General features: G+C 47.3%; 7 protein-coding genes and 1 long non-coding RNA gene across 13 annotated transcripts in view; 6 read left to right on the top strand and 2 right to left on the bottom strand.

The window, feature by feature from the left end:
- Nucleotides 1-15,729, bottom strand: part of DEFB128 (defensin beta 128) — a 17,013-nt gene extending 1,284 nt beyond the window's left edge. Inside the window, exon 1 of one of the 2 annotated variants that reach the window (XR_002340065.2) lies at nucleotides 15,596-15,729. Coding sequence is in view for 1 of the 2 variants with exons in the window: in XM_013983202.3 (XP_013838656.1) it covers nucleotides 439-487 (49 nt within the window). In the remaining variant the exon portion in view is untranslated. Of the gene's footprint in view, nucleotides 1-438; nucleotides 577-15,595 lie in introns of those variants that run through there. The other variant, XM_013983202.3, reaches the window with a different exon arrangement.
- A 6,096-nt stretch (nucleotides 15,730-21,825) lies between these two features.
- DEFB129 (defensin beta 129) lies at nucleotides 21,826-25,003 on the top strand. The gene is made up of 2 exons (NM_001129975.1): nucleotides 21,826-21,899; nucleotides 24,408-25,003. The coding sequence occupies exons 1-2, from the start codon at nucleotides 21,842-21,844 to the stop codon at nucleotides 24,869-24,871; spliced, it is 522 nt and encodes a 173-aa protein (NP_001123447.1). The 5' UTR covers nucleotides 21,826-21,841; the 3' UTR covers nucleotides 24,872-25,003.
- Nucleotides 25,004-35,094: 10,091 nt separating this feature from the next.
- On the top strand, nucleotides 35,095-41,940 carry DEFB132 (defensin beta 132). The gene is given in 4 exon segments (XM_085003177.1): nucleotides 35,095-35,101; nucleotides 39,816-39,857; nucleotides 39,860-39,919; nucleotides 41,732-41,940. Coding segments are annotated over 4 exon segments (318 nt in total).
- A 5,598-nt stretch (nucleotides 41,941-47,538) lies between these two features.
- On the bottom strand, nucleotides 47,539-71,916 carry C17H20orf96 (chromosome 17 C20orf96 homolog). 3 transcript variants are annotated; one of them, XM_001925756.6, is made up of 11 exons: nucleotides 71,682-71,871; nucleotides 71,338-71,386; nucleotides 70,645-70,762; nucleotides 62,269-62,381; nucleotides 58,150-58,308; nucleotides 54,933-55,032; nucleotides 53,611-53,768; nucleotides 53,437-53,538; nucleotides 53,217-53,303; nucleotides 52,394-52,512; nucleotides 47,539-47,820 (listed from the first exon to the last, which is right to left on the bottom strand). In XM_001925756.6, exons 1-11 carry the CDS (start codon nucleotides 71,699-71,701, stop codon nucleotides 47,760-47,762), a joined length of 1,086 nt encoding a protein of 361 aa, XP_001925791.3. In that variant the 5' UTR covers nucleotides 71,702-71,871; the 3' UTR covers nucleotides 47,539-47,759. The 3 variants fall into 3 exon arrangements, with proteins under 3 accessions (XP_001925791.3, XP_013838679.1, XP_013838676.1); XM_013983225.3 differs by lacking the exon at nucleotides 70,645-70,762 and having other exon boundaries at nucleotides 71,682-71,916; XM_013983222.3 differs by lacking the exons at nucleotides 70,645-70,762; nucleotides 71,682-71,871 and having other exon boundaries at nucleotides 71,338-71,491.
- Nucleotides 71,917-79,024: 7,108 nt separating this feature from the next.
- ZCCHC3 (zinc finger CCHC-type containing 3) lies at nucleotides 79,025-81,714 on the top strand. Its single transcript, XM_003134368.5, has one exon. It carries the CDS (start codon nucleotides 79,038-79,040, stop codon nucleotides 80,244-80,246), a length of 1,209 nt encoding a protein of 402 aa, XP_003134416.1. The 5' UTR covers nucleotides 79,025-79,037; the 3' UTR covers nucleotides 80,247-81,714.
- A 24,472-nt stretch (nucleotides 81,715-106,186) lies between these two features.
- SOX12 (SRY-box transcription factor 12) lies at nucleotides 106,187-110,969 on the top strand. Its single transcript, XM_021077779.2, has one exon. The coding sequence runs from the start codon at nucleotides 106,566-106,568 to the stop codon at nucleotides 107,502-107,504; it is 939 nt and encodes a 312-aa protein (XP_020933438.1). The 5' UTR covers nucleotides 106,187-106,565; the 3' UTR covers nucleotides 107,505-110,969.
- A 9,019-nt stretch (nucleotides 110,970-119,988) lies between these two features.
- On the top strand, nucleotides 119,989-126,381 carry NRSN2 (neurensin 2). 2 transcript variants are annotated; one of them, XM_001928096.5, is made up of 3 exons: nucleotides 119,989-120,028; nucleotides 122,907-123,101; nucleotides 124,691-126,381. In XM_001928096.5, the coding sequence occupies exons 2-3, from the start codon at nucleotides 122,916-122,918 to the stop codon at nucleotides 125,114-125,116; spliced, it is 612 nt and encodes a 203-aa protein (XP_001928131.1). In that variant the 5' UTR covers nucleotides 119,989-120,028; nucleotides 122,907-122,915; the 3' UTR covers nucleotides 125,117-126,381. The 2 variants fall into 2 exon arrangements, with proteins under 2 accessions (XP_001928131.1, XP_001928139.1); XM_001928104.5 differs by having other exon boundaries at nucleotides 122,888-123,101.
- A 10,029-nt stretch (nucleotides 126,382-136,410) lies between these two features.
- On the top strand, nucleotides 136,411-141,341 carry LOC106505983 (uncharacterized). Of its 2 annotated transcripts, XR_001300933.3 has the most exons (3): nucleotides 136,411-136,551; nucleotides 137,317-137,413; nucleotides 138,893-141,341. It is a non-coding gene; the product is annotated as an uncharacterized LOC106505983 (long non-coding RNA). The 2 variants fall into 2 exon arrangements; XR_014832139.1 differs by lacking the exon at nucleotides 137,317-137,413.
- The last annotated feature ends 217 nt before the right edge of the window (nucleotides 141,342-141,558 follow it).

The raw sequence follows: 141,558 nt of genomic DNA, 5'->3' as shown, positions 1-141,558 counted from the left end.
GACACAGACTCAAGCCAAGCACCCAGGACAGTGGGTACTTCTGGTGATACTGGCAAGATATCAATGTCTTTTGGGGTTTTTGGTTTTTGGTTTTTGTTTTTTTGTCTTTTTAGGGCCACATATGCAGCATATGGAGATTCCCAGGGGGTCAATTTTCGGGGTCGAATCGGAGTTGTAGCTGCCAGCCCACACCACAGCCACAGCAACACCAGATCCGAGCCATGTCTGCAACCTATACCACAGCTCACGGCAACGCTAGATCCTTAACCCTCTGAGTGAGGCCAGGGATCGAACCTGCCTCCTCATGGGTCCTAGTCAGATTTGTTTCCACTGAGCCATGACGGGAACACCAAGATATCAGTAATCTTGAAAACTCTGCCCCCATTTCTGTGAATAGTAACATTTCCTAGAATTTCATGGTACATTTGCACAAATTACCTTTGGATACTTCAAACAGCAGGATAATGAGAACCAGAAACAGCTTCATGGTTACAGATTTCCCAAGACAAATAGGCAGCAGGATTTCTTTCTCCACTGATCTGTGTCACACAGTCACACGGAGTCTTTCCAGACAATTCAGACCTTTGGATGCTTTCAGGGTTCTGAGCTCTCATTTTAACCCACACGGAAGGACAGGAAATCCAAGTCCACCCCCACTTTGACTCCCAAATATGGAGTTCAAAGTCACAGAATGTTCCATCACATCACCCTCACTCCTCCTTCCTCAGGAAGTGAGCTCCAGAGAGCAGGAACAATGACTTCTGCACCTGGACCATCAGCCCACTTGGGTCAAAGTTGGTGGGTCCTGTGTCCTGGTTTGGGTGGGACAGTCCTAGTTGATTCCTACTATTCCCATCTCCCACCCAGCTAGCGCCACCTTTCATTCACAAAGCTAACCCATTTGGAAGATTCATTGAATCATTCATCGAACATACAAAATAAAATTTTTTTTTTGTCTTTTGTTCTTCTAGGGCCACACCCACGGCATATGGAGGTTCCCAGGCTAGGGGTCGAATCAGAGCTACAGCTGCCGGCCTATGCCACAGCCACAGCAATGCCAGATCCGAGGCACGTCTGCAACCTACACCACAGCTCACCAGCTCTTAAGTGGGATCCTTAACCCACTGAGCGAGGCCAGGGATCAAACCTGCAACCTCATGGTTCCTAGTCGGATTCGTTTCTGCTGTGCCACGATGGGAACTCCTACAATAATGATTTTTTTTTTTTTTTTGTCTTTTTTTGCTATTTCTTGGGCCGCTCCTGCGGCATATGGGGTCGAATCGGAGCCGTAGCCACCGGCCTACGCCAGAGCCACAGCAACGCGGGATCCGAGCCGCCTCTGCAACCTACACCACAGCTCACTGCAACGCTGGATCGTTAACCCACTGAGCAAGGGCAGGGACCGAACCCGCAACCTCATGGTTCCTAGTCGGATTCGTTAACCACTGCGCCACGATGGGAACTCCCCAATAATGATTTTTTAATGTATGAAACTTGCAGAAAATCCTCTAAGAGGGGAAATACTTTTAGGTTGGACTAGATAAATCAATATTATTTCAGAATTTTCCATAAAGTCTTACTTATCCTCTAAAGCTCAATTCCATGACTAAAATATTTCCCAAAAAAATCAAATCTCTTTAGCATAGTATTCCACTCATTGTGAACTGGTCCCCACTCACCTCTCCTGGGGTTTTTTAATGGAACCGCTCATATTTCTGCTAAAATAGTGTGGGTGCCCTCACTCAACCTGTTATTTCCATAACCTATTTATTTGTACATTTCAGTCTGGCTTTACAAGTATATTATACTCCTCTATCTCATCTACCTAATTGGCCCTGTTGAGTTCCTAATTTTTCTTCAAAACTGCATTCAGTCATCTCCACAGCCTTGAAAGTTTCCCTGACCCAATTAAATAGAGCTACAAACTCCTTTCTTTGTGCCACCGCTGTATCTTGTACATATGTTTCTTGATGATCCCACCCTCTCATGTTCCAATTATTTGCAATGGTCCATGAACCCCTCCAAAGGCAAGTCACTGATCTAGTCCAGTTTGAAGTTCCTCATGCACAGCACAGAACTCATGCTCTAGTCTCAGTATATAATTATGGGACGATTTCAAAGTACTGAACCAATTATTGCTAAACGAAATACCCCCAAGCAATAAATTTAACAAAGCCCATTCCTAAAGAATGCTGTTTAGGGTTCCTGCTGTGATGCAGTGGGTTAAGAATCCAACTACAGCAGCTCAGGTCACTGCAGAGGCATGGATTCAATCCCCAGCCCAGGTCAGTGGATTAAAGGATCCAGCATTGCTGCAGTTGCAACGTAGGTCACAGCTGCCTTTCAGATTCAATCCCTGGGACAGGAACTTCCCATAGGCTGTGGGTAGGGCCATTTAAAAAGAAGAAGAAAATGTAATATATACATGTAAGGATAACTTGATCCCCTTGCTGTACAGTGGGAAAATAAAATAAAATAAAATATAAATATAAATAAAAAGAAGAAGAAGAATGCAGTTTCCCTTGTTTTATCATTTAATGGACAACAGAACCTTGAATTTATAGTAATTGGGGTCTATCCTAATAACTTTCTGTGCCAGTACCTGGAACAATTTTAGAATTTGTGAAGGCTATGTAAATATTTGATGATTAAACTGGGATGACAACATATGGTTAAGATTAGAGTTAGACATGAGCATTGTGTAGAGCTTGTTATGTTTACCAGTAAGCAGAGTGAATTCGTTTGTCAAGGAGAAAAGCGTGTCAAATGTTGCTGATATGTCAAGATAAGGAATGAGAATTGAGCAGCGGCCCCACCAGATTTGTGCTGGCCCCAGCAGTATCCGCTTGGTCTCAGCTCCATGACCTCTTAACGTGTGCCTGCTAAAGGACAAATGCATTTTATAAGTGTTGCTTACTTTTATCCTTACAAGAACACTGTGAAGATGGAATTAATACGTCTTTTTTTAAATGGTAAAATTACAGTTTAGGGAACTAGTAATGTGCCCAATGTCACGCAGCTAATAAGAAGTGAGCTGGGATTGGAGTTCCTGTCATAGCCCAGTGGAAATGAATCTGACTAGGAACCATGAGGTTGCAGGTTCGATCCTTGGCCTTGCTCAGTGGGTTAAGGATCCAGTGTTGCTGTGAGCTGTGGTATAGGTCACAGACGAGGCTCGGATCTGGTGTGGCTGTGGCTGTGGTGTAGGCTGGTAGCAACAGCTCTGATTCAGCCCCTAGCCTGGGAACCTCCATATGCTGCGGGTGCAGCCCTAAAATAACAACAACAACAACAACAAAAAAAAAAATGAGCTGGGATCAACACAGGTCTGCATAAACTTTAAAGTAAAAGATCTTAGTCGTTGTGCTAACCAACCTCTCCAGCTGCCTCCTTTGGGTCAGTCATTGAACAAGTGAAGACAAAACATTCAAATACAAGATGTTGCTTTGTTCACAAAATTTATTGGTAATGCACTTGGCCGGGCATCCTTCCCCTTACCCACCTCCTTATATCCTACTCATGACTCAGGGAACTGCCTAAATTGAGAGAAAAAGCCTATGTTGAAAGAATTCATATTTATGGTCTCCACACATGACCTTCCTATTTCCTGAAAGTAATGTTGCCTGCCTACTTCAACAGATTCCTAAGTCTGTTTTTCTGCTCATCGATGTCAATTCTTTTTTTTTTTTTTTTTTTTTTGTCTTTTTGCTATTTCTTGGGCCACCCCTGTGGCATATGGAGGTTCCCAGGCTAAGGGTCGAATCAGAGCCATAGCCACCGGCCTGCGCCAGAGCCACAGCAACGTGGGATCTGAGCCGCGTCTGCAACCTACACCACAGCTCACGGCAACGCCGGATCGTTAACCCACTGAGCAAGGGCAGGGACCGAACCCGCCACCTCATGGTTCCTAGTCGGATTCGTTAACCACTGTGCCACAACGGGAACTCCCATCGATGTCAATTCTTTACCATCAGAGAGCCTTTATGCCATCTTGGCTAGGCACAAGAAGCCCCCAACCTGTTCATTTTCAAAGCCCTTTGTGGCTAAGCAATAGATTTTCCCTTTTAGTAGACTGGAATGGATAATGAAACGTTGCTTTTCAAACGTGATCAGTTAAAAAAAAAATTACCCATCAACATGTATAACTGCACCTCCCACCATGACCCAGAGCAGTACAAATGGCTTTTAATATCTTACTTATAAATTAACTTTAAAAGTGTTTCATTTCTTAGAAATGTTCTCTGACTTCTACTTAAGATGTTATCTTTCCAAACTGTTGGACGGGCTGATCCAGGCAAGACATAGGATTACTAATTCCGTTTTAAAAAAACTGGGGGAGTCAGGCAAGATTCTTTTGTTGTTCTCTATTTAGGAATGAAAGTTGAATTAACAGTTCATGCTAAAAAAAATTAGACATGCAGGTAAAGAAAAAGGAGAAAAGAGAAACCATCCATAATCTCACATCTCTGTGAAGATTTTGGCATTTAACCTTCCAAATATTCTGCTCCAAACGTAATTTACTTTGACAACTAGGTAAGAGGAAAGATAAAGCAAATAGCTTACTTGCTTTTCACGTACTCTGTACGTGAAATAAAGCCTGCTAATCAACACTCCTTGAGGACACACACACTCATACACACACATCCTTCTGATTCAAGAAGGGGGCCTGCTGGCAAAACAGACACACACCAATGCAGAGGGAACTCATATTAGCTTCTTTTACTTACCTACTTTTATGATATGTATCACCAGATAGTTTCAGGAAAATAAACGATATAAAAGAGAAGAACTTGGAGTTCCCGTCGTGGCGCAATGGTTAACGAATCCGACTAGGAACCATGAGGTTGCGGGTTCGATCCCTGGCCTCGCTCAGTGGGTTAAGGATCTGGCATTGCCATGAGCTGTGGTGTAGGTCACAGACACGGCTCAGATCTAGCATTGCTGTGGCTGTGGCGTAGGCTAGCAGCTGTAGCTCCGATTAGGCCCCTAGCCTGGGAACCTCCATATGCCATAGGTACAGACCTAAACACACACACACACACACACACAGATAAGAACTTAAATAAGTGATAAAAAATAAATGGCTTTAAAAGAAATAAAGCTAACCCTGAGATCTGAATTGTTAAAAACAATAAAGTGACAGGAAAATAAATGATATAGTTTTGACTGTATAAAATGCGTAACATCTTCATAACAAAATGCTATCAGAAGGTGCAAACAAGGATTTCCCATCGTGGCACAGTGGTTAACAAACCTGACTAGGAACCATGAGGTTGAGGGTTTGATCCCTGGCCTTGCTCAGTGGGTTAAGGATCCAGTGTGTAGGTCGAAGATGCGGCTCGGATCCTGCATTGCTGTGGCTCTGGAGTAGGCTGGTGGCTACAGCTCTGATTAGACCCCTAGCCTGGGAACCTCCGTATGCGGCAGGAAGTGGCCCTAGAAAAGGCAAAAAGACCAAAAAAAAAAAAGCTTAAGTAATAATAATAATAGTAATACTTACCTCATCTAGAGTTACGGCTGATTATTTTAAGTATAAAATAACAGTTACAGGTAATGGTAAAATGGTTGGAGCAATAAAATTGATATACCTAGAAAACTATGAATAAAGTTTCAAGTTAATCAAAATTGTGTTCTTAATCTATTCCATCATATCAGACCAAGGGGCAATAGTAGATATTAGGCATATTTTTCCCAGTGGAAATACTCCATTTGATATCCCTACAACCCTTAAAAAACCCGTTGTAGCCATGCATCTTACCTCTTTTCTTCAATCATAAGCCCCTTGAATGCCTGAGCCCTGGTTTTCATTATCTTCCACTCAAGCATCAAATTGATTTATTCTGGATTTCAAGTACCACCTAGTGGACAAAACCAATCTTACTAGCTGTCCAAACTTTCTAAATTCCAAAACTTCAAGATAGTTTCCAGGAAATGATGAACAATACATGTCTGTAATTGTTCTGCATGGTTCATGTGCCTCTAGAGACTTCAAAATATTAAGAAAAGAATTCTCTACTATCAAGGGAAACTTAAAATTCAAAAGGAATTAGAGACTATTATAGTTTTTACCCTATGAGGGCAACTCTCAGAAAATGTATGTACCAATATCTTCCAAAATTAAAAATCACTTCAATGGAGAGGCAAGTTGTCCCAATCACACTCCTTATCACATCTGTGTCAAGCAAATGCTATATTCCCATTGTGGCTCAGCAGATTAAGAATCCAGTTAGTATCCATGAGGCTGTGGGTTCGATCCCTGGCCTCGCTCAGTGGGTTAAGGATCCAGAGTTGCCATGAGTTGTGATGTGGGTCATGGGCTTGGCTCAGATCTGGCATTGCTGTGGCTGAGGTGTGGGCCAGTGGCTGGAGCTCTGATTTGACCCCTAGTCTGGGAATTTCCATATGCCATGGGTATGGCCCTAAAAAGACTAAAAAAGAGCGAGAGAAAGGTTCAAAGTCACTTCATCCTGGAGTGACTTTTAGTTTGAACAAATCAGATGTAAAAAAAAAAGCAGTTGGAGATACTTGAAAATGGACTGAGTAATGAATGTGTTTGATATTAAGGAAATATTATTAATTTTGCTAAGTGTAAATTATATCATGTTGGCTATGTTAGAAAATAACTGTTACTTTTCAAAAATATTTACTAGGATGTATAGAATGGGAATACCATGATGTTTGTCATTTACTTTGAACTATTTCAGCAAAAAATAATGGGGCCTACTCCAAAAAAGAAAAGAGGGGGAGAAAATATGACAAACAGCAAAACGCTTTTTGAAATATTGGGCCATTGTTTATTAAAAAGGTTATTCTTTGGAGTTCCCACTGTGGTTCAGTAGTAAGGAACCTGATTAGTATCCATGAAGGTGCCAGTTCCATCCCAGGCCTCACTCAGTGGGTTAAGGATCTGGTGTTGCCGTGAGCTGTGGTGTAGGTCAAAGATGCAGCTCAGAGCCTGCATTGAGGTGGCTGTGGCATAGGCCGGCAGCTACAGCTCCCATTTGACCCCGAGCCTGGGAGTTTCCATATGCTGCAGGTGCAGCCTTAAGAAGCAAAAAATAAAATATTTAAATGAAATTAAAATGCTATTCTTTTACTGAAATCTTATCTATCATAGTTCTAGAAGTGTTTTATATATAACAGAATATTTACTGGGCACTATATATGTACCACATGCTGTGTTAGAGACAATTTACTTGAAGATAAGAAATACACATCTGAGGTCAAATAAACAAAGCAGCTTAAAATTAACAACAATAAAAAGAATATACTCTAAAAAGGTTGGTTAAGGAAAAAATAATAAACAAAACAAAATTTTGGAAACAAAATTAAAGGAGAAAGCTGACTTGATTGCACAATAAAGTATTTTAGAAAAAAGAGGAGTTCCCGTAGTGGTGCAGTGGTTAACAAATCCGACTAGGAACCACGAGGTTGCGGGTTCAGTCCCTGCCCTTGCTCAGTGGGTTAACGATCCGGCGTTGCCCTGAGCTGTGGTGTAGGTTGCAGACCCAGCTCGGATCCTGCGTTGCTGTGGCTCTGGCGTAGGCCGGTGGCTACAGCTCCGATTCAACCCCTAGCCTGCGAACCTCCATGTGCCGTGGGAGCGGCCCAAAGAAATGGCAAAAAGACAAAAAAAAAGAAAAAAGAAAAAAGACATTGAAGACGCCTCTCAGGAAAATCTTAATGCACTAAATTCTGTTTCTTATTGCTTCTGATAATGGTAGTGGTCTGATTCTTAAAAAAAAAAAAAAAGAACTTTGTTAAAGTATAACTGACATACAATAAACTGCACTTATTTAAGATGCACAAATTGGGAGTTCCCATTGTAGCTCAGTGGTTAACGAACCTGACTAGCATCCATGAGGTTCAATCCCTGGCCTTGCTCAGTGGGTTAAGGATCCAGCGTAGCGTGAGCTGTGGTGTAGGTCACAGACACAGCTCGGATCCCATGTTGCTGTGGCTGTGGTGTAGGCCGGCAGCTACAGCTCCGATTCAAACCCTAGGCTGGGAACCTCCATATGACACGGGTGCAACCCTAAAAAGACTAAATAAATAAAGTGCACAAATTTATATGTATGTCATACGTATACATCTGTGAAACCATTGTCACCATGGAGGTAATGAACATACCCACCACTGAAAACTTTCCCCCCGCGGCTTCATAATTCCTCTCCCGACCTTCCTTATCCTCCATCCAGCCAACCACCAACATTCTTTCTCTCCTTATAGATTAGTTTGCATTTTCTAGAATTTTATTTAAATAGAACAGTACAGTATATTTTCTTTTTTAGTATATTTTCTCTAACTCATTATAATTATTTTTATGTATTTTTATGTATTTTATTTTTTTTTTTGTCTTTTTGCCTTTTCTAGGGCCACACCCGCAGCATTTGGAGGTTCCCAGGCTAGGGATTTAATCAGAGCTGTAGCCACCGGCCTACACCACAGCCACAGCAACACCAGATCCTTAACCCACTGAGCAAGACCAGGGACAGAACCCACAACCTCATAGTTCCTAGTCAGATTTGTTAACCACTGCGCCATGACAGGAACTCCTATAATTATTTTTAGACTCACATTGGGCATATATCGATAATTGGTTCCTTTTTATTACTAAGTAGTAAATTTATTTCTCCATTCACCTGTTGATGGCTGTTAGGGTTGTTTACAGTTTTTTATTATTATTTTTTTTTAATTTTCCCACTGTACAGCAAGGGGGTCAGGTTATCCTTACATGTATACATTACAATTACAGTTTTTCCCCCACCCAGTTTTTTATTATTATAAATTGAGCTGCGATACACATTCAGGTATTTAGGCCTTTCTTTTTCTTGGGTAAATAATCAGGAATAGATTGGCCGGGGCAAATGATAAGAGTTTGCTTAAGTGAGGGTTTTTTTGGGCCACACCTGAAGCGTGTGGAAGTTTCCACGCCAGGGGTCGAAATTCCACCACAGCAGTGACCCAAGCCACAGCAATGACAACGCTGGAATCCCTAACTCGCTAGGCCACCAGGTAATTCCCAAGAGATTGTTTAATTGTTAAAAAACTGCCAAACTCTTTTTCCAAAGTGGCTATGCCATTGTAGATGTCACCAATAGTGTATGAGATTTTTGGTGGCTCTATATCCTGGTATGATTAATCTTTTTCATTTTAGACATTTCAGTAGGCAGGTGATAGTATCTCATTATGGTTGTAATTTGCATTTCCCAAGTGAAAAATGATAATGAAATTATTTCCCTGTTTTATTTACCACTGTAATTCTTCTTTAGTGAAGTAGCTATTCAGATCCTTTGTCCAGGAGTTCCCATTGTTGTGCAGTAGAAACAAATCCAACTAGGAACCATGAGGTGTGGGTTCGATCCCTGGCCTCGTTCAGTGGGTTAAGGATCCGGCATTGCCATGAGCTGTGGTGTAGGTCACAGACACGGCTCAGATCTGGCGTTGCTGTGGCTGTGGCGTAGGCCAGCAGCTACAGCTCCGATTAGACCCCTAGCCTGAGAAGCTCCATAGGCCTCAGGTGTGGCCCTAAAAAGACAAAAGACAGAAAGACGGAAGGAAGGAAGGAGAAAGAAGGAAGGAAGGAGAAAGAAAGGAAGAAAGAAAGAAAGAAAGAAAGAAAGAAAGAAAGAAAGAAAGAAAGAAAGAAAGAAAGAAAGAAGGAAGGAAGGAAGGAAGGAAGGAAGGAAGGAAAGAAAGAAGGAAAGAAAGAAAGAAAGAAAGAAAGAAAGAAAGAAAGAAAGAAAGAAAGAAAGAAAGAAAGAAAGAAAGGAAGGAAGGAAGGAAGGAAGGAAAGAAAGAAAGACAGAGAGAGAGAGAGAGAGGGAGGGAGGGAGGGAGAAAGGAAGGAGGGAAGGAAATGTGCAGAATGGGTGCTGAGGCTTAACACATTCTCCCCTGATCAGCTTGTAGAGTGACACTAGCCATCAGAGTACGCTAGGGAATCTGGCCAGCCCAAAAGAAAAGATTTAAAGATTACAAATTCAGGGTACTTCAATTAAATAGCCTAGCCAGATTATGTTAAAATAAGTTCACAATTGACAATCCACATACAAATGCACAGAGGTTGCAAATAGTTTTTAATTCTTTAACCATAATTATAAGCATACGGCCAAAGAATTCTAGACTTCTGGGAGTTCCCGTTGTGGCGCAGTGGCTAACGAATCCGACTAGGAACCATGAGGTTGTGGGTTCGATCCCTGGCCTTGCTCAGTGGGTTAAGGATCCGGCGTTGCCATGAGCTGTGGTGTAGGTCACAGACGCGGCTCGGATCCCGTGTTGCTGTGGCTCTGACGTAGGCCGGCAGCTACAGCTCCGGTTCGACCCCTAGCCAGGGAACCTCCCATATGCTGCGGGAGTGGCCCAAGAAATGGCAAAAAGACAAAAAAAAAAAAAAATTCTAGACTTCTCAGGAGACTATAACATGACCCTGTCAAGGAGGATTTCTTTGGAGGAATCCTCAGCTTCATTGTCTTAGAAAGAAAACGGAGCTCCATATAACTAGAATAGTCCCTTTCCACTGGAATAGTAGACGTGTCCAGAAAAACAAGCTTCAAAATGTGTAGAAAATTAGAGAAATGTTTAAGACTACAAGATTGCAACCAGTAGAGAAATAAGTCCCAGAGATCGAAAGCACAGCGTAGTGAGTATAAACAATACTATTTTATATAATTCAAAATTGCTAAGAGACTGGATTAAATGTTCTTACCATGAAAAAGAAATGAAAACTGTGTGACATGATAGAGATCTTTGCTTATGCTACAGTGGCAGGCAAGCATATTTCACTAAATAAACACATCACATCAAGACATCGTAATACCTTAAACTTACATCATGCCAATTACTTCTCAATTAAAATAATAATCTTTAAATACACTGTTTGTTTCTAAAAGCCCTTAAAAATTTATAGAAGTCCATACAACCAATTTTTAACCTTAGTGTCTTCAGGAGATGGGGATGAGATGGGTTTCAGGGATAAGGGAACCAGATTCTTGGTCTGTGAATCCACAAAACTTCAAGTTCACTAACTTGCCAGGTAACCCTTTGATAATTCCCTTGTCTTTCTTCATCTTCACTCTTACTGTCCGTAACATGCAGATGTTGTGTTAGATGTCCACTCAGATCTTTGTACTCTAAGCTATGGGTTCAGCTTAGCCCCAATTCCCCTTTGTCGGAATTCCCGTCGTGGCACAGTGGTTAATGAATCCAACTAGGAACCATGAGGTTGTGGGTTCGATCCCTGGCCTTGCCCAGTGGGTTAACGATCCGGCGTTGCCGTGAGCTGTGGTGTAGGTTGCAGACACGGCTCGGATCCCACATTGCTGTGGCTCTGGTGTAGGCCGGTGGCTACAGCTCCGATTCGACCCCTAGCCTGGGAAGCTCCATATGCCATGGGAGCGGCCCAAGAAATGGCAAAAAGACAACAACAACAACAAAAAATCCCCTTTGTCCTTTTAGGAGAGACTCACCCTATAATTTCAGAGCGCATGACATAATCGGGGTGGGTCGTGTCCCAATCATACTCCCTAGGGACAGAACCAGATACCTAGGCGTTTCATCCTCAGCTTCTCCTCCTCTTGGCCACCACCACACTCTCCACACACATGCCCCCTCTCCATCTTCACTTTCTCCTCTCCGATTCATCCTTCATCACTTCCCAACTGTTCTTGCCTAACTCTCTTCCCCAGCATCCCTGCCACCAGTCATGTACTCCACGACCAGATTTTTTATATAGTTTTATATGTTTTGTTGTTAAAATAGCAAAGCCCTATGTTATGTTATGTAAAGTTAAGCTACGCTAATCTAGAAGTATACAATCAGGAAAGTGAAGACCAAACACACTGCCCATAGCACTTAGGAAAGTATCTACAATAAAAAGAAGGCAGGGACTCATGCTGGAAGAAAAAAAAGGTAAACCTATAAAACATCCTGTGACTCCTCTAGAGGGTGCTCTGGGACATTCATGTGCTCCCTTATGTGGTGCAGGTTATAATAAAGCATCCTGTTCCTGCAAGATGCATTATGCCATTCTCTTTCCAAGCACCAGTCTCTGCTGAGCTATCCTAACAAGATGGGTAGCAGCACAGGGACTGGGTTCATATTAGCTACACTGCAGAAAGGCATTGCTAGAATCTCACTGGTAGAGGCTACCATTATATGTGTATCAGTGCGCTTTTGTACCTGGACCCACATACCCCACTACAAGGAGACCTTAACTTTGATCATTTAACAACTTCATACACGTGCTTTGTGTTTCTCATAATCAGATCAGTGAGATCCAGATTGTTGTTGCAAATGTGTGGAACCACAAGGAAGTCATATCTCATTCTTAAAAGCCCGTTCCCACAAGTGACACCCATCATTTCACCTCACATTGGATGGGTAAGAACAAATCACATAAACGCACTTAGATGCAAGGGGACTGGGATGACAGAAATTGCTTCCCAGGGGATATATATATATATACTATGGAAGGGAAGTATATATATATATATATATATATGTACACATATATATCATGTGTGTGTGTGTATATATATACTAACTTTATATATATATAAAGTATATATATAATATATACTAACTTTTCTCTTCCATAGTGTGTGTGTATATATATATATATAAGTTAGTCCTGCCTGCCACAGGTTTAGAATTCTGAAAACAGAGAGGGAATTGAAAGTTGCTGGGCAGTGCAAAGAAAGTATCAAATATCTACTGCAGAAGGGCAAAGGCACCAAAAATACTCTCTTATTGTTTCACAAATAATAATCACCAAGAAAGCAAGCACAACAATTTCTGTTGGATAAACCCAAGTATTCGACAAGAGAAGACATTTTTTGTACCAAAGTTAACTCAAGAGTCTAAATGTACAAGTAAGTGTGTGGCTTGGTAATCAGAACACCAACTGGTTTGAGATTACACCAAGTGCCAATATGTGTTATACTAAAATATTATTTTTTCCTTATATTTGCTATTACAATGCAAAAACTAGGTTTGGCAAATTCATTGTCCCCAAACAAATAAAACTGTTACATTTATTCCACTCTTTATGCTGCTACTACCTAGTTTTATAAATGAACCTATCTTGTTTCTCATACTTTTTTACACACGGTTTTCACCTCTGGGGAGTTACAAGAGCAGGCACTTTGTCCCATCTCATAAGTATCTGTGCATATTCTCAGTAACATGCATAAAGCATGCTGCAGTGTCCTCTCTGGAGGGTTTTGAAGGAGGCTCTCCTAAGGCATTACTCTCTGGACCGTGGCAGAAGAATATGGACATGAGTGGTTGCAGACCATGCTGTACCTGGGATAAGGGCCCATGAGTAGAACGAAGAGAGATAAGTCACAGGTACAAGGAGTTTGAAATCTGTCTGCCCAGTCATAGAGGTTATTAGAGGGACCCTGAAGAGCTCCTTGTATGTTCCACACTGGCCTATCACGATCACTGAAATCACCCTGGAGTCATACAATGAGATGAAATTGACCTTGCTGCTGAGTCCTCCCTCCAAGATCTATCATCCAGCCCCTTAACTTACCTTTTCCAGGACAATTTCTTTATTCCTTATTTTGTTTCACGGAACAATAATCTTATAGGACTCTAACAATAGGGGCAGGAGAATGGGAGGGAATCAAATAAGGTCAGGTGGCATCACACTTGAAACTCGTAACACTTTGGACTTCGTGTCATTGCCAGGATTCTTAAAATGAGGGAACTGAGGTTCAGAGGTATGAAATGACTTTTCCAGGGTCGAATGCATCAGCAGGGTAAGGTGAATGGAATCCATTCTGCCTAACTCTACCTTCTCTGATCACACCCACACACATTTTCAGCTCCCGCATTTTCTTATGACAAAACACCTTCTCCTTGAATTCAAGACCCACACTCTGTGGACTCTAATACATTCCATATATCAATCAGACTCTTCTTTACTTTTGTGTATTAGCCTCAACTCTATGATTCATCACTTCAACTACTCTTATGTCAACCCTGTCAAAGCCAAACACACAATTATTTTCTGCGCCCATATGCGTAAAAAAGTCCAATCCCAAATCCTTTAAGTGTTTGCCTTTGCCACAAAAAGAAACCAGGCTGGAGTTCCCGCTGTGGCACAGCGGAAACGAATCCAAATATTCTCTGCACTCAAAGCTCTTCCATTCTCTCCAGCCCCACCATCGTTCCTATGGACCGGCTCAGATTCCGTCTCTACAGTGTAACCAATGTGATAGCCCTAAAATGCACATCTGCTGTTGAAGTAAACAAGCTGGCAGAATAGGAGGCTCCTGAATCAAGTCCTCCTCACAGACCCATGAGGGAACCATGAAGTTGCAGGTTCGATCCCTGGCCTTGCTCAGTGGGTTAAGGATCCAGCGTTGCCCTGAGCTGTGGTGTAGGCCAGCAGCTGTAGCACCAATTCAACTCCTATCCTGGGAACCTCCATATGCCTCAGATGTGGCCCTAAAAAACAAAACAAAACAAAACAAAAAAGAAACCAGGCTGATGAGCAATACTGAAGAAAATCACACAACCGTGCAGGTTAACAGCAAATTTGTGGTTTCTGATCTTTCCAGAACCCTCAGCAGCAGCCCTGTGATTCCCTACATGTCTCATTCAACAGAAAGCACAGCAAGGATAAGAACAACATCTGGGTTTGCTCGTTACTATAGACCACTTGAATGTAAGCTCCTATGATGGCCGGAACTGCCTGTAGTATACAATACCGTATTACCAGCCCCGAGACGGTTTCTAGAACATGACACATGCTCAATAAACATCTAATTAAAGAATTAAATGAATAGATGCTTAAATAAAGGGATCAACAGTAGTCCAGGGTGTTTAAGGACACTCACTTTGGAAGTTACAATCAAGCAGAGATTTCAGCAATAAATAGGAGTTAGCCCCTGAGAGGAGCTGGACAGGAGAGCATCCAAGGTAAACTGAGCAGTACTGTGATCTGTCTTGTATGCCTTATTTACAACTGTTCCAAATAGTCTCTGTACTCAAAGCTCTTCCATTCTCTCCAGCTCCACCGTCACTCTGATGGACCCACTCGGATTCCGTCTCTAGAGCGCAACCATCATGATAGCCCTAAAATGCACACCTGCTGCTGAAGTAAGCAAGCTGGTGGGACAGGAGGCTCCTGAATCAAATCCTCCTCACAGAAATACAAATGAGCAACTATCCAGACAAGACTCCTCTGTGAAAATCCCAGAACCTCCGAGTGAAGTTGTAACATCCCACCTTAGAACACAAAAATCAAGAAAATCCACATTATAAGGGTAAGAGGAACTGGCTCTCTCTGACCACATCATCCCTGCGCCAGGTCTGCACAGCACTACACCAAAAATGAGGCTACCTGCAACTTCTCCAGAGGCCCAAAGAGAGACCAAGGCAGCTTGGCTTCCCCAGCATTGCTAAGCCCTGCCCCTAAAGCTGATTTCTGTCCAGGGTGAACTGACAGAGTTAGGCCACTAGGAGGCAGCTGGAACAAAGAAGGGAGTGGGGCTCACAGTGACGGGTGAGTGGATATTGACAATGAAACCACATTGTCAAAGACCTAGCCCAAACCCAGTGACCAGTCAGCGTCTCCTCTTACCTGTGAGGTCATGTCAGCAGTCCTCAGGCCAGAGAGCACACTCACCATTTCTGCCTGGCTGAGGTCCTCAGTTCATGGTTCAGTCCAGCTGTGTGGTATATGCTGCAGCCCTACCTGATCCTGGAACCCAGTCAGTAACCCTGCCTGACCCCAGAGCACAGCCAGCGTCTCTGCTGGACCAGGGAGCAAAGCCATTAACTGATGACAGAGCACCGCCTGTGGTGCCGCTACACCAGAGAGCATAGCCTGCAGCCTCCCCTAAACAGAATTTAGCTAGAAGAATCATCTGGCCAGGGAGAACAGATGGCAACCCCACCCAGCCAGGGATGATTACAGAGATTAGCTAGTAGCTAATCTCTACTACTGTTGTGGAATCCACCCAGCTCCATCGGGGAGCTCAGCCTGCAATTATTCATAGCCAACCATGGTTCTTACAGTTCTCCAAGCTTCGTTAAGAGGATTCTTCTGAATTCTTTGTCAGTGCATGGATCTTTATTTTTTTTTATTTATTTACTTATTTATTTAGCTTTTTTTTTTTTTTTTTTTTTTTTTTTTAACAGGGCCACACCTGTGGTATATGGAAGGTCCCAGGCTAGGGGTCAAATCAGAGCTGCAGATGCTGGCCTACGTCACAGCCACAGCAACGCAGGATCTAAGCTGCGTCTGAGACCTACACCACAGCTAACAGCAATGCTGGATACTAAACCCACTGAGTGAGGCCAGGGGTCAAACCAGCATCCTCATGGATACTAATCGGGTTCGTTACCACTGAGCCACAATGGGAACTCCCAGATCTCCATTTTAAAAAGTCAGTTATTGGAGTTATATTAGTTTCCTTGGTGGTAGCATGTTTCCCTGATTCTTTGTGATCCCAGTATCCTTGCATTTGTGTCTATGCATTCCAGGAAGCAGTCAGCTCTTCCAGTCCCTTATAGGTTTACTTGGCATGGAAAGACCTTCACATGGGGTTTTGGATGAACTAGCTCATATCATCCACTGAAAGGTGGGGCCTGCTGCCAGGGTCTCTGGTTGGGTGGAACTGCTGCCAGGGCTGTGAACTTGGGTAATGCTGGTAGCTGAGTGCCTTAGGTGGGCCCACTGGTGAGTTCCACAGTTAGGCTGGGATGTGGGTTGAGTTCTCTGGTGGGGCTGCTGGCTGGGCTCTGCAGTCAAGCAGGATTGCTGACTGGGCTCCATGGTTGTGTACAGCTTCCGCATGCCAGGAGCATGGCCAAAAAAACAATATAAATAAATAAATAAATCTGAGCTGATCGATTAGTACGGAAATTGAGTCAGTAATCAAAAATCCTCCTTGAATTCCCATTTGTGCAGCAGTAACAAACCTGACCAGTATCCATGAGAACAAGGGTTCAATCCCTGGCCCCGCTCAGTGGGTTAAGAATCCAGTGTTAGGAGTTCCCGTCGTGGCGCAGTGGTTAACGAATCCGACTAGGAACCATGAGGTTGCGGGTTCAGTCCCTGCCCTTGCTCAGTGGGTTAACGATCCGGCGTTGCCGTGAGCTGTGGTGTAGGTTGCAGACGCGGCTCGCATCCCGCGTTACTGTGGCTCTGGCGTAAGCTGGCGGCTACAGCTCCAATTAGACCCCTAGCCTGGGAACCTCCATATGCCGCGGGAGCGGCCCAAGAAATAGCAAAAAGCCAAAAAAAAAAAAAAAAAAAAGAATCCAGTGTTACTCTGAGCTGTGGTGTAAGTCTCAGATGAAGCTTGGATCTGGTGTTGCTGTGGCTGTGGTGTAGGCTGGTGGCTACAGCTCCAATTCGACCCCCAGCCTGGGAACTTCTGTGTGCCATGGGTGCAGCCCTAAAAAGACAAAAAAAAAAAAAATCCCCCAACAAACAAAAGCCCAAGACCAGATGGTTCCACTGTCAAATTTTAGCAAACATCCAATATCTAGTCACTTATGATGGAGTATGGTAACGTGAGAAAAAGGAATCTATACATGTATGTGTAACTGGGTCACCATGCTGTATAGCAGAAAATTGACAGAACACTGTAAACCAGCCGTAATGAAAAAAATAAGAATCATTGTATAAAAAAAATTTTATCAAACATCTGAAGAAAAATTCATACCAATCCTTCTCAAACTCTTCCAAGAAGAGAAGATAGGGAATACCTCCAAACTTAGTTTATGAGACTAGCATTACCCTGATACCAAAATCAGACAAGGACACCATAAGAATAACGCTGATGAACATAGATGCAAAAATTCCCAATAAAATATTAGCAAAACAAATTCAACCATCCATTTAAAGAATTATAAACTATGATCAAGTGGGATTTACTCCAGAGATGCAAGGATGGTTCAACATCCACAGGTCAATCTATATGATAAGCCACATTAACAAAATAAAGGACAAAAATAATGCAATCATCTTAATAGGTGTAGAAAAAGCATTTGATAAAATTCAACATTTCAAATTCCACAAACTCTCAAAAAAGTGTGTGTGGAGGTAATGGACCTCGGTGTAAGAAAAGCCATATATGACAAGCCCACAACTTACATCATACTCAATGATAAAAAGTTGAAAGTTTTTCCTCTAAGATCAGAAAGAAGAGAAGAATGCCCACTCTTGCCACTTTTATTTAACATATTACCCAAAATTGTAACCAGAGTAAATAATTAAGAAAAAGAAATAAAAGTCATCCCCTATCAAAAAGGAAGAAATAAAACTGTCACAATTTGCATATGACATGATATATATTTTTTTAAAACCATAAAGCCTCCACCAAAAAAAAAAGGTAGAACTAATAAACTCAGTAAAATGCAGGATATAAAATCAGTATAAGAAAATCTGTTGCTTCTGTACACTACTAATGAACTATCAGAAAGAGAAAGTAGTAAAACAACCCCATTGACAAGTACTCCAAAAAATTAAATTCTTAGGAATAAATTTAATCAAGGAGATGACAAATGTGTGCACTGAAAACTATGACATTGATGAAAAAAATTGAAGACACAAATAAATGAAAAGATATGTCATGCTCATGGATTAGAAGAATTAGTATTATTAAAATGTCCATACTAACCAATTTGCAGAAATTTACAGATTTAATGCAGTCCCTGTAAAAATTCCGACTTTTTTCACAGAACTAGAATAAGCAATCCTAAAATCTTTATGTAACCACAAAAGACCCTATAGGAGTTCCCAGATGGTGCAGTAGGTTAAGGATCCAGCATTGTCACTGCTGTGCCTTGAGTCACTGCTGTGCCTTGAGTCACTGCTGTGGTACAGGTTCAATCGCTGATCCCCAGAATTTCTGCATGCCACAGGCATGGCAAAAAACACACACACACAGAAAAAACAATATTGACAAAGAACAAAGCTGGAGGTATCACATTTCCTGATTTCAAACTGTCCCACAAAGCTATAGAAATCAAAACCATATATTGGCATAAAAAACAGACACATAGATCAATTGAACTGAAAGAATAGAAAGCCTAAAGATAAAACAACGCTTATATGGTCAATTAATTTATAACAAAGGAGTCAAGAATATACAATGGGGAAAGGACATTTTCTTTCATTGATAGTGTTGAGAAAACTGGACAGCCATATGGAAAAGGATGATCCTGGACCATTATCTTACCTCAAACACAAAAATTAACTCAAAATGAATTAAAGACTTGAATGTAAAACCTAAAACCATAAAACTCCTAGAATAAAACAGTAATCTCCTTACTGGGTGGAAAAAGGATCCAGCGTGGCCATGAGTCTTGGCAATGATTTTTTGGATTTAACACTAAAAGCAAAAATAAACAGGAGTTCTCGTCGTGGTGCAGTGGTTAACGAATCCAACTAGGAACCATGAGGTTGTGGGTTCGATCCCTGGCCTTGTTCGGTGGGTTAAGGATCCAGCGTTGCCATGAGCTGTGGTGTGGGTTGCAGACGCAGCTCGGATACCAAGTTGCTGTGGCTGTGGTGTAGGTCAGCTGCTACAGCTCTGATTCGACCCCTAGCCTGGGAACCTCCATATGCTACGGGATCGGCTCAAGAAAAGGCAAAAAGACAAAAAAATAAAAAATAAACAAGTAGGAGTACAACAGACTAAAAAGATTCTGCACAGCAAAGAATATCATCAAAAAGTGGAGTTCCCGTCGTGGCTCAGTGGTTAATGAATCCAACGGAACCATGAGGTTGCGGGATAGATCCCTGGTCTCGCTCAGCGGGTTAAGGATCCGGCGTTGCTGTGAGCTATGGTGTAGGTCGCAGATGCGGCTCAGATCCTGCGTGGCTGTGGCTGTGGCTGTGGTCGATGGCTACAGCTCCGATTCAACCCCTAGTCTGGGAACATCCATATGCTGCGGGAGCGACCCTAGAAAAGACAAAAAAAAAAAAAAAAAAAAAAAAGTGAAAAAGTAACCAAATGGAAGGAAATATTTGCAAATCAAATATTTAAAGTGTTAATATCCAAAATATATAAAGAACTCACATAGTTCAATAACAAAAAAATTAATTAAAAATAGGCAGAGGATCTGAACAGATATTTTTCCAAAGAAGACATACAGATGGGAGTTCCCATTATGGCACAGTGGAAATGAATCCAACTAGGAACCATGAGGTTTCGGGTTCAATCCCTAGCCTCGCTCAGTGGTTTAAGGATCCGGCATGGCCATGAGCTGTGGTATAGATTGCAGACACGGCCAGGATCTGGCGATGCTGTGGCTGTGGTGTAGGCCGGCAGCTGTAGCTCCGATTCAACCCCTAGCCTGGAAACCTCCACATGCTGAGAGCGCAGCCCTAAAAAGACCAAAAAAAAAAAAAAAAAAAAGACATACAGATGGCCAAAAGATACATAAAAAGACATTCAGTATCACTAATCATCAGAAAAAGGCAAATCAAAACCACAATGAGCTATCACCTCATACCTGTTAGAATGTCTATCATCAAGAAGATGAGATAGGTGCTGGCAAGGATATAAAAAGTGAGGAGAGGAGTTCCCGTCGTGGCGCCGACTAGGAACCATGAGGTTGCGGGTTCGGTCCCTGCCCTTGCTCAGTGGGTTAACGATCCGGCGTTGCCGTGAGCTGTGGTGTAGGTTGCAGACTCGGCTCGCATCCCGCGTTGCTGTGGCTCTGGCTAGGCCGGTGGCTACAGCTCCGATTCGACCCCTGGCCTGGGAACCTCCATATGCCGCGGGAGCGGCCCAAGAAATAGCAAAAAAAAAAAAAAAAATCTTACCAATAAAGATGGGTAATCAAATGGATCATCAGAACTACTAATCCCCACTTTGTAACTTTTGTTTATAATATTGTTTCAGTTTTCAATTTAGCATTATGGGAATTAAAGACTATTGACAATTTAAAAAAAAAGAATTACCTTATAATCCAGCAAGTTCACTTCTGAGGATGTTATAAATATTGAATCATTATAATATATACCTAAAAAATATAATACATGTTAATTATAAATCAAATTTTTTAAAAGAAGTTAAAGTTATGCCAAGAACTGCCTCCCACAAACTCATCCAACAAATATGTATTGTGTTCTTATGTTAATTCAGTGCCCATGCTGGCCACTGGAGATATCAGTACAAAAAAGACAGTCTCTATCCTCCAAGAGTCTATGGTAACAGCAAGTTCTGCTCTTCTGCATCTCATACACTAAGTGCCTTAGGAAAATCAGGCTCTCAAATAGTGAAGCAGATATATTACTCTCACCCTGAATGCACTTAAGAAGGAGAGATGCAGAGTTCCAGTCGTGGCGCAGTGGTGAACGAATCTGACTAGGAACCATGAGGTTTCGGGTTCGATCCCTGGCCTTGCTCAGTGGGTTAAGGATCTGGCATTGCCGTGAGCTGTGGTGTAGGTCGCAGTCGTGGCTCAGATCCTGCATTGCTGTGGCTATGGCATAGGCTTTCGGCTACAGCTCTGATTAGACCCCTAGCCTGGGAACCTCCATATGCCACCAGCATGGCGCTAGAAAAGGCAAAAAGACCAAAAAAAAAAAAAAAAAAAAAAAAGGAGAGATGCAAATGGTTTGTATTTTCTTTCATATCTTATGTATCTTATATCCCATCCCCACCCTCAGCCCAAGATCAAGAACAGGAAATTTGTTGCACGAGGTGTTCAGGAAAGGCTGTTCTCAAACAGAATCATAGAAAATAGTCGCTCTGAGCTTTGGCTGCACCTCACTGCTCATAGCCTAAGGCCATGAAGACACCAATAAAGGCTGGAGCTCAAGAACACGAACCCAGATCCAAGGCTTCCTCTCTGGTACCCAGCCATGAAGCTCCTTTTTCCTATCTTTGCCAGCCTCATGCTACAGTACCAGGTGAACACAGGTAATGTGGCATCCTGGGTTTAAGAGGAATTGGTGTGAGGACGCAGGGATTTGGCTGTCCATGATAATGGGAACCCAAATAGATGCTGGAAGCTGAGATGCCCAATGATACAGCTGAAAATTTACCTATTGAATCAGTCATGCACCATCCCCCACATATCCCCATAGGCTCCAACCCCAAACTACATCTGATGGGGACGCACAGGAAGCTACAGGAAAAGCAGGGTATTGTTTGTGTAATCAGAAACTATCCAACGTATAAAACAGTCTTCCTGCCATCTACATAGCCATCTGGGATTCAGCCCAAATATACTTCATTCTTGCTCTATTTCTAATTTAAACCATCTCTTGAAGTAGAAGCTCCTATTGGTTTATACTTTAGTATGATAAGGAGAAAGTCTTTACCCTTATGCTCAAAAAATTTTCTTCTTAGGATCTAATAAACAGGTCTATGCTCTCCATCTCAACTTTTTCAGATTTTTACAAAGTTTCATCAGTTCTCTGTCCTTGTCTTCTTGGAAACCCCCAAATTACCTATAAGAGCATCCAGGAATACATAGTGGCAAAAGGCTAAATCAGAGGATTGGCCATTGTTTTTTGAAAAGAAGACAGAAGCATTGAGATCTGTTTCAGAATAAAGAACCACCCATATATTCGGAATAATTGGCGATGAGTCAAGGAAGGGAAAATCAAAGAATAAAGAGGTTTCTAATTTTCTTATCTTGGAACCCTAAGAGAAGGGCTGTAATATAAGCAAGCATGGCTGAGTTGTCTTGGGTGAAGTCAGTTAGCCACCTTGAGCCTCGAATTCCACCTCAGATAGTAGATTTAATCAATGTAACTGCTTGATTTTTTTTTTTTTTTTGGGCTTTTCAGGGCCACACCTGTGGCATATGGAGATTCCCAGGCTAGGGGTCAAATCCGAGCTGTAGCCACCAGTCTACACCACAGCCACAGCACCACCAGATCCAAGCCGTGTCTGCAACCTACACCACAGTTCACCAGCTCTTAAGTAGGATCCTTAACCCACTGAGTGAGACCAGGGATCAAACCTGCATCCTCATGGATACTAGTCAGATTCATTAACCACTGAGCCATGACGGGAACTCTGTAGCTGCTTGAAATATAGGAATTTTATTGTGTTTTATGGTGAGAAACAATATTGAAATGTATATGAACATTAGGTGCTACATAAATCTCTCATGATTTATGGAAAATCGGTTGAATTGTTGAGTAGGAGAGAAGTCTCTTGATTTGGGGGGAAAAAAAGATGAAACATTGGGATGGAAAAATCATCCAGCAGATTAAGATGAAACACTAAACTAAGCAGCGTATTTCAAGACATAGATAACAACGTGGGAGCTCTCTTCAGAGAAGTGAAGTTAAAGCTATGATCATGAATAAGACTCCTGGGGTTCCTATTGTGGCGCAGAGGGAACTAATCCGACGAGGAACCATGAGGTTGCGGGTTGGATCCCTGACTTCGCTCAGTGGGTTAAAGATCTGGTGTTGCCTTGAACTGTGGTATTGGCTGCAGACGCGGCTCAGATCTGATGATGCTGTGCCTGTGGCATAGGCTGGTGGCTGTAGCTCCGATTGGACCCCTAGCCTGGGAACCTCCATATGCCACAGGTGCAGCCCTAAAAAGCAAAAAAAAAAAAAAAAAAAAAGAATAAGACTTCTGAGGGGGAGTTCCCGTCGTGGCGCAGTGGTTAACGAATCCGACTAGGAACCATGAGGTGGCGGGTTCGGTCCCTGCCCTTGCTCAGTGGGTTAACGATCCGGCGTTGCCGTGAGCTGTGGTGTAGGTTGCAGACGCGGCTCGGATCCCGCGTTGCTGTGGCTCTGGCGTAGGCCGGTGGCTACAGCTCCGATTCAACCCCTAGCCTGGGAACCTCCATATGCCGCGGGAGCGGCCCAAGAAATAGCAACAACAACAAAAGACAAAAGACAAAAAAAAAAAAAAGAATAAGACTTCTGAGGGACATAGTGTCCAGAGAGGCTGAAAATGATAGAACATCATGCCCCAGGAACCACAAGTCTAGCGATTATCCAGGAGGGTGAAGTTATGCCCGCCAGATTTGGCAAGAAGCCAGAACTTCTGAGCGTCCTATTGATTCTCTTTGGAAATCCTTTCTTAGATTAGTTTTATGGCAGATTTTACTCTTGTTGATGTTCCATAGGATCATGGAGAGAGATTGTGTCTAAGGTGCTGTACGGGAGGCTTAAAATCTTATACGGAAGCGAATAACTCAGTTCCCTTTTCTTCTTTCCTCTACGGGCCCCAGATTTTGAAATAACTTAGTGAAGGGAGACCAGATATTTATTTTGGATTTCGGAGGTGTGCCAAGACCCTCTTGGCCGGCCAGTTGCCTCCATCAACATCCCTAACCACTACCCTTAAATTTTAGCATCAGCACACTCCCTCTAACTCTGTTCCTCTCGCTCCAACAGTTTTAACATCACTTCTAGTTACTCACCATAGGGCGTTGGTTTTCTCTTTGTGCAGAATACTTTGGCTTGGGAAGATGTGTAATGGGTTTGGGGAGATGCAAAGACCACTGTGCCGTGAATGAAAAAGAGATAGATAAATGCAAAAAGAAAAAGTGTTGTATTGGACCAAAAGGGATTCAATTGATAAAAAGCTACCTGCAAAATGAAATGATCCGCACACTTGAAGAGGTCGCCAAGAAAAATATCACCAAGAATTCCAAGGTTGTGACGCCATCAAAATATCGTCCTTTATCTCATCTCCCCGAAATTAAAAGTACCAACCCTTTCGCCAGCATCAACACCACCATCATCCCAAATGGCACCACTGTGAACTCTACCACCACCAACTCCACGACCTCCAGAAGGAGCACACACCCCGCTACTTCTACCAAGAGTGACACCAAAAAAAGAAGAGATTCACCCACGGAGTCCCCCCCTGCAGACAGCTCCCCCATAGACCCTGCCGACAGCATGACTTGAGCTGGAGGGAGCAGATGAGCAGGGATGTGGGTCTCTTCCCTAAAACAGCAAGTTCCTCTCTATCTTCGCTGTCTATAAAATGAGACAAAGAACTGTTCCCTCTGTCATCCATCGTTCAATAAACACTGTTTAATCACACACAGTTTACATAATGTTATCATTCCTACAGGAGCCTCACCGAGAAGACAGAGCTGGAAAGTGATAGAATTTTAGTTGACGTGCCCAGGAGAGAGTAAGCACCAGGAATGCTGACTACACTGAATGTGGCCCATGGATGGCCCAAAGGAAGCCTCTGTAACAGGACTTATGGTTCTCATATAGTGTTGCTTTTCTTGGGGCAACGGTAAGGAAAGCAGCAGACATATTTCCTTTTTTCATAGATTTTTCCCTAAGAAAGGCCAATATGCAAAATAGAATGTGAAGGGGGCAAGTCTACCTTCTCTACAGAAGAACATAACTTAAACTCATGAGTCCATTTAAAATAAAAGTACAAGGGTGTTCCTGCCTCTGGGAGTGGGGGTGGGAGGATGGGATAGGGAGGACCGGTTAATACTTAAGGTAGATGCACAATGCACACTAGAGGGGAGGCAGGAGGCCCAAGTGGGCAGAGGGGGAAAAAAACCTATGTTTAAATTTTTCTTGTCTTGAGGAGTTCCTGTCATGGTTCAGTGGTAACTAATCCGACTATTATCCATGAGGATTAGGGTTCGATCCTGGCCTCGCTCAGTGGGTTAAGGATCCGCCATTGCCATGAGCTGTGGTGTAGTTCAAAGATGAGGCTCGGATCTGACATTGCTGTGGCTGTGGTGTAGGCCAGCAATTGCATCTCCAATTGGACCCCTAGCCTGGGAACTTCCATATGCTGCAGGTTTGGCCTTAAAAAGAAAAAAGAGAAAAAAAAAAAAAAGCAAAGGGGATGATGCTTATCTAGAAAAGACAGTCATATTTCTGACAATCATGGTATAGAATTTAAGAGGATAGAAATTCAGGTCCAATGTTCCTGGGCCAGCATGCTGGTTTTGGCATGAGTGACCTTGAACAAATCACTTAATCCACATAGGATCATTTGTTTATTCATTCATAAAATAGAGTCGTAAACATTATATTATATTCCAGAATCCACTTCCTTATATCCCAGTTCACTCTTCATTTTACTGCTCACATTACAATGACACAGATCCCTCGTCCAGTGTTTTAACCCATTCCTCTCTGGTACACATCACCTCCTCCAATTTAAAGACCACCTTTCCTTAACCTACTGGTTCCTTTTTTGGGGGAGGGGAGGACACACCTACAGCATGTGAAATTCCCAGACCGGGAATCAAACCCACCCAACAGCAGGGACATGAGCCACTGCAGTGACACCACCAGATCCTTAACTCACTGTACCATAGGGAAATCCAACCTGCTGATTCTTCACTACAGGGTCACCCTAAGGAAGACAAAGATTTTCCCACAATGCCCTGCAGTGATACTAGAGTGTAACTTTTTTTTTTTCCTGGCTGCATCTATGGAATGTGGAGGTTCCCAGGCCAGGTGTGAAACCCATGCCACAGCAGTAATAATGCCAGATCCTTAACCCACTGAGCCACCTGGGAACTCCAAGTGCAACTTTTAGAACATGTCCCTCGATGTGTTTGTACAACAGGAAAGAATTATCACAAAAAGAGTAACTTGAATTCCTGCTACTTGTGTGTTCCCAGAAGAATCCCAGTGAGCATTAGATCCCCTCCCTGCTGCAGCTGTTTGCCAGAACTTTGAAAATCCAGCTTATCTTCCCACAATTGGAGTGCCCTCTTCCTTTTCCAGCCTCAGAAAGGAGAGAAAGTTTCCTGCTCACCTAAGTTTAAGACCTTCTTTGGAGTCCTCATTTCCTGTCATAGAACTCACCTGTTATCTCTTCTCAGGACACTGGGAAATATCCTTTTCCTTAGAGAAACCCCACATCCCTTGTAACAAATGTGCTGAATCTCCAGTTCCTGTTCTCCTCTTTCATTGTAGTAATAGAACCCTCCTACTTACTGTAGGACCTCTGCTCAGGAACTTGAATTTGCATTGCCTCCAATTCCTTATTTGAAAAATGGAGAGACCATTCCTTGCTTTAAATAATTGCTAAAAATATTAAATGGAGTTCCCACTGTGATCCAATGGGTCAATGATCCAGCTTGTCTCTGTGGCGGCACTGGTTCGATCCCTGGCAGTGGGTTAGAGATTGGGTATTGCTGCGGCTATGGCATACATCACAGCTGTGGCTCAGATTTGATTTCTGGCCCAGAAACTTCCATATGCTACAGATGTGGCCAAAAAAGAAAAAAAAAAAAAAAAAGCTAAATGATAGAACTTAAATACGACGCTGGAACACTCTGTGGCTCACAGTCATATGCCATAGAAATGATTCCTTTTTCTTCCATGTCATAAATCAGGACAGTTCTGTGTTCATTTCACATTTCCAGTCTTTTGTTCATTCATTTGACTATTTATTAAGAACCTAGTATGTATCAGGTAAATTCTTGGAGCTCTGAAATAAACGAGATAAATAAGGTCTTACTCCCATGGGGATTATATTCTAATGGTAGAGAATCAACATAAAGTGAAAAATAAATTAATACATTAAGATGTAAACACAGAAGGTCCTTTAATTTGTCCCGCATTTTAGGTTTACCCAGACCCCTAGAACACATGCACTGTTCTAAGAAAATGCATGTGACTCTGTGCAGGGTAGCACTTAACATTTCCTTCCATCTCTGGGTCTCTGAACCCTTGTTCTCTTGGGCTTTCACGTGGGACATTGTTCTCTTCCGTCCACTCTCAGTTTCTTGTTTGTTAATGGATCCTCCAGGGGAGTCCATCTGACCCTCCAGCAACAGCCACCCTGCTCTTCCAAGGTCAGGAAGAAGGAGCCTGGGGCCCCTTCTTAGAGCCACACCTTTTTCTCTTCTCCCTGGGGTTGAGTGTGCCTACCTATGCCAAGCTGGGCTGACAGTTAAAGTGGAAAAGACACCATTTATACCCTTCAGGTACCCTCCGTTCAAGGATGCAAGAGGCTTCTCTTGAGATTTCTCCAGGGTGCTATGAAGAACCACTTCACAGAGGATTCACAGCTGACTGCTCCAAACTCCAAAATAAATCAATGCCTCTATTCACCATGGATCTCCCAAGCTCCGAAGAAAAATAAATGCTTAAGTGAGCATCTAAAGCTCATGAGTCCAGGAGTTCCCATTGTGGCCAGAGGTAACAAATCCAACTAGTATCCGTGAGGATGTAGATTTGACCGCTGGCCTCACTCAGTAGGTTAATGATTTGGTGTTGCCATGAGCTGAGGGGTAGGTCACAGACACAACTTGGATCTTGCGTGGCTGTGGCTGTGGCTGTGGCCTAAGGGCAGCTGCAGCTTACATTCGACCCCTAGCCTGGGAACTTCCATATGCCATGGGTGTGCCCTAAAAAAATTTTGTTTTTAATGCGCTTGAATTCAGCCCCGCCCCTCTGAGCACTGCTCTGTCTAGAAGCCTCCTTTCCTGATCTTGGCAGCCCATCTGGATGTGACCCCAGGAAACCCCTTAGGGTCAGAAAAACATCTGAGTAAGAAAAGGCAAAGCGTGGGAGAGGGAGGATGAGCCTCACCAAGGAGCCCCTTGGGATTCCACCTCCTATGGCAAGAAGAACAAGGCCAAAGAATAATTTGTTGCTGCCCAACATCAGAAATGCTTCTTTTCAGGACAGCTCCATGGGCTGACACCCAAAAGTGTGTCTCTGTGAAGCACCCAAAGACGCCATCAGGCCCTCCAGAGTTAGCAACCACGTGGAGCACCCTGAAGCGCCCTCATAGGTCCAGCCAGACTCCTCTTGACTTTCACACATAATAGCTTTTCCCAGTGAGTCATAGTTTCCTGCTTTGCAATGATGAGCCCTCAATGTAAACTGTTCTGAGAAAGAGAGAAGCTTTGACTTTTTTAGCTTTATTTTGTTTTAATCTGGGAGGAGGGAGGGTACATTGGTGACCAGTCCTTAAAGGACTTCCTCTCAGCTCTGAGAGGACTCCCTGGTGGCAGAGTCCTGAGATTTTTTTGTCCGTATCTGTGGTCCATGTCATCATGAACTTTGGGATTTATCAAATTGGAGTGATAACACTTGTCAGTCTTTATCTTACTAAATAATTTATAGAGGTCCACATGGGTGATTTTTAATGACAAGAGAAGAAATAAATTGAAACAACAGGACAGGATAAGACTATTCAAGGGGACTGGAGTTCCTGTTGTGGCGCAGTGGTTAACGAATCCAACCATGAGGAACCATGAGGTTGCAGGTTCGATCCCTGGCCTTGCTCGGTGGGTTAAGGATCTTGCGTTGCCGTGAGCTGTGGTGTGGGTCACAGATGCGGCTCAGATCCCGCGTTGCTGTGGCTGTGGTGTAGGTCAGTGGCTACAGCTCTGATTCGACCACTAGCCTGGGAGCTATATATGCCTCGGGAGCGGCCCCAGAAAAGGCAAAAAGACAAAAAAAAAAAAAAAAAAAAAAAAGACTATTCAAGGGGAAGAATCACTTTAGGAATGATTTTTGGAGGGAGAAGAGGACACATAGACGGTATGGTTTTAGTTTATTGACTGAGTGTCTTTATCCGATGAAGGAGGTTACATTCCATCCCTTGTGGGCTGAGTGTCTTGATGACGATCATTTTACAGGAAATTTTGAAATCAACAAGTGACAGTCTTACCCACTTTGTTCTTTTTTCAAAATTGTTTATTTTTGTTTGCCTTGCTATATAAATGATAAGATCTGTTTGTCAATTTCTGAAAAACATCCTGCTCAGATTTTGATAGGGATTGTGTTGACTCTACAGTCAACAGAACATATAAAGAGATGTTCAAATTCACTGGTCATCAGAGAAAAGCAAAGCAAACTAACAATTATGTTGGTAAAATTAGAAAACTGAGTAAAGGCCCATGTTAAGGAATACAGTAATGTGGGAATCTTCAAACACTGCTTTTATTTTACTTATTTATTTATTTATTTTTGTCTTTTTAGGGCCACACCCACAGCTTATGGAGGTTCCCAGGCTAGGCGTCGAATCAGAGCTGTAGCTGCCAGCCTACGCCACAGCCACAGCAACTCGGGATCCAAGCCGCATCTGCGACCTACACCACAGCTCACAGCAATGCCGGATCCTTAACCCACTGATCAAGGCCAGGGATCAAACCCTCGTCCTCATGGATGCTAGTCGGGTTAGTTAAACACTGAGCCACGACAGGAACTCCTATGCATGTTAATTCTGAGTCAGAATGCAAGCATAATTTGTTTTGGTTAATTTTGTTTTGGAGATTGAATAATTATAAACAAACTCCTCTCTAAAATATATTGTATCAGGAGTTCCCGTCGTGGCGCAGTGGTTAACGAATCCGACTAGGAACCATGAGGTTGCGGGTTCGGTCCCTGCCCTTGCTCGGTGGGTTAACAATCCGGCGTTGCCGTGAGCTGTGGTGTAGGTCAACACGGCTCGGATCCCGAGTTGCTGTGGCTCTGGTGTAGACCAGCAGCTACAGCTCCGATTCGACCCCTAGCCTGGGAACCTCCATATGCCGTGGGAGCGGCCCAAAGAAATAGAAAAAAGACCAAAAAAAAAAAAAAATCTTAAAAAAAAAATAAAATAAAATATATTGTATCAACTTAAAATCACAGGGACAGTGCATAGCTGTCCTTGTTTTGCCTCACCTTTGCCAACAGCACCCAGAAGTGTATTTTTAAAGACTGGGAGCTAGTCTTCTAGGTATTCCGTGAGTATTCAGGAAATTTATGCAGTAGCCAATCAGAAGATCTAAACAAATCTGTTTGCCCTGCTGGCAGAGATTTCTACTTTATCACTGGCCCACTGCCCAGATTCTGATCTCACTTGAAGTCTAATAAAGGTTGGAGCTCCAGGCAAGTGACACAGTTAGCTCTGTCCCACTGCACTCTCCCCAGGCATGTCCCCACACTTCAGGCATGAAGTTCTTGCCTCTGGCTTTTGCTGCTGTCTTGTTCTGGCCTCAATAAACTTAAGTAACCTGAAATTCTCCATGTTGAAAAGAGTAATGGAAGGGAGAAGAGACAGAATCAAAAGCACTAGACAGAGCTATTTTTATGGGTTTTTTAAATTACTCAATGAATTTTATTGCATTTATAGTTGTACAACAATCATCACAACCAGATTTTATAGCATTTCCACACCAACCTGTCCACCACCACCCCCACCTTCCAACCTGTCTCATTTGGAAAGCATACGTTTTTCAAAGTCTGTGAATCAATATCTATAGATACAGCTATTTTTAAAAGGAAGGAAAGGAGTTCCCATCGTGGCGCAGCGGAAACGAATCCCACTAGGAACCATGAGGTTGTGGGTTCTATCCCTGGCCTCATTCAGTGGATTAAGGATCCAGCATTGCCGTGAGCTGTGGTGTAGGTTGCAGAGGCGGCTCAGATCTGGCGTTGCTGTGGCTGTGGTGTAGGCCAGCAGCCATAGCTCCAATTAGACCCCTGGCCTGGGAACCTCCATATGCCATGGGTGCAACCCTAAAAAGACAAAAGACAAAAAAAAAAAAAAATAGATCTGACTTTGGAATTATTTAAATATTTTACTTAAGGTAAATAGGCAAAATATGTATTGAATTGATGGCATAATCACAAAAAGAAGAGCTATCTGAGGTAATAGGAAATAATCTCTCCCATTTAGCTTGTAAAAGGAAAATATTAGAAAAAATAAAATACAAAGTAAAAACAAAATTAAAACATAAAAAACTCCATCAATAGGGCTTCACTAAAGTACTGTATATTCTAGATGTAAAGTTATATAAAATTAAAAAAGAATAATAGAGATCTACATTTTTGGAAGTGAAAAAAAACTCTAAGATATTAAATGTTAAGAAGGAAGCCGAAGAACCATAAGTACAAGATTATACAATTATTTATTTTTTTATAAATAATTAATATCATAGAGTAAATTTGGCTTTTTTTTCCTTTCAGTGTATTGTTCTGATTTTGGAGAGACAGCAGTGGATGATGGCCTGAAGCAAGATCTTAATTCGCTCAGGAATTGAACCTGGGCAGCCTGGATGAAATCCAGGAATCCAGAGGCTAAAAGCAAAGTTGCCCTGACTCTCACCCCCTGCTGAAAGCAAGAATGTTTCAAGGAGGCAAAGATTGTAAAAACAAGTATAAAGTTTATTGTTAGAAACCCAGCACAAAAGGAGTTCCTGTCGTGGTGCAGCGGAAATGAATCCAACTAGGAACCATGAGATTTCGGGTTCGATCCCTGGCCTCGTTCAGTGGGTTAAGGATCCAGCATTGCCATGAGCTGTGGTGTAGGTTGCAGATGTGGCTCTGATCTGGCGTTGCTGTGGCTGTGGCGTAGGCTGGCAGCTGTAGCTCTGGTTAGACCCCTAGCCTGGGAACATCCACGTGCCGCAGGTGCAGCCCTAAAAAGCAAAAAAAGAAGAGAAAAGAAAAGAAAAGACAGCACAACAGGTGAGAAAACACACAAAGAATTTGTCTATTTACCTAAGACAGAAATAAAGCAGTTAATACACTCCCAAAGGAGGGAGGGTGCAGATGTCCCCTGAATGAAGAGCACGCCAGAGAAATGACTTAAACCACTTCTATGGGACAGTTCTGGGTCTTCGCCGTCCTTTGGCCAATTATCTTGTTTTATCTTTCACACCTGACCAGATCCGGGGCCCTCCCCCAATCTGCCTGCACATCTTTTGGCCAAGATGGATTCCAAGGCAAAACATGGTGGGAAGGTTATCTACACTTATCACGGCCTGGCAGCCCCTCTCTTTTTGACCCAGAGCAGTCTCTCTGCACACATGTAGTCAGGGTCTCCCCGACCCTGAGGATGGGGAGTACATCCTGGTCTTCTGTCCCAGCACAGCTCAGCCCCTCTTTGGATCTTGTCATTACCATTGTTTAACAAGTGCACAGAGACAAATACCAATTATTTGTCTTGTGCCTGTTGTTATTTCTGTCTTGAAGTATAAAGAGGTGGCTGGTTGTAAATGTTTGTCCCAGAGCCCAGCCTCAGGAAGCATAAATAAGAGGCTAGTTGGACTGATCTCCTGCCTTAGGAAGTGTAAATAAAAGGCTGGTTGCAAATGTCTATCCTGGAGCCCATCTATCTCCTGTCTCAGTTCTTTGAATGTTCACATCTTTAGATTCATGTAACCGATAGGGATGGGGTGAGAGAGTTACACAGGTAGTTGTAGAAGTCCCAGTAAGGGACCACAGATAGAGAGGGAAACCTAGGGATTTGGGAGATGATCATAAATTAATAATCACTCAAGAGGGCCATCAGAAATGAGGCAGTCTTGGGAGTTCCCGTGGTGGCGCAGTGGTTAACGAATCCGACTAGGAACCATGAGGTTTCGGGTTCGGTTCCTGCCCTTGCTCAGTGGGTTAACGATCCGGCGTTGCCATGAGCTGTGGTGTAGGTTGCAGACGCGGCTCGGATCCCGCGTTGCTGTGGCTCTGGCGTAGGCCGGTGGCTACACCTCCGATTCGACCCCTAGCCTGGGAACCTCCATATGCCACAGGAGCGGCCCAAGAAATGGCAAAAAGACAAAAAAAAAAAAAAAAAAAAAGAATGAGGCAGCCTTGCTTGACAGGCAGAGGCATGAGATATGCTTCAGGTTATGGGGTGGGGGGTGGGGTGAAGCCTGCATTCAGGTTGAGACCAAGGGCAGGAGTTTAAGGACCACCCTTCTGCTGATTTGAATAAGCGCCAAGGCAGTCCTCATTTGACCTTATAGGGTCAAAATACTCTCTTAGCAGATACCAAGGAGGAGCTACTACTAGAAGAAAGAGGAAGAGGTGGTCTTTTCCGACCCCCATCCCCTTGGATTATAAATCTGTAGCCCACCCAATCCTCACAGCAGAGCCTCCTGGCCTGCCCACTTGCATCTCTCACAAGCGTCCTATCTTAATAAATCTATTTTTTGCCTATCACTTTGTCTCTCACCGAATTCTTTTTGTGCAGAGACACGAAGAACCTGAACCTCCAGAAGTCCAGACACCAGATGAGGGATTCTAATTCAAAAACCATGGGTTCAAGTCCCAATCTGGGTTCTGGCCAGGTTCAAGTCATAAGTGCTGTCAGTTTCATAACCAGCACCACAAACAGAGCATTAAATAGTTTCATCACCCAAAAACATACCAATTTCTCTTCAAACTCTCATCCTACCGTAACTCCTGGCAACCAGATTTATTTTTCATCACTATAATTTTGGCTTTTCTGAGGCTATCACATAAATGGAATGTTTGAGACTAGCTTCTCTCACTCGACGTGCCTTTGAGGTTCATCCCAGTTTCCACACATAGCAATAACCCACCCCTTTTTACTGCTAAATAGTATCATATTCTAGGGATATAGCACAGGTTTTTTTATCCTTTCATTCCCTGAAGGACATTTGGCTTGTTTGGCTGACACAAGTACTGACTGTATTGGGGTTCCCGTCATGGCTTCGCTGAAACAAATCTGACTGGGATCCATGAGGATGCAGGTTCCATCCCTGGCCTCATTCAGAGGATTACAGATCTGGCATTGCTGTGGCTGTGGTGTAGGCCAACAGTTACAGCTACGATTTTACCCCTAACCTGGGAGCCACCATATGCCACAGGTGTAGCCCTAAAAAGACCAAAACAAAACAAAAAAAAAAAAAAAAAAGAATCTGACTGCTTGGGTTACTGCAGAAGCATGGGTTCGATCCCCAGCTGGGCACAATGGGTTAGCAGATCCAGCGTTGCCACAGCTGTGGGGGTAGGTGGCATCTCTGGCTCAAACTCAGTCCCTGGCCTGGGAAATTTCATAGGCTGTGGAGTCAACCATTAAAAAAAAAAAAAAGTACAACCTGAGAATTGAGAGAGTTAAGTTTTATTTGGGACAAAATGAAGACTTAAGCCTGGAAGGCAGCACCACAAGAAACCACTTCTAGGAGGGGAGGGTGTTAGCTAAGATATACAGGAGTTTTGTAACAGAGGGCAGGTAGTCAGAACAAAAGAGTACTGTTAGTCAAAGAAAACTAGATATCTCAAGTTCAAAAATGTAGTGCTTTTCTGTGTATGGGAGTATTGCAAGGGGCTGGGCTCACTGAAATCCTTCCTTTGAGAAGCATCTCAGCTCTCTGGAGCAAGTACCGTGTGCTTTTCACATCCTGAGGGCTCACCATCACGAATGACTGCAGTCCGATGGCTGCGAGATGGCAGGTATTCTTTGTTCCTTCCTGAGTTCCCTCAGGGCTCACCAGCTCAGAGGTGGCTGCAATTGCTGAAGACTGTGACATCTTTATTTACTGCTATAGGAGGCAATATTGTATTTCTCACCAGCAATTTGTGTTGTCAGGAGTTTTTGTTTTAGCAACTCTTATCAGTGTGCAGTGATTTAATTGTTTTTCAAATTAACAGAATTTTAAATGTATATTATATAATGAGTGTAATTAAAACAAAATACCAGTGCATAAAAGGAAAATATGTAAAAATATGCAAGCAATTGAAGAAGCTATAAAAAGAACACCAAAATTAACTTTTTTTAATTTAGAAAGCAGAGACAAAATGAGAATAGTTTGCAACAGCCCCAGATTCCTCCCTGAAGGGAACAGCAAGCAGGGTAGTGTAAGGGGAAATCATATACAAATTTAAATAACAGCTTTACACTGGGAACTATGTCGGGTCACTTATGATGAATTATGATAATGTGAGAAAAAAGAATCTATGCATGTATGTGTAACTGGGTCACCATGCCGTACAGTAGAAAATTGACAGAACACTGTAAACAAGCTATAATGGAAAAAAAATTAAAATGATTATATATATAAAAAAATAATAAAATAACAGCTTTAATTCTCCCTGTTGAAAACAAGGGAAGAGACTTAGCCTCCCCTTCCTTTTCTTAGAGCATTTTCTTTAGGAAAGTTGCAAATTTTTTTTTCTCTCTCTCTTTAAAATGAATGTAAATCTTTTTAAACTTTAAATGGACCCCTTGAATACTGTAAACCAGCTATAATGGAAAAAAAGTAAAAATCATTAAAATAAATAAGTAAATAAATTGACTTCCTGACAGATTTACGACCCAGGAATGTCTTTCTTAAGGACCTGGGAGCCATCCCATTGAAATGTAATCATCAAGGAAGATGGTGCCCTAACACCCCTTTTTTGTGGGAAGGTAGGAGCCTTCAGCACATTCCTTGGGCTCCTCACTCCAAACTGCAAAATACCTTCCGCCACAAAGATAAGAGAATTTTGTTTTTCCTTTGGATGAAGCAAATTAGCAAACACAGATGGCCACTCTAATTATCAGGTGAATCTAGGATAAATTATGCATGGCAAATGGTGCTTTCAGCTCCTCTAACTTCAGGGCTAGTTACTATTTATCTTGAGAACATGTATATAGTGGGTTATATCTGCTTGGCTGCATAAATACCTAAGATTCCTGTCTTTGCAGTCTCTTAGCAGATTGCCACATGCTTCACATTTTGTTTTAATGCTTACTCAGTGACAAAATTGTTTTCTTTCTCTTCTACCTTTGTGGAAAGTCTTCTGGGATGAGAGGAGGTTTTGTTTTTAATTATATTTCCCCCAACAAAAGCAAATGCCATGGACTGTACACGCAGGTCAGAAAGAAGAATTTTCCAGATTCAGAGCAAGATGAAGAAAAGACAAGTTTATGGAGGCAAGGAACACTGTTAACACAGTGGGCTGACTTCCTGATAATGAAAGAGAGCCAATCCTGGAGATAAAGAATAGTTTAAGATGAGAGATGTGGGAGTTTTCATTGTGCTTAGCAGGTTATGAAAGCAACTAGTATCTATGAGGATGTGGATTCAATCCCTGGCCTCACTCAGTGGGTTAAGGATCTGGCATTGTCGTGAGCTGTGGTGTAGGTCACAGATGTGGCTCAGATCCTGTGTTGCTGTGGCTGTGGCACAGGCCAGCAGCTGCAGCTCCAATTCAACTCCTAGTTTAGGAACTTCCACATGCTGCAGATGCAGCCATAAAAAGAAAAAAATTTAAATGTGCTCTCTGTTTACTTGAAACAAATAGACTGTCAAGATGGGTTTATTCAGTTTCAGCACAAAATTGCAATTCAGAGCCTGCAGCCATGGTGATTCATGTACAAGTCCGCCCACAGCAAGGGAAGGAGAATGCTTTTATAAAGGAGAAAAGGAAGTTGGGAGGGCTATAGTAAACAAAGGATCATGGCTTTTCACATGGCTTTTCACTGCCAGAAGAAAAGAGGAAACTTTCTTCTACCTGTTGGGCTCTGCAACAATCATAGGGCACGAGGGCTCCCCCTCCTGGTCTCCCAAATCTATTCAACTGAGTTCTCTATTAATTTTTTTTTTATTTTTTATTTTTTGGTCTTTTCTAGGGCTGCTTCTGCTGCATAAGGAGATTCCCAGGCTAGGGGTCTAATCGGAGCCATAGCCATCGGCCTACACCAGATCCACAGCAACACAGGATCTGAGCCGCATCTGCAACCTACACCACAGCTCACGGCAACCCCGAATCCTTAACCCACTGAGCAAGGCTAGGGATGGAACCCGCAACCTCATTGTTCCTAGTTGGATTCGTTAACCACTGCTCCACGACGGGAACTCCTCTATTAATTTCTTACATATCTGAACCATCAGCATCAACATCACCTGGGAATATTTTAGAAATGCAAATTCTCAGGCCTGCCCAAGACCCAATTTGTATTTTAACAAATCTTCTGGGTGACTCCAGGGCATGCCAGATTTTGAGAACCACTGGATTAGGCAAACAGATGAGAGAACCATCAGTAAAATCTAAAGGGACCTTACAGGAGAATGCATATGTAAGTGGGTGGAGAGAGAATTACTGCACTGAACTGATCACTCAAGTGTCTCTGAAATAGCAAATTAAAAACTCCTTAAAGAGACAGTGCTTTGGAATAGTTGTGTGAGAAACCCATTGGACCCTCTCCATCCTTATCATTTCATTGGTGAAAATTTTTAAAACAATCACTTAAAGTCTCTGGGGGGAAAAAAATTAAAGTCCCCAGAAATTTACCTAAGGATATGCATTCAAGAAATCCTCTTTAGGAGTTCCCGTCGTGGCGCAGTGGTTAACGAATCCGACTAGGAACCATGAGGTTGCGGGTTCGGTCCCTGCCCTTGCTCAGTGGGTTAACGATCCAGCGTTGCCGTGAGCTGTGGTGTAGGTTGCAGATGCGTCTCGGATCCCGCGTTGCTGTGGCTCTGGCGTAGGCCGGTGGCTACAGCTCCGATTCAACCCCTAGCCTGGGAACCTCCATATGCCGCGGGAGCGGCCCAAGAAATAGCAACAATAACAACAACAACAAAGACAAAAGACAAAAAAAAAAAAAAGAAATCCTCTTTAATCTCAGTGAGACAGTGAGGCTATGACAATGGGGCTAGCATTTACTCCCTACACACACATAGGTCAGGTCCAAGTACTCCTGGCGGGGCAGCTCAGAAGAGAGTGAACTTTTTTTCTCACCAGCCAGAGTCGTAAGGTCTGGTGTCACAGTTTCACCCAGAGAAGGGTGCCTCTCCTCCTAGCCATCACCTCAGCTCTATTCAAAGCAAGCACAGTCAAGATATTTGGGCCTCATTGTAATGTATTAGCATCCTAAATGACATACCTACCAGTGCCATGACAGTTGATGGTTGCCATGACAACAACCAGACTAGCCCATTCAAGGACAGCAGAGGAGTGCAGTATCTGACCTGGTCCAAACCAAAACCCCTGTTCTCAGATAACTCATGAACATTCCTTCTACTCTTTCCAATTCCCTCCCTTTTACCTCAACCCTGCTAAATATTTAGTGTCACTACCAAATTGGGTTGGGAAGTTGATTTGCAAACAAGATTCCCACGTCTCCATTCTTTGGCCATTGAATAAAGCTTGTGCTGTCCCAGTTTCAATACTGGCTGCATGAATCCAACGGGGAGAAGTCTCAGCCTGGACTAGGACGCTTATGTGTCCCATCGACTAATTCAGTACCAGTCTGTGTGTGTGTATGGTTTTCTATATTTAGGTTTCTGATATCCAACTAGATTTGGACTTTGAATGGTTATAAGTGGAAGTTCTCAGGCTAGGGGTCAAATCAGAGCTGCAGCTGAGATCTACGCCACAATCACAGCAACGCAGGATGTGAGCTGCATCTGTGACCTATGTCGAAGCTCGCAGCAACACTGGATCCTTAACCCACTGTTTTTTATTACAGGGGGTCTCAGCCAAAAACTGAAAAGGGTAGAGGGAAAATCCTTTTTCAACCCCATAGAATAATCACAGATGAGTTAAGTGTGACCCAGACACAAAGCAAGTTCTGAGGCCAGGGACCAAACCCAGGCCACAACAGTGACAATGATAGATCCTTAAGTGCTAGGTCACCAGGGAGCGCCTATGATCATTTTTAACGACCACATAATGTTCCATTATATTCTTTAGTCTATTGCAACCATGTTTGACCATCCATTAAGTTGCTTTTGGTTTTCTGCTACTGCAAACAATGTTGAGACAAACCTCTCTGTATATTTGTTTAATTATTTCCATCAGACAAAAGTCCAAAGAACAGGGTTTCTGAGTCAAATGGCAGACATTTAAGACTTCTGATGCCAAACTACTCTCCAAAAGCAAAATTCCCAACAATGGTTCAACAACATTAATGCACACTAGCTTCCCCACACCCTCACCAACACTGGTTGGAAGGAATGGTTTCAAAGATGGGTGCTGTGTACTGGTGCTCTTTGCCTCTTTCTCCACTGACAGCCTAGAACACAGGTGCTTGATAAATCAATCCAGGCTACAGTCTAGTAGACGCTCTGATCCAATATGACTGTTCTGGGTGTCAAAGAACTCTCCTTCTGGTTCACTGCCCTGGATGCTGGCATCGTGTAGACCCTATAAAGGCAGTAGCTCCAAGCACATTACACAGAAGGCCCTCACTCTATCAAACCACCTTCTGCTCCCAGGCCATCCGTTCAGCCAGGAAGCTCCTGCTCCTGGTCTGTTCAGCCCTCGGATTCCTGGTGACCCCAGGTAAACTGGATGAGGGAGAAGACAGATGGGACTGGGGGCCAGGAACACAAAATCTTTGCTTGGCTGACAGACAAGCCAGGTTGAAAGCAGGCAGGGCTCATTTCAGTGGGTTCCAACCTAAAGTTGGAATCTCCCAACATCCACCACTAGCCTCAATACCCCATACCCAGCCACCACCTTCTACCACCCTGTACAAAAACACAGTTCCTGGAGTTCCTGTTGTTCCTGTTGTAGCTCAGCAGGTTAAGAACCCGACTAGTATCCATGAGATGTGGGTTCGAGCCCTGGCCTCGCTCAGCGGGTTAAGGATCTGTCACTGCTGTGAGCTGCAGCATAGGTCACAGATGGGGCTCAGATTTGGCATTGCTGTGGCTGTGGCAGAGGATGGCAGCTGCAGCTCCAATTCAACCCCTAGCCCGGGAACTTCCACATGCTGTGGGTACACCCTAAAAAGACCAAAAAAAAAAAAAAAAAAAAAAAAAAAAAAAAAAACCCAAAAAACAGTTCCCAAAACTTTTTTCCTATTCTAAAACAAGAATCAGCCCCAACCTGGTCCAAAATATCTTCCTTCACTTTACATGCGCTCCTACATCTAAGCTCCTAAGGTGCTGAGAAAGTGTCTCTCTTGACCATTTTCATCCTCTGAGCTCGGGCCGGGGGTAGTGCTCAGAGAAGAGACTCAGCCCTAGGGGAAGACACTCAGGCTCCATCCCCATGCTCATTGGAGGGCCCTCTGGCAGGGAAGACGCAGAAGCCTCTTAGAGGGCAAGTTCACACAGGGCGGCAAACAAGGTGCTCAGCTCAAATCTTGGGGCGAGAAGAGACTGAAGAGCCAGAGAGAGAGAGAAATCAGAAAGCCAGGCCAGGAGCATGAAGAAGCCAGAGGAGGGAGGAGCCGAGGGGCCTGCTCAGAAGATGCCTGTGCTGTGGGCCCAAGGCAGACACAGAGCACTGAGACAAAGCCCACTTTTGACCAGAAGGTGGTCCCCCGTAACTGTGTACAAATGCAAAACACGCTGTCAGTAGCAACCATCATTTTCCCTTTGATGCTTCTGGAGAATGAGTTGACTTTTTCTTTTTTTTTTTTTTTTTTTTTTTTGCCCTGGGTTGACTGACCTTTACAGTTTTATATTCCCTGAGAACAAATGCAGCAGAAACCCCATTAAAAGGAGAGGATGCAGGATGAGTAAGAATAGCCCTAATTCCGGGAGTTCCTGCTGTGGCTCAGTGGTAACAAATCAAACTAGTGTCCATAAGGATGCAGGTTCGATCCCCAGCCCCACTCCAGTGGGTTAAGGGTCTGGCGCAGCAGCAAGCTGCAGTGTAGCTCGAAGACAAGGTATGGTTCTGGCGTTGCTGTGGCTGTAGCAGGTGCAGCGTGAATTCAACCCCTAGCAGGGGAACTTCCTTGTGCTACAGGTTCAGCCCTAAAAAGGAAAACAAACAAACAAAAAAAAGAATAGCTCTAATTCCCCTTTCAAGTGTTCAAGCTCCTCCCTGACAGTGAAGGGAGGCTTCCCAGCCTGTATTTTCAATCCACACATTTTGTGGGTACCCACGATAGCAACATTACAGTTCTTAGCTGGCTGCAAAGATGCAGATACTGGCAAAGACAAAGAGCTCCTCAGTGTTACCAGGGCCGTCCAGGGGGTGGGGGCCGGAGGGGGGGTTCTGTCGCCTGTTCAAAGTCTTTCTCAACCTTCATTTGCATGATTTCTCAAGCTCACATCTGAGAATAAAAAGCCCCAGCCACACAGCCATCCCTAGATTGTTGCTAACCTTGAGTTTTCCATGTTTTCCCCTTCCTTGCAGCCAGTGGGGGTGGGACAAGTTGTGGGCACAAGGTCCCAGGACACTGCAGGATGCACTGTGGCCCCCGGGAGAAAACCATGTTCACGTGTGACAGGAACAAACAATGTTGTGTCAAAGACTTCTTCATACCAGAGCCCATGGTGCCACCACCTGTCCACAGACCTAAGAAGCCATGCAGAACGGGCACCGCCAGCCAAACCCAGAAGTAAAACGACACGGCAAAAAAATAATCCCTGTCATCTCCAAAGATTCAAAATACTATCACTTCCCCATAAATTATGGGGGCATCCTCCTTCTGGGGCTTCAAGTTGTGACCAACCTCAAAGCTCCTGTTTTTTATATCACTCCGTCATTCACTCAATAAATAGTTCGGAGTGCGTATCTAGCCTAGAGGAATGACTGCCATGGGGACTCATCTGTGGGGTATGTGTCAGCCTGGGTCTTCCAAGAGACTATGCCAAGACAGAATTAGACTTGCAAAGATTTACGAGGGGAAATGGATTTATCCGGGATGGAAGAAGGTGAGAGGGAGCAGGAGTCGGCAAGAGCAGGCAGGGAGAGGCTTCAGACTGTGATGCTGGTGTGATACCTATAAAAGGAGAGATCGACAGGAGTTCCCTCATGGTGCAGCAGGTTAAGGATCCAGTGCTGTCACTGCAGCAGCTTGGGTCACTGCTGTGGCACGGGTTCGATCCCTGGCGCAGGAACTTCTGCCTGCCGTGGGTGTGGCAAGGAACCGAGGGAGGGAGGGAGAGAGGGAGGAAGGAAGGAAAGAAGAGGGAGAATTGGGTAGTAGAAGAAGCCTGAGGCTGCAGATCTAAGAAAGTCTCAGCCAGGCCTGCAGAGAGGCCCAGAACAGGAACTGCTCTTCAGAGGAGCCCCACCCAGGGCAGCGCTGGCCAGGCTCTTGAATCCCACCTGGTTCAGTCACCAGCTGGGAGCAGCCCCTGGAGAACATGGCCTTGGGGTGAACACCACTGCAGCTCTGGAAACACGACAGCTGGAGGCTCTCCACCACCTGCCCCGTCAAAGCAGCGCTCCTCAAGGGAGATCTGAGTGATGCCGTCCACGGCGGCCACCGAGCACAAGGAGAGAGAGAAAGGAGCTGAGGTCTGGCCTGGCGGCTAGCCTGACTGATGAGATACTCATTTACCCGTTGATGTAATAAGAAGGACAAAAGACATGGATGCAGCATGGGTAATACTCTGACAGCAAGGCTGCAATCACGCTGGTGACGCAAACATGCCCAGCGTAAAAGTAGGATAAGCCTTGTTGGAAAGCCAAGTGGAAACAAGTACAAAGAAACAGGGCCTCTTTTTGTTTAATCCCGTTAACACCACTTCTGGAACTCTAGCCGATGTGAGTTATTCAAAAGAAGCAAAAAATGAAGCATGCGAAGGTCTTCAATGCAAAGTTATTTTTGGTAGTTACAAGGGCAAGACATGGGGAAATTCTAAATGATGAACTGTTATAAATTAAAAACATGTATAATATGCGCAAATGAAAATGTTTATAGAATAATGATACGGACTAATAGCTTTATTTAAAATAGTTTATGGGGAGTTCCTGTTGTGGGGCAGCAGAAACAAATCCAACTAGGAACCATGAGGTTGCGGGTTCGATCCCTGGCCTCACTCAGTGGGTTAAGGATCCCGCACTGCTGTGAGCTGTGGTGTAGGTCGCAGACTCGGCTCGGATCCCGAGTTGCTGTGGCTCTGGCGTAGGCGGGCAGCTACAGCTCCAATTAGACCCCTAGCCTGGGAACCTCCATATGCCAATGGGTGCAGCCTTAAAAAAGACAAAAAAATTTTAAAAAAAGTTTATGGAGTTCCCATTGTGGCTCAGCTGTAACAAACCCAACCAGTATCCATAAGGATGCAGGTTCCATCTCTGGCCTTGTTCATTGGGTTAAGGATCCATCCAGCACTGCCTGAGCTGTGGTGTATTCCGGCCGCTTCAGCTAGGATTCTATCCCTAGCCTGGGAACCTCCATATGCTGCAAGTGCGGCCCTAAGGAAGAAAAAAAAGAACTTCAGTGAGTCCAGACACCAGTGATTCTAATTAGAAAACTGGGTTCAAGTCCCAATCTGTCTTTTGGCTGGGTTTTCAAATCCTAAGTGTTGTCAGTTTCAAAATGACTCAGGACTGGGAGAGCTATGTGTTCTGATTTGTTCTGAATTTAAAATTGTTTTTACAGTAAACATTTTAACAGAGAAAATTATTTAGGCAATGTTATATACCTGCATTCTCACTGACTTGTTCAAAATAACTCTGCCCATAACTATGCACATCTACATTAAACTTTAGTTATTTAAACACATATTTTTAATCTATAATTTTAATCTGACTCTACAAAAAAAAAAAAAAAAAACCCACCCCAGCCCTAAAATGTTGACTAGCAATAACCAAACCATCTTCAAGCAGAAAGAGATTATATCTGCTTATTTCCCATCTTGCACTGTCTCCCCTATTCATCCCTCGACACAAAACCTATTTTGCCTAAGGCAGAAGCTTTGCCTAATTCCATGTATGCAAAGGCCAATTTTCATAGGTAATAACAATGATGAAGGTTCTTGGGGAGGTGGAGATAATTGAACCCTGCCCAGGTTAGGGTGGGGAAGGAAGTGGGGGGAGGGGAGAGAGTGGGGCGGGAAGGGGGAGGGAGTGGGGGGGAAGGGGGGAGGGAGGAAAGGAAGGGGGCACTAGTTGTTGCTTCCTTCTCTGGAGATAATTTGTAGGTGCAATCCAAGCATGAAAAAGCTGCACAAAAAGATCCTGCCATGTTTAACACAGGGACAGGCCTCTGTGAAGACACAAGGGTCAGCTCAGGGTCACAAGTGTTCTCAACACAATGGGAACATGGCCAAGTACCCATGGCCCGCCATCACAAGCTCACAGGCTGTCGACAGTCCTATAAGGCAGGAGGGCCGGCCGTGTACTCCATTTTTGCCTCATTGCTGGATCGTTTTCCTTAGGTAGGGGCTTCATTTCTACAGCCAGGTGAGTGTCACTGCAGAAACCTAGCTTTACAACAGCTAGGCATTCACCCATTCGAGAATTTACTAAATACTTAATGAGCACCAACCATGGGTCAGGAACTGCTTCCCCACACCTCAGTAGCAGGGAACGTTCAAGCACAAACTCCTTACTTTCAAGCAACGGACATTATGCTTAGGGAAATCAAACAACAAACACAAAAAGAAGTGAATGTATAATACCAGATCGTAATTGCTGCCGTAAAGAAAACACAGCAATGCGATGGAAAGAAATACCTTTGACATGGTGGTCAGGCCAGACCGGCCCTGAGAACAGCCTTCAGAGCAGCGGACCAAGCCGTGCAGAGGCTGAGCAGGAGTGAGCTTGTTTAGCGGGAGGAAGGAAGGCTCCTGGGACTAGAAATAAGGACAGAAGGAAAACGGTGACAGGTGAGCCTGGAGGCCAGCTCCCACAGGCAAGCATTAGCAATGGGCACATAACAAAGGCCTCCCGCTCGTCACGCTAACGGCCCAAATCTCCAATTGTGAACGCTACAATAAAGCGCGCCTTTGGCGATTTACAGACTGTGGATCCGCTCACATGGAGCCCGCCCGCCCCTATAGGCGTCGACCCGTTTATTTTCTTGGCCCTTTACCGCCATCTGCTGGCGATATTCGGAATGCCCACGCCGTGGTCAACACAGGGGCCTAAGGCCACGGGTAAAGCGGACACTCCACTCCGGGTGGGACGCCACTGTCCAGGACCTTAGCAAAGCCCTCCTAATTCCTACTGCTGCCCTAAACTAAATTCAGATCAAGGTTCACAATGCACTTTACGAGATACACAAAGATGAGCCTTGGGGCATGCACACCCACAATCCTTCCCATTCTCAATTCTCCAGCTTCAGGGCGTTCTGCATTTTAGCAAAATGCTCTGGAAGCAGCCAAATGGCCTGTTCTGCCATCAAAGGTGTCACCACCTCTTCAGATCCCTATACACCTATTCTTTCTCACTCCTGCCACCTTCCAATACTCCAACAAGGCGGGTGGACAGACAATAGAGCAGGCGTGAGCTTGTTCGGCGGGAGGAAGGAAGGCTCCAGGGTTCTTTCACTGTCCAGTGCTTCCCCTACCGCACTGCCCCAACTGAGCTGATTTGGAATCCTGATCATCCTAATCTGCCTAAAGCAGCAGCTTTGCCCAAATTCCAGGATTCAAGGGCCAACTCTTAGCTAATAATAAGGATGAACTTTCACAGGAGGTGGAGGTAACTGTACCCACCCCTGCAGACTATATGCTGTGACTGGTGATTAGGGGACAGAGTAACTGAAAACTGACACACATGAGAAATACCCTCAAATAATAGGATCTGGACTCTCCCCACAAAGTGGCATCACCCCAGATCTGCACTCCTGCTGAGCCATGGGTGACTTCCCTGGCCCCTGGCCCCCGGCCCCCTCCCATCCACCTGACAACGGTGAGAGAAGGAGGAATTCCCCTGCAATGGCCAAGACCATGAAAATGCCTTTAGTTAAGGATCCTGTGTTGTCACTGCTGTGGTGTGGGTTTGATCCCTAGGCTGGGAAATTCCACATGCCATAGGCTCAGCCAAAAAAAAAAAAAAAAAAATTAAACAAATAAATAATTTTTTTTAAAAAAGGAAATGCACTGATGAATACCACAAGGAACTATATCCAGTCACTGTGATAGAACATGATGGAGGATAATGTGAGAAAAAGAATATATACAATATATATATGTATGGAGTTCCCATCGTGGCGCAGTGGTTAACGAATCTGACTAGGAACCATGAGGTTGCAGATTCGATCCCTGGCCTTGCTCAGTGGGTTAAGGATCTGGCATCGCCATGAGCTGTGGTGTAGGTTGCAGATGCGGCTCGGATCCCGCGTTGCTGTGGCTCTGGTGTAGGCCGGCGGCTACAGCTCCGATTAGACCCCTAGCCTGGGAATCTCCATAAGCTGTGGGAGCAGCCCTAGAAAAAGGCAAAAAAATAAATAAATAAGTAAATAAAATAAAATCCAATAGAAACCAAAAAAAAAAAAAATTGCCTTTTTTTGCTATGCTTAGCTGTACTGGGGTCCATTTGGCTCCTGGCAGTCCCAAACCAAGCTGCCAAGGTCATCCTCGTTTGCTGTCAGGTTTTATTGAGCCAGCCACTCTGAAACCAATTCTACCATGTAGTTGGGCTTCTCCCACCCACACTAGGAACTCCATGAGTCTGAATGCAAGGCTTGAGATAGATACACCCACTAGGAGCCACCTCCCAGACAAAGGGGAAGGTTATTAACGTGCAGAGTAAATGTGCCTGGGTCCTCAACTCCCTAGCAAGGCTCTATGCCCCAAGGTCACTAAGCAGGCCAGTTCCCACTATAGCTACACCCTGGGCTCAACCGGGCCCTAATGGCCTCAATTCAGGACTTGTCCACCCTCGCACCTGAGATGAGGTCCCCTCTCCATAGGATTTCACCTAAGGTGCCATCACCCTTCCAGAAGACTCCACAAGGAGCCAGCATCACCTAGGACCCCACCATGAGCTGGGACCCTAATATGGACGTGGACCCAAAAGAGACCCTGCTTCATGAGCGCCCCGTGCAAGCTCTCTCCTTCCTCACAGGATCGTCTGCCTGCCCATTGCACTTCCCGCCAGCTGACACCCTAGGACCACTGCAGCAATTAGACTTCTGGCGACTCCAGCACGTCTTGGGAAGCTGGGAGCCCCAGAGGCGGTCAGCACTGTTGCCCACCCTTTAACTCCAGACAAAGTCCATTCCTACCACGGCTTCTCAGGAAACCCCCGGGCACTGGCCAAGAGCAAAGGCAAACCCAGCTTTATTGGAAAAAAAAAAAGAATTGACGAGGAATCCCTACCTGGCCCAAGGAGTAGCACCAACCAGGGAGGGTGGGGGGAGGGAGGAAAAAAAGAAGGAAGGAGGGAAAGAAGGAGGAGAGGAAGGGAGGGATTACAGACCAGGGTCTTGGAAGGAGAGAGGCTCCAGGGTGGGGAGGAGACCGGGGAGGGAGAGGCAGCTCATCTAGAAGGGCAGCAGCTCCTCCACAGGGATGTTGAGGATGACGTCCGTGTCTGGGGTGCACCTGGAGGGAAGAGCAAAGAGGGGTGTGAGAGCCAAGCAGAGGCGCCAGAGGTGCGGGTTGGCGAGCCCGCGCTCAGGGGGAGCCCTGCTCTTTGGAACACTGGTCCCCACTTGTGGAGCCCCATTCCAAAACTCAACCTGTGACCTCCCAGTGCGAACACCACACACACGAATGCACACACGCACGCATGCCACAATGGAAAAGGAATTGGTTGGTTGGGACTCCTGTTCCCCTACAGAGGTCTGAGGTCAAGAAGGAGCAGGATGGAGTTCCCGTCGTGGCGCAGTGGTTAACGAATCCGACTAGGAACAATGAGGTTGCGGGTTCGGTCCCTGCCCTTGCTCAGTGGGTTAACGATCCGGCGTTGCCATGAGCTGTGGCGTAGGTCGCAGATGCGGCTCGGATCCTGCGTTGCTGTGTCTCTGGCGTAGGCTGGCAGCTACAGCTCCGATTCGACCCCTAGCCTGGGAACCTCCATATGCCGCAAGAGCGGCCCAAGAAATAGCAAAAAGACAAAAAAAAAAGAAGAAGAAGAAGAAGGAGCAGGAAGTCAGGTCTGAAACACTGGACCCCTCGAGCCAAACACACTCTTTGGAGCCAGAAAGACTGGTCCGGAAGCCTGGCTCGGTGTCACCTTGAGCACATACACTGCTGCTCCTCTCTGAGCCTCCCTCCTTCAGTCAGCACATGCGTAACAAGCGACAGACCCCCAGTGAGGCTCAGTTTCCTCATCTGTCAAATGGGGAGGGTCCGCCCTCAGTCATGGAGGGGAAGGTGAAATGAGACCAAGCTGCCATGGGATAAGTGCTTCGTAAATGAGAGGCATTATTCCTGCCTAAAAGTAGCAAGAGCAACAGGTTCCCAGCTACACTATTTTCCCATCTCAGTGACCAGCATTTCGACCCCTAGCCTGGGAACCTCCATATGCAGCACGGGTACAGCCCTAAAATAGCAAAAAGAAAAAGAAAAAATGAACAAACGAAAAACCTGAGATATGAAATGTCAGGATATGAGCAACTTGCAGCACTTCAGAAGAAAAAAAGGGAAGAAATGAAGATGAAGCCAACATGGCAAAAATACAACAATTTTGGAGTTCCCGCTGTGTCACAATGGGATCAGCAATATCTCTGAAGCACTGGGACGGAGGTTCAATCCCCAGCCAGGCACAGTGGGTAAAGGATCTGGTATTGCCACAGCTGAAGCATAGATTGAAACTGCGGCTCAGATCCCAGGAATTCCAAATGCCACAGGACAGCTAAAAAAAGGAAAAAAAAAAAATACAACAATTTCTAAATTTAGGTGAGTAACTGGGGATTCATTACAATAGTCTCTCAACTGTTCTATTTGAAATTGTTCAAAACAATAATAATTTTTAAAAAAAGGCATCTCTGTCCTGGCAATGTCCAAATTTCCATCTGCAGCCAATATCTGTCTTCTGAGGTCTGCACTCATGCCCCCGAGTGCCTACCTGACAGCTCCACAGTGATGTCACCAAATCAAACTCAGTGTCCTGGCCAACTACTGATGGACCCGCAAATGCATCCTCCAGCCCCCAGCCCCAGCCTTCCCTCTCTCTGGATTCGGCACCGCTACCCACCCTGTTACAAAAGCCAGGAACATAGGGGTCAGGCTTGATACCTCCCTGCCCTGTACTTCCAACAGCCAAATGTCCCCAAGTCCTACAGATGTACCTTCACTCCATCCACCTCTCCTCTCTTCTACCATCCACCTTGGCCAAGTCACCCCCAACCACCTCCTCCAACCCAGCTGGACTCCCAGCACCGGCTCCGGCTTCTCTCCAATATCTTCCCCACAATCTCTTTTTTGTTGTTTTTGTTTTTGTTTTTGTTTGTTTTGTCTTTTTAGGGCCACACCTGTGGCATACGGAGGTTCCCAGGCTAGGGGTCGAATCAGAGCTACAGCTGCTCTGCCTTACGCCACAGGCACAGTAACGCTGGATCCGAGCCAAGTCTGCAACCTACAAAACAGCTCACCACAATGCTGGATCCTTAACCCACTGAGCAAGGCCAGGGATCAAGCCCGCATCCTCATGGATGCTAGTTGGGTTCACTAACTGCTGCGCCACGATGGGAACTCCCCCACACTTTTTTCAAAGGGATTTTTTTGCAAATGTTAGCCTGATGTCACCACTCAGCTTAAAAATTCTTTGCTCTCAGGATCCGGTACCAATGTCTTCCCTGGGCAACAGGGAGCCCTGCAGGGAGGTCCCTGGGGGCTGGGCTGTCCTGCTTCCTCCCCATGACTCTCCCCACCCACTCTGCATTCCAGCCTCAGTCAACATCAAGTTCCCTCCTACCGCCCACCCTGTAGAGCCCTGCTGCTCAGCTGCTGACCCAGGGACCAGCTGCATCGCCCAGGGGCTTCTTAGAAATGCAGAATCTGGAGCCCCACTTCAGATTCTTCTTTTATCAATTCAGAATCTTTTTTTTTTTTTTTTTTTTTGAGGAGGGGATGAACTTACAGCAGATGGACATTCCCAGGCTAGGGGTCGAATCGGAGCTCCAGCCACCAGCCTATGCCACACCAGCCTATGGCAACACCAGATCTGAAGGGCGTCTGGGACCTACACCACAGCTCGCAGAAACGCTGGATCCTTAACCCCCTGAGCAAGGCCAGGGATCGAACCCGCATCCTTGTGGATACTAGTCGGGTTCATAACCTGCTGTGCCACAGCAGGAACTCCCAGCATCTTCTTTTTTAACAAGATCTCCAGGTAATTGTGGGGCCTGTTCCGGTCAGAGAAGCTCTGCTGAGGAGCCGCCACTCCCGCATTCGAGGGGGGAGGCGCATCTTCCCACTCCCGCAGTTGCCCTGCCCGCGGAAGGGCATCAGCACACATACGGCCCCTGCCTCTCTTCGCCCCAGACTCACTCTGCCCAGAAAGGGGCAGGAGGACCTGGACAGTGAGAGGGAAATGGGGCAATGAGCAGCCCCGCCCTGTTCTCTCCCAGCAGCAAGCTGCCTGCAAAGACCACACTCTCCTCTGCTCCGACGCAATGGACCACGGAGCTCAATTTGCCTAATTCTGGATTCAGAATTCACAAGCCAACATGCCTGGAGATAGAAGCAACCATCTCTAAAATCAGCTCTATCACAGTAAAAGTGACCATCTGGCTCATGTCTGCCTTACCCCTTTCAGTCTGATTTCAATGCGTTCAGAGCTCAGGTGCCTCATCACACACACACACACACACACACACACACACACCGCCCCCAAGACCAGCCCGACCACCTAGAAACCTTCCTCCTTCAGCTTCCCCTTCCACACCTTTGCCTGGTGATCAGCTATGCCATCTTCAGACTTTAGTTCAAAAATGTCACATTTGGAGTTCCCATTGTGGCTCAGTAGTTAAGAACCTGACATAGTGTCCATGAGGATGTGGGTTCAATCCCTGGTCTCGATCAGTGGGTTAAGGATCTGGCATTGCCGTAAGGTGCAGCATAGGTCACAGAGGTGGCTCAGATCTGGTGTTGTTGTGGCTGTGGTGGAGGCCAGCAGCTGCAGCTCCTATTCGACTCCTAGTCCAGGAACTTCCATATGCCGCAGGTGCGGGCCATAAAAAGAAAAGAAAAAAAGTCATATTCTCGGGAAAACCTTCCTTGACTGCTCCAGATGCCTCTCTGTCCAGGACATGCTCTCCAGGGGCCACATCCATACCTCTCCTTCAGCAGCTCTTGGCTCAGCTGTGACGTGACATTTATCTGTGGCTCATTATCAATTCATATCTGGGCCCCTCCTTGGCTCTGTGGTGGCAGAGCCAAGAGCTGTTTGCACTCTGTAGGCACTTTGTAAATTTGACAGTATTTTTTTTTCTTGCCACACCCTTTGCACGCAGAAGTTCCCAGGCCAGGGATTGAACCCACACCACAGCAGTGACAGAAGCCACTGCAGTGACAACACTGAATCCTTAACCCAATATGCCACAAGGGAACTCCTGACAGTAATTTTTAAGGAAGAGAATGAAGTGGAGGAGGTAGAGGAGGAGAAAGGAAATGGAGAGGAAGAGAAGGAGAAAGACAGAAACGAAGAAGGAAAACCATTTGCACGTGGCAGGATCTGCCCCACGTGGAGAGGCGTGGCCTGGTGGGATCCCCACGCTGAGACCGGGGGGGGGGGGGGGGCCTCCTGACCCAAGGAGGGCAGGCAGAAAACTGGTTTGGGAAAGAAAGAAGTTCTTCCTTTGGGGCTCAGAAGCCCACCCGCAGAGAGAACCCCCTCTCTTCCTGCAGTCTTCCCTGGAGCCAACCAGTCCACCCAACGCCATCTTCCTAAATGACCCAGGAGCTTAAGGGGGCACCCATTTGGTTGAAACATGGAATCTGGGAACTGGAAGTGTCCATAGAGCCTCAGCCTGCTGCACAGAGATGGGCCACTGAGGGCCATAGATTGGAAAGGTCATGCCTGCCACGGGGTCAGTGGCAGAGCCAAGCTCCAAACCCTCCCTTCGCAGGATGCCGCCATCACCCCCAGGCCGCCTGCCCTGAGAACACAGAGCTTCTTCAAGGTCGGAGCACAGCTAGTGCAAGACGCAGCTGCACAAGAACCACATACTTGGATCTCCGAAGCAGGACGTCCGCAAATACGATCTCTCGGGGTTCCCAGATCTGAAATTGGAGCTGTTCCATCTGGGCCCTTAGGAGAGGTATTTCCTCCTCGAACTGGTCCATAAACTAAGGAGAGCAGGAGAGAGTGAGAAGCCAAACGGCCCCCAACCAGAAGGACAAAAGAGCAAAATGGACGAGGAATGAAGAAGACATCTAGGGAAGTGGCCTGGGCTTTGTCACCAGGACTTCCAGACTCCAGAAGGGGCCTCTCCGTGCAACGCGGGGCTGGCTCACAAGTTACTGACAACGTCTGATGGTGCTGAAAGGCTGAGGGGATCGTGCAGAAGGGAGGCTGGAAAGGGGTGGCAGTGCCTGAGAATGAGAACTAAGGGGGGGGCTGGTGGAGAGGAGGAAGGCCACTCACGCAGATAACCAATGAAGGCTCAGGAGAACGAAAATTATCATGAGAGGGTGGTGACGGTGGAGTCCCTTAACACTGGTCCTGAGAGATGGTTAATAACAAGCATTAAGAGGTGAGGGCAGGGTGGGTAGTGATAGTAACGTGATGGTTGTGTGGGTGATGCCTGGTGATGGCGCCAACGGGTCCCAGCCAGTGGTGTTGGTTAAGGAGGCAAGGCCCAGGCCAGCACGAAGCCCCGTGTCAGATGAAGGACGAGTGACATGAATGGCACAGCCAAAGGGGAAGCCAACACCAGAGTCAGAGGCTTTGTGAGCACCAGATCAGGACAGGCCAGACTCCCACAGATCCTGGGGACCCCCCACCCTCCTGCCCTCTCACAAGGGGACCTCCACCCTTGCTGACCACTCACTTTTTGGACCTTGTCCATGTATGTCAGCATGGCCTGGCTATCCAACGTCTTCTGCAAGAGCGTCTCCTGATGAGCATGCTGGATTTTCTGCAGAGGAAGGAGAGGTCTGGCCCCGAGGTCTGGTCCCAGTCTCTACCGTGCACTGGGTAGCATGGCGCAGGGGAAGAAAGCAGGGCTGGGGGCAGGACCTGGACTCCTATCCCAGTAGTTGGCCACTCACCAGCACCAAAGACCCCAGAAGGGCTTTTTTCTTCTTCTGAATCTGGCTGGAAATAGACGCCAGGACCATTCTGCACATCTCACCAAGGTCATCCAGCTCATCCTGGGGGTCAGCAGGAGGGTGTTGGCCACTGGCCCTGCCCCCCCAAAGGCCCGTGAGGTTGGGCTCACCCACCTGCTGGCTGTCCTTCGTCTGCTGCAGCTGGCGCACAAGGCTGGCAACCTGGACCGACTTGATGGGATACTCGTGGTCCTTGTAAGTGCTCACAAAGCTCACTTTCTCGTGGACCTTCTCAATCTTGGCGTTCAGTTGCTCCACCTGCTGCTCCAGGCCTGACGAAGTCAGGAGGGACAGAAAGCAGGACCCTCCCTCAAGGACCCCTCCAGGGGGATCAGAGAGGCAAAGCTCTCTTTGGCCAATGGACTGGAGTCTGGGCTGCATCGAGTTCACACCAGGCTGGGAGCTGGTGAAAAGTCAAGCCCCCAGAGAGTTCTTTCCCTTCCCAGGAGAAGAGGCAACAGCTGCCCTACCCCGGTGCGAGATCCCAAGACCAGTCCCACCTCTGCCACTGACACACTGCGCGACCCTCACCAAGACCCTCCCTCTCGGGACCTCTGTCTCCTCATACACACACTCCCCAGATGACAAGCCCAGGGACATGGGGCGACACCGGCTCCCATGACACGACCAGGGCAGGATTCAGACATCCTCCCCGGAGGGGATCCCCAGCATCAAGGCCGCCTGACCCACCCCCCCTCGCTCGGAAGGCTTCTAGTCTGCTCAGGGGAAAGAAACCACAGGTTCGGCAGGTGCCAGCCACTGACTCCCAGAGGGACCCTGGCAAGAAAGAGGCAGGCTAGGATGGGATTCTGGGACCTGGCTGTATTACCTTCAGCAGTGAGCTCACTTCCCTGAGCCTCAGTCTCCTCATCTGTAAACCGGGAGAAAAGTCCCTGCCTCACAGGTAGTTGTAGAGACAGAGAGTGTGCCCAGAAAAACCAAGCGCACAGGGTCTGCCATTGCGAAGCGCTGCATAAATAGGCTGTTAGCTCTGCCTCTTAGCAGTTCCATCTGCCTCAGAAGGGAGGAGATGGGCCTGACAGTTTCCAAAAGGGAGGAGGTGCAATATTTATATTTATATAAAACAAAGACTATATCGTACAATACATTGTCTCATAATTTTCCTTTCACACTAACATATTGGGTTTTTTTGTTTGTTTTTTTTTAGGGCTGCACATGTGGCATATGGACGTTCCCAGGCTAGGGGTCGAATCTTAGCTACAGCTGCCAGCCTACACCACAGCCATAGCAACACCAGTTCCAAGCCTCAAATGCGACCTACACCACAGCTCACAGCAACGGATCCTTAACCCACTGAGTGAGGCCAGGGATCCAACATACATCCTCATGAATACTAGTCAGGTTCTTAACCCTTTGAGCCACAATGGGAACTCCATTTTCTTTTTTCTTTTTTTTCCTCTTCCAGGGATTCTTACTGTGCATCTTGGATTCCTCCTTCTCCTCCCACTCCTGAAGCTCGTGTTCCATCTGCTGCAGCCTCTTCTTGTTTGAGTACTCCAAGATGCTGATGATGGTCTGGGGGAGGCGGGGGTGGGGGGTGTCAGCTCAGGCCCAGCCTCCATGGGCTGTTGGGGGGCCTGGGCACTTCCTCAGAGGAGCCCCCAAACCCAGCCCCACTCCCAGGGCCAGGAGCCTGAGCAGAGGCTGGAAAGCAGTTGTCTGCTGCCCTGCCACAAACTTTCCCCCTGCTCAGCGGGTGGCGGCACCAGGCAGTCAAGCACACAGGCCAAACCAGGCATTGGTCCCTCCTCCCCCTTCTCCTCCAAAATGTTCCCAAGGGGTATGAGTTTGCCCCCCAAACAGCCCTCGAAGCCTTGTCCTTCTCCCATTCCCATCGCCATCATCTCATTCAAGTTCTCTTCATCTCCTGTCTGAAATACTACAGCAGCTACTCCTAACTGCTCCTCCTTTGAGCTCTTCTCCACACAGCAGTCAGAATGATTTTTTTTTCCTTCTTTTTTGCGTTTTAGGGGCACACCCATGGCATCCAGAAGTTCCCAGGCTAGGGGTCAAATCAGAAATGCAGCTGCTGGCCTACACCACAGCCACAGCAATGCCAGATCGCCGACCCACTGAGTGAGGCCAGGGATCAAACCCACATCCTCATGGATACTAGTTGGATTTGTTTCCGCTGTGCCACAACAGGAACTCCCTCAGATGATCTTTCTTTAAAAAAAAAAAAAATTTTTTTTTTACTTTAAAAAATTGAATTTAAAAAAATTTTAATTAAAACAAACAAACAAACAAGCAGGAGTTCCCATTGTGACTCAGCAGGTTAAGAACCTGACATAGTCTCCATGAGGATGCAGGTTCGATCCCTGGCCTTGCTCAGTAGGTTAAGGATGTGGTGTTGCCACCAGCTTCAGTGTAGGTCACAGCTGTGGCTCAGATCCGGTGTTGCTGTGGCTGTGGCTTAGGCCTCAGTTGCAGCTCCAATTCAGCCCTAGCCTGGGAACTTCCATATGCCAAAGGTGCCATAAAAAGAAAAAAACAAAACAAAACAAAACAGATCACCACATCCTTCTCACTATTTAAAACCCTCCAACATCTCCCCTCTGCCCTATAAATAAGATCCAAACCCCTGTCCTTGGCTGACAAGGCACCCCTCAACCTGACCCAGGCCAATCTCATCTCTCTCAGATCCCTTCCTCACACCTTACTGTCCAGCCACACTAAGCAACATGTGGCTCCTTGAGCCACTCATACTCACTTTCACCCCAGGCCTCGGGTACCCACATCCCCAGGCTGGAACACTCGCCAGCTCTCAGCCAGTTAGCACCTACTTCTGCAGGTTTCAGCTCAAGCATCACCTTCTCCGGGAAGTCTTCCTGATCCTCCCATGTCTGTGTTAGAAGGCCCCTCCTAGCTCCCCAAGTCCCCCCTCGCCATCACAGTCACACAAAAGGCTTTCTCCCTGCCTGTCCCTCCACTAGAATAAGAGCTGGACAGGGATGACTGTCCTTCTGATCCCTGTTTCCCCAGGACCCACAGGAAACACTCAGGATGAACAATAAATGTATAAATAGAACAATGGAGGCAAATCAGACAATGACTTTGTCTGGGTTTGGCAAATATTCTAGAGTTTCCTTGGACTGAAGGAATAACTCTGAATGTCCCTGGTCTCTGTTATAGACGGAATTGTGCCCCTTCCCAAGTTAATATGCTAAGGCTTAACCCTGTCCCCTACGTGACTGTATTTGGAGATACAGCCTTTAGAGAGGCAATTAAGGTTAAATGAGGTTCAAAGGATGAGGCTCCATTCCAGAAACTACTGTCCTTCTAAGAAGAGGAAGCAACACCAGGGATTTTTTTCTCTCTCTCCACACACATGCAGAGCCAACGCCACGTGGAGACACAGCAAGAAGGAAGCCATCAATGGTTCAAGGAAAGAGGCTTCAGCAGACACCAACCCTACTGGCACCTTGACCTTGGACAGCCTCCAGATCTGTGAGAAAATTTATGTTTGTCATCCAAGCTACCGGTCTGTGGTACTTTCTTGTGGCAGCCCAATCACACCAATTAAGGCTCCAAGGTATCGGAATTTTTGTTTCAGGCTCCAAGTAAACTCAGTTCCTCTCCTCCTGGGCAAACTGCAGTCAGAAAGGAGTTACTTCTCCATGAAGCCATTTTCTCTGATTCTTCTTCAGCCTGAACTCCCGGTCCCCTGTGAACTTTCCGCCCTCTCTCAAAAACATCGCCAAGCCTCTCCTACAGGAGGCAGGGGATGCTCCCTGGGCTCTCAGCAGTCACCCTGACCAATAGACCATAAGTGCCAGCAGTGGATGAAGGTGGTAGTCACAGCATGGAGGAAGGGGCACAGATCCCAGTGCGAGATTGTCTGGGTTCAAATCCCAGCTCTGACCCTTGCTAGCTGGTTGACCTTGAGGGTGACCTTGAGCAGGTCACCTAGCCTGTCCATGTTTCCATTTCTTCATGCGTGGAATAAGGAGAACAGTAAAGCCCAAACAACTGTTGTAGGGTTATGTGAATACATATACAGTATTACACTGTATAAGTATTTGCTAGCGATGTTAGCTAATTTCTCTTGCACGCCTGCTGTGTGCCAGGCCCAACTTCTCTTTGGAGTGGGTGCAATTGTCCCCCATTTTATAGGGCTCAGAAGTTAATTTAAAGTCTTCCATTCCAGGGAGTTCCCGTCGTGGCTCAGCGGAAACGAATCCGACTAGGAACCATGAGGTTGCGGGTTCAATCCCTGGCTTCGCTCAGTGGGTTGAGGATCCGGCATTGCCGTGAACTGTGGCTCGGATCCTGCGTTGCTGCGGCTGTGGCCAGGCCGGCAGCCGTAGCTCCGATTAGACCCCGAGCCTGGAAACCTCCATATGCCGCGGGTGTGGCCCTGAAAAAGACAAAATGACCCCCCAAAAATAAAATAAATAAATGAAGTCTTCCATTCCAGCTAATAAGTGCTGGTTAGGATGTACACCCTCCTCTTGATTCCAAAGACGGGCGGGTAGTATGTAAGAGATTAATCTCTCAGATGGAGGAAGCAGCTTGTGCAACCCGCCTGGAGAGGTAGAACGAAAGCAGCAGAGGGCGCCCGAGCGCTCAGGAGGGCGGTGTCTAGGGCTCGATCGCCGCACAGAGGGCAGAGGCGGGGCTGTGGACGCTCACCATGAAGACGTCGTGCTGCTGCAGCATCACCCGCACTTTCAGGGCCGAGCTGTCCTCCGTGTCCTGAATGGCCTTGATCAGCTCCCGGTTGAGCTGGGTGAGGAAGTCCTCGTGGTTGCAGAGTTCCTGGTGCGAGGCTTGCCGGTGTCTGAGCATCGTCTGCGAGTGGAAGGACAGGGAAAAGAGGTCGCGGTGTGCGAGGCTGGCCAGAGGCTCCCGGAGCCTAGGGACCACTTCCCTCCGGTCGTACATCCGCCCCCTTGTGGCTTCGACTGGTAAATACCACCCGAGCCGGGCGGCGGTTCCCCATTGTCTGCGGGTCTGAGCACGTTGAAATATTCCATCCATTCTGAAACATCCATTTCCTCCTAATTTTACATCTCTGAGGTGAGGGTGTGTCACACATCCACACCAATGGGTGGCCTGTCACAATCTAATGGACACATATTTTATTAATGGGTAATTAAAACAAAAGGGCGCCGCCTTATCTTTATTAGGCAGCGTCTGGAGAAGAAACAGCAGAGGCAGACATGGCTACCCTTCATTTCTCCTCTGACAGCGGAGTGAGGACTCCCTCCTTTCACCCAGGGCCCCTGGGGAGACAATGAGCATCTCACGGATTAAGTGACTTGCCTAAGGAAAAGCAGGTTACACAGCATCTACAATAATAATAACAACAATTGCTAAGGCCGCCTCACTCAGCACCGGGCGTGTTATCGGTTCACCCTCCAACAACCCTGTGTTTACCAGTTCTATTTTTCTGAGAGGTGGAAGGTCAGACAGGTTAGATGACTGCCCCAAAGTCACACAGCCTGGAAGTAATGGCACCAAAAGTCTAAAAGCAGACTACTGCTTCCCAAAGTCTGTCTGTCCATTACACTAAGAGGAGGAACTGTGTGGGCTTAAAACTGCCACTTGGAGGAGTTCCCATCGTGGCTCAGTGGTTAAGGAATCTGACGAGGAACCATGAGGTTGCGGGTTCAATCCCAGGCCTTGCTCAGGGGGTTAAGGGTCCGGCATTGCCATGAGCTGTGGTATTATTGGTCGCAACTCAGATCCCGAGTTCCTGTGGCTCTTCTTCATTCCTTCTGCTCGTTCTCATTTCTCTGTCCTTTGCTAGAAATGACCCCTCCCCAGCCCTCAGCCCCCATGTCCCTCACAGGAGAATACGAATAAGCGTGCGAACACGTGGAGACTGGAAACCTCCAGTCTAAGTGCAAACTTCGGTGTGCACCACATCACCTGGCACTATTATTGGCCCCCACTTTAGAGAAGCAGGACTGGAGGGTCAGAGAGATCCAGGACCTGACCCAAGATCACACAGAGCAGAGCTGCTATCTTTGAAGTCTGGACTCCGAGCTCTACTATCTTGTCGTCACCAAAATATCTCCAACATGGCCCACAGGGACCAGAAGCATCTTGTGAGAAATGCCAGCCTCCAAGTCATGGACCCCTTGAGCCCCACTCCCGGGTGATTCTGATAAAGTGTAGCATTCATGACTCTGCTCTAGAAATGGACCCTTCCCTAACGGTCCTGAGGCTGCCGGGCAGTCAGGATCCTACTCCATGTCCAAGAACAAACCAACTGGGTCATCTCTGTTTCCTTGCTCTGTCCCCTCTTCCCTCTTGTCCCCACAGACCAGTCTGCACAGAGCAGCAGCAGCCCAAGGACCCCTATGGAAACCTAAGTCAGATCACATCCCCACTCTACTCAGAATCCTCCAAGGTCTTCCTGTCTTACTCAGTATAAAAACTCAAAGCCTGGAGTTCCCGTCATGGCTCAGTGGTTGGCGAACCTGACTAGCATCCATGAGGAGGCAGGTTCGATGCCTGGCCTCGCTCAGTGGGTTAAGGATCCAGTGTTGCCCTGAGCTGTGGTGTAGGTCACAGACACAGCTCAGATCCCATGTTGCTGTGGCTGTGGCTGTGGCTGGCAGCCACAGCTCGGTTTCGACCCCTAGCCTGGGAACCTCCATGTGCCGCTGGTACAGCCCTAAAAGACAAAAAGACAGAAAAAAAGAAAAAGAAAAAAAAAAACTCAAAAGCCTAATCATGGACCACAGGCTACATACAAGCTATCTCCTTCCCTCCACAGCCCACCATCTTTCTTCCTCATCACCTGTTCCATCAAACCAACCTCACTCCAACCTCAGGGCCTTTGCACTTCCGCTTCCTCTGCCTGGAACATTCCCCCTTCAGATGTCACCACCTTAGCGGCCTTCCCTGACCACTCTCCCAACACAGTCTCGGTCACTCCTTCCTCTGTGCCTCTTTAGTACCCTAACCTTCTTTTTTGGGGGGGGGGGCGAACTTGCAGCATATTGAAGCTCCCAGGCTAGGGGTCAAATCGGAGCTGCAGCCAGCCTTGCCACGGCCACAGCAGCACAGGATCTGAGCCATGTCTTCGACCTACGTAGCACCTTGCAGCAACGCTGGATCCTTAACCCAATGAGCAAGGCCAGGGACCGAACCCACATCCTCACGGATGCTGTGTTGGGTTCTTAACCCAATGCGCCACAACAGGAACTCCTAGCCCCCTAACCTTATCCTTGCACTTCTTCATAGCACTTATCCTCACTACACATACTATGCACTTATTTGGCTTGTTTATTGTTTATTTCCCCCAGTAGAATGTATGTTTTCTAAGAGGCCACATCACTGGTGAGTCCCCACACTTAGAACAGAGCCTGACACATAGTAGGTGCTCAATAAACATTTGTGGGCTAAGCAAATGAATGATTACAAGAGACGGTATTAGGAACTGGTTAGGAGCACAGGTTTTGAGAGCTCATTGTCCAAGTTCATGTTTCGTATCACACAAAAACACATAAATCCTTCTAAAGTCAAGATAAAAATAACATCAAAAATATGACTTCCTCCTTTAAGAATGCTGGGCTGCCTCTAAACCGTTTGTGCAAAACTGAAGATGAAAGGGGGAGAAAAGTTTTCAAGGCAAACACATTTTTCCCTATTTCTTTGTGTAATAGTCATTGTTCCCTGAGCTATTAAAAACTTTCTTGAAGAAGTTAAGAATTCTTCTATTGTATTTTGTAGTATTTATAGCATTGGGTATTTTACTTTATGCTATGGATACTAAAGCCCCCTCTTATTCTAGTCATTTCAAATATTTTGAAACAATGTTCAGAAGCCATAAAAAGCAATGGATGGTGAGAAAACCAATTATCACAAGTTCTATCAGTTGACATGAAAAATTTTAATAGTAAGCTCCTAAGCCTTGCTTCAAGATGCACTATATTCCATGAAAGGTTACTTTACTGGAAATTGTTAAAGCCACAAGATTCTGCCCCTAATGCAGTGAGATAAAAGGGAATTCTGGAGTTCCCGCAACAGGGGATCAGTGGCGTCTCTGCAGCTCCAGGACGCAGGGTTTTTTTGGTGGGGTTTTGTTTGTTTGTTTTGCTTTTTAGGGCTGCACTCGTGGCACATGGAGGGTCCCAGGCTAGGGGTCAAATTGGAGCTACAGCTGCCAGCCCACGCCACAGCCACAGCAACACAGGATCCAACTTCGTCTTCAAACTACACCACAGCTCACGGCAATGCCAGATCCTTAACTGAGCGAGGCCAGGGATTGAACCTGCAACCTCATGGTTCCTAGTCGGATTCATTTCCGCTGCGCCACAACAGGAGCTCCAGGACGCAGGTTTGATCCCCGGCCAGGCACAGTGGGTTAAGGATCCAGCATTGCCACTGCTGCAACATGTTGCAACTGTGGCTCAGATCTGATCCCTGCCCCAGGAACTCCATTTGCCATACGACGGCCAAACAAAAAGGGATTTTGATCACTCTCCTGAGTCTTAGACACAACTGTTTAAGTGGCTTTGATCCCCAGTCCTGCATTTTCTAGCTGTGTGATCTGGCGCAAGTCATTTATCTCCCTGCACCTCAGTTTCCACATCTGTAACATAAGGATGATGATAAGGGTGCTCTGGGGGTTGCCATGAGGAGGAAAAGAGTCAGCTCAGGCACCAATAAGCACTCAGTGCATGTTTGCCATTACTATCCCCCTGCGCCCCCCCCCCACCCCCTCAACCCCGCTCCCCCACTCCTCCCCTCCCTGGGCCCTGGGGCCTGGGGCCTGTAGGAGGGTGCTCCTCATACTCTCAAGAGCCGGATTTTGTTGTGTGTCTTCCCAGAGTCCAGCTTCCCTCTGCGCAGTTCCAGTGGATTCCTCGGCTGGCTTGTCATCCACAAGGTGGGCCTGGCCTGCACCCCTAGGGCATGGGAGAGGGCAGAGAGGGCGTGAGGGTACAGGCAAGGCTGGAGTCGTGCACCAGCCACGAGAGCAAACCCAGGCCCCACGCCCATCCACTCGTGGCCTTATAATGTATGTCCATGAGACTGAAGATGAAACTCACTTCCATCAATAAGCACTCAGGCCCCACTCCCGGCCTTGTTAAGGGATGGAGAAGCCCCGGGGACATCCACGTACCACAGCGACTGTGGTTTGAACAGAGGGGAGGGGAGGGGTAGCAACAGGAAATGAAGAGACCCCTAGTCTCTCCCACCAAGCCGGCCCGTGGGAGGGTCAGAGGGGTGGGAGTTAAGAGCAATAACTAGTGAGCCAGACAGCCTGGCTTTGAGTCTGGGTTCTGCCTTGTACTAGCTGAGTGACCTTGGGCAGGTCACATGACCTCTCTGTTCCTCGGTAAAATAGGAATAAGCATCATGCCTACCTCACAGCGTTGTCATGAAGATTAAGTAAGAAGTTATAATACTTTAGGTGTTCCCGTAGCAGCTCAGTGGTAATGAGCCCAACTAGTATCCATGAGGATGCGGGTTCGATCCCTGGCCTCGCTGAGTGGGTTAAGGATCTGGTGTTGCCATGAGCTGTGGTGTAGGTCACAGACTCAGCTTGGATCCCGAGTTGCTGTGGCTGTGGTATGGGCGGGCAGTTGAAGCTCCAATTCAGCCCCTAGCCTGGGAACTTCCATATGCCGCAGGTTCAGCCCTAAAAAGCAAAAAAAAAAAAAAAAAAAAAAAAAAGGTTATAATACATTAAAGTATTTGGAATAGTGCCTAATATATATTCAGTGCTAAATATATAAATTATTAGTTGTCACTGTTACTACCATTGACCTGAAAATGGGAATCAGGACCACAGCCTCAGCAATGCAAAACGCTAACTGGCTGTCTCTGAAATACCTTGGAAAAGCTGGGGTCCTGCGAGGTAAGGGATATATGAAGATAATTCAGATCAGAGTAAGGCATGTGGAGGACAAGTTCTGAGAATCCCTGCTTCCTCTCAGCGTGCCCTGAACCAGCATGAGACAGATCACCCAAATATCACAACTGCCGTGGCCTCTTTCTTGGCCCCCACCAAAATCCCTGTGGGAGATACAATCCAGCTGATTTTTTTTTTTTTTTTTTTTTTTTGGTCTTTTTGCCTTTTCTACGGCCGCTTCTGCAGCATATGGAGGTTCCCAGGCTAGGGGCCCAATTGGAGCTATTGCCACCTGCCTACACCAGAGCCACAGCAACACAGGATCCGAGTCGCGTCTGCAACCTACACCACAGCTCATGGCAACGCCGGATCCTTAACCCACTGAGCAAGGCTAGGGATCGAACCCGAAACCTCATGGTTCCTAGTCAGATTCGTTAACCACTGCGCCACGACGGGAACTCCACAATCCAGTTGATTTTTGAAAAAATATTATTTCTGGAGTTCCCAGGTGGCTCAGTGTGTTAGGGATCCTAGCATTGTCACTGCTGTGGTACAGGTTTAGTCTCTGGCCCAGGAGTTTCCACATGCAACAGGCACGACCAAAGAAAGAAAGAAGGGGGGGAGCGGGGAAGGGAGGGAGGAGGAAGGAAGGGAGGGAGGGAGGAAAAAAGAAAGAAAAATAGTATTTCTTTTATGGATCAATACCCTTTCTCTGGAAAATTTTAGTATTAAGTACTGAATGATGAAGTAAATTAAAATAATTTCGTGTTAATGTTATGAATTATCTGCATCAGGTATTTAATTGTATTCTTTGAGAGATGGAGTGATTAATCTTCTGATTCTAATTTAAAATATGTAAATGAGGAGTTCCTGTGTGGCTCAGCAGGTTAAGGATCCAGAAATATCACTGCTGTGGCTCTGGTTACAGTTGTGGTACAGGTTCGATCCCTAGCCCAGGAATTTCCACATGCCACAGGCATAGCCCAAAAAAAAAAAAAAAAATTGTGTAAATGAGATTTTGATTTAGATTTGTTTTAATTTGAAAGGTTTAATATACTCTTACTAAATGTGTATAAGTTACCAAAACTTTTAAGAGAACATAAGATTACCCATATTTAGAGGTTTATTAAATATACAAGAATTACTTAAATACCCAACGGCTCTGTTAATCAGAATAAGTGAACTATTTGAAAATGAAAATGAATGTATTAAATTTTAAAACGTGGCTTAAACGATTTAAGGGAATTTAATTAACCAAGTTCCAAAGCCCCCTTTACAAGGATTTTTTTTTTAATTATAAGATTTGTAAGTGAACTTAAAATACTTAGGAAGATTTATTGCTTTAATAACAAGCATTTCTTTTCATTGGTAGTAGTAGCCCTGATTTGCTTCTTTTTTAATTAAAATTTTATTTAGAAGTTCAGGTTACATGCAGTTTTAAAAAATAATACAGAGACATCCTATATTCCTTAACCCAGTTTCTCCCAACTTGCCCAACTAAGTGCAATAGCACAACCAGGACACTGAAAGATAGCAAGCTACGGGAACATTTTCACAACCACAAGCATGGCTCCTCGTGTCTTTTATGGCCACACCCACTTCTCTCCCCTTCCATCCTCCTCTGGTAAACACCCGTCTGTCACTCCATTTCTACAATTGTGTCATTCCCAGAATGTTATACAAATAAATTATACAGGAGTTCCCACTGTAGCTCAGTAGGTTCAGAACCGGACAGAATATCCATGAGGATAAGGGTTCAATCCCTGGCCTCGCTCAGTGGGTTAAGGAACTGGTGTTGCCACAAGCTGTGGCACAGGCTGCAGATGCAGCTTGGATCTGGTGTTGCTGTGGCTGTGGTGTAGGCCGACATTTACAGCTCCGGATTCAACACCTAGGCCAGAAAACTTCCACATTGCTGAAGGTGCAGCCCTCAAAAGAAAATAATAATAATTTTTAAAATTTATGTTTTGAGTTAATTTTTGTATAAGTTGTGAGACAAAGTTCATTTTTTCACCTATGGATGTCCATTTGCTCTAGCACTATTTGTAGAAAAGGCTTTCTTTCCTCTACTGAATTGTCTCTGCACTTTTATCAAAAATCGCTTCTGTAGGCGTTGTCATTGTGGCTGAGTGGTAACGAACCTGACTAGTATCCATGAGGAAAAAAGGTCTGATCCCTGGCCTCACTCAGTGGGTTAAGGATCCAGCGTTGCCATGAGCTGTGGTGTAGGCTGGCAGCTGCAGCTCCAATTTGACCCCTAGCCTGGGAACTTCCATATGCCGCAGGCGCGACCCTAAAACAAATGAGAAAAAAAATCACTCATATTTGTGTGGTTTTATTTCTGATTTCTCTACTCTGTTCCATTGATCTATGTGTCCATTTCTCAGCCAATTCTACCCTGTCTTTGTCACCATAACTACAAAGGAGACATTAATATCATTCCCACATGTTCTCCTTTGTAAATTGTCTTATCTGGAGCTTCCCTCGGGGCTCAGCAGTTAACGAACTGGACTAGGATCCAGACGGATACAGGTTCTATCCCTGGCCTTGCTCAGTGGGTCACTAATCCGGCGTTGCCATGAGCTGTGGTGTAGGTCGCAGATGCGGCTTGGATGTGGCATTGCTATGGCTGTGGCTCTGGCGTAGGCCAGCAGCTATAGCTCTGATTCGACCCCTATCCTGGGAACCTCCATATGCCAAGGCTGCAGCCCTAAAAAGAAAAAATAAAATAAATTGTCTTATCTATTCTAGGGCCTTGCTTTTCTACATAAATATTAGAATAAACCTATACATGTCTACAAAAAACCTTGCTGGGATTTTGATAGGAATCACATTAAACATATGGGTCAATTTGAGGAGAAACTGACCTCTTTACTATACTAAGTCTTCCAATCCATGAAATATTTTTCTCCATTTATTTAGGTCTTCTTTGACTTCCTACATCAACAATGTAAATTTCAGTGTACAGATCCTGTACCTGTTTTGTTTAGTTTATACCTAAATATTACATTTGGAGTAATTGCAAATGTATTGTGTTTGTAATTTTGGTTTCCACATACTTATTGTTAGTACATAGAAATGTGATTGAGGGAGTTCCCATTGTGGCACAGCAGAAACAAATCAAACTAGTATCCATGAGGATGAGGGTTTGATCCCTGGCTTTTCTCAGTGGGTCAGGGATCCGGCATTGCCGTGAGCTGTGGTGTAGGTCACAGTCGTGGCTCAGATCCCACGCTGTTGTGGCAGTGGCGTAGGCCAGCAGCTGTAGCTCCGACTCGACCCCTAGCCTGGAAACCTCCACATGTTGTGGGTGCGGCCCTAAAAAGCAAAACAAAACAACAACAAAAAGTAATTGAGGAGTTCCCGTCGTGGCGCAGTGGTTAACGAATCTGACTAGGAACCATGAGGTCGCGGGTTCGGTCCCTGCACTTGCTCAGTGGGTTAACGATCTGGCATTGCCGTGAGCTGTGGTGTAGGTTGCAGACGCGGCTCGGATCCCGCGTTGCTGTGGCTCTGGTGTAGGCCGGCAGCTACAGCTCCGATTTGACCCCTAGCCTGGGAACCTCCATATGCCGCGGGAGCGGCCCAAGAAATAACTAAAAAGACAAAAAAAAAAAAAAAGTAATTGACCTTTTGTGTTGTGCTTGTATCCTGAAATCTTGACAAACTCACTTATTACTTTTAGTTTCTTTTAGATTTAGTAGATTCCTTAAGTCTTTCTATGTAAACAGTCATGTCATCTATAAATAAGAACAGCCACACAATTTTATCTGATTCATCTCAGTGTTGGTGTCGACCTTTTCTCATTCGTGTTGTGATTTTTCTCATTCTTGGTAGGAGGAGTGATTCTGAAAGTATCCTGGATATTTTAGATATTACACTGGAACCTATTTCATCCTCTTTTTAGCAGACAGCCCCCTGTTAAGATGCAGCATAAAGGCCAAATGATGGTATATGCCCACCACTCTGGCAGCCCACCTTTCCAGGCTTCAGGATCTATGCTTCTTTGTTGTGTTAGGTCCAGGGGTTTTTTGTATTATTTTTTTTGGTTTGTTTGTTTTTTCTTTAATCCTACACCTGTGGTGTATGGAGGTTCCCAGGCTAGAAGTTGCATCGGAGCTGCAGCTGAGGCCTATGTCACAGCCTCAGCAACGCCAGATCCAAGCGGCATCTGTGACGTATGCCGAAGCTTTCGACGACGACGAACCTTTAACCCACTGAGCAAGGCCATGGATTGAACCCGAGTCCTCACAGACACTATGTTGGGTTCTTAACTCACTGAGCCACAATGGAAATGCCCGCGTCCAGGGAGTTTTAGTTGCAAAAGGGAGGACCAGGAAGAAAGGGGGCTACTCTGTCTTGGGGAAATCGGCTGATTTATCTTTTCAATATACAAAAGCTGCCCTCAAGGACACGACTTTGCACAAGGCATGTTACCAACCTAAAATTCAGTTTCCTCAACTGTCAGATGATAAGGACTCCATCTCCTAGGAGTCAATGAGATGATGCTCTTCCTCACTTTCAACTGCATCTCAAGTTTTGGGTGGTTCCATGTTTGGGGTTGGGACTGTGAACTCTAGGCAGCTAGAAACCAGTCTTTCTCCTTCACCATGAGTCAACAACACTCAGCCCAATGCCAGCTACACAGGAGGTCGGGAAGTGGCTGCTGCCAAATGGATATATGAATGAATGAATGAGTGAATGAATGGATGAATTAACAAAGGAGACCGCCACAATAGAGCCTGACACAAAATAAGTCCTCAGCAAATGGTAGCTAGTTTCATCACTGTTTTTTTGTTTTTTGGTTTGTTTGGGGTTTTTTTTGGTATTTTCTAGAGCCGCACCCATGGCACATGGAGGTTCCCAGGTTAGGGAATTGGAGCTGTAGCTTCCGGCCTACACCAGAGCTACAACAACATGGGGTCCAAGCCGAGTCTGCAACCTACACCACAGCTCTCAGCAACGCCGGATCCTTGACCCACTGAGCGAAGCCAGGGATCGAACCCACAACCTCATGGTTCCTAGTCGGATTCATTAACCACTGGGCCACGATGGGAACTCCTCATCATTGTTATTTATAGATTATTGCATTTGTACAAGGCAGGACTTTTTGTGCCCATTCCACAGGGAAGGAAACTGAGGCTGTGATAGGTAACATAAATGGCATTGCTAGCAAGAAGGGAAACAAGAACACCAGCCCAGGTTGATGTTTCTCCATTGCCTACACTCACCATCTATATGTGGTTGATTGTAAGTCCTGGAGCCAAACTGCTGAATGCCACAGCCTGGCTAGGCCCTCTCCCACCTGGGTGACTTTGGGACTTACACCTGTCTGTGCCTCAGGCTCCTTATCTGTAAGAGGAGGTGACAATAACAGCACCCACCTCACAGGTTTGTTGGCAAGATTATATGAAGTGATACATGTAAATTGCTAAGAACAGTATCTGGCACATAATGAGTGCTTGGCATATGTTAATTGCCCTTGTTCTGGTTGTGGTTGTGTCTGTTACATGCCTCACTGCTTCCCTGGCAAAAGAAAGGGCCAAGAGTATCCTTGCAGATGCTATTTGAATATGGTCTAGGGCCAAAGCCAAAACTTTTTTTTTTCTTTTTTGGCTGCCCGAGGCATATGGAGTTCCCAGGCCAGGGATGAGATCCCAGCCACAGATGCCACCTATGCCACAGCTGTGTCAACGCTGAATCCTTTAACCCACTGTGCCTGGCCAGGAATCAAACCTGCATCCTGGTGCTGCAGTAGTTATATACTTTCTCCTGTATTCTAGTGGAGTCCACTATGAGCCGTTACATATTGAAACATATGTTATTTAACTATAAATAACTTTTCCTTTACATTACAATTTGGGCATTATATTAATTTTTTAATTATATACAAAGATAGGTTATATTATCTATGAAGTTTATTTCAGGATACTAAAAGAATACTACAAAGTATTCATATTAAAAGTCTGATAAGGTTGAATAACAATGCTTTATACAGATCTTCTCATTTAATTCCCACAACAATCCTATCAGGTAAGTATTAGTGTTCTCATTTTACAAATGAGAAAACTAAAGCTCGCAGCGATGAATGAATTCCCCAAGAGAGTAGATGGCAGAGTCAAGATGGGAACCGGGGAGTTCCCGTCGTGGCGCAGTGGTTAACGAATCCGACCAGGAACCATGAGGTTGCGGGTTCGGTCCCTGCCCTTGCTCAGTGGGTTAACGATCCGGCGTTGCCGTGAGCTGTGGTGTAGGTTGCAGACGCGGCTTGGATCCCGCGTTGCTGTGGCTCTGGCGTAGGCCGGTGGCTCCAGCTCCGATTCAACCCCTAGCCTGGGAACCTCCATATGCCGCGGGAGCGGCCCAAGAAATAGCAACAACAACAACAACAAAAAAGACAAAAGACCAAAAAAAAAAAAAAAAATTTAAAAAAAAAAAAAAAAAAAAAAAAAAAAAAAAAAAAGATGGGAACCGATGTCTGCCTGAGCCAAGGCCTCAGAACTTCCCTGGCGGAGTTGCCTCTGTGGCTCAATGGATTAAGAACCTGATGTAGTGTCCACGAGGATGCAGGTCTGATACTTGGCCTTGCTCAGTGGGTTAAGAATCCGGTGTTGACCCAAGCTGTGGCATAGACTGCAGATTCGGCTCAGATCCAGCATTGCCTTGGCTGTGGCGGAGGCCAGCAGCTGAAGCTCTGATTCACCCCCTGGCCCGGGAGCTTCCAGGTGCCACAGCCATAAAAAGAAGGAAGGGGGGAAAGAACTCCCCTGGAAGACATGACAATGATATGGCAGAGATTATCCCTAGTTCACCAAATCCTGTTTTCTTTTCCTCCTTGACACACAGCTGGACTACATTTCCCATCTTCCCTTGTGGTTGGGGGGGGGGGGTCATATGACTGTGTTATGGCCACTGGAATAAGAGTGGGTGTGACATGTGTCCACCTCAAGTCTGGGCCCTGAAAGATAACTGACCACAGAATCACCTGTATTCCTGCTCTCTCTCTTCTCTCTTCGATGGATGCAAAATATACAGCAGAGAACTTCAAAGGCTTACAAAACATCATTGCCACAAGGTTGAAGGAGCCTAGATTCCTGAATGATCATGTGAAAGATTACCTCTTTCCCACCTCAGATCCACAAATGTACTTTGACATAAATGAGAAATAAGCCTTTGTATTAATACTTTAAATCCGAGGGTTGTTTATTATAGCAGTTAGCCTATTCTGATAAAAATGGTGTCACTAAGGGTCAAGAGCATCCACTCTATCCTGTCTCCGACACCCACTCCAGCACCCACATGCCTCTGCCCACCTGGCTGGACAGTAGTCAAAATCTTCATTTTGCTTTTCTTAGTGTCGGTGGTTTGTGAGATTGGAGGCAGACTAGATGTCTTGGCTTTCGGCTTGGATCGCTGCCATGGAACATAATCCTACCAGACATAACACAATCAGTCACACAGTCTGGTGGGTTCACATCCCAGCTTCACCTGTTACAGATATCTGTAAACTTGACCAGGTGGCTTTACCTTTCTGAGCCTCAATTTTCTCATCTGTAAACTGGATCTAATTATAAAACCTATCTCCATAGACTGGTACAAAAATTCCAAGAGGTGATATTTGTAAAGCATGTGCTAAGTGCCCCATAAATGTTAGCTATCACTTTTTTATCAGCCAGCCAGAATTTGCTGAGCACATCCAGCCTGGGAGGTGCTAAGTACTGCGAGGAACAGAAGGCATGGAAAAAACCCAGCAAGAAGGCAGAGTAGCAATCAGAGATAAATAAGAGAGCAGCGTAATATACCCTTACATCCTGATAAGGTAGTGAGAAAACCGAGCTTCAGACGCCCACCTCGGATCCCACACCAAATGTGTGATAAAGGGACTGGAATTCTGGTCTCTGGATTTTATCGCCTGGGACAGTCACCGTCGTGGGGGCTGAGGACAGGCGGTCTGCAAGCCCAGGGTCAGCGAACCCCCACACCTGCCCAAGCACTCCTGGACTCACCAGAATCTGGAACTGGTGAACTGTGGAGCAAATCCCATCGTGGTCGGGTCTGGAAAGAGTGGGGGCGGGAAAGAACTTCCATCATTCCCAACCCTTGGGGATGCACGCGGCAGATGTGAAACAGGTATGGGGCCTCGAATCCGAAACCGCAATTAATAGCGACAAGCCAAGGCGGAGTTGGAGAGCGCGAAGGAGAGGCGGGGCTAGGAAGGCAGGGCGGGAGAGGGCGGGGTCAAAAACCGCGGGCGGGGGCGGCGGAGGGGGACAGCCGGCGAGGGCCCAGCCCCGGCAGGGTTGGGGCACGCATGCGCACTCCACCGCACCTCCCTACTCTTTTCACCTACTTGGGAAAGACGCGCGCCATTAGGGAAAACGGAAGGAGAGTCCTCAGTGCTTGGGGCCCGGATCTTTGGGGATGCCTATTTATTTGGCCTCTCCAACTTCCTTGTCTCAGCGTGGGTCGCGCAGTAACCAAGGCCACTCAAACTTCCCAGCCAGACCTGACGCTTTCTCTCAGGTCGCAGTCTCCAAGGAAACGGACGCAGATTACCGAGCGCCTAGAAGGACTAATATCGCGAGGCAAAATGCTCTCTCCACATTCTTTAAAACGTGGTTTCAAATTCCCCTCAGCTAGCCCCACCTATCATCCTAAAGAATTATGTCGTATTGTTCCCCATCACTTCCTTTTCCACCCTTTTTGCTAATGATGTTTCTTCTTATTTCACTAAGAAAATCGTGGGGCTCAGTAAACTCGCAAGTTCGCATCACCTCATTTTCCCACCTACATGCCTCCCTCCTGAGCCTGTATAAACTGCCTCCTGACACAATTCCTACAGCTGTGCACTGAGTCCTATCCTCTCATTTTCTCTAAGATATTCCCCCAGCAATTTACCCCCGTTTCCTCCATCACCTCTGTATTATTCTCATCACATTACTAACATTTTAACTTTTTCTATTAAAACAAGCGACCACTTCCAATCCAGCTGCCCTCCTCTTTTTACTTCTCTTTACAGCAAAACTTCTAGAGAGGTTTGCCTACTCATTTTCCATTCCTTTCCGCCTCTTCAATCAGGCTTTCAGCCTCCACTGAAAATGCCCTTGTCAACACTGCAGTGACCTCCACTTGGCTAAACCACAGTCAGCTCTCAGTCTTCATCTTACTCAGCCTGTCTGCAGCATTTGACACAACAAATCACTCCCTCCTTGACACACTTTCTAAACATGGTATCCAGGAAACCACTCTCCCGTGTCACTTCCTACCTCCCTTTCTTCTCCTTTGCTGGTTCCTCCTCTTCTCCCTTTATTCCTGGGCTGCGGCGGAACTCAGACCCTGCCCTGGCTGTTTCTCGTTCCGTCCTCACTCCACTCATGTACGCTGCCAGTCTTGTGACTTCAGATGCCACCTCTACCCAGATGTCTCCCAGACTCACATCTCCAGGCTTTCCATTGAATTTCAGCCACATGTGTCCAACTGCCTTCTTAGCATCTCCACTTGGGCAACTAACAGGCAACTTTAACACTTGATTTTTCCCCAGAAATATTTTTCTCCAACTCAAAATGGCAACTCTCTTCCTGGAGTTATCGTTATCTTCTGACTCATCTCTCATCCCACATCCAAATCTGTGGGCAGTACCTTCAACGTATATCTGGAACCACCACCCATACAGATGTATACCTCATTTTTCTCTCACCCTGAGTCTACAGTAAAGCTCTGCCAGGAAGCCACTAAAAAGAAGGAGGTAGCAATATGTGGTAGAACTGGGTGGCTATCGACTCAGAAGCTGTTCTTCCCCTTCATCCCAGCTGATGGACCCTGATCTCGTTGAGGTGTTCACTTGCTTTAAAGGAGGTAGGTCCCAGCCCCAGTCCCAGCCCCAGTCCCAGCTCCAGCAGTCATGATTAGTCTGAGCTCGGCTCGGTGGACCCATTTCTCTTGCCTTCACAGGTTTAGTCATAGACGGGAGATGAAATTCTGGCCAGCAAGACAGGGTAAGAGGTCTACTCCAAGTCTTGGGGAAAGATTTTCATCGCACTTAAAAAAAAAAAAAAAAAAAAAGACATTGCAGAAAAACATTCCTTTGTCTGATCCTAGACATTGTCATATCTGTGTGACACTGATGGAGCTATGGGACTATGGGGAGAGTTAGCTGAAGAGGACATCCTGGAAAGAGAAGATGCTCCTTTGCTAGCAGGGTCTGCTGAAGGTCCAGTACTTCTGTGATGATGTCAGCCTTGGCCTCCTTCTCCTGGGCCAGCTGTCTATACTTCTCTTTGGTGAAGAGGTTGCAGTTTGTTGGCTTGCTTTCCAACATCTGTTGCAGATACTGAAGGAAAACTCACACATATGGCCCCACTGCACCCAGTCTCTTCACATCCACCGTCTTCTCTCTCAAGGTCAGGATCATAGTGCCAGAGAAGAAGCAGGGAGGAAGGTTAACCGCAGGGAGGAAGGTTAACCGTAGACACCTGCGCTCACAGTGTACTATTGAGAAGGAAACAAAAGAGAAGCAGCACAGCTCACAAAGGAAAAATATCACCGGGTAGGGTATAGAATGGGGTGGATCAAACGTGAGCCAAGATTCCAATCCCAGCTCACCCTTAAGCAAGTTGCTTTCTCTCTCTCAACCTCAATATATTCATCTGTAAAATGGGCACAAAAATGCCTACTTCACTGTTTTGTTTTTTAAGACTGCTAATGGCCTCCAATATTTACTCTACCCTTCTTCTATAGTATTAGAATTTTTACTGGGCTCATGTGTTGCCCATTTAACGATCTCATTTCCCAGCCTCCCTTGCAGCTAGGTATGACCACATAACTAGGGTTTGGGCAAATGTGATATGAGCAGAAGTGTGTACAGGTATTTGGCCATGCCCTTGAAAGGAGCCTCACTTGCGTGGTACTAAAACCATGAATGTAAGTTGTCAGTAAATAGTAACCTTGATGTAGGCATCATCACCATTTTTTTTCTTTTCTTTTTTCTTTTTTTTTTTTTTTTTTAGGGCCGCACCCCTGGCACATGGAAGTTCCCAGGCTAGGGGTTGAAACGGAGCTGTAGCTGCCAACCTACGCCACAGCCACAGCTACACCAGATCTGAGCAGCATCTGTGACCTACACCGGTCTAAGGGCAATCCCAGATCCTTAACCCACTGAGTGGCACCAGAATTGAACCCACATCCTCGTAGATACTAGTCGGGTTTGTTATCACCGAGCCACAAAGGGAACTCCTGCGTTATCTCCATTTTACAGGCATGAGGCAGAAGCACATAAGTGGCTAGGCACATATGCCTAGTTGGGTTGACAGGAGTTCAGATTTTGGCAATCACTGAGCCACTACAAGCTTTGGGACCCTGAGCAACTCACTTTCCCTGACTGAGCCTAGTTTCCTCATCTGTGATTAGGAGCAATAATTCTAACCCACAGGTTTTTTTTTTTTTCTTCTCTTGCTCTCCAAAACCCGCTTCTTCTTTCGAAGTCCACCTCAAGGGACGCCTCCTCCTAACTAGCCTTTTAAAAATAGTGCAACATTCCAGGAGTCCCTGCTGTGGCACGATGGAACTGGCATTTCTGGATCGCTGGAATTCAGATTCAATCCTTGACCCAGTGCATTGGATTGAGGATCTGGTGTTGCTGCAGCTGTGGCATAAATCCAAACTGCAGCTGGGATCGGATCCTTGGCCCGAGAACTCCATATGCCTCAGGGCAACCAAAAAAGAGAGAGGAAAAAAAAGAAAAATAGTGCACATTCCAAAATTCTGTCAATTAAGAACCCAGACTAAGCTACCAAAAATGACCAATTCTGATAACCCTCTGCAGCAATAATCTGCCAGGAATGAGTAAAGGCTGCCCTCTTTAGATGGCCTTGGTGCCCATCTGGACTGCTCTGTTCACCAGGCACCCACCTGGCCCCTGCAGCTCCTGGTTCAGTAATCTCTACAATAGAACAATCTGACTGCCAGAACACTGCTGAGAAGAATGGCTGACAATTTTTAAATAAATTCAGTGAGAAATAAATATAGATGTTCAGGCTTTTATTCAATTCAGAGTGCTGATAGTGATCAACAACAATAAATGAAACTTTAAAAAAAAGGGCCCAAAGAGAATACCGAAAACTTGGATCTGCAGAATTTGACTTCAGAAAAATGGCTTTGATGGAACAAATGGCCATACACATACCAACAGAATCTTATGATAGAATAAGATACAGTTAGTAAAATTGAGATAAAGCCAAACTCCAGTCCACAGGTCAAATATTTTCAAAATATAAACAGATTTCTTAATAGAAACAAAAAAAGGGGGGGGGAGCAGTCGAGAAAAAAGTGCAGCCTTGGGGCGGGGTCCTGCTTCCTCCTCAAACTGTAGATATAGATATAGATTAGTATTTTTGAGTTCTTCTGCAGAACTAAAACCCCCAACAAATGAAAGATGGTAACTACTTGATGGAGCATTTTTCATTCCAGAAAGGAGGACCACCAGAACCAGTCCTGGGGCTACTAAACACCAGTTTGAAGAAGAATGAAAACTTGCAACTACTTTGATCCTCATCTGTGGCCCTATTTTCTACTCCCCAAACTATAAGACCATCTCCTACTCTCTCTCAAAGAAGGGCGCAGTCTTTAGGGCATTAGCCTGCTGTGACCTCCTTTGCCTGGCAAAGAAATAAAAACTATTTTTTCCTTAAAAAAAAAAAGCCTAATATATGATATAATATATATATATATTGCCATACACACATACATATTATGTGAGGGGTCCTGGGGTCCTGCCTAATGCAGTAAAACAAGAAAAAGTATAAGATCTGAACAGAAAGAGGGAAAAAAACCTTCATTATTTACAGACAATGTGATTGTCAACATAGAAAAGCAAAGTGATTCCAAATGCCATTGGAAATCTTAAAAGAGTTCAGCCTTATTGCTAGATATGAGTTCAGTACCAAAAACTCAATTGTATTTCCTTTAATTTTTTTTCTTTCTTTTTCTGACGCACCCATGGCATATGGATATTCTTGGGCTAGGGACTGAATCCGAGCCAGACCTGAGCTGCGGCCTACACCCCTGCTGCAACTGTGTGGAGCCAGGGCTAGAGTCCACGCCTCCACAGAGACAAACTAGATCATTAACACACTGCACCACAGTAAGAACTCCTTGTGTTTCCTTTAAATACTAATAACAAATATGTAGTTTCTAAAGATACCATTTATAGGAGTTCCTGTTGCGGCTCAGCAGGTTAAGAACCCAATTAGTATCCATGAGGATGCAGATTCGATCCCTAGCCTCACTCAGTGGGTTAAGGATCTGGTGTTGGTATGGCTGTGGCATAGGCTGCAGCTGGAGCTCAGATTCAAACCCTTGTCTGAGAACTTCCATATGCCACAGGTGCAGCCCTAAAAAGACAATAAACAAACAAATAAACCATTTACAATAGCAACCAAGGTACTTCGGAATAAATCCCTCCAAAAAAATTATTCAAGAACTTTTTGAAGAAAACTATAAATGCTATTGAAATTCATAAAATAAGACAAATAAATGAGAAATCCAGTAGGGTCATAAATGAGGAGATTCAGTATCACAACATGGCAATTCTGTATAAATGCAAAGCAAGCCCAATTAAAATTCCCAAAAGTGGTTTCCTGGCACTTACTAGTCTGGTTCTAAAATTTATACAGAGGATCCAAATATAGCCAAGACAACTGTGAAGAAGGAGAAGAAAGACTGTTTCCCATTTTAAAAAGAAACTGGAGTTCAGGCTTCTCTTAAAAACAGGAAGATCTGGCCACAGCGGGGACTGGAGTTGACTAGCAGCTGCCCGTATTCAGATAGAATATGTGCCCACCAGTTCCCTCCCCCCATTTCCTTATTTATGGTACCTTCCAGATCCTTATAGATATTTGATTGTATGCTGGAGTGGGGGTGGGGAGAGGGAGTTAGGGTATGAGGAATAAAAGGGATTATTTAAAATACATAGGTTCTGTTTGGTTATGCAAACATCATCCGCATGGAAAGATATTAGCAGGCAAGCAGAAAGAACAAAAGGGGGGAATGCGTGAATCTAAGATTTGACGTTTCTGGTTAATGGGCACGGACATGGGTGGAGGAGAGGGGATAGAGGAAAGCATGGCAGAGGTTATAAAGTGAGGGAACTGGAAGATTCGCACGGCACAAGAGTTGGAGAGGCTGGCTTCCTGAGTTCATACTGGAATTGGGGTAAAGGGAAAGATCTTAAGAAAACAACGCACGGGGCTCCTAAGAACTGCAAGAGAAATAGGAACGAATCCAACAGAGGCAGAAAGGAAAAATAACTTCTCCTGGAAACCCATTGTGGACCAAGCTCTTCCACCCAGGTTATCTCCTGAACCCCCATGTTAGTCCTCTGAGAGGAGATATTAATATCTTTTTGTTATGGATGAGCAAATTAAGCTATGAAAACTGAGGTCATTGGCCCCATGCGACAAAGCTGAGCTCTGAAGCAGTCAGATTCAAACCAGGGTCCCTGACTCCACAATCCACCTTTTCTTTCACTAAACCCAGAGGATCACTGGAACACCCTGAAATGCAAGCGCAGCTATGGCAAAGAAAACAACATGAGGAAAGGTGCTGTTAATCTCACCCCCTCAACCACCCAAATTTTATCAGTGCTTCCGAAGCACCAGTTGACACAGATGAGGGAGAAATAAGAGACTGTGTCCCCTGCTAACTTCAGTTAGGGAACCTGTTTTAGACGGGGGTTCCTGGAGAATCTAATCCAAACAGTCCTTGATCCACAATGTCAGAAGCAAAGAGGTAGAAGCCCCCCTAGGCATGGGGCTGCCTATTAATTCTGCCCCTTGACCAAGTGATTTAATCCCAATCTCCAAGCCCCTGCCGCTGGTAAAACGGGTGTATTCACGGGATTGTTTTGGAAGACTCCATGTGATAAAGCTTGCAATGTGCTTAGAACAGTTACTGGACACTTCAGCGCTCAATGTCATCGTCATCATGAATATGATGGAAGTCTTTTTTAAAAATAAGGCAGTCTGACTTACTTGGAAATGTATCAAAAAACAGGAGGTGAGGAGGGATAGAGGTAGTGTGATAAGGTCTATTAAAACTTTAATGACAGAAAGTTAAAATAGTTAAAAAGTTAAAGTGCACAATTCTTTCAACTTCCTATGTTTGAAAATGTCCATGATCCAACGTTGGAAAAATAATGCAGTGTGACCTGCTTTGAGAGGAGGGGAGAGCTAAGTTTTGTTTTTGTCTTTTTTTTTTTTTTAATAGAAAAGGTACAAAAACGAAAACAAAATGGGCGAAATCTTCCTCAACCCCGTCCCGCCTTCGGGCTGTGGGCCGTTTGTAAAGCTGCTTGAATGAAATCATCGAGGACCGCTTGCGAAATACCAAATCCTCGAGAGCGAGACCCAAGGCTGCCAAACTCTCGCAAGGGGCAGGGACGCGCTCCAAGCGCCCCATCCCGCTTCGATGCCGAGGAGGTGGGGTTGGAACGAGCGCCGGCGGAAACGCGGCCCGGCCGTTACCAGGGGGTTCCCGGCTCGCGGGGCCACTGAGCGCTGCAAGTAAATACCTTCGGCGGGGCGGGGGAGAGAAGCGTCGAATTTCAAAAAAAAAAAAAAGCCCAAACCCCCACAGCCCCGGGCGGGCGGGCGCGCGCGATGGGCGCCCTTTGGCTGAGGGAGCGAGTGGAGGATGCTGGGAAGGAGGTAAAATGGCCACCGGCGGCGGCGCGGAGGAGGAGAGGAAGAGGGGGCGGCCGCAGCTCCTGCCCCCCGGGCGCCCGGCGCCCAGGGCTGAGGAAGCTGAGGGCGGCCGCGAGAAGATGGGCTGGGCCCAGGTCGTGAAGAACCTGGCCGAAAAGAAGGGCGAATTCCGCGAGTCGCGGCCGCCGCGGCGGGAGGAAGAAGGCGGCGCAGGAGGCGGGCTTTGCGCCCCCGCGGGCCTGGCAGCGCCGGGCCTCGGCGACTTCCCCCCGGCCGGCCGCGGGGACCCGAAGGGTCGCCGAAGGGACCCGGCCGGCGAGGCGGCGGACGCCCGCAAGAAGAAGGGCGCAGCCGAGGCAGGCAGGAGGAAGAAGGCCGAGGTGGCGGCCATGGCGGGCCCGAGCAGGCCCGGCGCGGCCGAGGACGCGGCCGAGCGGCCTCCCCAGGACGAGACGGCGGCGGCGACGGGCCCCGGGGCGGGCCCGGGCAAGGGCCGCTTTCTCGTGCGCATCTGTTTCCAGGGAGACGAAGGCGCTTGCCCGACCCGGGACTTCGTAGTGGGCGCGCTCATCCTGCGCTCCATCGGCATGGACCCGAGCGACATCTACGCGGTTATCCAGATTCCCGGCAGCCGCGAGTTCGACGTGAGCTTCCGCTCCGCGGAGAAACTGGCCCTGTTCCTACGCGTCTACGAGGAGAAGCGCGAGCAGGAGGACTGCTGGGAGAACTTTGTGGTGCTGGGGCGGAGCAAGTCCAGCTTGAAGACGCTCTTCATCCTCTTCCGGAACGAGACGGTGGACGTGGAGGACATCGTGACCTGGCTCAAGCGCCACTGCGATGTGCTGGCCGTGCCAGTGAAAGTGACCGACAGGTTTGGGATCTGGACCGGGGAGTACAAGTGCGAGATCGAGCTGCGCCAGGGGGAGGGCGGGGTCAGGCACCTGCCGGGAGCCTTCTTCCTGGGGGCCGAGAGGGGCTACAGTTGGTACAAAGGGCAGCCCAAGACGTGCTTTAAATGTGGTTCCCGGACCCACATGAGCGGCAGCTGCACACAGGACAGGTGCTTCAGGTGCGGGGAGGAAGGGCACCTGAGCCCTTACTGCCGGAAGGGCATCGTCTGCAACCTCTGTGGCAAGCGAGGACACGCCTTTGCCCAGTGTCCCAAAGCCGTTCACAATTCCGTGGCAGCTCAGCTAACCGGCGTGGCCGGGCACTGAACACCCGCCTGCCTGCCAAGGTGAACACAGAGCCAGCTTACCCCTCTTAAGTGCCAAAACTTTTTTTAAACCATTTTTTATCGTCTTCGAAGGAGATCTTCTTAAACCTGCAAGAGACGTCTCGCTCTGCCTTCCTAAACCGAGTTTACTCCATTTCAGCCTTTACTGAATTTGGTGACTGTTGTCACTAACGATGACCGAGAACTGTAGCGTGCAGATATGTCGCCCCTCCCTTTTTTAAACTTTGTTTTCTGTTTTGTATTCGAGGATTTTTTTTTTTTCTGGTACTTTTTATTCCCCACGCCTTGTCTTCTCCCTGGATATCCACCCTTTGGGCTGCCTTGCTCATCTTTATGCCCCAGCGCTAGGTAGGGGCCCAGCACATGGTAGGCACTCCATCAGTGTTTGTTGAACTGAGAACATTGTTGACTGTGGCTTTTGTCAGGGTGTCTTATCTTTTGCAGCTCATCCCTTACCCCTTTTAATTTGCTGCTTCTAATCTGTGTGGTCTGAGAATTTGTGAAACCAGTGTTGTTAGAAGTGTCTGTAATCTGAGTCAATAAGCTCTGCATGGTGGCCAAGGGCCTCTCTTATGGCATTAAAATGCGTGGACTTGGTGACAGCACTTTCAGTGGCTCAGAAGCCATTTTTCACAGAATCACGGAATCTAGAATTTTCCTGCTGGAAAGGACCAAAAAATTGGTTTTGACCAATCCCCTGGTTTTCCAACAGATGAAACAAGGCCCAGAGAGGTTAGAAGACTGGGTCAAAATCACAGAGCTGTCTGGTGCCAGAGCTAGCCTAGAGCAGAGTCCCCTGACCCCAAGCCCGGTGCTCATTCTACTACCTCTCACACTTCACAACATTTTCCTCAACACTGAGGGCCCAGAAAGTCTGCTCTCTCCAGAATGATGAGCCCAGAGGAAGGCTAAGAACTCATGTGGGAGAGGAAGCAGAAGATTTGGCAGGGGCTTCTCAACGCTTGGGAGATAGGGAAGGACAAAGAAACATTATGACCCAGGGTGTATTCATTGCTCCCTGGGATACCGGCTCGGGATTAAAGTGGGCCAGGACCTTTGTGGCCCTCCCCTTCCCCATTCATTGCCGTCTGTGAGAAATAGAGGTGCTCCTGAGCAAGGAAACCTGCCAAAGGTTTACATTCGCACCCCAGCCTCGATAGCTAGAACCCCCAGAGAAGCAGCTAACTGGAGCTCATCTGTAGCCTCCTGACTCTCAGGAGAAAACCAGAATTATTAACTCTAAAATGTACTTCCGAAATAGGCCAAGCCAGAGGGCAGTGGGTCAACTAAGTGTTAATCAAGTTAAAGTAGAAAAGACAGTACACTGCTTTTCTTTTAGTTGTTGTCTTCCCTTTGCTTCATGTTTTGCTATTTCCATGTGTCTTAGAATGTAAAATCGATTGTTTAAAGTTTTGTTCTGAATAAATATTTATCTTTTGTATTGCTAACACCGCTGAACTATTTCCTTTCAAAGCGTTGGATGCCTAGGTACACAGACCCTCTTTCAGCCCAGGCCTCCCACACACCGTTTGTTTACCCTGCAAATACCTTTCCAGCCCCTGCAGGCAACACTTAACACCTACTGTGTTGTCCCAAGTCCTTGGGAGTTGTTCCCTAAACCTGTGCATCACAATCACTTAGCACACTGTTAAAATTCAAGTTTAAAGTCCTAACTCAGCTCTGAGGAATCCGAATCACTGCAGTGACACAGTTCTATTTGGTACTAAGGCGAGTAAGGGGGACTCTTCCCTCCCCCCAGGAGATTACAAACCAGTGGGAAAGACCTAGGAAAGATGTCACCTTCCTCATTTTACAGTTATTGTGGGAGTTCTGAATCGAATACAAAATATTCATAGGCTTAAAAAAAAAATGCCGTTTCTTCCCCATATAAGGGAGGAAGAGAGGAAGAGTCTAGGAAAATTGCTGGAGCTGACTCACTCCTCCCAAGCCAGCCCTGGAGACCCCAGACACAACCCTCCGAGGAAGATTTTCTAGCTCAGAGATAGGACGATCTGATTCCAAGGATTAATGTTCTCAATGAATTGATTCTACGACTGAGTAATTTTGAGGGTATTGCCAGAGCTGATCTGCTGCAGTCGAGGCCTGGTTGGCTCCTGGGAATCCTGCCGTTCAGAGCCAGCTCAGCCCTTTCTTCCCATCTCCCAAGGCAAACACATTCTTCCCTCCTCCTCGCTCCCTACCTCCTGTCCCCTCTTCCTACTCTGCCAAGGGTTTCCCTCCCTCACTGCACTAGAGGCCCGAAGCCGGGAAAAGCCTGCATTCATCATAGTCCCCGCCCCCCTTCCTCCTAGCCGGCCCTCTGCCAAGGAGCCTCCTGGGACGGAATCTTCCCTCTCTCTGCCCCTCCCCCCCAACTCTACTGGAGAGAGCGGAGGAAGACGCCGTTTCCCTGCCCATCCCCCCCAGGATCTGCTCCAGGGCCTCCTGCCTGGCGGTCTGGGGACTGAGCCACCGGCAGGAGCAGAACAAACCTCTCCCAGCTTCCTCTCCTGATCTTGCAGCCCCCAATTTACAATCCTTCACTGTTCGGGGCTCCTGGGGAGTGTGTGGAGATCTCCAGACCGAGGCAGGCTGACTAGCTGACATTCATTTGTTCAGCTTTCAACAATACTGAAGGCCATTAGAGCCAGGCCCCATGCAAGGCACTCTACATACACCCATGAGTAAGACAGGGTACTTGCAGAGGGACCTACAGATAAGTAATAAGGAAGCAATTTTTAGAATAATAAGTATGTTTAAAGGTTCTGGAATAGGGTATAGAGTTGCCTCGAGTACAGATCTAGAAGAGATGTCTGGATTGAAAACCTGCAAGATGAAAAAGAGGTGAAGAGAGAAGAGACATCCAAGCAACAGAAACAGCCCAGAGCCTAGAGTACAGGGCGTGTGCAGGCTGGCTGGAGAGTCACAGGAAGACGTGGATGGAAAAGGCCAAGAGAGGATGATACTGGGCTTGTCAGTATTATAAGAGACTTGATTTCGTCCTAACACCCTCCACTCTGGCCACCTCCATTCCATTCACTCATTTAACGCATGTATGGTAAACACTAACTCTTCCAAGGCAATGGAATATAGCAAAATAGTCAAGTCCCTTGGGGCTCAATTTCTAAAGTCACACAAATACATAATTATATCTGTAATAATGCATTGAAGGCAACATACAGATGTAGAACAAGGAAAACTGATCTGTTCTTGGAGGTCAGGGATAACTTCCCAGATAACATATTTGAACTGAGATCAAAAGAATATATAAGAAGTTAATTGAGAGTTGGGGGTAGAGGTTAAGCGGTGGTAAGGGTGTTAGCCTAGGTTTGCCTAAGGATAACAAGTAACACAACCCTACAGTGGGAGGAGGCGTGGCGGATACCAGAAACCAAATGAAGTCCAGTGTTTAGAAACAGAAACCACTCCAGGTATTGAAGAAAGTGATGGACTCTAGGCGGGATATTAGGAATGACTCTTGGAACACCACAGAACTGACCTACAGGGGGAGCTACTACCTCTCCCAGTCAGAAGGGAGCCAGGAGGCCATCACCAGAAAGGCTGAGTCTAAGGACACTCTGCGGAAGCTGCCACTCAAGGACAGGATGCCACAGTCAATGCTACTGCTAGTATGGTGAAATGTCAAGTCCTTGAAGCCCGGGACCATATACTAGTGTCTCCACAACCTTACTTACAAGCAAAAAGAGCCAAAATTGACCTCTGCCTACTTCTACCTTCTAAATCTCATACAAGTACACACCTAATTGCTGGAGCCCTAGCTGCAAGGGAGTCAAGAAATGCTTTCACTTTCCAGCATGCATAGCCCAGAAGGCGCATAAACAGTGGGAATGGAAGCTGTCTGTCAATGGACCACATCTGGCACAGCAGTGTGGCTACAATGCAGAGAGGGGAGGGAGATGATGGTATAAAGTAGGACTGGAGATCTCTTGGGGGGGTCTGGTCAGCCATGTTTAGAATTTGAGTCTAAGAACAATGAGACACCATTGAAAGACTTTTAAGCAAGGAAGTGACATGATCAGGGTTGTTTGGGGGTTTTTTGCTTTCGTTTGTTTGTCTTGCTTTGCTTTTGGCTATACCTGCAGCATGCCGAAGTTCCCAGTCCAGGGATTAAAGCTGTGCCATGGCTGTGACCCAAGTCACAGCAGTGACAACACAGGATCCTTAACTCTCTGGGCCACCAGGGAACTCCCAGAGTTATATTTTTAAAAGACTATTCGGGATACTTTATAGAGAATGGGTCAGAGGGAAGCCCAAGTGTAAAGAAAGCCAGTTTACCAAGTGACAGATGAGGATATCACGGACCTGGATGAAGGAGATAGAGAAGAACAGACGAAGTAAAGAGATTTTTAGGAGTTTATGTCAACAAGAGTTAAACATGGGCTGGAGAAAAAGTAAGTACCAAGAATGACACTCAGGATTCCAGCTTCTGCAGTTGACTAGGTGATGGGGCCATTCTCTGAGATGCAAGACAGAGGATAAAATCCAAGTCTGGGATGAAGGTCTTGAGTCTCATTTTGGCTGTGTTGAGTGTGAGGGAGTCACAGAGGATGTCTAGGAGAAGGTGTGAAACAGGTGGTTCTATAGATGGGTCTTAAATTCTAAGGAGAGTTCTGGGCTTGAGAAATAAACACAGGTGTCCTACAGCAATGGTTTTCAAACTCTTTCTTCTCCCCTCCCTCCTCCTCCTCTTCTTCTTTCTCCTCTTCTTTTTTTTTGTCTTTAGTCTTTTGAGGGCTACGCCCCTGGCATATGGAGGTTCCCAGGCAAGGGGTCGAATTGGAGCTGTAGCCACAACCTTAGCTGGATCCTTTAACTCACTGTGCCAGGGATTGAACCTGCATCCTGGAGCTGCAGAGATGCCGCAGATGCTGTTATACCACAGCTGGAACTCTGGTTTTCAAACTCTAACCATAGCCCACAGTAGGATATACATTTTACGTTACAGCCATCCAACACATACATATGTATACATATGTATACTTATATATAAAGAAACAAGTTTATATATAGGAAGAATATTATCCCTGACCGTAGTGCACTGATGTTTTCTATTCAATTGCTTCACTCTTTTACACATGCTTATATGACCCATTCAATTGATTTTACAATCTCCTAATGGGTCTTGAGAAAAAGCAGAGGGGAGAAAGATTATCACAACTCAGATCATACTTTATGCAACCCTGACATGTGAGGGTTTTTCCTGATGGAAAAGGATATCGGATTTCTTGACAAATGTGACAAAGGACAGCCAGAAAGAGAGAAGGAAAACAAGAATGTAGAGACAGGTAAACCAAGACAGGATAGTTAACAAGCAGCAGGAATTATTGTATTGTATGTATTGTGTTGTACTGTATTGTATTGTATTGTATTGAGTGTACTGTATTGTACTGAGTGCTGTGGGAGGTCAAGTAAAACTGGTCGTGAGAAATGTCAAGATTCAGAAGTTGGAATTGAAGAGTGCCCGGTGGACATCATTGGTGAGGCCTTTTCGAGCTTTGGGAGAAAGGTAGACTAAGAAAGAAAGAATCTTCCTGAGATGCCAGTCTAGCCCTCTGACCCTTTTACTCCCTCTGTGGCTCCCCACTGCTTGAGGGAGCCAGCCTCGCATACAACTCCTCACTCTTCACATGTAAGTCCCCAGGCTAGGGGTTAATCAGAGCCTCCCATGCAACTCCTTTTGAAGTGGTTTCTGGGCTGCTTTGGGACCTTATGCTCAGCCAGAGTGCCCATGACATCGCTTCGTGTCAACTCCAGGTGTGGCTGACAAACAGCAACCAGAAGTTCAGGATGGTGGAGTGTGGAGTGGTACACGGGGAAGCTAAGAGTGTGCAGGCCAAGTTAAAGATGGAGTTCCACGAGAGCCAGGCCAGTGCATCCACACTGCACCCCTTGCTGGCTTGTCAGTGGGATTAAGAATATTTGGGGCAAGAGTTCCCATCGTGGCGCAGTGGTTAACAAATCCAACTAGGAACCATGAGGTTGTGGGTTCGATCCCTGGCCTTGATCAGTGGGTTAAAGATCCGACGTTGCCGTGAGCTGTGGTGCAGGTCACCAGCCGCAGCTCAGATCCCGCGTTGCTGTGGCTGTGGCGTAGGCCGGTGGCTACAGCTCTCATTAGACCCCTAGCCTGGGAACCTCCATATGCCACGTGTATGGCCCTGGAAAAGGCAAAAAAAAAAAAAAAAAAAAAAAAAAGAATATTTGGAGCAGGACATGTTTCATGAAAATAAACAGCTATTTTACGGAGGAGAGTGCAAACTTTGCAGTTTTAAAATAAAACATGGACCAACATCTTTGCAAAGCAGTTTGTTTGGCACTGTCTATCAAAATTTTAAATTCACATAATCTTTAACACAGCAGTCATTGATAGGAAATGAATCCATGGCTAAACCTGGACACAAAGGTTTAACATGCGCAAAGATGTATATATGTCTTAGGATGTTCACTGAGACATTGCTTAAGGTGACAAGGAGTAGAAACAACCTGATTATTTATCAATTTTCTCTCAATAGTAGTTAAATAGGCTATGGCCCATCCAAATAGTATAACATTATGCAGCTGTTAAAAAGAATAACTATTAAAAACAGTTTAAGACATATTTCAAAGTGAATAAAGCATGAATTCCCGTTGCGGCAGAGCAGTTAAGAAACTGACATAGTGTCTGCAAGGATGCAGGTTCAACCCCTGGCCTTGTTCAGTGGGTTAAGGACTTGGTGTTGCAGGCCACAGATGCAGCTCAGATCCAGTGCTGCCTTGGCTGTGGTGTAGGCCAGCAGCTGCAGCTCTGATTGACACCTCGCCTAGGGAACTTCCATCTGCCCTAAGTGCAGCCCTAAAAAAAGGGGGGGAGACAAAACAAGATACAGTATGTCACTCTACTTTTTTTTTTTAGCTTTATTGAGGTATAATGGACTAAATTGTAAGATATTTAATGTGTACAATGTGATCATTGATATACATATTAAAAGGATGGACTAAATATACACATAGGTTTATTTAGGTATAGAATAACTCTGGAAGGATATAAGTGAAATTGGCAACTGTTGTAGCTTCTGAGAAGAACTGGGTATTTGAGATGTGGGATAGAAGGAAAACTTATTTTCTATGGTATATCCCTTGGGACTTTTTTTAACAGAAAAATGTGCAAAACACAATGCTGTACAAGACTTCAAAGAAATTACTCTAGACTCTGTAGGAACAAAAGTCTGTTTCCTCTATCTTTTAAAATAAGATATTTTTAAATGTCTTATTTAAAGACTCTAGCATTTAAGACTGTAGAGCAGCCAACTCCCTGGTCTCCTGCCTCCAAACTGGGTCTCCTTCCACCCAGGAAAACTGTCCCGAAATGAAATTTGATCACATGAAGCCTCAGCTTACAGACCTTCAAAGACGTTGTGTCCTCCCTGGGGCCTACCGGGCCCTACCCAGCTGCCCAGCCTCCTCAGAGCCTCACCCCCTCACCCTGGCTGGGCTCCTGCTGGTCATTCCAGGAATTCACCCTCCCAGACCCAAGGTTAACCCTTACCTTCCCAGGCGTTCAGCTCTAATGCCACTTCCTAAAGGCGGCTTTCCCCAGCCTCCTAGACCAGATCCTTTTGCCTTTTAGCGCTCACTCTAGGTACAATGCTTTGTTTATTTATACAATGGTTTGGTTAGTACCTGCCCCTGTTTCTCAGTGTTGAGCTCCCAGAGGACAGAGACCATGACTTTTTTGCTCTTGGTTGTAGCGCCAACATTTTGCACTGTGCCTAGCACATAAATAGTAAGAACCCAATAAACAGTTATTGCATAAATGATCTAGAAATTACTTGGCTGAGGTTACAGATCAGGATATTGCCTCCTTGTCCTTCCTGTTTTTTTTTTTTTTCTATTGAAGTATAGTTGATTTATAATATTATGTTAGTTTCTGTATATACATATATTTTGCTGTACAACTGAATATATATATTCTTTTACAGGTATATTCTTTTATAGATTCTTTTCTATTATAGGCTATTACAAGATATTGATGAGTTCTCTGGTGGCTGCTGAGGGATCTGCTGAGATTAAGGATCTAGCATTGTCAGTGCTGTGGTTTGAGCCTCTGCTGGTGAGAGTTCGATCCCTGGCCCCAGACCTTCAATATGTCACAAGTGCAGCCAAAAAAAAAAAAAAAAAAAAATGGACATTGAATACAGTTCCCTGCCATACAGTAGATCCTTGTTTTTTAATCTATTTTCTGTATAGTAGTGTGTCTCTTCTTTGTCCTTTTTTAACGATACAATCTCCCTTAGCACACATGTCATTGACTTTCTACTGAATGTGGGCTTATTCATTCACTTTTTTTTTTTTTTTTTTTTTTTTGCTTTTTAGGGCTGCACATGGAAGTTCCAAGACTAGGGGTCAAGCAGAGCCACAGCTGCCAGTCACAGTCACAGCAACTTCGGATCGAAGCCGCACCTGCAACCTACACCACAGCTCACAGCAACACCAGATCCCTGATCCATAAGCGAGGCCAGGGATCGAACCTGCATCCTCGTGGATATTAGTCATGTTCACTACAACTTAGCCATAAGGGGAACTCCCCTTTTTCTTATTCTTATTAATCTCTTTTTTTAAATATGTAATTGATTATTCATTCATCTTTAAAAAGCAAACTCAAATTTTGGTATTAACTGATACATACTACTATATATAAAATAGATAGAGGGAGTTCCCGTCGTGGCGCAGTGGTTAACGAATCCGACTAGGAACCATGATGTTGCGGGTTCGATCCCTGCCCTTGCTCAGTGGGTTAACGATCCGGCGTTGCCGTGAGCTGTGGTGTAGGTTGCAGACGCGGCTCAGATCCCGCATTGCTGTGGCTCTGGTGTAGGCCGGTGGCTACAGCTCCGATTCAACCCCTAGCCTGGGAACCTCCATATGCCGCGGGAGCGGCCCAAGAAATAGCAACAACAACAAAAGACAAAAGACAAAAAGACAAAAAAAAAAAAAAAAAAGATAGACAACAGGACCTACTGTATACCAGGGAGCTATATTCAATGTCTTATAATAACCTATAATGGAAAACTATCTGAAAAAGAATATATAGACATATAGATATAACCGAATCTATATGCTGGGAACTACAAAACATTAATCAAAGAAATTAAAGAGGATTCAAAGAAATGGAAAGATATTCCATGCTCCTGGGTTGGAAGAATATCATAAAAATGACCATAACCACCCAAAGCAATCTACAGATTCAATGCAAGCCCTATCAAATTTCCCATGATGTTTTTCACAGAACTACAACAAACAAGCCAAAAATTTGTATGGAACTATAAAAGACCCAGAAATGCCAAAGCAATCCTGAGGAACAAAAACAAAGCAGGAGGCAGAACTCTCCCAGACCTCAAGCAATATTACAAAGCTACATTAGTCAAGACAGTGTGGTACTGGTACCAAAACAGACGTACAGACCCAATGGTACAGAATAGAGAACCCAGAAATAAACCCAGACACCTATGGCCAATTAATCTTCAACAAAGGAGGCAAGAATATAAAATGGGAAAAAGACAGTCTTTTCAGCACATGGTGCTGGGAAAACTGGACAGCCACATGTAAATCAATAAACCTGGAACACACCCTCCCACAACATACAAAGATAAACTCAAAATGGCTTAAAGACTTAAACGTAAGGCAAGACACCACCAAACACCTAGAAAAGAACGTAGGCAAAACATTCTCTGACATCAACCTTACAAATGTTTTCTTAGGTCAGTCTCCCAAGGCAACAGTAATAAAAGCAAAAATAAATCAATGGGACCTAATCAAAATGACAAGTTTTGCACAGCAAAAGAAACTATTAAAAAAAACAAAAAACAAAAAACCAAAAGACAGCTTATGGAATGGGAGAAAATATTTTCAAATAATGCAACTGGAAAGGGCTTAATCTCTAAAATGTACAAACAACTTTTACAACTCAATAGCAAGAAATCCAACAACCCAAATGAAAAATGGGCAAAAGACCTGAACAGACATTTCTCCAAAGAAAATATACGGATGGCCAACAAACACACGAAAAAAAATGCTCAACATCACTAATTATTAGAGAAATGCAAATCAAAACTAATATGAGGTACCACCTCACACCGTTCAGAATGGCCATCATTAACAAGTCAGCAAATAACAAATGCTGGAGAGGGTGTGGAGAAAAGGGAACCCTCCTACACAGTTGGTGGGAATGCAAATTGGTACAACCACTATGGAAAACAGTACGGAAGTACCTCAGAAAACTAAGTATAGAACTACCATATGGCCCAGCAATCCCACTCTCGGGCATATATCTAGACAAAACTTTCACTGAAAAAGATACATGCACCCGTGTGTTCATTGCAGCCCTATTCACAAGAGACAAGGCATGGAAACAACCTAAATGTCCACTGACAGATGAATGGATTAAGAAGATGTGGTATATATACACAATGGAATACTACTCAGCCATAAAAAAGAACAAAATAATGCCATTTGCAGCAACATGGATGGAACTGCAGACTCTCATACAAAGTGAAGTAAGTCAGAAAGAGAAAGACAAATATCATATTATATCACCTATCTCCAATCTAATTACAGCACAAATGAACCTTTCCACAGAAAAGAAACTCATGGACTTGAAGAACAGACTTGTGGTTGCCAAGGAGAGGAAGGGAGAGGGATGGACCAGGAGTTGGGGGTTAATGGATGCAAACTATGGCATTTGTAATGGATAAGCAATGAGATCCTGCTGTACAGCATAGGGAACTATATCTAGTTACTTGTGATGGAACATGATGGAGAATAATGTGACAAAAAAGAATATATATGTATGGCTGGGTCACTTTGCTGCACAGTAGAAATTGACAGGACACTGTAAATCAACTATAATGGAAAAAATAAAAATCATAAAATAGAGAAATAAAAAGATATAATTGAATAACTTTGCTGTACACCTGAATCACAGTAAATCAATTATATTTCAATTTGAAAATAATAATAATAGTATTTTTTAGGAGTTCTCACTGTGGCGCAGCAGGTTAAGGATCTGGCCTTCTCTCTGTGGCAGCACTGGTCACTGCAGAGGCACAGGTTGGATCCCCAGCCTGGCACAGTGGGTTAAGGATCTGGCATTTCTGCAACTGTGGCATAAGTCGTAGCTGTGGCATAGATCACAGCTGTGGCTTGGATTCTATCAATGGCCTGGGAACTTCCATATGCAACCGGTGCTGCAAAAAAAAAAAAAAAAAGAAAAAAAATTTTTTTACAAAGTGAATTCACTTCTTGGTCTTCTCACCTTTGGTAAAGATTCCCTCCAGTCTGGAGGTCAGGACCCTATTTCTCTGAGGGCCTATCTTTAAAACTTAGCTGATGCAGCCAAAAAACAAACAAAAAAACCACTGTCTTATCCCTGACAAGAGTAACTTGGCCCTGAGCCCTGTCCCGCCCCAGGGGGTGAGGTGGGATTCTGCAGGCACTGGAGGAACTGCCCACTCAGAATCTGTGTCCTCCCTTTCCAAACCATTCTCTGAGACCCCAGAATTTCCTTTCGAAATATCCCTAAGCTGGAGTTCCCATCGTGGCTCAGCAGAAACAAATCTGACTGGTATCCATGAGGATGCAGGTTCCATCCCTGGCCCGGCTCATTGGGTTAAGGATCCGGTGTTGCCATGAGCTGTGATGTAGGTCACAGATGTGGCTCGGATCTGGTGTTGCTGTGGCTGTGGTGTAAGTGGGCAGCTATAGCTCTGATTTCAACTCCTGGCCTGGGATCCTCCATATGCTGCAACGGCGATAGAAAGACAAAACATATATATGTACATATTTATTTATTTATTTATTCCTAAGCTCAATTAGAAGCTTCATGGATCTCATCCCTGGGTTCACATCAGCTGAGGGCAAGCTACACTGCCTGATGGACTTCATACAGTTCTGATACTTAGGTGTCAAAGTAGCTGTTTGCAAGTGACAGCTGGGTGTGGGGCCAGAAGTGCATGCCAGGACCCTCGCTGATGGGATGGGAGGTAGCCAGAGGAGGGCTGGATGCAGGATACAGAGGGTAGTCCTCCGTGGGCCAACACATTCTGACACAGAACTACAGGAGTCCTGGAATTCTAATTCGAACCTGGCCTTTCCAGATTGTTGGAAAAATAGATCCATCAAGGAGGAGAACAGAATTAGAATGTATTTCATGGAGTTCCCGTCGTGGCGCAGTGGTTAACGAATCCGACTAGGAACCATGATGTTGCGGGTTCGGTCCCTGCCCCTGCTCAGTGGGTTAACGATCCGGCGTTGCCGTGAGCTGCGATGTAGGTTGCAGACGCGGCTCGGATCCCGCGTTGCTGTGGCTCTGGCATAGGCTGGTGGCTACAGCTCCGATTCAACCCCTAGCCTGGGAACCTCCATATGCCGTGGGAGCGGCCCAAGAAATAGCAACAACAACAAAAGACAAAAGACAAAAAAAAAAAGAATGTATTTCATTTAACATGGTAGATTGATATGTCCCTATTTTTTTTTGGTTTTTAGGGCCACACTCGAGGCATATGGAGGCTCCCAGGCTAGGTGTGGAATAGGAGCTATAGACGCTGGCCTACGCCACAGCAACGCCAGATCCAAGCCGGTCTTCGACCTACAGGTCATGGCAATGCCAGATCCTTAACCTGCTGAGCAAGGCCAGGGATCAAGCCTTCGTCCTCATGGATGCTAGTCAGATTCCTTTCCACTGAGCCAGGACAGGGAACTCCTGTATCACTTCTAACTATAGAAACACATGCTATATGGACCTCCAATTTCATTCTTGTCCTGGGTACTACAAAAGTCCCCCACTGTTTGTGTCATTTCTTAGCTCAGACAAGCCACGTCATCTTTCTGTCATCTTAACCAGAAAAATTGGTTTAGTGGTAACTGCCTTATCAGGGCTGATGAGAAAATGAAATAAAAATTCATGTAACGGGCTTGGCCAAGTGCCAGGACGTCAGGAAACACTAGTTTATCATTGTTATTTTTTCCTTTTTGCCCTCTGGCTAGCATCTCTTGATTTTCTGTATGACATCCAAACTGGTCTCTTTTGTAAGATTTCCACACTGCTCCTGCCTCCTTACCCACACACCCATAACCCCCTATTCTCTCCACCTAGTCAACAACCGCTTCTTCAGTTATGGTAATAGCCGCTGGTGACTGCAGTTTACTGTTTCAGGCATTGTATTAAGAGCTTGACAAGCATTATCTCAACTCAGTTCTGACATCAACTCAACCAAGTGGGTACTATTTATCACTCCCCAAACACAAAGACCCTGGGATCTGGAGAGTTGAAGCACTGGCATCTGGTGAGTGGCAGAGCCAGCGAGAATGCGAAGCTGGAGGTCTTACGCAGAAACAAGTCTCCCAAATGCCTATTCAGGATCCTTTTGCCGCCCACCTCATCTTTCCAGTGCGCCTGGCGAGCCCTCTCTCCGTCTAACTCCCAGACTCAAGGCTGTCATACCCCATCGGGTCTGTCTGTGGACTTTCAGCCCCAAAGGGCGGGCACTCTTTCTCACGCCACGTTGCCTACAGCGGGGATCCTCCCTCTCTCTCTCTTCTTCTCTTCTTTCCTCCCTTTCTCCCTCCCACTCAATACCGCTTTCCTACTCAGTGCCAGGCTTTATGTTTGTTCACATGCAAAAGTTACCCATGGAGAAATCAAGGGAGGATGGATTATATGTCATTTTTTCTCCTTCGTCTTTATGGCCTTCTGTTTGGCTGATTTTTTTTTTTTTTTCTTTTTTTTCCCCCCCAGTGAGTACGCAGGCCGGGTTCCTCGAACCCAGTTCAAACTTTGCTTTGCTAGGTTGGTGTGGTCGAGGAAAGCCCTGTCCCCTTAATTCCCAGCCCCCATGTCTCCTTCATCAGCCTTCAAATCCAGGCCGCCCAGCCCCCGCCGGAAGGGGGGAGTTGGGAACGATCGCCGAAATCTGAGTGGCTCTTTCAAGCCTCGGTTGCCGTAGAAACTAGCTGCACAGGCTTTGGCGGTCCTTTACACCAGCCTCCAACGACGCAGCCAATGGGGGGCGACCTCCATCCCGGGCGTCCCCGCCCCATTGCTGCCGGCAGCCCACCAATGGGCAGGTCCCTTGGCTTAGAATCCTGCCCCCGCCCAGGCACACCGCCAATGAGCTTCGACCTTGCTCTCCCTCCAGCTTCAATGTAGCAACGACTCGATTTAAAAAAAAAAAAAAAAAAAAAAGGAATTCTCCAAATTAGAAGGAACTAGCAGTAACGCCTCTGTCCGTTGTTGCAGCCTGAATAATCTTTGGCTGGTATTTTATTTAAGGAGAACAAAACTGTTCCAATTACACAATATATGTCGTTCTCTACTAAAATAATTTTAGGCAATGGGGTTGATAGCTGCTCTCTGTGGATTATTTCATTATAGGCAATTTTCTTTTAATTTAAAATGATCAAGAAGCTAGTCATCTTTCCTTGCTTGTTTTTCAAATACATACAAATTAAAGACGCTGAGGTTTTGATGCTGAATTCATGAGATTGATCTAGTAATTGGTAGCTGACTTTTACTGGACAATTTAACTCCCAGAGTCAAAGCATATTAACAATATAGGACAAATGAATATTTTTCTTAATCCCTTGAGGAAGAAATTCCTTTTTTTTTGCTTTTTACGGCTGCTCAATTGGCATATGGAGCTTCCCAGGTCGAATTGGAGCTGCAGCTGCAGTCCTAAGCCAGAGCCACAGCAACAGTGGATCACATCTGTGGCCTACACCACAAGGCCAGGTCCTTAACTCACTCAGCAAAGCCAGGGATCAAGCCCGCATCCTCATGGGTACTCTTGGGGTTCCTTAACACTGAGCCACAACAGGAACTCCCAAGAAATTCCATTTTTAAGGCAGACTATGTAATTGCTTTAACACTCTAAAACCTAAATAAACTAAACGTGTTTTTAAAGCCTTGTGCCATCTTTTTTAAAATAAAGTTTATTTTTTAGAGCAGTTTTAGATTTATGGAAAAATTGCAAAGATGATACAAATTCCTATATTCATCCACCATCCCTTTCCTCTGGTATCAACAGTTTACATTAATATGGTGCATTTGTTACAATTAATAAACCAATATTGATACATTATTATTAACTAAAGTTCATAGTTTATTCTGATTTCCTTAGTTTTTACTTAATGTCCTTTTTCTATCTCAGGATCCCATCCAGGATGCCACATTGCATTTATCTCATGTCTCCTTAGATTCCTCTTGGCTGTGGCAGTTTCTCAGACATCAACAGAACTTACCACCATCGGTGTTGACCTCCATCACCTGAGAGTGTCTGTCATATTTCTCCACTGTAAAGTTCCTGCTCTCCTGTTTGGAGGGACATGACTTGGCTATGCTGAGCCTACACTTGAGGAGTGGGGAGTAGTGTTCTACCCCTTGAGGGTGGAGTATCTGCTTAAAGTATTTGGAATTTTTCTAAACTGAAGATGTGTTTCTTTTCCTCCGTTTGTTTATTCAGTCATTTATTTACAGCAGTGGAGTCATAGATATTTATTTCATACCTTAGGTTATGATCAGTACTACTTAATTTTGATGCTGAAATTGGTCCAGGTTTGGCCTTTGGGAGCTCTTTTAGTTGGCTCCGGTGTCCCTGTGACATATTCCCATCTTTATGTGTCTTTTTGTTGTTCTTGACACTTTCTTACTTTCTGACACTATACGATGCCCCAGACTTTTCTTTTATATTCCCTGTCCCAGTTCTGGAATCAGCTGTTTTTCAAAAGCCCACATCCCTCCTACTGGAGAAGAACATTAGCAACCACGATCTGGCTCCTAGGTGTGCTCATTGCTACTGGGATGCTGTTTCGTTTAAGTTTTCTCAACTAAGAGAACAAAGAAATATGTGTGTATGAGGTACCCTGTGTAGAAACACATATCTATGAATATTTCCGTATGTAACCATGTATATCTATATTAAGCTAAACATGAGATCCTATTTATATTTCCAACTCTAATCCACGTGATCATTCTAGCCTCCTCCCCTTGTGTATCTGCAAATTCCCACTCCAAGAGTGAGGAACCTGGCTTCCACCTTTCACCATCCGTTCCAGTACACATGTATAGCGGCATCAGCACTAAGCCATACCCCTGTGGGAAACTTTATCGCCTAGAGTTCAGTATTTCTGTACCCTTTCTTTTGCTTTTAGTTTTACAGACTCCACTTATTTCTAAAGTTACTTAAGTCAGGATCCTTTCCCCCATTCCCTTCAGCGGGGTTGTTTCTTACTTTTGTAATACAGTTTGATTGTTTTGTTCTATTCGGAATTCTACTTTGGAATTCTCTCTATGTCCTAGATGATTTTTTTTCATGCATTAAAGTTCGCTCTTTCTGTTGTAGAGGTCTATGGGTTTTGACAAATGCATAAAGTCTTGTATCCATCAATATAGTATCTTACAGAAGAGTTTCACTGCCCTAAAAATCCCCTGTGCTTCACCTAATCAACCCTCTTCCCACCAAACACTGACAACTATTAGATCTTTTTTGCTGCCGCCATAGTTTTGCCTTTTTGTACATTTTTTAAAGAGAAGATACACACTAGAGTACTTTTTTTTTGTTGCTCTTGTTAAAACTCATTGAATCTTTACCATGTTCCATGTCCTGAACTATTATGGCTGTCCCATTTTGCAGATTAGAAAACTGGGGCAAATGAGTTGAAGTAAATCCCTAAAGACTCATAACATTGTACAAAGTTTGACTTCAAATCCTGGATGCTTTGATTGTTAAAAGCCCCAGTATTTCCATGCTTGACTTCTGAGTCATCTATGGGAGTCTGCTATATTTAGCCAATGGATAAGAATTACTTACTTCCCAGTTTGCCCAGGCAGTCTAAGTTTATTTCTGTTGTTCTAGCATAATTATTACTAGTGCTTCCTTTTGTGATAAAGAATGTAGTCAAGGAGCTACCGTCATGGTGCAGCGGAAATGAATCTGACCAGGAACCATGCATGAGGTTGCGGGTTCAATCCCTGGCCTTGCTCAGTGGGTTAAGGATCTGGAGTTGTGGTGAGCTGTGATGTAGGTGGCAGACGTGGCTTGAATCTGGCGTTGCTGTGGCTGTGGTGTAGGCTGGCGGCTATAGCTCTGATTCAACCCCTAGCCTGGGAACCTCCACATGTCCCAGGTGTGGCCCTAAAAAGAAAAAAAAAAAAAAAAGAAAAAAAGAATGCAGTCAACCCCCTTCCAAAAAAAGTGTAATGACTTTCTGAGTTCGGCTGTGGGAGTAAGAATTAGTCTAGGAAATATGGGGAGGTACCAATGTGGTGTGATTTGAGTCACCAGATGGGACCCACTATCCAGATAAAGTTAGCTTCTCTATCTAGTCATCTTCTTTTTTCTCCCAATAATCATTGCTGAGTTCCATCAGTCCTGCTGGTGCTGCTAAAATGCCTCTGATGCTGTCCTCTTCTCCCTGTGATACATGTCCCCAGTTCTGGTCTCTCCTACTTTGTGCTTCTCTGAGTCTCGAACTGCATCTTATGGACTGGCAACCCAGAATTCCATCAGGATCTTTGAGACTGGGATTTCACAGGGAGGTTAAAAAAAAAAAATCCCCCTCCCCTAAAAAAAAAAAAACCAACACATTTTAAAATTTGGAGACAGACAAAAGATTGCCAACGTTTTATTTTGCCAAGTAAAGATAAGAAAAACCTCCCTCTCTGTATTAGCACTGTTTATGAGAAATATAATGCAAGCCATAAGTGTTTTTTGTTTTTTGTCTTTTTGCCTTTTCTAGGGCCGCTCCTGTGGCACATGGAGATTCCCATGCTACGGGTCTAATCGGAGCTGTAGCCACCAGCCTAAGCCAGAGACACAGCAATGCGGGATCCGAGCCTCACCTCGACCTCATGGTTCCTAGTCGGATTCGTTAACCACTGCGCCACGATGGGAACTCCCCTAAGTGTTATTTAAAATTTTCCAGGAGTTCCTGTTATGGCTCAGTGGGTTAAGAACCCCACAGAGTATTAAGAACCCCACATAGGACCCAAGAGGATGCCGGTTCAAACCCTAGCCTTACTCATTGGGTTAAGGAGCTGAGTGGGTTATGTTCCGGGCATTGCTGGGAACTTCCATAGCTGCAGGTGTGGCCATAACAATAGAAATAAAAGGAATTTCCATTGTGGCTCAGTGGTTAACGAGCCCAACTAGTATCCATGAGGTTGCAGGTTCAATCCCTGGCCTTGCTCAGTGAGTTAAGGACCTGGCATTGCCGTGAGCTATGGTGTAAGTCACAGATGCAGCTCGGATCCCGCGTTGCTGTGGCAAAGGGCCAGCACCTACAACTCTGATTCCACCCCTAGCCTGGGAACCTCCAGGTGCCGCACCCTAAAGAGACAAAAAAAAAAAAGGAAATAAAATAAAGCATGCCAAAAGCCACACTTTATTTTTTTTTTTATTTTTTAGCTATTTCTTGGGCCGCTCCTGCAGCATATGGAGGTTCCCAGGCTAGGGGTCTAATCAGAGCTGTAGCCACCAGCCTGCGCCAGGGCCACAGCAACTCGGAATCCGAGCCACGTCTGCAACCTACACCACAGCTCACGGCAATGCCGGATCGTCAACCCACTGAGCAAGGGCAGGGACCGAACCCGCAACCTCATGGTTCCTAGTCGGATTTGTTAACCACTGCGCCACGATGGGAACTCCCAAAAGCCGCACTTTAAAAGGTAGATAAGGGAGTTGCTGTCGTGGCGCAGTGTTTAACGAATCCAACTAGGAACCTTGAGGTTGCAGGTTCAATCCCGGCCCTTGCTCAGTGGGTTGACGATCTGGCGTTGCTGTGGCTGTGGTGTAGGCTAGAGCTCGGATTCGGCCCCTAACCTGGGAACCTCCATATGCCGAGGGAGTGGCCTGAAGAAATAGCAAAAAAAAAAAAAAAGACAAAACAAAAACAAAAAAGGTAAATAAAAGATACAGGTGAAATTAATTTTGACGTGTTTTATTTAACCCAATATATCCAAAATGTTATAATCCCAACATATAATCAACAGAAAAATATTAATGCAATATTTTATATTTTTTAAGCTAAGTATTTGAAAACCAGTGAGAATTTTGCATTATAGCACATTTCAATTTGCACTAGCAAAATCTAAGTGCTCATGAGTCACATGTGCCGTTGTATGCCATTATTCAGAAAGAGAGCCCTGTAATGTACACACACAATGTACACGCTCACATTCACATATGATCATCTCTGAATTTTTTAAAGACATTTAGATGAATCAAAAAAATGAAATTGCTTGTTTTTATTATTCTCTATTATGAATGTCTCTGAGGACCGTGCCAGCTCAAAGACTGATGTCTCAGAGCGAGACACAGTTGGGGTGGATGAAGCTGCACGGTGGTGTCTGGGACAGCCCCACCGCACCCGAGTTGGCTCCTTCCTCCCCTGACTGAATGGATACGGAGTCTCTGTTGTGCCCCGATCTGCTGGGTGCTGTGGAGAGTGGAAAGCAGGTGGGTCCTCTGACCTGATGGAGCTCCTGCTCGGCTCGGCAGGGCTTTGCAGGCCATGAGAGGGTGTACTGTCTGCAGAGAATGTGAAAACAGTAAGATGGATTGAATATCAGTCTGTATTTTATTACCATGTGCCCACAATTCTAACCAGGTCAGTGATAAGACACTCCTCCCTGAAAATCAAGTTACTGGTCTAACTCGAGGCCTAATGATATATTTGTATGCTTCGAATCAGTGTATTTGAATCACTTGTACCCTAGAAGACAATATCGCCCACAAGGAAGTGAATTCAGAGCACTCCCAGTTATACATTCAGCCCCTAACACACACCAAGTCAGACACAGCTACACGTGTCAGTTTTGAGAATTAGTTCACAACAGTCTGGAATTGTTCAAGCTTGCTTCCTGAGTACTTGTGTCTCCAGCCCCTTTGGTACAACATATGGCTGTGTTTAAACAATAGATTCAAAATAAACAATGATAGCACAGTGATTAGGAAACTGAAGAACCAGAACTTGAGTTGCTTCAATTCTGTTATTCTGTGTGACCACTTGAAGCTTTTGTATTTAAAATTCAAAACAGTGAAACAAAGAGTGAACTGCAGACTGTGGCAACTACAAATTTTATTATTTAGTTAAATAGTATTATATATATAATATTATTATTTGGTAAAATTATCTTTTACTGAATTTGAGACATATATTTAATATTAAATTTGATATTTTAATTTCTATTTCTCTCTCTTTTTTTTTTTTTTTGCTTTTTAGGGCCACACCTGCGGCATATGCCAGTTCCCAGGCTAGGGGTCTAATCAGAGCTGTAGCTGCCGGCCTACACCACAGCCACAGCAACTCCAGATCCAAGCTGCATCTGCAACCTACACCATAGCTCACAGCAACGCCAGATCCTTAACCCACTGAGTGAGGCCAAGGATCGAACTGGCAACCTCATGGTTCCTAGTCGGATTCATTTCCACTGTGCCATGGATTCTTTATTTCTAAAGTGTTCTTATTTGATTTTAAACCATAACATAATTAATGTAACCTAATTATTACTGCAAGAGACCCCTGTGTTTTTACCCTTTTTTTCAAAGAAATGTATTTATGTAGTTGAAAAATATTGACCCAATATCCTTTCCCTTTTTTTGTACTTTAGTATTTATTTTGACTGACTTTATTACATATACAAAGTTCAATAAAAGAATATTTTCATCATCTATGTTTCTTTTCTGCCCATAGTCATTAGTACTATTCATTGTATTTCATGCCTGTTATTAAAAATGTCATTTAAAGAAGGCGAGTGTTTAAAAATCTGTTCCAAGTGTCAAATGAGCTGGGCAGGTCACTGATGCCCTGAAGAAAAGGAACATGGAGTTGGTAGAGCTCTAGGGCCGATAGAGGGCTGGAAAAGGTGAGGGGGCGGACTTCACAACACCCTGTGTGGCCAGGCAGCTTGGCTTGTTCCACTAACTGAAAAGAGACATTGTGTGACTAGAAAGTGGCTCATGGAGTTCCCATCGTGGTGCAGTGGTTAATGAATCCAACTAGGAACCATGAAGTTGCAAGTTCGATCCCTGGCCTTGCTCAGTGGGTTAAGGATCCGGTGTTGCCATGAGCTGTGGTGTAGGTCTCGGATTTGGCTCGGATCCCACGTTGCTGTGTCTCTGGCGTAGGCCGGCGTCTGCAGCTCCGATCAGACCCCTAGCCTGGGTACCTCCATATGCCTCGGGAGTGGCCCTTAAAAAGGCAAAAAGACAAAAAAAAAAAAAAAAAAAAAGAAAGTGGCTCAAGACTGAGAAATCAGGAGAGGAGGTCAGTTTAGGTGAGCAGGGGTCTAACCAAGCTTGGCCTGGTGAGTCAGGTGAAAATCCGATGTTTATCTTGAGAGTAAAGGGATAACTACCGAAGGGTTTTATTTATTTATTTTCTCATTTATTTATTCTTTTTACAGCCGCACTGCAGCATATGGAGGTTCCCAGGCTAGGGGATGAATCGGAGCCGCAGTTGCTGCCTACACCACAGCCACGGCAATGTGGGATCCCAACAGCATCTGCAACCTATGCTGCAGCTCGTGACAACACCGGATCCTTCATCCACTGAAGGAGGCCAGGGATCCAACCTGCTTCCTCGTGGGTACTATATCGGGTTCTCAACCCACTGAGCCACAAGGGGAACTCCGGAAAACCACCAAGGAGTTTTACGAAGGAAAGACCCACAATCAGATTTGTGACTGAAAAACACCATCACATTGGCTTCAGTGAGGAGAATGGAATGGAAGGAGACCTCCTGGGTACAGGGACCAGAAAGGAGGCGGGGCAGGTATCCAGATTAGATTCTTTTTACAGCCGCACTCTGGGGCACCCATTTGAAAGGACACAGGGTCGTCTGTGGGCCACTGATAAATGCCAAATCTCAGTAGCAAACCAGAGTTTTGGATCTTGTATTCCAAAGTTCAACTCCCTTTCTCTGGGCTCCCATAGGAATTGGAGCACAGTCGTGACAGAGCACCGACTTTGCATTTAGTATATATTGACCGAGCACATTGAGCGCTAGGCACTCTCCTAGGAACAGAGCAGTAGACAGACAAAAATCTCTGCTGGCATCCCGTGGAGGAGAGGCAGGCAAAAAACAAGTGAATAAATAAAATACTTCCAGAATGCGGTAAGTGCTATGAAACAAACAAACAAAAAAAAAGGCGATGACTTAAAACAATGCAAGCAAAAATTAGGATGTCTAACAATACCAAACTTTGGAAAGGATGTGGATGAAGAGGCTCCCTTCTATGTTGCTGCTGGAAAAGTAAATTGATACAACTTGGAAGTTTGGTATCACTTGCAAGAGCATTCGTGAAGTAGCACTGTGGCTCAATTGGTTAAGAACCTGACATAGTGTCTCTGAGGACATAGGTTGGATCCCTGGCTTTGCTCAGTGGATAAGGATCTGGCGTTGCTAGCTGCAGTATAGGTTGCAGATGTGGCCTGGATCCAGCATAGCTGTGGCTGGGGTGTAGGCCAGCAGCTGCAGCTCCAACTCAACTCCAGCCTGGAAATTTCCATATGCCTCAGGTAAGGCCCTAAAAAGAAAGAAAGAAAGAAAGAAAGAAAAAAAGGAGTTAGTGTTCGCATATCCTCAGATGCAGCCACCACACTGTCCATAAAATACCTGGAAGACCTTCCTGCATTTGAGCACCAGGAACACATCAGGATTGTAAATAAGAACACTGTCCAGAGCAAAAACACAACATAGCCCAAATGCCAATGGACAGGACACTAGATAGAAAAATCGTGTACATTCCTGCAGAGAAAAATGAACAAATCCCATACAGGTGCAAAAATATAGACGAATCTTAGCACTATAATGTTGAGAAATACCAGAGTATTACATGCAGCATGATACCCTTTTGATAAAGCTAAAGGCAAGAGAATGTATTTTTGAAGAAAATAAAATTTTAAAAATAAGACAAAGGAGAAACTGGAACCCTCATACACTGCTGATAGGGATATAAACAGTGCAGCAAATCCACTGAGATGGAAAGTAAATTTATGGTTGTCTAGAGCTGGGGGTTAAGAGCAGAGGTAGAGGATGTGAAGGTAGAGGGGATGGAGGAATTAAGTATAGAGTATATATACTTATACATCTCTGTATATATACATCCTCCCTTTGCGGGATGATGAAAATATTCTAAAATTGACTGTGGTGACGGCTGCACAAGTTATATATCATTGAATCATATAGTTTAAACGGGCGAATAGTATGGCACATGGATTATATCTTAATAAAGTTGCTAGCCTTTCTTTAGGTGTAAAGGAAGACTCAGGTTAGCTATTAATTACATCAGGTGAGGAAAAGCAAGGAATGGGGATGGGCAAGACGTTCACAAGGGAAGCGAGGTCATTGTCACTGTTCCAGTTCTTGGGCTGGGTTGCTGATTTCGCTGGTGTTTACCATATTACATATAATCAAATACATACAAACATAAAGTGAGCCAATCATGGACAATGATGTCAGCAAACTGACCAGCAATTCTGTGTACCTGGGATGTAGGGGGATGGGTGGGCAACAGCAAAGTGGTCAGGGCAGGTGTCTCTGGAGAGTTCATGTGAACTGAGGTTAGAACGAAATGGACCAGCAATGTGGGGAGACAGCATGTACAAAGGCCCCGGGGTGGGTTCAAGACTTGTGGTTGAGGGCTATCCAGGAGGTCAGCACTAACACTCTAATGATGGTTATTAGCAGCAGCTACAGCGCCAGAGTTAAGATCTTTGAAAGGCTGTAAACACTGAAAAGATGGCAGTGCCCATCCTATGTCATTGAGAATAAAACAAGTATTAAATGGGAAAAGTGTAAATTCAAAAAAGCTTTTATTTTACCCAGGCTTGCTACTTTGATACCTTTTTTGAAATGTTAAATCCATCCCACCCTGCCTAATTTTTTTTTTTTTATCATATTGGTGTCTCTAGGTTGGTGGTACCCTGAGTCCCTGATAACTATTTTGTTTTGGTTTGGTTGTTTGTCTTTTTAGGGCCACACTCACAGCAAATGGAGGTTCCCCAACTAGGGGTCGAACTGGAGCTGTGGCGGCAGGCCTATACCACAGCCACGCGGGATCTGAGCCCTGTGCGGATCCTTAATCCACTGAACAAGGCCAGGGGTTGAACCTGTGTCCTCATGGATACTAGTTAAGATTCGTTTCTGCTGAGCCTTGATGGGAACTCCCCTGATAACTAATATTTATCCAGCATTTACTAGATGTCAGGGATGTGTCTACATTCATTACCTCCATTTAATGTGCAAGATAACCATATGTGGAAGAAAGTGCTTTTTTCCCTATTTTCAGGCCAAGCAAAAAAGACACCTGCATATGATTACAGGAACTCGGACTTCAGGGAGCACTGAACCATCCAGGCTACAGTCATGAAGCTTCAAACTCGGGGATCTCCAGATCTCAGCATTCAGTAAGTCGCCAGAGGTACCATTTAGTCGCCCGCAGGGCCTTCTCCTCTGGGTGCCCTGTGCCTTTAAGAGTCGCCCCCTCCCACCCGCGAAGCTACATTTCCCTCCCGGGCACCCAGAGCACCACCCCGCCCCCATCGTCTGTGGAGCCGCACCTCGTCCTTCCTCCCCGCCCCACACCCGCAAGCTCTCAGACCCCGCCCGCCCAGAGGTGGGTGAGGTCTACCGCGTGAGACACGCATCCTCCGACCCGGACATTGCCCCGCTGTGCCCCAGCAAATTGCTACCTTAGATACCCTCAACCCAACCTCTCCCAGTTTCTTATTCCGCGGAGCGATGCTTCAGCACCTCTCCCACCGCCTAGGCCCACGGCACGATGAAGGTGACCTACCCCAGGGGTAGCGCACGCCCCGCAGTGCCCGAGCGAGCACACACACGTGGTGAACAGGGAGCGCGCAGCCCCTCCCCGCCACGCGCCCAGAGCGTGCGTCCCGGGCACGCCCCCTGGCCTGACTCCGCCCCTGTGCCCGCGCACGCTTCTTCAGACCCGGGAGGGGCATCGCGCCCCAGTCTGGCACCCGGCTGGTCGCGGTGTGGGGTGGGGCCTAGGAATGGGGCACCCATACATTTTCGAACCTCGCCTGAGAACAGAAAAAGCGAGAAGTCCTCCCTATTCGGGTGCTTGGCTGGTTGGCGAGGTGCCTCGGCCCCTTCGTGCGCTGCGGAGAAAGCTGGGACTGCGAACCTAGGATTCGAGCTCTCATCTGCAAATCTTTGGTGTTTCTGCCTGGAAAGTGGGAGTCATGTGGCCTTCTTTCCCAGGACTCTTACGGCGTTTCAATCGAGAAAAAAAAAAATTTGAAAGGGACTCGGTTATTTGGGCCCCAAAGCATTTGTTGACTCGTGCTTGGCTAGACCTTGTGTGTAGTAGGCAGGGGCTACATCACTGACACGATGAGTCCCTTAAGGAGATTTCCTGAGCCTAGGTTCCCCCACCTTTGTTCTGGGACGATTCAAAAAGACGCCACCGAAAGAGGAGAGAGCAGAGGTCCTACCTGGCGGCAGGTGTCATTGAGCAAGCTAAACTTCAAAGGCAACGTGGGGGCGGGGACAGGCTTTCGGAAGCCTGAAGAGAAGCACGCTCGGCGTCCCGCCACCCTCCCACTAGTCCCAAGCCTAAGAAAAGAAACCTACTTCATCCGACACCCCCGATCCCAGTCGGGAGACCGCCCAGCCCCGCAGCCCCGCAGCCCCGCCCCGCTTTGGCAGACAGCGATTGGGAGATGCAAATACCAGGTTCTCTGCCCAGCAACGGGTGACGCGCCGCCCGAGCGCGAGGCGTGGCCCGGCCGCAGCCCAAGCGGGCACCTCGGTGTTTACACGGGGCGGCCCCGCGCGCGCCGCAGCGGCCCGCAGACGGCGAGGGGGAGGGGTGGCGCGCGCGCCGGCGGGGCCGCGCGGGGAGAAAGACACTGGAAGGCAGCCGGGCGGGGAGCAGCGCGCGCGGGCCGCGGCTGAGCAGGCGGCTGCGAGGAGAGCCCGCGGGGGCCTGGGGGTGCAATTCCTCCACCCCCGCAAAACAATGTGTGGCGTGCTGCAGGGCGCAACTTGCCGGAGGCGGCGGGGGCGCGCCGAGCCCGCCTGAGACCGCGCCGCTGACCTTCTCCCCCCGCCGTCCGTTGGGCCGGTGCGCCCAGCTCCTAGCTCCCCAGCTCGCGGGGGCCGGGCCGAGCTGCGGGGCGGGGCCGCCCCTCCATCGCTGCTGCCTCCTCCCCCACCCCCAGCCGCGGAGGATGCGGACGGCCCCCGGCGGCGTCTAGCGGCCCCGGGCCCAGGCGCGATGGTGCAGCAGCGGGGCGCGAGGGCCAAGCGGGACGGCGGGCCGCCGCCCCCGGGGCCCGGGCCGGCCGAGGAGGGGGCGCGTGAGCCCGGCTGGTGCAAGACCCCGAGCGGCCACATTAAGAGACCAATGAACGCGTTCATGGTGTGGTCGCAGCACGAACGGCGGAAGATCATGGACCAGTGGCCCGACATGCACAACGCCGAGATCTCCAAGCGCCTTGGCCGCCGCTGGCAGCTGCTGCAGGACTCGGAGAAGATCCCGTTCGTGCGGGAGGCGGAGCGGCTGCGCCTCAAGCACATGGCGGATTACCCGGACTACAAGTACCGGCCGCGCAAAAAGAGCAAGGGGGCGCCCGCCAAGGCGCGGCCCCGCCCCCCCGGCGGCGGTGGCGGCAGCCGGCTCAAGCCCGGGCCGCAGCTGCCTGGCCGCGGGGGCCGCCGAGCGGCAGGAGGGCCGTTGGGGGGCGGCGCGGCGGCGCCCGAGGACGACGAGGACGACGACGAGGAGCTGCTGGAAGTGCGCCTGGTCGAGACCCCCGGGCGGGAGCTGTGGAGGATGGTCCCGGCAGGGCGGGCCGCCCGGGGACCCGCGGAGCGTGCCCAAGGGCCGTCGGGCGAGGGGGCGGCTGTCACAGCCGCCTCCCCGACTCCGTCGGAGGACGAGGAGCCGGAGGAAGAGGAGGAGGAGGCGGCGGCAGCGGAGGAAGGCGAAGAGGAGACGGTGGCGTCGGGGGAGGAGCCGCTGGGCTTTCTATCCAGACTGCCCCCCGGCCCCGCCGGCCTGGACTGCAGCGCCCTGGACCGCGACCCGGACCTGCCGCCCCCCTCGGGCACGTCGCACTTCGAGTTCCCGGACTACTGCACCCCCGAGGTTACCGAGATGATCGCAGGGGACTGGCGCCCGTCTAGCATCGCCGACTTGGTTTTCACCTACTGAGCCCACCGTCAGCGGGGCGCGCACGCCCCCAAACCAGCTGTTTACATACAGGAATCAGGTATTGGGGCCCCTCGGAGGCCGAGGCTGGCACCCCATTTCCCGCACAGCCTCCCCCCTCCTAGACGTGCCCATCCCCCCTCAAATCCAGACATGCCCCTCCCCCCGCAGACACACCCCAAGGCAGCCCAACCCCCACCCTTTCCCCGACATCCAAGCCCCTCCCCATCTTGCCCTCTCCCTCGCAACCACCAGCAGCCGCCCCCCCATACACCTCGTATCCTCCCCTAGAGACCTGTACCCCTCCCCCACGTTGCATACGCCCCTCCTCAAGGCCGGAGGACACGCCCCTGCCCTTGCTCCGGACTCCCTCCGCGGTCGCCTAGCCCGCCTCCTGTCTTGTTGGGGGGGGGCGCTGCAGCTCGGCCGCCCTGCGCCCTCCTCCCTTACCCCCCCCGCCCCGTCCCAGGGAGGGGGAGGGGCACACGCCTTTCCCCTCCGGGAGCGCTGGGGCCCGCCCCCTTCTCGCGCATGCCTAATGCTTCTTGGGAGGAGGGGGCTGGTCCCTGTCGAACTGCACGGCTCTGTCAGCGGCTCCGGGAGGAAGGGGGGGCGGATATAGAGCGATCCTGATGAGAAACCTTTAGATCCAGGAGCCACGGCTTCCGTTCAACCCGACGGGGCGTCACTGCCTTAAATGGGAGGAGCACTCGGAAGGGGGAGAAAGACCAGCCGGCCCTGAAGGGTTGGTTTGGGGCTTGGAACTCTCCCAAGTGGCACGGCCCCTTTTCCCTTACGGGGTCGCCGAGACCCACGTGCACCCCCCACTACACACACGGACTGCCTGACTGCCTCTACAGCCTAAACTGGTTCTCAGAAACCTCCCTTTCCCCCACCGGGAGCTGGGGGCAGGGTCTGTCTTTGAAAATCCTTCAGGAGAGAAAACTAAGAACAAAGACACGTAGCAGTTGTTTGGGGACCGGGCCTTTCTACTCCCAGCCCTCCCCAGTTGTCCTATCACCTCAGGGCACCCTCCCATCCTGGGCTCCTTCCTAAGCCCACCGCTCCTTCCTATCATCAAGGTCCCTCTGCCTCCAGTGACAGTATTCAGTGGAAGAAACTGAGACACGTTGGTACTAGGGGGGGTGAGACTGAGGCGTGGTGGCAGACGAAGTGGCCAGAAGAGCCCCACTTGTCAGCAGCTGAGAGAGACCATCAGCTGAGCTAGTGAGACTGAGGGGAGGGTCAGCGTAGCGGTGGGCCTTTTGCGCCCAGCGCTGCTGCAGGAGGAAGCTGTGTCCAGTTCGGTGTGCCCTCGGGAACCGTGCCCCTGACGCCGTTACCCCCTCTTACCCCCACTCCCGGCTCAAGCCCCGCCCCTCCGGCCTCCCCACGCCCCCTTTGCCCTCACTACCTGTATCTCACCGGCGTGTGTTCACCCTCTCCGGGTGTGCACACACTCTCATTCACACACACACACAGATCTCAGGAACAAACGGTCCCAGAGTCCTCCGGGACCCCTGCCCAGGGTCTCTGCAGGTCTCTGCCCCACGCGTTCCCGTCGCTGACAAAGCCACCAGCTGCCTCCTTTAAGCTTGGTGCTCCGGCTCTGGGCCTTTTCGCGCGCGCGCTCTTTTTTTCTCTCTCTTTCTCTCTCTCTCTCTCTCTTTTTTTTTTTTTTTTTTTTTTTAAGAAAAACAACAACAAAAAAAAAAGACAATGAAAAACCCCAGAAAACGTCATGTGAGTGAAGAGATGTCACTGTCTGTGGTCTTGGAGAACTAGTCTCGTAGCTGAGGGGAGGGCTCCCTCTGGTCTGGGGCACTGGCACCCACAGCAGGACTTCTGCCAGGACTGAATAAAGTGTATTTGCCCCATCTCGCCCTGTGGTTCTACATGTCTTTGCCTCACCTCAACCCTCCCCGAACAGTTTGGCAGATTCAGGTCCACAAGACTTATTAGCATCATGGAGGAAGAGCTGGGGGTTCCAGGGCAAGGAAGGACCTGGCCCCTCAAAGCCTCTCTGCTCCCTCTGTCTCAGGACTCCTGGTCTTCATTAAGGATGATAGACTCATCCCTGCAGAGCCCAGGCAGGTAACATGAATGAATGAGAGAGTCTGGGTGGATACTGGCTTCATGACCCACTTCAAGGGAAGCAACTGCTCACCTGCTAGTTGCGACCCTGTGGGAATGCAGCCCACTCTGAGCAGGGGACTAGATTTTTCAAGAGGAGGTGGAAATTGGATGTTTCTATGAACATCTCAGTTTCAGAATGAAAGCTGACTCAGATATTTTTAAATCCTTGTGGACCTGGTGAAACAAGTGTGCAGGCACACTTGGTCCGAGGGGGCCAGTTTGACCCTGCTCTTAATGACAGGCAGGGTTGGGCCACAAAGAACTCAAAGCTTGGCACCGCCACTGAGCACTCGCATGACCTTGAGCAGCTTAACTTTACCCTGACTCTTTTTCTGTATGTGTAATATGGAGATGATGATAATACCTGCTTCACGGAGTAGAGTGAAGTTTGATGCGAGAAGCATTTAACTTGGTGCTCCATAAACTATGATTCTGTTGTTCAGAGCGGTACAGAAGCAATTTGTAAAGGGCCTGCAAGCAGCCAAGTTCCGAGACAGGGCCCCAGATTTTGGTTTCTGTCTCCTGGGGAAGTGTTGCTTCAGGGTGCTGCTTCTCCCTCCCTGTTTGAATCTGCAGATGGTGTTAGGCTGGTGGGGCTCAGGGTCTGGAGTAGTCGCCTTTGTCCCTGTACTTGGTACAGAGCTGGCCCCTCAGTTTAGATGTATTGACTGACTGGAGAGGAACAGCAGAAGCCACAATGATTCCTGTCCTTGAGATTCTCCTTACCAGTGTGTTTTGGGAATTGAGACCAAGGCTTATGAAGACTTTTGGCCCCCTGACACCCTGTGCCCCCAATTCTTCCTCTCCCAGATCCAATGAATTCCTAAGGTTGGACAAGGCCAAGATTCCCCAATAAGAACCCAGGCCAAGAGCGCAGACCTCATTCAGAGAGGGTATTTGGGACTGGGATACACGTAGATGCTTTAAAAGAGGACTGAAGCAGGTTTGGGAGGGCTGGGCACCTACAGAGGGGGTGTGGGGGTGCAGGAATTGCAGTGAGTGCTTCATCTTAGCCTCTTGGATTAGACGCAAGAGGGCCACAAACAAAACCTAAGAAAAAGAAGGTGTGGAAGAGAGCCACTTCACCCAGGGCAGACTGCATCTGGTGCCTGGGTGACAGCAAGTATAAACACCTGCCACTTCAATTCAAGGTGGGACAGACACAAGGCAGTGCTGGCACTGCCCTGTACCCTCAGGTACTAACCCCAGGGCCCCACCAGGGTGGCTGAGGCTTTGCCAGGCCAGCAGTGCAGTTTGACTTCCTGTACCCAATCCTACCTCCCTCTTTTTTTTCACAGGTGTTTATCCCTAATAAATATCTTGCACCCCAAACTCAGTCTGTGTCTGTTTCTGGAGAATCCAGTCTGCAAGGGAGGGTGGTAGGGGCTGAGCAAAGGGAGTGGGTCAGTGGCCAAGCACCTGCAGCTGGGCCGCTCTGATACACCAGCGGCCCCCAACCTCGAGGGTGTCCGTTTTCCACCCTTTCCGGTCGGCACCAATTAGAAACTCCAGCCTCAGCCCGCAAGTCGCTCCAGAACCCTCTGCGGAAGTCATTCTCCTTCGCAGCCCCTCTCCCTGCCTAAGCTGGAGAGACAGAGGCTAAAGGTCTGCGTTTGACTTTCACAGGGCCCTGCGAGGGGGTAGGGTCGGGGGAGTGTAAAACGCCGTGCCAGAGACGTGCCAGAGACGTGCCAGAGCACCGTAGGCCTCGGGCCTTGGTTTCCCCCAGGTGAAGTGGGGAGGGGGAGACAGAACGGGAAGAGGCACCATTTATTGTTACTTTGGTTCCTTCCAATGCTGGAGGAAATGGATTCTGACCTGTGAAAGGTGGGGGCGAGACCGGCTTATGTGGACTCTGGGGACACCTAGTGGCTGAAAGGAGTATGAAGCCCCGGGGGCTGCGGGAGAAAGGCCGCGGAGGGCCCGAGCTGGGCGTGTCCCACTCCAATCCCCTTCCATTCATGCTCCCTGAATCGCGTCGGATCAGGTTCCTGGCCTCGGCTGTTGGAGTCATCTTGGTTCCAGGGCTTTAAAAACGTCTATCTGCTGATATATTGGTTACCTCTTCCTCTGTAACAAAAATGCCACAAACCCAACGGCTTAATACAACGTGCATTTATTATTTCATGGTCTCTGTGGGCCCGGAGTCCAGGCATACCTTGCTGGGTTCTCTGCTCAGGATCTCTCAAGACTGCAGTCCTCTCTGGAAACTGTGTTCCAGGGCAGAACTCAGTTCTTTGTGGTTAAAGGACCGAGGCCCGTTTTCTTCCTGGCTGTCACCTGGTGCCACTCTAGACTCCTAAAAGCCCTCACACTGCCTTTCCTCACAGGTCCTCTCTCAGCATGGCAGCTTATTTTGTCAAGGCCAGAAGGAGACTTTGCGCAGCGTCAAGTGACTTGGCTCAAGGAAGGCTCTCTTTTAAAGGACACAAGGGGAGTTCCCGTCGTGGCTCAGCGGAAAGGAATCTGATTAGCATCCATGAGGACGCAGGTTCGATCCGTGGGGCTCCGTGAGGCTCCGTGGGTTAAGGATCGGCATTGCTTTGAACTGTGGTGTAGGTCACAGACTCGGTTCAAAACTCACGTTGCTGTGGCTGTGGTGTAGGCCAGCAGATTCGACCCCTAGCCTGGGAAATTCCATATGCCATGGGTGCAGCCCTAAAAAAACAAAAGACAAAAAAAATAAATAAAGGACTGAAGGAAATCTCCCTTTTCTTCTTTCCTTCCATCCTTCCTTTCACCCTCCCTTCTTTCCTGCCTTCCTTCCTTTTTTAATTTTACAACTACACCTGCAGCATATGGAAGTTCCCAGGCTAGGGGTGGAATCAGCACTGCATCTGCTGGCCTGCACCACAGCCACAGCCATACCAGATCCCAGCTGAGTCTGTGACCTGCTCCACAGCTTGCAGCAAAGCCTGATCCTTAACCCACCAAGAGCTGAACCCGCATCCTCATGGATACCAGTTGGATTCTTAACCCACTGAGCCATAATGGGAACTCCTGGCCTTGCCTTTTGAGGCCCCAGTTTTCCCATCTATACAGTTAGATGGCTGGACTAGAAGTCTAAGAGCATATCTGGCCTGGCATTCCCGGAGCCTATGAAACCTGCCTGGCTGGCTTCTTCCAGGTTGCCTAGCAATGGATGTCAACCCTCGCCCCCTTCCTCAGGGGTTTCTTAGCAACCTAATTCCTCACCCTCCTGTTGCTTTCAGGGTTTCCTGTTAACTAAATGAATGTCAAGTTCTGCTTTTTCTCCTCCAAAAAAAAAAAAAAAAAAAAAAAAAAAACCCTAAGCCCAAGGATCTCTTTGGAGACCTGGATACAAACCCAAAATGGAAAGAAGCCTGGGTTTGAGTCAATGAAGGGTTTGCTGTGAGACTTAAAAGAAGCTACCTGACCTCTCTGGCTTTCATTTCAGATTATGAATACTTGGCAGGTGCTCATTAGGTCTTTCCTTATTCTCTTGTGTGTGTTTGGTTTGGCTGCTAAAAATTTTCACTCTTTCAAATGGTTACTGAGTGCTTTCTTTGTGCCAGGCTCAGTCCTAAGAACCGTGAATTTTTTTTTTCCACGGTCACACTTGCAGCATATGGAGGTTCCCAGGCTAGGGGTCGAAACGGGGCTGCAGCTGCCAGCCTGTGCCACAGCCGCAGCAACACAGGATCCTAGCCGCATCGGCCACCTACGCCACAGCTCGTGGCAATGCCAGATCCTTAACCCACTGAGCAAGGCCAGGGATCGAACCTGCTTCTTCATGGATACTAGTCGGATTCTTAAACCCACTGAACCACAACAGGAATTCCAGAACTGGGAACACTTCAACGAGCAAAATAGGCATAATTCTTTCCTTCATAGAGCTTACACTCCAGGGGATGGAACACACAATCAATAAACTGAGAAGTATATACGATGATGTCATGTAATGAAGGCGGTAAACTGTGAGGAGAAGCTACTATTTCAGATGAGGTGATTTTATCAGTCAAGAGGCGAGGGAAGGCGTTCTTGTTGTGACTCAGTGGGTTAAGAATCCAACTAGTATCCATGAAGATGTGGGTTTGCTCCCTGGCCTCGCTCCGTGGGTTAAGGATCTGGCATTGCCGCAAGCTGCAGCATAGGTGGCCCATGCGGCTAGGATCCAGTGTTGCTGTGGCTGTGGTGTAGGCCGGCAGCTGCAGCTCCAATTTGACCCCTGGGGAACTTCCATATGCCGCAGCTGTGGCCCTAAAATGAAAAAAAGAGAGAGAGAGGCGAGGGAAGCCAGAAGAGGAAGGGGAGAAAAACAGTGGCTTCTCCCTTTCTCCCACCCACCTCTGAGGCCTCCCGTTGGCTGAGGCCTGCTAACAAGGGAGGCTACAGCCTCAGGGTAGCTCTCCAGAGCAGGGAAAGCAAGGAATGGATCAGGAGGCAACAAGGTCCAGAGCTGCCTCATGACCTTTGGGAGGTCTTCAGCTTTTTCAGTTCACTTCCTGCCTATAAACTGTTGGGACCCTAGGATCCCTTTTTTTCTTCTTTCTTTTCTTCTTTTCTTTTGTTTGGCTGTGCCCACACCGTGCAAATGTTCCTGATCCAGGAATAGAAGCTATGCCACAGCAGCGACTTGAATTGCTGCAGTGATAATGCCAGATCCTTAACCCACTAAGCCACCGGGGAACTCCTTTAACATTTTGATACTTAAAAAAATTATATATGATACACATAACATAAAATGTGCCATACGAATCATTTTCAGGTGTACAGCTCTGTGGCATTAAGTAGCCATATTGTTGGGTAACCACCACCACCATTAAATTAAAACCCTTTACCCATGAATCCAATAACTCCCCATTTCCCTCACTCTCCAGACCCTGGCAACCACTATTCGCCTTCCCAAATCTATGAATTTGACTACTCTAGGTGCCTTGTATAAGTAGACTCATACAGTATATATCTTTTTGTGACTGGTTTACTTCACTTAACAAAATTTCCTCAAGGTTCATCCATGTTGCAGCGTGTCAGAACTTTCTTCCTTTTCAACACTGAAATATTCCATTGTATGTATGGACCACATTTTGTTTATCCATTCATCTGTGGACAGGCCCTTGGATTGCTTCCTGCTTTTGGCTATTGTGAGCAAGACTGCTATGAATGGGTGTGTAAATACCCATTTAAGACAGCTGCTCTCAGTTCTTTTAAGCATATACCCAGAAGCATATACTGGATCATGTGGTAATTCTATTGTTTGTTTGCTTTTGGCAGTGCCCCCAGCATGCGGAAATTCCCTGGGCCAGGAATCAAACCCAAGCCATAGGAGCAACCCCAGTCACAGCAGTGACAACCCCGGATCTTTAACCCACTGAGCCACCAGGGAACTCCTGGTAATTCTATTTTTAATTTTCAAGTTATTGCCCTACTGTTTCCATAGCAGCTAAGCCATTTTACATTTGCACCAACACAAGGATTCCAATTTCTCCACATCTTCACCAACTCTTGTTATTTTCCGATTTTGCTTTTGTTTTTGTTTTTTTGATAGGAGCCATGCTAACGAATGTAGGTTCCCAGGATTATTTCGAGATTCAAACAATCATAGGCTTTTTAAACTCAGGCTTGTGATTTTTTTTTTTTTTTTTTTTGGCAGACAGTTCTCACAAAAACTTAGGCTTCTTGGAGTTCCCATCATGGTTCAGTGGTTAACGAACCCAACTAGTATCCACGAGGATGCGGGTTCGATCCCTGGCCCTGCTCTGTGGGTTAAGGATCTGGCTTTGCTGTGAGCTGTGGTGTAGATTGCAGACATGGCTCAGATCCCGTATTGCTGTGCCTGTGGTGTAGGCCGGCAGCTACAGCTCTGATTGGACCCCTAGCCTGGGAACCTCCATATGCCTCAGGTGTGGCCCTAAAAAGACAAAAGACAAAAAAAAAAAAAAAAAACACAAAAAAGCCTACTTAGGCTTCTTATCCATTTGACTATAGCCAGTTTCATGTACAAAACCATATCCACGATATGTTTCAATATATAGTCCTTAGATTTGCTTTGTTTATTTGCTTTCTTGTCCCAGAGAGCTCTCTTGATTTAATGGCAGCTATCAGGAATAATTAGGTGGTAAACCCACACCCCTTATATGATCTTGGCCCTCAATCATTTTATCCATCTGAGAAGTTTTACGGAGTATTTTTCATCCAAAGCCTTTTTTTTTTATCCACACCACATCTTAACATTTCTTTATCTTTTCTTTTCTTTCTTTTTTTTCTCTTTTCTTTTTCTTTCTTTCTTTTTTTTTTTTTTTTTTTTGGCTGCCCCAAGGCATACAGAGTTCCCAGGCCAAGAATCAGATCCAAGCCACAGTTGCGACCTATGCCACAGTTGCAGCTACACCAGATCCTTAACCTGCTATGCTGGGCTGAGGATTGAACCTGTGTCCCAGCCCTGCAAAGATGCTGCCGATCCATTGCCTACAACGGGAACTCCGTCATCCAAATTCCTTTGAAATCTGATCTCTTACTTTAATTGACTTTAGCCCAAGATATTTTAATCAATAGAAAAGTTCTTTAAATGGGTGTGAAGGCCCTTAACCTAATCTATGCCTTGGAACATTTTAATGAATTAATAGCTTCTACTGTGCTCAGCACCTCTTTCAGCTCATTTATTTCTCTTTGGGGTCAGGAAACATTACAATTTTCCACTTCAGCAGAGACCTATATATTTTTTTCTTTTGTTGTCTTTCTACTATTCCTGCACTTCATTTTATCCTCTAACAACTCTTTCTCTCTCTCTCTCTTTTTTTTTCTTTAGGGCTGCATCCTTGGCATATGGAGGTGCCCAGGCTAGGGGTCCAATCAGAGCTGTAGCTGCCGGCCTACACCACAGTCAAGGCAAAGCCAGATCCAAGCCGCATCTGTGACCCACACCACAACTCAGGACAACGCTGGATCCTTAACGCACCGAATGAGGCCAGGGATCGAACCCATATCCTCACGGATACTAGTTGTGTTCATGTTCATAACCTGCTGAGCCACAATGGGAATTCCTGATGTCTCCTCCTCTTGAATCTGGTCTCCGTGACCAACAGAAGAGGGTAAAAGTGACACTGAGTCACTTTCTAGACTCTGGCCTTGAGAAATTCGCAAGTTTCACTTCTTCTTTCCTGGGATATTCATTCTTGCGATCCAGCCGCTAGGTTGTGAGGAAGCTTGAGCACCCATGGAGAGTCCCACATGGAGAAGAACTGAGGCCCCTGGTCCTCAGCTCCAGCTCCCGCCTGAAAGCCATTACCATCTTCCAGCTGTGGGAGCAAGCCATCCTGGATCCTTCCAGCCCCCGGTGAAGCCACCCCAGCTGTTGCTACAGTAGAGCAGATTCCAGCCTTCCTGCTGAGGCTTGCCCAAGTTGCAGATTAGTTGCTTCGAGTCACTAAGTTTTGGGTTGGTTTGTTGTCTAGCAATAGCAACCAGAACAAATGCATTGACCCAGAAGTGACATGCATCACTCTGCTCATACCTCACTGGCCAGAAAGAATCACATGGCTTTGTTGAACTTCAAGGGCGAGGCTCATGGAAATTTGGTGAGCAGTGTATACTCTATCACCATGATGAAATAAAACTTCTTTGATAAGGTGACAGATGAGCAGAGATCTGAATAAAGCCGGAAACTAGCTACTCAGGTATCTGCAGAAAAACAAGAAAGGCAGAGAAGCAAACGCATGCAAAGGCTCTGAAGATTTGTGGTAGGAGTTTGTCGATTGTGCTGGGTCCAGTCAAAGAAGAGCGAGGAGGCCACTGTGGCTGGAGTCCAGTGAATGAAGGAATGGAAGAGATGAGATTAAGGAGGCAGGCAAGGATGTGGTGGAGGGCAGTTAGAGGCCAGACTAAAGACTGGTTTGAGGTATCTCATGCTGCATAGCAAACCATCTCACAACTTAGAGCTTAGCACAACACCATTTTATTATCTTTCACGATTCTGTGGGTTTGGAGTTCCCGTCGTGGCATAGCGGAAACAAATCCAACTCAGAACCATGAGGTTTCGGGTTCCATCCCTGGCCTCGCTAAGTGGGTCAAGGATCCAGCATTGCCATGAGCTGTGGTGTAGGTCACAGACGCGGCTCAGATCCCACGTTGCTGTGGCTGTGGCGTAGGCCGGTGGCTGCAGCTCCGATCAGACCCCTAGCCTGGGAACCTCCATATGCCACGGGTGCGGCTCTAAAAAGCAAAAAATAAATAAATAAATAAATAATAATTAAAAAAAGACTCTGTGGGTTTATTTATTTATTTATTTATTTTGTCTTTTTGCCTTTTCTAAGGTCGATCCCTCAGCATATGGAGATTCCCAGGCTAGGGGTCTAATCAGAGCCGTAGCCACCGGCCCACGCCAGTGCCACAGCAAGGTGGGATCTGAGCCGCATCTGCAACCTACATCACAGCTCCATGGCAAAACCGGACCCTTAACCCAATGAGCAAGGCCAGGGATCAAACTCGAAACCTCATGGTTCCTAGTCCAATTCTTTAACCACTGTGCCACGACGGGAACTCGAGATTCTGTGGGTTTATGAGATCCAATGGGATGGTTTTTCTGCTCATGTGATGTCATCTGGCAGCTCAAATAGGCTGGCACATCCAAGATGACGCCCTCACATGATGCTGTCCAGTACCATATTTGGTGCCAGCCGTGGGCTGGAGGTTTGGCTGGGGCCGTCTACATGTTGCTTGGGTATTTTCAGCATGTGGACTGTGGTCCAAGAAGGGGAATTCCACAGTGAGTGTTCCACGAGGAGGGAAAAGGAAGCTGGTCCCCTTGAAAGCTAAGACCAGAGCTGGCACAGCATTACTTTCACCACATTCTATTGTTTAAAGTTTCTATGACTCTTTCTGCCGTCAAATGCTCTACCCAGAGCTATAACCCCTCCAGACCTTCCTCTTAATAAATGCCTTTTGGTTTTCTCAAGAGCATTTACTTTAACAGGTTTCCTTCATTGGACTTCTTACTGTCCTCACCCATAAACTAATATAACAATAATGGTAATAACAATGATAATAATTTATTGAGTTCTTCTTCAGTTCCAGGAGATTTGCTAAGTGTCTTGTATGCACATCTCATTTCATTGTTTTGTTTTTGGCCACACCCAAGGCATGCAGAAGTTCCCTGGCTAGGGATCGTACCAATACCACATCAGCAACCTGAGCCCAAGCAGTGACAATGCCAGATCCTTAATCTGCTAGGCCATCAGGGAACTCCTCATTTCACTCTTTTTTTTTTTTTTTTTTTTTTTGTCTTTTTAGGGCTGCAACTGCTGGCGCACACCACAGCCACAGCAATGCAGGATCTGAGCGGTGTCTGAGACCTACACCACAGCTCACGGCAACACCTGATCCTTAACCCAATGAATGAGGCCAGAGATCAAACCTGCGTTCTCATGGATGTGTTCGTTTCCACTGAGCCATGAAGGGAACTCCTCATTTCACTCTTATAACCCCTTTGAGAGGCAGTCGATAATATTATCTTGATTTTACTGAGGCTCAGAGCATTTAAAACATGTAAGCCGAAAGTGGCAGGACCAGGGATACACACATTGATCTGTCTGACTCCAGACTTCAACTCACAAGCACCATGTTGGTTTTTTGTTTTTTGATTTTGGTTTTGACTTTCTGCCTTTTCTAGGGCTGCACCCGTGGCATATGGAGATTCCCAGGCTAGGGGTCGAATCGGAGCTGTAGCCACTGGCCTATGCCAGAGCCACAGCAACGAGGGATCCAAACCGAGTCTTCGACCTACACCACAGCTCACAGCAATGCCGGATCCTTAACCCACTGAGCAAGGCCAGGGATCGAACCCACAACTTCATGGTTCCTAGTTGGATTCGTTAACCACTGAGCCACGACGGGATCTCCAGGAAGGCACTTCTGATGGGGACCCATTGGGAGAGAGATGGGTCTCAACCATGGGTGGGGGCTCAGATTGAGAGATGGGAGTCTGTTAAGAGGACGAGGGCTCAGGCAGGAGCTGAGCCCTTGTGTACTTGGGTGAGGGCTCCATGCAGAGGCCCAGAGAGGGGACTGAAGATACAGTGGAGACATAAAAGCTCAGCGAAGCCAAGGGTCTTCAGTTGGCGGGTTGGGAGATGGAGGGAGAGATAGGACAGTCAGGTGAGATGTTTGAGGGGCTGCATAAGGGGGTGGGGTCCCGGCGAGAGGCCTGGGGTCTCAGAGAAAGAAGGGAACTCCCAGGAAAGGACAGGGCTCGGGGTCCTTCAAGGGTCCGAAATCTGCAGGGCCAGCCCTTGGGGCCGATTGCCCGCCCCCCACCCCCACCTCACCCCCACCTCACCACCCCCGCCCCCCGACTGCGGCGCACGCGCCGACCCAAACCGCTTCTGCTGCGCAGGAGCCCCGGCTCCCGCTCGGCGGAGACCGCAGACCGAGAGGTGAGCTCAGCCCTGCTCCACTCGCGGCGCGACCCCCACCCTGCCTCCTCCCGGGATTCGAAGAATCCCCCACTCCTGCTGCGTCCCCAGCCCCTGCCTTGTCCCGCCTCAGGCCGGACGGCGGCCCCAGCCCTTATGTGCCTCGAGCTTTGGGAGGCGGGGGTCCCAGGGACGTAGCAGGAGGCAGACATCTCTTCAGCCCCAACGCCCCGAGGCACCTCAGGGTTGATAGGCTGGGTGAGGCTTCAAAGGACAAGACCCCCTCTCCCTCCCTGCTGAAAACCCATTGGCACCCCTCTATGCCTCAGTTTCCCTCCTGGGGAAAGGATGCACTTGAAGTCTCGAACCGGCGACCGGGTCAGAAACCGTATGCGGTGGTGGTGGTGGTGAGGGGACCTGGCCTCGCTCCCCAGGACGGCGCCCCTCTTCCTGCTTGAGCGATGCCGAACGCTAAGGGGGCGGGTCTGGGGGGGTCTGAGAAGGAGAACTGAGCGTGGCCCCATTAAGGCGACAGATTACAGCCATCTTCTGTCCTCGCGCCTGTCACCTGCCGGTGCGCCTCCCTCCGCTCGCCTCCGCGCGGCAGCCTCCACCCCACGGATCCCGGAGCCCCCTCCTCTTCCCGCTCCCTGCTTTCTGAGCTCCTTCTGCATCCAGCCTAAGGAGAGCGCCCCAGCGGTTCCTATGGCAACCCTGGTCCCGGGTTCTCAGCATCCTCCCGCTTCCTTACCCCCGACCGCCAGTCAGCCTCCTGGCAACCTGAAAAGGAGAGGGAGGGGCCAGGCCGAGGCGGGGGGTGGGGAGGTTGGCAGTGTCAAGGTCACCTTCCTTCTCCTACGCCAGCGAGATCGGGTGACAGTGTGTATTTGGAGGAGAGGAACTGGGAGTTACAGGGGAGGAGCTAAGCCGGGCCTACCATCCCCGAGCTCCCTCCCCGCCCCCTCCCCTAGGAGTGTCGTGGCACTGACGCCCGCCGCCCCACCAGCTGCGTTGTAGTCTCCTGATCCCGGCCTCCCCGAAGCAAAGGTTCCCAATGTGGCCACACCCTCTGCAGAGCCCAGCTCCCCCCAGCCCCCACTCCCGGGGAGCGCTCCGCCCGGACCGATTGCCCTGTTCTTTCCCTGTCTTTCGCTTTGGTCTTTTCCCATTGTCTGTCAATTTGAGGGGGCGGGTGTGGGGGGGTGTCTTTTACCCCTTTTCCCTTTTTTATCCCTGAGTTTTGGGTGAGAACTGTGGCGAACTGCAATTTATAGACAGGCTTTAATGACAGCACTTCTGTGCGCTCATGCAGGTCCATAAAATCACCTTCATCACGCTGTGGCTGTGTGTGTGTGTGTGTGTGTGCGCGTGTGCGTGTGTGCGTGTGCGTGTGTGTGTGTGTCTTTGTGTGATGTGTCCGAATGTCTTTTTCTTTGTGCTGTGTGTCTAGCTGTATGTGTCTCTAGGTGGTGTATGTATGCCAGTCTTTGTGTCTCTCTGTGGTGTTTGTGTGTCTGTGTTGGTGTGTGTGTGTGGGTGCGTCTATCTGTGAATGTGTCTGTTTGGTTTGTATGTGTGTCTGTGTGGTTCCCTGTGCTGTGTTGGAAGTGAGAGGGGGCTAGACATTTGTCTTATCCTTCAGTATAAGCACATTGCTTCATTTTGTTGGAAGCTGCTCAGAGGCACTGGGGGCCGTCATGGGGTGGGGGGAGCCCAGTCCTTCTCCGGCATCCCCAGCTGGGGTGTTGGGCCCAAGGATGTGGGGATACCCAGGTGCCTTCCATTACCTAGGCCTCGGTGTCTCCATTTGGGAAAAGAAATGTCCTTAGAAAGGTTTCTCTAGAAATCCTACAGAACTTGAACCTAAAAGCCCTAGGCCTGAGGGCCCCTGACTTTCACCTTCTGTGGAGTCAGGATTCCTTGGGATGTGGAGATTGTTTCCTTCTGAGGGGCAGCCCTGGGGAGGGATCTTTTAGGACTGTGCATCTAAGGTTCCCTTGGGGAACAAATGGTGGCCTTGACAGTTACCCCAAAAAGTACCTTGAAAGGGGGGAGGTTAAGGGGAAGAGATTTGAAGAGAAGGTGGAGAGGAGAAATTCTCACTCTAGACATCTAGACGCAGGGCTCAAAGATTTCAGGTTAAAAATAATAATGAAAAAGAGTTCCCATTGTGACTTAACAGGTTAAGGACCTGACTTGTCTCTGTGAGGATGCAGGTTCCCTGACCTCGCTTAGTGGATTAAGGACCTGGGGTTGCCGCAGCGTGCAGTGTAGGTTGCAGATGCATCTCAGATCTGATGTTGCCGTGGCTGTGGTATAGGCCAGCAGCTGCAGCTCCAATTTGACCTCTTGGCTTGGAAACTTCCATATGCCGCAGGTGCAGCCGTTAAAAGAAGAAGAAAAATGAAGAAATTACCACAATAATAATCACAGAAGCTACCATGTCTTGGCACCAGACCCAATAACTGTCTGAAGTAGATGTGATTATCAGTTTTGTTTTACAGATAAGGAGTCTGCAGCTTAGAGAGACAAAAGTATTTTCTTAATAGCCACCACTTCCATAGCCAGGGAGTAGTGGAGCCTGGATTGCAATTCAGGCAGTCAGGCTTCAGAACTCACAGTTCCAGCCACTGTGTGGCCTCCAGAGTCATCAGATACACTTATTGCCACCAACAAATTGCCAGGCTCTGGGCAAAGCACTCAGTGCATTGGCTCACGCACAGTGTACTTAGGAAAAGCAGGCCAGGATTCCAGAAGGCCGGGCTCTGCTGTGAGTGTGAGATGACTAAAATGGGTGGAGAAGTGAATGCAGCACAAGGATTCAGGGGCATGGGAGAGTCACCATGGGCAACCCTCACTGACCCTTCCCTCGGTCCACAGCACCTTGCCTGCCCCACAGGGACCCAGGATGCTGAGCTGCGACCATCACTGCGGCTGTAGCCGAGGCCCCAACGTGGAAGATGGCAAGTGGTATGGGGTCCGTTCCTATCTGCACCTCTTCTATGAGGACTGTGCAGGTACTGCCCTCAGCGATGACCCTGAGGGCCATCCTGTCTTGTGCCCTCGCCATACTTGGCCCTCACTGTGCTGGAAGGTAAGGTGGGAAGAAGAACAACCCCTGTGATTTTTTGTGGTTTCAGGAAGGGGATGGGTCAGTGGATAGAAGGAAAAAGTTCTGTGTAGCAGATAAGAGTTTTGCATGTTCAAACAACAGGAGACTCCACTCAAATGAGTTTCAACAGTAAAGGGAAAATATTGCTCATTTCATAGAAGAAACCAGAGGTTTGATACCTTCAGGCAAAGTTCGATCCAGCAGTTCACACCAGCACACTGAAGACTCAAGGTCTCCTTCGGACTCACCATGGTACCCTCACCCATGCAGCCCATTAGCTTCAGGCTCTCCCCACATATTCTCCAGATTGACTGCTCCCCTGCCAAACTTGTCTCTTACTTCACACCATTCAAAGGAAATCAGAATTTCCCCTGATATTTCCTTCAGAAAAGAAACAATGCTTTTCACTTCCAGAAGTCCTGGCAAGTATTGCATCGCCTCTGATTGGGTCACTTGCCCAGCTTTGAACTAATTACAGTGGCCAGAGGGATGGCATATGCTGATTGGCCAGAAGAAGGGTTCATCCCATTTAAATCTTCCTCCAGCTTCCCAGTGGTATATTGGGGCACTGTTGCCAGGGCAGTGGAAGACATGAGACCACCTTTTTGTTGCCAGGCAGTGTGCTAGGCTCTTGGGGACACTGAATTAAAGAGGATGTGGTCCTTGAGGAGCTCCTAGCTGTGGTTTGTTTAGTCCTTCTGCAAACATTCACTCAGCTACTGCTCTGTACCAACAACATGCTAGGCATGGGAGACACCTCGTGAGCCCAAACAGACATAGTCTCTGTTCATGGCTTTCCCAGCTCTTAGTCCAGTGTAGCAGACAGGCATCATCTACATAGTAACCAAAGTACATGTCCAAGTGTAAGCCAAGGTGAGTCCACTGAAGAACAAGTGAGGATGCATTTGCATGAGTGCAGAGCAGGACACTTGACCTGTTATGGGACATCCTGGAAGGCTTCCCAGAGGAGGTGAGGTTTGAGATTCCATCTGGGGAATGCGTAGCAGTTAACTTGACAGAGGAATAGAGGTAGAAGGCCAATCAGACTGGAGATAAGATGGGACCCAAATAATGACAGAGAGGCAATCAGTGTTGGCAGAAGAAACCCACTGCTGGGGGGAGCTGAAGGGGAAATTAAGCCAGAGGCCTCAAGATTCCAAATTGAGGCGTTCCTATTGTGGCTCATGAGTTAAGAACCCGATTAGTATTCCTGAGGATGCGGGTTTGGTCTCTGGCCTCACTCAGGGGGTTAAGGGTCTGGCATCGCTGCAAGCTGTAGCACAGGTCGCAGATGCAGCTTGAATCTGGTGTTGCTGTGGCTGCGGCATAGGCCTAGCCTGGGAACTTCCGTATGCCGTGGGTGTGGCCCTAAAACAAACAAAAAGATTCCAAATAGAACAGGAGAGTTTGTGCCCCTTATCAGTTAGGTCCTAGCAGGTGTGTCTGTGATCTCATCTCTTTAAGGTTGGGCCAAGGGGTTACCTTTAGGTCCAATTGGGAGCCGAGGTGATCCCTTGGCCTGGGGACCAAGCTGACCCTGACTTCCTCCCAATCTGTCTGCCTCTCTCCAGATCAGCTTATCCTCTGGGACCCTGCTTCTGGTGCTGGGTGTGGCAGCCCTGACCACTGGCTATGCGGTACCCCCCAAGCTGGAGGGCATCGGAGAGGGCGAGTTCCTGGTTTTGGATCAGCGGGCAGCTGACTACAACCGGGCTCTGAGCATCTGCCGCCTGGCAGGCACGGCGCTCTGCATGGCGGCTGGGATCCTGCTGGCCGTCTGCCTGTTCTGGGCCATGACTGGCTGGCTGGGCCAGGACACCAAGGCAGAACCTTTGGACACTGAAGGCGACAGCCATGTGGAGGTCTTTGGGGATGAGCTGGAACAGCAGCTGTCCCCCATCTTCCGAGATGCCAGTGGCACGTCTTGGTTCTCACCACCTGCCAGCCACTTTGGGCAGTCCTCTGTGCAGACCATCCAGCCCAAGCGGGACTTTTGAGATGCCCAGAGGAGGAGCCAGACTGGCGTCTGGACCCTTCTTCCTCCCCCCACCACCCCATGCCCCCCCCCGGTCCCCTTAACTTCTCCCTTTCAGTGGGGCCCTTCTGTCTAAGGCCCCAGAAGTCCCAACTCTAGGTTAGAAAAGTCTGGAGCTCTCATTTCCGTGTCCCTTTCCAGGGAGAGGGCCCTACCTCATCCAAAATGCCAACCTTCCCCAAGTCCTCCTAAAACGTCCCACCCACCCCTCCTTTCCAGGGCCATTCAGGGGCAGAAAGCTTCCCCCTCAGCCCCACTCTTTCCTCTCTATGACCTTAGGCGAGGCTTACCCTTGCAGACCATCAGTTCCTGCCTCTGTATAATGCAAGGTTTGGTCCAGAGTCTAGAGTTCCAAGATGCTCTTTTTCTCCCCGGAATATAAGTATTACCCTCCATAGGCAAATATAGGGGGAGGGGTAGCAGGGTCATTCTCAGCCACTGACCCCCTCCCTCTGTCAGCTGCACCAGGATGCCTCAGGATGGGCCAGAGATGTCATCTGGACAAGGATGGTGTGAAACCATTTGCTCCCTACAGTATGTTTTCTACATGCATTTGGGCATCAGATCCCCTCTGTCCACCCCACCGTGAGCTATTATTAGCCCCAGTTAACAGATGAGCTGGTTGAGGGAGACGGGGCAGTCTGCAGGAACTCGGAACCACATCTTTAGACTCCCGGGACAGATCTTGTTCTACAGCTGGAACAGGACCCCACACCTTCCTGGCTTCTAGGGGACACCCTCCCCCAAGGGTGGCACAGGTCCAGCCCAGAGAGACTTGCTGGTGACTCAGGAGATACTTTGGACATGCATTTAAATGGCTTCTGAGAGGCAGGGGCAAGAGAACTGGGATGTTTTTGCCCATTAGAGCCCAGAAATTATCACCCACGGCTCCTGACCTCATCCTGTAACCAATGTGCTCTCCGGGAGGCCTCAGCCCCTTCATCCTGCAGGCTCCCCAGCCATATGCATCATGTCTGTTCTCTACCACTAGGGGGAGCTCCAAGCCAGCGGGAGAGGGGTGCGCAGGGCCCCAGCCTCTACCATCCCCCGCCTTCAGTCTGGGGAGGAGGGAAGAGGGGAGGGGGCGGGGAGGCGGGCGTGTTCCTGGAAGGGTCCTCCGTCTTCTCCACCAGGCGGCCCTTGCTGTCCTTGTGCCAGAGCCCACTCCCCATCGTGCACCCTTCCACCCCACCTTCCCTTTCAATAAACAGCTAGGATGGATACTGACTTTGCTTCTCTTTTCCCTGATCACTGGGGCCTGAGGAGGGAGGAAAGAGACTGTTAGGAGCACCTACTGTATGCTAGGCACACAAATCCATTATTTCTCATTTGCTTCTCATGATAATCCTTTAAGAAAGAAGATGATTACTTTCATCTTACAGATGAGATGAGAAGTTCCTCAGCCGCCTTGACAATTCCTGTCTCCATCCTTGAGAAGGATGTGAGGAGGGGGCTTCTGGAGCTGGAGCCAAAGGTGGCATTTTTTCCAGGAAGATAAGAACAGCTAAACGCCACTGGCACAGGGGGTCAGGCCCTGTTCTCCGGGCTTTGCAGACATGAGTTCATTTCACCTTCACCGCAACCTAGGAGGTGGGGGCTGGTATCCCCAAATCTCACTCTCAGACTCCAGGTGAGGATTTCCACCCTAATTCACCTAAGCTTGAATTCCCCCCCCCCCCAAACTGTTCTCTTCCCACGCCTCCCCCTCCAGACCTGCCCCTCCTAGGATGCCCACACCCGACAGAGTGGCAGCTCCAGCCGAAGCCTTGGAAGCATCCTGACTCCTCCCTTTCCTCACAGCCTGAATCCTGTCCACCAGCAAGTCCCGTCAGCTCAACCTGGGAGATGCATCCTGCCCCTACGTGCTTCTTGCCATCCTTGAGGCTAGCTCATGGGCACCTCTCATCTGGATTATCCCTCCAGCCTCTCCCTGGGCTCCCGGCTTCCCACATCTACACAAATACTACCAGTCTAATCTTTACAGAGCAGCCAGACAGATCCTGGATGACATGGGTTAGCCTATGCCACAACCACAGCAACACAGGATCCGAGCCACATCTGTGACCTACACTGAAGCTTGCAGCAAAGCCAGATCCTTAACCCACAGAGCAAGGCCAGGAATCAAACCTGCATCCTCAGAGAGACAATGTCTGGTTCTTAAACTTCTGAGCCACAACAGGAACTCCAAGTAGCCTATTTTAAAATGTTGGAATGCCTGATTTCCCATTGTGGCACAGTGGAAATGAATCCGACTAGGAACCATGAGGTTGCAGTTCAATCCCTGGCTTCACTCACTCAGTTGAGGATCCGGCGTTGCGGTGAGCTGTGGTGTAGGTTGCAGATGAAGCTCAGATCTGGCATTGCTGTGGCTGTGGCGCAGGCTGGCAGCTGTAGCTCCTATTAGACCCATAGCCTGGGAACCTCCATGTGCCGCTGTTGCAGCCCTAAAAGGACAAAAGACAAAAAATAAAAAAATAAAATGTGATGATGCTTCCATTCCCTGTGCACTCTGGATTTGGGTTTTTGCTTTCCTAAGGCATTTGTCACTTTTCAAATACCACCCAATTTACCTACATGTTCCACCATCATTTGTTACCTGTCTCCCCTTAGCACATAAATGAGGAAGATGGGGCAAATCTTCCTTGCAGAAGAATTTTTTAAATGATTTTTATTTTTTCCTTCGTAGCTGGTTTACAGTGTTCTGTCAATTTTCTACTGTACAGCAGGGTGACCCAGTCACACATACATACAACATCCTTTTTCTCACATTGTCATGCTCCATCATAAGTCACTAGGTATGGTTCCCAGTGCTATACAGCAGAATAATTTTTAATGCATAAATACAGAAGGAGTGAGAGAAACAGGACAACTGCTCCGAGCACACTACAGTAATCCCTGCCGCAGGCAAAACCCACTGTGACAGCTCAAGCGAGTGGGTGAGGATGTAGATATATGTGAATCGCTTTGCTGTACAGCGGAGATTAACTTAACACTGTAAATCAACAGTATTTCAATTAAAAATAATAAATGAAAAGTTTTGGAGTTCCCTTGGTGGTGCAGTGGTTAACAAATCCGACTAGGAACCATGAAGTTGCAGGTTCAATCCCTGGCCTCGCTCAGTGGGTTAAGGATCAGGTGTTGCCATGAGCTGTGGTATAGGTCGCAGATGCGGCTTGGATCCTGAGTTGCTGTTGCTGGGGCTGTGGCCTAGGACGGCGGCTACAGCTCTGAATAGACCCCTAGCCTGGGAACCTCCATATGCTGCGGGAGTGGCCCCAGAAAAAAACAATAAATAAATAAATAAATAAATAAATAATTTTTTAAATGAGTGGGTGAAACTTTAAGGTGAAACAGTAGATTGACATGGTGTCAACGTATCTCCCTTCCAAATATTTACTAACTTCTGTGGGGGGTGTTAACATGGGTCCCCAAGTACTTTGAGGTCTCTCCCTCCAGGTGGTGAAACGTAGTTCCCATGTTCTTGAGTGTGAGCTGGACTTGGCAACCTGCTTTCTGAATGTGGAAAGGGGAAAACAGTGACTTCATGGTAGAGAAACCAGTCAGGCACGACCTTAAGCAAATGATCAAGGGTCGCCTGGCCAGTAACAACTTTTGTGGATTTTCCGATCCCCCCACCCCCGAAATGATGTGCTGAGAGGCACCCTTCACCAGTGTGGTATTCTTTCTCCCAGCGCCGTGACTTCAGCCCAATCCCAAAAAATCCAAGCTGAAGAACGTTCTGCAAAACATCTGACAAGCACTCTTCATAAGTATCAAGGTCACGGAGTTCCCGTCGTGGCGCAGTGGTTAACGAATCCGACTAGGAACCATGAGGTTGCGGGTTCGGTCCCTGCCCTCGCTCAGTGGGTTAAGGATCCGGCGTTGCCGTGAGCTGTGGTGTAGGTCGCAGATGTGGCTTGGATCCCGCGTTGCTGTGGCTCTGGCGTAGGCCGGCGGCTACAGCTCCGATTGGACCCCTAGCCTGGGAACCTCCATATGCCGCGCGGGAGTGGCGCTAGAAATAGCAAAAAGACAAAAAAAAAAAAAAAGTATCAAGGTCACAAAAGCAAAGGCCAAGGAACTGTCACCGACTGCAGAAGAGGAATGAGACATGGCCGAGGGGTGTACAGAAAACTTTCCTTACTGTCTTTGCAACTCTTCTATAAATCTAAAATGATTTCCAGAAAAAAAAAGTTAAAAAAATAATACAATTGTCTGCTCAAGACAGAGTGACAGGAGTCAGGTTCACCCTTCCGCCTGGAAGGTATAGACCAGCAAACAAATATAGACAAGGTATAGACCAGGGAACAAATGCATGAGAGGAGCCCTGCGGTGGCTCCAGGTGACCTCCCTGAGAGAGTCCCCAGGCCAAGGCATAGATTTCCGTACTCTGCTCCAATAAGCGATGAAACAAGGAGACAGAAAATCTGGAAGGGTGTGGAAGACTTGAAAACACCGTCAGCCAACTTGACCTCACTGACATTTGTAGGGGGTGCCATCCAACAGCCCCAGAATACACAAGGCTTTCGACCCAAGGGGCACATGGGGGCACTAAATAGGTCCAGAGCTCATAGTTGCCTCATGGGTGCCCTCTGGTGTTCCTCTAAGGTAGTAGCAGCTCTGCAGCCTGCCAGCTTTCCTCCACCGGAGGGAAGCGGTTTCCACCAGCCTGCATTCCCCTTCCTCTCCGAAGTGGGGAGACCTGGGAGGGGGAGGGAGGCCGCTGGGCAGGGCTCACCGTCTTTTATCCCAGAGCCTGAGCACCCAACGTATCACCACGCAGAGGCTGCCCCTCCTTCCTGCTGGTTTGCATCCCATGCCCCATCCCTGCTGGGGTGGGAAGTTGGGGGCGGGGGGAAGAGACGCGAGAAGGGGGAGGGGGGAGAGGAGAGGGAAGGGAGGGGGATCGAAGTCGTTTCTCAAGCCCAGGCTCAAGCGAGCTTCTCCACCTCACCCGCAACTGGATCAAAGAAGGGGTGACGTGGGGACACAGCCTACCTGGGGCGCTGTGCCAGGGCAGGGAGCTGAGATGCCCCAAGGTGAGAGAGAGAAACAAAGAGATATTCATATGGGCTGGGCGGGAAGGTGTTGGGGGGAGCTTGCCTTGGGGAGTCCAGGAGGCTGGCATTTGGCAACATTCATGCCCCAAACTCTTCATCCCAAAAGGAGAGCGGCCTGAGTGTGAGGCCAGTGTGAGGCCAGTTTGAGGCCATCCCCTAGGGTTCAGGTCTCTGTGTGAGGCTGGGTATTATTTTTTTTAACTCAATGTGTTTTATTATATTTATAGTTGTATAACCATCATCACAACCTAATGTTATAACATTTCCATCCCAAACCCCCAGCCCATCCCGCGTCCCCCAACCTGTCTCCTTTGGTAAACATAAGCTTTTCAAACTCTGTGAGTCAGCTTCTGTTCTGCAAATAAGTTCATTATATCCTTTTTTTAGATTCCACATATAAGTAATGGCATATGACATTTGTGTCTCACTGTCTGACTTGTGGGTATTACTTTTTTTAAAAATTTTTATTGAAATGTAGTTGATGTACAATGTTGTGTTCATTTCTGCTGAACAGCTAAATGATTCAATTGTGCATATATGTTCTTTTTCATACTCTTTTCCATTATGGTTTATCACAGGATATTGAATATAATTCCATGTACGACCTTGGTTATACATCCTGTATATACTGGTTTGTCTCTGCTAATCCCCAGACCCCCAAATCCCCAATCCTTCCCTCCCCCATCCCTCCTCCCCCCATAAACCACAAGTGTCTTCTCTATGTCTGTGAGTCTGATTCTGTTTCATAGATATGTTCATTTGTGTTGTATTTTAGATCCCACACATAAGTGATATTATATATTTGTCTTTCTCTCTCTGACTTACTTCGCTTAGTAAGACCATCTCCAGATCCATCCACGTTGCTACAGATGAGTCTGGGCATTTCTTAACCTCTCAGTTTCTCTGTCTCTAAAATAGGAACAGGGAGTTCCCATTGTGGTGCCTTGGTAACAAAGCTTAGTGGTATCCATGAGGACATGGGTTTGGTCCCTGTCCTCCCTCAGTAGGTCAAGGATCTGGTGTTGCTGTGAGCTGTGGTGTAAGTCACAGATGTGGCTCAGATCCCACGTTGCTGTGACTGTGGGTCAGACTGGCAGCTGCAGCTCTGATTCGACCCCTACCCTGGGAACTTCCATATGCCCAAAGTGCAGCCCTACAAAGCAAAAGAAAGAAAGAAAGAAAGCAAGGAAGGAAGGAAGGAGAAGGGAGGGAAGGGAAGGGAAGGAAAGAGAAAAGAAAAGAAAAAAAAAAATAGCTGGGATTCAAACCCTTGTCCTGTAACACTAGGAAGCAAAGTTTCTCTCCGCTCCTGTGCAGATGTGTTTGTGAGTGAACAGACGTGCGTGGTGAGATTTCCACACTGATGTTCCCTTTGACCTTGGAGACATCACATTCTGTTCCAGGCCACAACCTCACATGTCTGTTCACAGATATGCTTCATGGGACTGTGTGGTGATGGGACCAGTCCCGCTCCAAGTCTCAGCCTGGCTTGGCATCAACCCAACTGAGGGCTGTGAACTTCCTGTCTCAGCCTCACTGAGTCCCAGAGCACATGACTCACAGCCAAGTCCTAGGCATCAGGCCACCAGGAGCCTGGTGATGGAAAAACTCAAAGAGTTTCATAAGCATCTGGCCCAGGACACGTGGTCAGGGCAGGGAGGAGGAGGGAGGAAAACGAAGTCCACAGGGTGGGCAGCTGGACGGGGTCCAGGACCAGGTTTGGTAGGAGAAGAGCTGCCAGGACTTGGCATCTAAGAGGGCATCACAGATGCAGGCTGTGTGTGGTGGGGGTTGGGGGGCAGCCCTGCAGCACTGCCCCATCCTGGAGGTCTGAGTGAATGAGTGAAGGGGTAATAAATTAATGATGGAAAGAGAAAGGGAGTAAATTTATCATCTCCACAAGTCTGCTCCCTCTGGGCTGGCCCTGGGCTGGTCCTGGGCATGCTTGGTGAACAGGGTGGGTACAGTCCTGCCTTGCCCAGCTGAGAGCACGAATGGGGATTGGAGGACCCTTGACCCGCAGAGTGGCTCAGCCAGTGTGAGCAGTCAGCGTGCTGGGGGAACAAGAGTGTGCCAGGGTACGTGGCTGGAGTGGAAGGAGTGAGATGGGGGGAGGAGATGACTGAGAGGGGGTTGGGGGGCGTGTCTGCTCCTGAGAACCCGCCCTCACAGAGAGCGAGTGATTGGCTGATTAGAGGCTGAGCGGGGATGATTCCAGCCCAGGTCTGTCTGGGCTGCCACGGAGACCCCTCCGTGCGATACGCACCAACTCTGCACCCTGACCCACAACGAGGGGTATAGGCTTGACTGAAGTAGCCTAAACGTTTTCCCTGGTTTCCTTCCTTCCTCTCTCTCTCTCTATCCCTCCCTTCCTTTTTTCCTCTTTCTTTCTTCTTTTTGGCCATGCCCATGGCACGTGGAAGTTCCCAAGCCAGGGATAGAACCCATGCCACAGCAGTCACCAGAGCCACAGCAGTGACAAAGCCAGGCCCTTAACCACGGAGCCACTAGGGAACTCCTCCCTGGTTTCTTGAGGGGCCAGGTAGCAGGGTTGGCCTTCCAGAAGCTCTGGGCTTGGGGAAGGTTAAACAGCAGGAAGAGGAAAAAGGTTTCCTGAGGAAGGGGGTGGGAGCTCTGGGGTGGCCCATGGGGGCGCTGAGATGGGGGAGATAATGGAGACAACCCACGGGTTCATCAGGGAGGAGGTGGGGAGCTGAGAACAGGGGAGGCAGAGGGAGTTGAAACTGTTCTTAGAGGCGCAGCCCCTGCCAGGCCAACCACCTGGCCTCCTTTCACCTTCTCCGGGTCACCTCCCCAAATGGGGGGCTCACGGTCCACCAAGGCAGCCTGGGCAGCGCCAACCGTGAGAAGTTCCTCTTCCACATCTCAGTAGCCGTAAAATGTGAAAAGATGCATCTGTCAGGACAAGAGAAACATACAAAAGCTTCAAGAAGGCACTTTTCATTTTGGCCAAGTCAGATGGGTAAAGATCAAAAATCTCGATAATACACTGTGCTGTCAAAGTTGTGGGGAAACAGGCTCTCCCATGCTCAGCAGCAGGAGGTTGACTGGCACAATCTTGATGCAGCATCATTCAGAAATCACCACTAAAAGTGAAAATGTACAGACTCTTTTTTTTTTTTTTTTTTTTTTGTCTTTTGTAGGGCTGCACCCGTGACATGTGGAGGTTCCCAGGCTAAGGGGTCTAATCGGAGCTGTAGCCACCGGCCTACGCCAGAGCCACAGCAACGCGGGATCTGAGCTGAGTCTGTGACTTACACCACAGCTCACGGCAACACCGGATCCTGAACCCACCGAGCAAGGCCAGGGATCGAACCCGAAACCTCATGGTTCCTAGTCGGATTCATTAACCACTGAGCCACGACGGGAACTCCAAAAAACTTTTTTAAAATATATTTTAAAATCTCTCCTCTTGAGGACTTCCTGTTCTGGCACAGTGGAAACGAATCCTACTAGGAACCGTGAGGGCCTCCCTCAGCGGTTTAAGGATCTGGCGTTGCCATGAGCTGTGGTGTAGGTCGCAGATGTGGCTCGTATCCAGTGTTGCTATGTCTGTGGTGTAGGCCGGCAGCTGCAGCTCTGATTCAACCCCTAGCCTGGGAACCTCCGTATGCCATGGGTGTGGCCCTAAAAGCAAATAAATAAATAAATAAAATCTCTCCTTTTGAAAGTGCCATGTTCCCACACATTTTCTGCTCCCAGTTAAATTCCGTTCCTCTAGACAGAACATCCTGGAAGAGGAAAAAAACAAACAAATCCTGTTTGCTAAGACAGGAGGCCCAGGTGTAAATCCTGGCTCCATTGCTAACTTATCCTGTGACCTCAGGCAAGACCCTTGCCCTCTCTGCTTTGCACTAGATGACACCCAGACACCAAGGCAATGTCCCCAGCCCTTGCATTCTGTGTCCTCCTGCTTAGACCAGGCACCTGGAGGTCAGGCACCCTGTCTTCTTGCTCTTTAATTCATTAAATTCACTAAAACTCAGTACCTACCATGGGCCGGATTCTGGGTTCTCCATTACTTTCCCTCCAGCCCTCCCACCCCAGGACCTGGCATGGGAATTGGTACCCTGCAGGGGTTCAGGACAGACTTCTTAGCTTACGGGTGAGGAATGGATGTTAGGCAGATGCGTGGTGAATGGTGGATGGCCAGGGAGATGGGAGATGCTGGTTGAATGGATTGGTGTATGGATGATGGATGGATGGATCTTTAAGACAAGAGCCTTCCCTTGATCCAGCAGCCTCCCCACAACTACCATATCATCCTTTTTTTTCTTCTAACTCCCCTTTGTAGCAAAGGTCTTAGAAAAAAAATCATCTATATTCACTGTCTCTGACTTCTCTTCTCTCTTAAATCTATTCCAATCATACTTCTACTGCCCCCCTCCCTCCCCATTGAAACTGCTCTTATCAAGGTCATCAAGTTGCTAAATCCAATGCTCAGTTCTCAGTCTTCATCTTCTTCTTCTTCTTTTTTCTTTTTAGGGCTGCACCTGCAGCATATGGAAGTTCCAAGGTTAGGGGTCAAAATGGACCTGCAGCTGCAAGCCTACACCACAGCCACAGCAACATGGGATCCGGGCCACATCTGCCACAGCTCACACCAATGCTGGATCCTTAACCCACCAAGCGAGGCCAGGGATCGAACCGGCATCATCATGGACACTAGTCAGATTCATTACCGCTGAGCTACAACAGGAATTCCTCCCCAGTCTCTTCAAAAGCCTCCAGATCTCCAGATAGTCTGAATCCCCATTTACCTCTCTAATCTCCCACCTCTTCCCCTCACTTGCTCCACTCCAGCCACGCCAGTCAGGCTTCCCCTTGGAGCCTTTGCATGAGCCATCTCCCCCCCGCCTGAACCGTGCACCCTCCAGACAGTCTCATGGTATCCACTGGACCACCCTACTCATGGCCTGCCTCCCCCGCCGCCCCACCCTCCTGATCCTCTCTCCCCATTCTTTCACTTTTGTTTCTTCTTTTTCCCCCTAGCACCTATCACCTTCTAATGTGTCCCACAATAAGTATTTCCAATGTTGATTATTTCTTGTGTATTTTCTTTCTACTGGGAAGTGAGCACCATTTTTGTTATTTCATCATCTGTTACATCAGATATACGCATGTTATTGTCACTGCAGTGTCCCCAGCCTTCAGAACAGTGCCTGGCAAGTCCGAGGTACTCAGTAAATATTTGTAGAATAGATGAAGGCATATAGAAATGGTTTGATTGATGCTGGAAAGATGTAGAGTTGGTCGGTGGTTGGATGGATGATGGTTGAATGGAAGGTAGATGGAAGAACGGAGAGATGGTAAGAGGAAGTTGAATGGATAGATGGCAGGGAATGGGTTACAGGTGAATGGTAAATGGATGGATAAGGGGTGAATAAATACGTGGAGGGATTGAATTCGTTCAGCTTCTACTTCCTGAGTACCTACTGTGTGCCAGGTACTATATCGGGTGCTGGAGACATACTGGTGGGTTAAACCCTAAGGATCTGGTGCTTGCCCTAAGGGAGCGTACAGCTTAGTAGGGGAGGCAGAGAGATATACTTAAGTGCATACGTAATTCCAAAGCAGAACACATTCTATGAAGGGAAAGAATAGGATGTTCTGAGAGAGAATAATATGGATGAACGATAGAAAAATGGGCAATAAATGGGAAGACGGAGGTAGATAGGACTGGGACTTAGCTACTTTATTTTTTTAAATTTATTTTCTTGCCTTTTTTTTTTTTTTTTTTTTTTTTTTTTTTGCCCTGCACTGTGGCATATGGAGGTTCCCAGGCTAGGGGTAAAATCAGAGCTGTGGCCACTGACCTATGCCACAGCCACAGCAACGGGGGATCCTTAACCCACTGAGAGAGACCAGGGACCGAACCTGCGCCCTCATATATACTAGTCAGATTCATTTCTGCTGAGCCAGGATGCGAACTCCTAAGCTGCTTTATTTTACTGGTCCCAACCCACGTACACCATCTGTTTCCAGACCCAGGGCGTGCCCCACCCCCACCCCACCCGTATCTCTAACCTCAAAGACACTGTCCTCCCTCTCCCCACACTGACTCAGCACCTGCCCCAGCCCATCCCCAGTGGCCCTGTCTGACTCCACATCCAGCCCCCACCCTGCTGAGTCACCATCTTGGACTAGTCAGAGGACAGCTCCTCAGGGGGCCCCCAGTTCAATCCAATCCCATGGCCAACCCCAACCTGGAAGGGGGTAGGACCACCAGAAGGAGGCCAGAGGGGCCAAGTTCTTGATGCCTGTGCCTGAGCACAGCCCTCTGGATTCTCAGGAGAGCATCTTGCCCAGACCTGAGGTGAGAGCTGGGGCTGATCTGGACACTGGGGTCAAGGGGAATGATTAGAGTTAAGTCTGTCTGCAGGACCTCAACTCAGTCAGGAGCTGGAATTGGGATTTAGGTCAGGGGTCAGGATGGGAGAAGGTGGGGGCCCAGTCTGTGACCAGGTCAGCACTCAGTCTGGGATGAAGGTCAGGATTTAGCCATGGCTGGGGGTGGTGATCAGGACTCAGACTACATCCAAGCTTTCAGATCAGGGTTCAGTCAGAGTTCACAGTCAGGGAAGAGGGCTCAGTCTGTGACCAGAAAGGATCAGAGCTCAGTCAGTCTCCAGGGCACCAGCCCAGCCTCCTCTTTCTCCAGGGAAGATCTGAGGGGCGCGGTGGGTGGGCTGGACTAACGGAGAAGCATCTTCCAGCCTAACTTCCATCGCCCAGGTGGCGGAGCAGCACCTGCCTCAAAGCCTCCCCTCCATCCTCTGGCCCTGCCCAGGTCATGCCCCCGGGGGCCAGCCTGGCTCAGTGTCCCCAGCAAAGCCTAACCAGCCTCATTCTGGCACCCCAGGGCATGGGGTGGTGGGGGGGTGGGGGTAGGGCTGAGGGGCAGGGCTCCAAGCCGACCCAGGAGGGTGCCTTGCGCAAGGCTTTCTGATGCAACTCGATGCTGGCCGAACACCTCGGCACCCCCACCCCGCACCCCGCCAGCTTTTCTCAGAAAGGGCCGGCCAGTGGCCTGGATTCAACACACATAATCCCTTTCTTTCCCTGGCCCTGGTGGCTTCAGGACTGGCAGGAGGCAGGCCAGAAGGACAATTTAGATGACTCAGCAACTCAACTCAGCAGCCACTCCAGGACTGGGTCCCTCTCCCCGCAACTGGAAGGTAAAGGAGGGAATCTAAATCCCTGGCAGTTCAGGGACTTCCAGACGTGGCGCCGGGGAAAAGAATCCTACTAGGAACCATGAAATTGTGGGTTTGATCCCTGGCCTTGCTCAGTGGGTTAAAGATCCAGCGTTGTGGTTTAGGTCACAGAGGTGACTTGGATCCTGCGTGGCTGTGGCTGTGGCTGGCAGCTGTAGCTCCAATTTGACCCCTACCTAGCCTGGGAATCTCCATATGCCTTGGGTGTGGCCCTAAAAAGAAAAAAGAACCCTGGCAGTTCGGAGAGCTCCACCCCAACACACGCAAAAAACAGTAATTATGTGACTGAGCTCAGAGGAGCGGAACCGGAGGCTGCCCAAGGTCACCCAAACTGTCAGAGGCAAAGTTAGAACCAGAAACCAGCTTTTTTCCTGGGTTTCCAGCTCCTTCCACCACAGGTTGGGATCAGGACCTCTTACACTTGAGGAGGAAGGGCCTGGGACTTCATCAGGAACTTTCAGTCATTCTTTTTTTTTTTTTTTTTTTTTTTTTTTTGGTCCTTTTAGCGCCACACCTGTGGCATATGGAGGTTCCCAGGCTAGGGGTCTATTTGGAGCTGTAGCCACCGGCCTACACCACAGCCACAGCAACGGCAGATCCGAGCCGCATCTGCAACCTACACCACAGCTCATGGCAACGCCAGATCCTCAACCCACTGAGCGAGGCCAAGGATTGAACCCGCAACCTCATGGTTCTTAGATTCATTTCCACTGTGCCATGCGGGAACACCATCATTCTTCTTGAGGCTCCTCAAATAGTGGACCGACATGCGCTTTGCGACCACACAGACCTGGGTTCAACACCCTCCCTGCTCCCCACCCCCAGCTCGGCTTACTGTGCGATCCTGGGCACATCACTTCCCTCTCTGACACCTGGTTTCCTCACTTATAAAATGGGCATAAAGTCCCTCTTTGGTCAGGATTACCAGAGAAAGCAGAGGAGGGCACAGGCCAGGCACACCACACGCGGGCCATCATCTCTCAAGGGCTGTGTGCTTGGGGCAGGGGTGGTAGCCAGGGCCCCATGGAAATAATCCTTGTCACTTATCATCATGCGCTGACCATGCACCTGGAACTCTTCTAAGCTCTTTACCTGTAATGAACTCCTGGAACTCTCCATTTAATCCAATAATAGTTCCCCACAACAATAGGCAGTTCAGTAGGAGGGTGCTCTCCTCGTTCCATTTATAGATGAGGTCGTTGATAGCATAGTGGTGAGCAGAGCTGCCTTCCATTTATAGATGAGGACTCTTGGTCTCAGAGAAGCTAAGTGACTTGCCCCTCAACTAGGACAGGCCGAGGAGGTGGTGCAAGGCTGTGGGCAAAGACCCCCCCAGGTTTTCAGCCAGACCTGGCTGCTCCAAATTCCACTGCCCTCCTCTCCCCAAGCCTTACCCAGTGATATCACCTCTCTGAGCCCCAGTTTCTTCATTGTCTCTAGGGATGAAAAGAGCCACTTGCTGGGGACGTTTGTGGAGGCAGGAAGATGATGTAAGGGAAGCACCTGCACAGGACCATGCTGGAGCCACGGGCACCACAATCACGTCCTTCATGAAGAAAACCCAGGCCCACGGGGCAGAGCTGGGCACCTAGCACGGCCGTGGCTGCCACTGGGCCACCACTGAGTGGATGCTGTGCCCGGGCACTGGCCTCCCTGCCTTTGCTGGGGCCCAGCTTGAGCCAGATTCAGATGCTGAGGGATTTCTGGAGAACCCCTGGGAAACTCCAGAGAAAGGGGAGGTGCCAAGATGCCCGACAGATGCTCCCCAGGAGGACCACAGGCCTGGAGCTGCAACTCTTGAATCACCCATCTTTTTCCCCAGAATTGATTGGCCTGAATTTATCTACCCATCTGTATTTTTAGTTCCGTAATGCTTTTCTTTTTTTCTTTTTTTTTTTTGCTTTTCAGGGTCACACCTGCGGCATATAGAGGTTCCCAAGCTAGGGGTCTATTCTGAGCTGTAGCCACCGGCCTACACCACAGCCACAGCAATGCCAGATCCAAGCTGAATCTACGAACTATACCTCAGCTCATGGCAACACCGGGTCCTTAACCCACTGAGTGAGGCCAGGGATCGAACCCGCAACCTCATGGATCCTAGTCAGGATCATTAACTGTGTGAGCCACAAAGGGAATTTCCATAATGTTTTTCTTTCAATGGGCTCATTAAAAAAACAAAACAAAACAAAAAACTGGACTTCCCGTCATGGCGCAGTGGTTAACGAATTCAACTAGGAAACACGAGGTTGAGGGTTCAATCCCTGGCCTTGCTCAGTGGGTTAAGGATCCCACGTTGCTGTGAGTTGTAGTGTAGGTCAAAGACTCAGCTTGGACCCCGAGTTGCTGTGGCTCTGGCGTAGGCCAGCAGCAACAGCTCCAATTAGACCCCTTATCTAGGAGCCTCCATATGCTGCGGGAAATTAAAAAATAAAAATAAATAAATAAATAAACTTTAGATAAGTTCATCTACAAGGAAAATTTATATCACTGACCTCAAATGAAAAGCCACCATCTTTTGCCATAGAGAGGAAGTAACTGTAAAATCAAATGCAAAGAAAGCAAAGCAACATTCTTAAATCCCCATCTGAATCCCGTTTCTTGCTGAAGGCTCTGAGGGGAGCTCCGCTCTCCCTTCCTGGACAAGCAGCGCGTTAAAAACATAGACGCTGTTATATGAGACTTTCTCCTCCAGTAATTGCAGGAACTGGAAGAAAATCAAAAGGAAATGCGTGTATCGTGATATGATTCAATGTTATTTAATAGCCTTGAGACCTGAAACCATCTGGCATCCTACCACTGCTGTACGTAACATACTTGGGAAAACCCTGAGCCAGTCCCAGTCTCTTCTTATTTTACACATAAGAAAACTAAGGCCCCCAAAGAGGACATGACTTGCCTATGATCTCACAGGTCCGTGGCTTCAGCCAGATCTGGAATCCAACCGGAATTCTCTTGAAGGCATTGTTTCACTCTTGTGGGGAAAATCTATAAAGACAAGGGTTTTAAGGACACCAGCGGTGGAATTTCAGGCATACAGCAGGCAACAGCAGCCCCTGGGTGGAGAGGACGGACACAGGCAGGGCTGCCATCACAGCAGTCCTCGGACCCCACCTCCCTCCTCCCTCTGAGCAGGGCCCTCTGAGTTAGTTCCTTCCACTGTGCCAAGGGTCCTCAGAACGACAGCAAGGAGAAAGGCAGCTTGCCCGGCTCAGGCACCTGGGTAGAATGATGTCTTGAGCCTGGAGAGAGGAAAATTCATAAAGCCAGACTCTCCAGAAAAGTGCACATTTTTGCATTTAATTTGAGGACGGAGTGTGGGTCGCCATTTGTTTTCTCACTTTTAAACAAATGCTTATACAGCATGTATGTTCCAGGCACTTCACAAATACTGTCATTTAATTCTCAGGACAAACTGACGACGTTGATACTGTTATTATGTCCATTTTACTGATGAGAAAACTGAGGCACAGAGAGTTTAAGTAACTTATCCCAAATCCCCCACTTGGAAGCGGTAAGACTTCAACCCAAGAAATGTGGTTTGACTATGACGTGAGGATGTTTCAGTGCATTTAATTCTCCAAACTACAATGCAAGGGAGGTATAATTAATCCCATTTTATAGATGCAGAAACTGGAGTTCCCGTCATGGCTCAGTGGAAATGAAACCGACTAGTAATCATGAGGTTGTGGGTTTGATCCCTGGCTTCGCTCAGTGGGTTAAGGATCTGGTGTTGCCGTGAGTTGTGGTGTAGGTTGCAGACTCAGCTTGGATCTAGCGGGCAGCTGCAGCTCCAATTAGACCCCTAGCCTGGTAACCTACATATGCTGCAGGTGGGGCCCTCAAAAGACAAAAGAGAAAATACAATAAAATAAAAATATAGATGCAGAAACTGAGGCTATTTGACATCTGTGTTGTTGATCCAACAGGCTCTTCACTTCTTTGCTATACTCCCCAGACCTTGTGCCAGGGATTCTTGGTCTAGGGTATACTACCAATGTGGTAGCCATTTGCTGCAAGTGGTTTATTGATTATTGAAACTGGCTAGTGTCACTAAGAAATTGAATTTTTCACTTTTTGGAACTTTAATTTTAAAACAGTTGAAACAT

This window comes from Sus scrofa, chromosome 17 (genome assembly GCF_054392235.1).
Source record: "Sus scrofa isolate SSC_HxYL_T2T_F1_AM1 chromosome 17, Sscrofa_HxYL_maternal_Yorkshire_Landrace_v2.0, whole genome shotgun sequence".
NCBI lineage: Eukaryota > Metazoa > Chordata > Mammalia > Artiodactyla > Suidae > Sus > Sus scrofa.
This window is presented reverse-complemented; position numbering and strand designations above follow the sequence as displayed.

What these genes read in the sequence shown, in the direction of transcription:
- DEFB129 (NM_001129975.1), top strand. Translation starts at nt 21,842, where the DNA reads ATGAAGCTCCTTTTTCCTATCTTTGCCAGCCTCATGCTACAGTACCAG. An exon ending in ACAGTACCAGGTGAACACAG is followed by an intron (nt 21,900 to 24,407) that starts GTAATGTGGCAT and finishes CTCTTTGTGCAG; the next exon opens with AATACTTTGGCTTGGGAAGA.
- C17H20orf96 (XM_001925756.6), bottom strand. Translation starts at nt 71,701, where the DNA reads ATGGCGCGCGTCTTTCCCAA. An exon ending in TTCACCAGTTCCAGATTCTG is followed by an intron (nt 70,763 to 71,337) that starts GTGAGTCCAGGA and finishes TATGTCTGGTAG; the next exon opens with GATTATGTTCCATGGCAGCG. An exon ending in AGCAGCACGACGTCTTCATG is followed by an intron (nt 55,033 to 58,149) that starts GTGAGCGTCCAC and finishes CGCCTCCCCCAG; the next exon opens with ACCATCATCAGCATCTTGGA.
- ZCCHC3 (XM_003134368.5), top strand. Translation starts at nt 79,038, where the DNA reads ATGGCCACCGGCGGCGGCGCGGAGGAGGAGAGGAAGAGGGGGCGGCCG.
- SOX12 (XM_021077779.2), top strand. Translation starts at nt 106,566, where the DNA reads ATGGTGCAGCAGCGGGGCGCGAGGGCCAAGCGGGACGGCGGGCCGCCG.
- NRSN2 (XM_001928096.5), top strand. Translation starts at nt 122,916, where the DNA reads ATGCTGAGCTGCGACCATCACTGCGGCTGTAGCCGAGGCCCCAACGTG. An exon ending in GGCCCTCACTGTGCTGGAAG is followed by an intron (nt 123,102 to 124,690) that starts GTAAGGTGGGAA and finishes GCCTCTCTCCAG; the next exon opens with ATCAGCTTATCCTCTGGGAC.